The sequence below is a fragment of the Carettochelys insculpta genome, chromosome 15 (genome assembly GCF_033958435.1).
Source record: "Carettochelys insculpta isolate YL-2023 chromosome 15, ASM3395843v1, whole genome shotgun sequence".
NCBI lineage: Eukaryota > Metazoa > Chordata > Testudines > Carettochelyidae > Carettochelys > Carettochelys insculpta.
In genome coordinates this window covers 22,588,114-22,703,451 of record NC_134151.1, presented here as the reverse complement: position 1 = coordinate 22,703,451, position 115,338 = coordinate 22,588,114, and the positions used below count along the sequence as shown (strand labels likewise).

General features: G+C 44.2%; 3 protein-coding genes and 1 long non-coding RNA gene across 6 annotated transcripts; 2 read left to right on the top strand and 2 right to left on the bottom strand.

Annotated features, from left to right (window-relative positions):
- Positions 1-5,294: 5,294 nt before the first annotated feature.
- On the top strand, positions 5,295-17,071 carry CCNI2 (cyclin I family member 2). The gene is made up of 7 exons (XM_075009999.1): positions 5,295-5,773; positions 8,983-9,139; positions 10,092-10,226; positions 11,163-11,237; positions 12,455-12,595; positions 13,649-13,879; positions 14,717-17,071. The coding sequence occupies exons 2-7, from the start codon at positions 9,026-9,028 to the stop codon at positions 15,113-15,115; spliced, it is 1,095 nt and encodes a 364-aa protein (XP_074866100.1). The 5' UTR covers positions 5,295-5,773; positions 8,983-9,025; the 3' UTR covers positions 15,116-17,071.
- Positions 17,072-22,448: 5,377 nt separating this feature from the next.
- On the bottom strand, positions 22,449-90,982 carry SEPTIN8 (septin 8). Of its 3 annotated transcripts, none has more exons than XM_075009996.1 (10): positions 90,524-90,982; positions 55,413-55,527; positions 49,652-49,847; positions 47,951-48,137; positions 38,947-39,108; positions 36,472-36,568; positions 35,409-35,577; positions 35,012-35,144; positions 33,332-33,522; positions 22,449-23,077 (listed from the first exon to the last, which is right to left on the bottom strand). In XM_075009996.1, exons 1-10 carry the CDS (start codon positions 90,551-90,553, stop codon positions 23,023-23,025), a joined length of 1,335 nt encoding a protein of 444 aa, XP_074866097.1. In that variant the 5' UTR covers positions 90,554-90,982; the 3' UTR covers positions 22,449-23,022. The 3 variants fall into 3 exon arrangements, with proteins under 3 accessions (XP_074866097.1, XP_074866098.1, XP_074866099.1); XM_075009997.1 differs by lacking the exon at positions 22,449-23,077 and adding an exon at positions 23,890-27,559; XM_075009998.1 differs by lacking the exon at positions 22,449-23,077 and having other exon boundaries at positions 33,328-33,522; positions 47,951-48,131.
- An 8,386-nt stretch (positions 90,983-99,368) lies between these two features.
- LOC142021306 (uncharacterized) lies at positions 99,369-103,356 on the bottom strand. Its single transcript, XR_012647659.1, has 3 exons — positions 103,284-103,356; positions 103,053-103,161; positions 99,369-99,431 (listed from the first exon to the last, which is right to left on the bottom strand). It is a non-coding gene; the product is annotated as an uncharacterized LOC142021306 (long non-coding RNA).
- A 2,217-nt stretch (positions 103,357-105,573) lies between these two features.
- On the top strand, positions 105,574-109,272 carry SOWAHA (sosondowah ankyrin repeat domain family member A). Its single transcript, XM_075010084.1, has 2 exons — positions 105,574-105,636; positions 106,205-109,272. The coding sequence occupies exons 1-2, from the start codon at positions 105,574-105,576 to the stop codon at positions 107,801-107,803; spliced, it is 1,662 nt and encodes a 553-aa protein (XP_074866185.1). The 3' UTR covers positions 107,804-109,272.
- The last annotated feature ends 6,066 nt before the right edge of the window (positions 109,273-115,338 follow it).

The following is a 115,338-nucleotide window of genomic DNA, read 5'->3' as shown; positions in this document are numbered from 1 at the left end:
CTTCACAAATAACAAGCAGTCCTCTGGCACTTAGAGACTAACAAACTTATTAGATTACAAAAGTTCATTTTCGTCTGTAAAGTGCCACAAGACTGCTTGTTATTTGTGATGGGAAGGAGTTATTATGCAACACAGTGAAAGTGTTGGGCCTGAAAGAGGCTGAGTGGCTTCACCTTGGCTCAGCACAACAATCAAATCTCTGTCCTTCAAAAACACTCTCATTGACTGAAGGGGGGCTTACTCCCATGAGTAAGGTGATCAAACAGACCAACTTCCTATTACAGAAGCCATTGTAAAAAATAAGAATATAGTATTTTAATACTGAGGACCAAATCCTGGGTCTAGCATACATCCTGAGAGCGAGGGCTGGGAAGGAATAATTCATAGGCTGTGCAGTAACCATACAACAGCAAAACCCTGCTGTGATTTTATCCAACTGCTCCTAAAGCCCCATTCCACATCAAGAAATGGATCTGAGTCTTCTCCAGGCCCCTCCCATCCTCTCTCCAAAATCCATAGAAAGCAAATCCCATGTGTAGGGTCTTGGAGTCCCGTACCATCTGCAGAGTAGAGCTGTATCATGTATAACAAGAGGGACCACAATTACTGTTACAATGGGCAGCTACAGACAGGAAGTAGTATACATGGGGAGACAGTCTTGGCTTGCATACATCTATCAAAAACATCAATATCAGAAGAAAGAACGTGAGGTCTGTAACACTTAGTAGCTGAGTGCATTTGTCCTCTAGTCATATGGAAATATGGATGGGGTCAAGACTACAATACCTAATTTAATATGATACAACCTACAATTATCCTGGGTTATATACATGGGAACATACATATAATTACAGAGGTATGTACCATTTCCACAGACCCACAAGCGGTGTCGAAAGTGAGTCAGAAAGGTGAGAACAAAGCAGTAAGTAAAACAGAATTTCTTCACAATTCTTTTTCATTATGTATATAGTGCCTCAATTGTATAGAGCACTTCACAGTGTGCAAAAAATCCTAAACTAAAGGAGCTATTTAGCCTTCCCCTCCAAGAGTTTGTAAACTACAGGTAAGATGAGGTCAACTATATGAACAGATAGAATGGTATGTGGATAGCTCCACAGAGCAGATGGGGCTTTGAAAAGGCAATGCACATATCAGCTGAGTCTACTCTACATAAAAGTGCTGCATGAAAGAATCCAAAATTAGGCAGGAAGGAAAGCAGTTGGGAGAGAAGCTTGAGTAGAACAAACGGAAGAGGAGTGAGTGCAGAAGGAGAGCAAGGCAATAGCAGAGTTATGAGAAAGAAGAAGAGATGCTTGGATTGTCTTATGAGAAGGGCAAAGGTCTAGTTCCTACAATCCTTGAGTAGATGAGCAGAGAAACTGCCTCAATCAACAGCATTTTAGCTGGAGCTACAGGTGAAATTGCATAGAGGTGCACCAGGGAAGAGCTCTGACAGGAGTTGTTATAGTCAAAGCGTTAGCCATTGCAGTGCAAGGAAAGGAAAGGGAAAAGGGACAGATTCTGGAGACACTCTAAAAGAAGAATAGGTAGGAATTGTAATCCATTCTTTCATTTCTTCCTCTGTCAGACTACCAACTGACTCCAAAGAAAGCAAAATCTGGCCCTGTGGTGGGGTTAATGGACAGATTCAGCCACCCTTACTCATACAGAATGTAACTTTGACATCAGCTGGCCTACCTGGGGAATGAGGAATTACCTAGTCCAAGTAAAAGTAAAATGACACAGATTGACCTTGAATGTGTAGGAACCTATCTGAAATATTATAGATATATATTATTTTCCTTTCTTTTTTGCTGAACATATTCTCCATTTGTATACACAAAAATTTAGTCACTTCCTCAATACTTGAGCTACACCAGTAGTTTTTAGTTTTCAGTCTGTGTAGTCCAAGGGCTTTTGGAAGTCTGAAGACTACATCTAAAAGGTCCATCAAATATTGTTGTTACCATGGAACAGTGATTTTCAGCCTGTGGTCTGCAGACTTCATGATTGCCAAAGGGATCCTCACCACTACTAGAAAAATTGTATGGCTTTGCAAATGAAAAAAGATTGAAAATCACTGGGCTACATGTGTACATTAAGAATAATTCACAGACTTTTTAAAGTCAAAAGGGACCATTATAATCATCTAGATCAGCATTTCTTACATTTTTAGAGCCCACAGAACACCTTTGAAAATTTCCTTTAAAACTGTCATCAGACAAAAGACAAAAAGAAATAAAAATAAAATAAAACCCCAAGCAGCCACTTAGACAGCAAAAACAAAATTAAGTAATTTAAAAAGTAAAATTGTATCTTGTTTTAATAACAGAAAATACATACCATCAGTGTATTTTTCCAAATGCTCACAGCACGCCTGCGAGTTGGTCACAGAACACCAGCGCTCTGTGGAACATAGTTTAAGAAATACTATCTAGATTGACCTGCACATCAGAGGCCACAGAACTTCCCCTGAAACAGACCCCTAACCTCTGGCTGAGTTACTGAAATCCTCAAATCAGGCTGTAAATGCAAGTTGCAGAGCATTAACCACTTAAACCAGTTTAAACCTACAAGTGACCTGTGCCTCATGCTGTGGAGGACCCAAAATGAAATAAAATAAAATCCCTATGGTCTCTGCCAATCTGACTTAGGGGCAAATTCTTTCCCGCCCCAAATATGGTGACCTGTAGAACCCTGAGCATGTGGGTAAGACCCTCCAGGCAGATACTTGGGAAAGAATTCTCTGTAGTAACTCAGAGCCCTTCCCATCTAGTGTTCCATCTCTGGCTGTTGGGGATTTTTGTTACTGGCAGTCACCAGAGACCAACATGCTATTGTAGGCATTTCCATCCTGCCAGCCCTTCCATAAACATGTCAAGCTCCATCTTGGAAGCCTGTTACATTTTTTGCCCCCCACAGCTCCTCCTGGAACCATGTTCCAGAATGTCACCCCCCTCTTGTGGTTAGAAATTTTCACCTAATTTGGAATCTAACAGAAAAAGCAACATCTAGTTCTTCACCTCCCTTGAACTCATCTGCACCCCCACAATCCTTCCCCCTTCTTAAAATCTGGGGAAAACAGGCCAGCCTTGCAATGCATTTAGAAGGACATTTAAACTGACCCAATTGTATTTTCATAATAAAAATGTCACTTATGAACCTTGCTTAATGAAGTCCTTTGTACAACATGTCAGGTGAACTTGGTGTGAGACAACTTTTGCCCAATTCCCACTGAATCCATAACTGGGCTGGATCAAATCTGGTCAAATCCTGGCCTTTGAAGGGCTGAACCCCCTGCACAGGCAGGACCCCCAGTGCCTAGCCGGCACAATCTAAGAGACCCACAGTGGCCCAAGCTGGGGAGATAAGAGCCAGGAAAGGGACTGTGCCCTGCTGGTAGGCACTGCTGAGCCCCACTCTGGCCTTTGGAAGCTAATATCAAGTCTCCCACTAGTTTAAATGGAAGCAGTGTTTGGCTCTGAGCTTATTAATTCTGTGTGTGGTTGAGAAATCAATCTCCAAGTAGTGGCTGAGGCCAAATATTCCAGGCCAGGGTCTATGATTATGAGGTTTGGTATCAAAGAAGTGTTCTGCATGTGAAAGTGCTGCAACACTTAGAGCTGTGATCAGGCCCTCTCAGAGGGCTAGAGAAGACTGTGCCACTTCCAGTTTTTGAAGACCTTAGCCATAAACAGTGAGACATAATTTGAATATTTTTATTAAACAAATACTTTCCTATCTCTTTTCTGAGCAAATGCACTAATTACTGAGGGATGCTCATAAAAACAACTTGTGAAACTTATCAAATGCCAAAAAATTAACTAGTGTCTAAATTTGAAGTTCCCTTTGAGCTTGAGGCCAAGTCTGAATGGCCCACCTCCCTGCTCGCATCTGATTGGCCCTGGCTGTGATAGTCTACAAGAAGCTCTTCATGGGGCCTGTTCCCAGGCCCACTGAAGGGGAAAGAAAGCTTCCCGTTGCTTCAGTCTACAGCAGTGTTTCTTAAACGATGTTCTGCAGGACACTGGTGTTCTGTGAACAATGGACAGGTGTGCTGCGAGCCTTTGGAGAAATACACTGATGCTATACATATTTTCTGTTATTAAAATCAGATGCAATGTTACTTCTTCATTGCTATGATGCCTGATTAAATTACTTCATTTTGTTTGTGCTGTATATGTTGCTGTTTGTGGGGGAATTTTATTTTTGGTCTGACAATAATTTTACATTTTTATAGGTGTGCTGCATAAAAAATGTTATTGTTTGGTGTTTCTTGGTCTCCAAAAGTTTAAGAAACACTGGTATACACTCACAGCAGTGGTAGAGTATGGATATTGCCTGTCCAGGTATATGAGTATATATGGCAGGGTAGATGGTGAGACTGTCAGGTGAACAGACATACTGGAACTCAGGGGTCTGTACTTTAACCAGCTATCTATACTGTACATCTAGTCAATGCAGCCCACCTCTCCATCTAGCAGTGCAGTGTCCTGCTGTCCCTCCATTGTCTTTTCTCACCACAATGAAAGACCTACCAACAGATAACTCTTATTTTGCCTGTCCACACAAGAAAGACACCTGCATCTGACTCCATTTCTGAAACTCATACAGGTTAGAGCCAAGGTGGGCAACCCAAGGGCCAGATGTGGTCCATTGGCGTTCTATGTGTGGCCCACTGTGATGAAGGAGGGACCACTTATGTGGCCCAGTCACTAGCCTAGGCTGCCCCTCACTGGATTCAGGCCTGTTATGTTGGTGAAAGAGAAACAGAAACTATGAACAAAAATAGTAACAGAGAGGAAGCTGTGCTAGTCTATACACTATCAAATGGACCTGAGGAGAGTTTTTAATTTCCAGACTAACTAAACAACACTACCCCAGAGACCATAAGGATGGAGAACCCAATGCAAAAGGTTTCAGATAACAAAAGCTATGCCCAGGAACAGAACAACACTTGTAACACAGCACATTGAATCTAGACCCACTCAGGGTCCCAATACTTCCACAAGAGGCCCCCTTTGTACCGCTCCCTCCCCGTTTCTGCCGCTGCAAACACGTCCCCCCCGCCGCTCCCGCCTGCTGTGTTTTCAGACAGTCCTTCAGCAGAGGAAACCCGGCCGCTGCCGCTCTCGGAACCCCAACAAAGGCTCCCGGGTCGCGGGGGACAGAGGCACTCGCTGCAGCAAGGGAGCGCTGCGCTGCGCGGCGCTCCAGCAGGGGGCAGAGAAAGCGCCCGGCTGACCCCGGGTTCTCGGGACCTGCGGGCGGGCTGGCAGCTCAGCACAGCGGCTGCCTGCTCCATGCAGCGGCTCACGTAGCCCCCGGGAGGGGGAGCTGTCCTGCTGCTGCCCGAGGCCCGGCAGCCGCGGGCGAACCGTGCAGCCCTGTCTCCTGCAGGGGAGAGGCGGAGCCTGGCGCCTTCAGAACCAGCCCACAGGGACTGGCCCGGGCGCTGCGCAGACTCCGCAGCCTGTCAACAGAGCGGGGCTCCCGTCCGGGTTACCCGGCCCGCAGCTTGTCCTTTGGGGCAGAGCTGGGCTGGCTTCCCCGCTGGCCGGGCGAGGTCAGCAGCCCCCTCTAGCATGCTCCGGGCTGACCCTCTGGGCCCGAGCCGTCGCCCGGAGCGGAGGCAGCGGCAGCAGCCGGAGCGGACGCTGGACACAATGGGAGGGCAAGCGACGGAGTGAAGGGGCTGCACCCCCCGCGCAGGCGGGTCCCCCGATGCCCAGCCAGCGCGATCCAGGAGACCCGCAGCGACCGAGCCAGGGAGGTAAGAGCCGGGGAAGAGACCCCTGGTGAGCCCCCGACTCTGAACGCAGCCCCCCGAGACTGCCGGCTGCTCCCTGACTGCGGTGGGGGGGCGCTCCCGGAGCCGGGGAGTGGGTGACTTGTGTCGGTCTGTGTCCGCCCATCACACGATCGCCTTCCGCTTTGTTTTCGAAATGAAAGCGAAAGAGGGGTGGTGGAGAGGCCAGGGGTCACCCAGCAGGGCCTCCGCTGCTTCTCCCAGCGTAAGGGTCCGGGAACGGAGGAACCCTGGCAGCTGGAAGCCGACAGACGGAGGGACAGAGAGGTGGACAACTCCGGGAGTTTTCATCCCCAGGATCAGCTGCTCCACCACCCAATAGGAGCCAAAGCCCAATAAGAGGTCAAGTGCAGCAGGGAGCCCTCATCCAGCCTGCACCGGACACTGTGCCACCACCAGCCCTGCTAAAGGGGTTGGTGTGTAAATGGGCCTTCAGGCCAAGAGGTGAGGAATAGGGGGGGAAGTGGGCAGGGGCGACTGGGATGTCTCGCCACCCTTCCCACAATCTGATGCCCAAATTAAAACTCGGGGGTGGTTAATGCAGCTCTCAAGTTAGCCCTGCTCTGAGTGTTTTTGGAGGGGGTTGTAGCCTACAGGTGGTGGCAGCTAGGCAGGGCAATACAATGAGGACCACAGCTGGACACTGGAAGGGTTACAGAGGTGTCTCCCTCCATACCCTAACTAGGCTCACTAATGTTTACAGAACAGAACAAAACAAAACAAAACAGCAGCCCTGTGGCATTTTAAAGACTAACAATGCAATTTATTAGGTGATGAGCTTTTGAGGTAGATAGCTGAGTTGTCAGCTTTTATTTCATTTTTTTCTCTCTCTCTCTGTTAAATTCTCTTTGTCTCTGTTATCAATCATCAGGATTTTCCAGATCGGAAGAAGTGGAAGTTCATCAACTAATAAATTGTTAGTCTTTTTTGTTTTGTGAAGATACACACTAACATGGTGATCTGTCTGAAACTAAATGTTTAGAGAGGTGAGAGTTCACTAGGGGTGTTAATTTTTTGAGTCCTCACATGACACCCACCCTTCCCCCTACCATGATAAACTCCCACAGTTGTCCTCCCTTCTATTTTTTCTATTAAAAAAATAGTATAACTTACCTTATTGCTGCCCACTCAGGGAATGGGGCACCATGTGCAACGGCATATCCTTGTAATTGGCTCTGCTTCATCAGGGTGACCAGGAACTTACAGGGATTCCTGACCTATATGGCCTACTCTGCCCCCATCCCTGTCATACTGCTGTCAGGCCTGTGCAGGGGATGGTGTGTCTGAATGAAGTTCCCTTATTCTCATGTGCCCTTCAGGGAATGTTGCCAGCTGCACCTCTTCCTGGGAACAAAGGAGCCAGAGAAAAGAGTAGGAAATGAATTGTTGAATCATACAGTCCATTCCCCTGCTGTGGCAGGATTACTCTGTAACATGTAATTTGAAAGAATGTGGTGCTTCAAGAAAGGCAAAAGATGCCAAATGGATATCGACAGAGGGCCCCCCAGAATGTCCAGACCGGCTTTCTGATGACAGAATCTGTTGACAGAGGTGTTCTGCCTCATGGTTGGGCAGGAAAACACTGTTGACAAAAGTGTCACATTCTGTCAATTTACTGTCGACAGAATGTCTTGGGAATGTGGATACTCCATGGGCTTTTGTCAACAAAACTTTGTTGTGTAGGCATAACCTTAAAGATTAACATATTTATTAGGTTAGGAGTTTTCATGGGTAAGACCCAGTTCCTCATGATTGTCAAGTATCAGAGGGGTAGCCGTGAGGTGAGTCTGTGCTCACGAAAGCTCATGCTCAAAACTTTTCTGTGAGTCTATAAGGGACTGTTGCTGTTGCTCATGATTGGAGTAGACAAATAGAATCAAGGGTTTACATAGCTGGGTGGGAGGTGGACAGAAAGGCAAAAAGAAAAAAGGTTAATGTGACTAGTAAGACCAGTTGATGAAGCAACTTAAGTAGGATATGTCCCATTCCTGCTAATATCAAAGGAGGGGAAATTGCCCTTGTAATCCATAAGATAGTTGAGATCTCTTTTAGCGCCTAGTTTAAATGTGTCAGATTAGCAAATGAGTTCCAATTCAGATGTCTCCTGCTGTAATCTTGTGGTGAAATTCTTTTGTAGAAAAATGACTACTTTTAAATTCATTATTGAATGTCCAGGGAGGTTAAAATGTTCCCCTGTAGGTTTATGCATATTCCAATTCCTGATGTCGGATTTATGTCCATTCATCTGTTGGTGTAGAGACTGTCTGGTTTGTCCAATGTACATGGCAGAGGGGCATTGCTGGCACATGATGGCATATATTACATTAGTGGATGTGCAGCTGTATGAGAGCCCCTGACGATGTGGCTGATGTGGTTAGGTCCTGTGACTTTATCACTTGCATAGATATGTGGACAGAATTGGCAACAGGGTTTGTTGCAGGGACAGGCTTCTGGGTTAGTATTTCTGTGGTGTGGCTGCTAATGAGTATTTTCTTGCCTTATCCAATTGCCTTATCTGTGTTGACAATAACATCCAAAATTAAAACAACAAATGGAATTTTTAAATTTTAGTTTATTTTCCATTAGCTTGGCTGTTAGTTTGCATATTTGCATTGTTTTCTGTTTGATTAACGGAAACAGACTCACCAGTATCATTTCAAGTTCTCAGTCACCAATACCAGACTGTGAAGTTTAGATTCCAAACACTGCATTCAAAATTTTATCTTGCTTTAAGCAAAACTCTTTCCCTGGAATTATGAAACCCCATTGAAAACAATTTTGGTTTTGTGTGAAAAAAAGCAAAACAGGATCTTGAAATAGATCTTAATTTATCTTATAGAAATAGATATAAATTTATCTTAAAATAGAACTCTGGGCCTCTGTTTTCCACAGTAGTAGTTAATAGATTAGGTCCCTGACAAGTATTTTAAAAAGTAATTTTATTTACAGATTGCATGAGCTCAATAGCAGGTACTCCTTCATTAGAATGCTACCACAAGCATTTATGCAGCTCCCCAAAGAAAAGCTTTATGGCCAACAGACAAGTAGCAGGGACATTCTTTAGCTAGTTCTCGACGTTTTAAAGTTGCAGAAGGCACTATGAAAAAAATCCTCATATAGTTTTAAGGAACTGTGATAAAGTTTTATAATCAGTTCTATTTTTCTTGGTTTAGATAGCTGTACCTCTCTGGGAAGCTGGCCCATCCAGGCATTGCTATGAAGTGTATCGGACCTTCAGAGAGTCAGAGACTTGCCTTCCTACTTGAGAATGCCCTAGTGAAAGAGGCCAGGATCTGGAAGGTGCCAGTTTTTCAGAATTTCACACTGAAGGTATTCTTTCCTTTTCTCTTTGGAAATTGCAGTAGGAGGCCTCAAGTTTTTCTGCACAATGCAGCCCTCACTCCTGCCAGCTGATCCACCTGTCCTCACCCCAGATTCCATGTATACTAAAATCTGCAGTGCTTGGTCACTTTTTATTCCTTGTCCCTCAGTTTCACTCAGATGTGAGGACAGCAGGATGCTCTGCAATCCAGCAGTTCAGAGTCAGGAAGCTAAATTCTGTTCCTTACTCTGCCATTGGCTCACTGTTACCTTTGGAAGCCACTTACCCTTGCTTAGTTTTCTTGCCTGCCATTGGGGATAATAATGCTTACCCATATTTGTTAAGTGCTTTGAGATCAAAGTGCAAAATTGCCTTTGAAAAGCATTTCAGTCTGTGTCCCTTCACAATCTCACGGAAGTGCTGCATCAATGCAAGGCATTATTATTTATTTTATTAATGAAACTGGCACTATTGTCTAATAATTTGAGATCAATATAATATAAGTTAATGCTAGATATCATCTCAATCAGTCCCTAGTAAATACTCTGTGCCTTTCACACAGCTCTAGTTGCTTTTATGTCAACATTTAAATGCATACGTTAAACCATTTACAATAATGTGTCAACAAGAGGAGAATAAGCCTGTCCTACCTCGGAACACAACCTCTCAAGAAAAGCTTCCGTAGATAGAGGGGCTTTGCCTCACATCCCATGGTAGCAAACGTGGCTTCTATCCAGGCCAGTGGTGGAGTAAATTTGAGAGAAAAAGAGCTGCACAAACAACATTTCAATGCACAAATCCTCTCAAGCCCTCACGATAAGCTCTGTACTGTCAGACTAAAACTATAACTGAGTGGTTGACGAGAGCCTTTAAACAGATTTTTAAATCTGAGTCCTCCCGAGTAAGTTGTGTTGTTTAATAAACCACCAGTTGTGTTTTGACTTTATTCCTCTTTCTCAGGGCACAGATATCTCTCCAGAAAATTATGAGAAAGCAGTTCTCTGGATTGCGGAATTAAGCTCCCAGTTCCAATTTTGTTCTGAAACGTTTGCCTTGGCGGTCAACATTCTTAACCGGTTATTGGCATCAGTAAAGGTAGAAGATTTCCTTCAAAACATTCTTTTATGATTTTACTATTCATGAGGGCTGCCATGAACAGTGTTCCCTGTAAAGTGAGTGCTTGGGTGGCTGCCCAGGAGAGAGTCAGGTGCCACCCAGCTGGACAGCATGTGTTTCTTGGTGGTACACATCCATACATGCCTTGATGTACATAACAAAATTTATTCCACACATGGATGGAAAAAATTAGAGGGAACATTGGTTGAAAATATCTAATCTGGATTCGATTTGTATACAAATGGAACTGGACTGCAGGTATTTGGAATCATTGAACCTCAAACAAGCACAGATCTCAGATTGCAAGAAGGCCCTGGCACATGCTAAACAAGTCAACCAGACATAAACAGGAGATGAACTTAAATTTGCATTTGAGTGCTGTCCTAAAAAATTACCCCTGAATTATAAGCCAAATGTAGCTATAAAGATGAAGGCTTTATGCTTGTGTAAAATAGTGGTGAAAAGTGGTTGCACAAATTACTTGCCCAATTGCTCTCCCCTTGAAATCAATGGCAAAATTTCCCATGGGCTTCACAATGAGCAGGAGAGGAGCCTCTCTTATGTATTACTACTCAGATTAATAACTGACATCAGGCAGAAGTTCAAGCCTAGAATATCCCCAAATTTACAGTAAATAAATAAACGGAGCCGTCACGATCTGCCTGGTAGCACTGCAGCTTAAAGCTTGCTGTACTGCCTGATCTAAGTACAGAATGCTGTGATACCTGTGTTCAGAAGGGGATACCATTGTCATTTTTCATGTTTTTGCTTTACAAGTAGAAACTAAAACTTTGGTCAAAGCAGGTTTAACACAAACTGAGGGTGAAATTTGCACCTCTCTAGCTGAATGATCATTGTTTATTTTCAGCTAGAACACTCTCATCTGTGCTCAATGTTTTGCTCTTTCCCCTTCAGGCACAAGTAAAATACCTTCGGTGCATAGCAATTACCTGCCTCATCCTTGCAGCAAAAACCAATGAAGAAGATGAGGTCTGTATGTTTTATTTAAATATGGTACATCAGATGCTTGTCATTCTTGGAAGTTACTCATGTTTCCTGGCTTTTGCCAATTTATTTTCTCTGCCCTTAGCTAACCTGTAAAGTGGGAACAGTAACACTTGCCCCATCATTATATTGTTTAACCAACTTTTGGAAAGTGTCATGAGTTCCTTGAATGAAGCATGTATATTATTGAAGTTCTCACCTTCACTTGTGCTGCTGTGATGGGAAATTGGGAGAGTAAGGAAGCCAAGACAGGGTAACAGTTCTTCAAAGGAAGGTTAGAAGATATGTATTTTCCTGAGGGCAGAAGATATGGCTCAACATCTACACTGTGGTTTGGGCCAGATAACTAAAATGTGGTTTGGTTCCCAGTTGGTTTGTTAAACACAAAAAACATCACCTGCTCGTGGGATACGAGCTAATCTCTGTGAGATAATTACCCAGTTATGATCATGTGGCTAACGCACTTGCAGCATTTTGAAAGCAAACCTCAAAAACAACAAACCATTTTGGACTAGTGGTGGTTCAAATTTAGATAAAGAATAAAAAATTTGAAGGCTTTGAATCATAGCTCAAAATTGCCTTTGATGAGCATAAAACTGCATCCTTGCCTCTACAGTATTTAAATGTGGCCACATCTCCCTCCCTGCCCAAACTGTAACCAAAGTAGAAGAGCTCCGAGCTCAAGGCCTTTCTAAAGGTCATGAAATAGAAGAACTCAGTATTGTAAATGTTGGCATCAGAAATGCGTTTCTCTTTGAAAATGTCAACATCCCTGAAACGCTCTGCAGAGATGTGCGTAAGTCTTCTCACAATACATACTATAAGGCTGCGCTTTGTAATATTTTCGCAGTATATAGGAGAAGTTGAGTCATTTGCCACAGGAAATAAGAGAACCACAAGTAAAAAGAACTGAGAAATGGGCTAGCAGGCGGCTTCAGGGACTATCAGAATAGCAAAACAATAAGGCTGGGGAAGTAGCGCCCTTGAATCTCTAATTTTATATTCAACAGTCACATCCCTCTTGGAAATATTTAGAATTCCCTCAGGAGGTATTTAGAAATCAGGTAACTTGGATTTAAACAGTTCTTGGCCTCTCAAAGCCCTCGTGTTAATTAGATCCCTCTTCATGCACAGACAAAAGAGTCAAACACAAGATTGTGTAGGAAGATGGCTTTTTTATTAATTATTGTCAATTTTCACAGGTAATACCATCAGTGAAGAAGCTTGCAGTGCAGAGTGGTTGTAAATGCTCCCCAGCTGAGATTTTGAGAATGGAAAGAATTATACTAGATAAGCTTCACTGGGATCTTTACACAGCGACATCTATGGATTTCTTAAACATTGTAAGCACTAAGGATTTTGCAAAAAAGTCTGCACTAGTTTTGTTTCTCTTTTAAGGAAACATTGTTTTTACCAAGTGAGAAAACACAGATGCATGTGCACTCACTCATACTCCTCCAGTGACTTCTAAGCCACACATTCTTAACTATCTGCAAGTCTTTTGAAGAATGTTCCAGTGAAAATGTCAATTTCTTTCATACACACTGCTATTCAAAACCTTTGTGTTTAAAAATTATTCAAGCAAACCCCCATTTTTAAAGGACAACTAAAACGGACTTTAAAAAGATTCCTGTACTGCACAATTATACTCAATTTTTTAAATTTTAAATACACACTGCAAAAATATTTCTAACTATTTCCGTTCTATTAATACTGTACATAGAAAGCTGTCGGAGTTTTTGCTACATTTCACAAGCAGGTCCTCTCAAACCATCTCTTTCCGCCCACAAATTTGATCCTTGCTTTGGGCAATTAGACCATACTGATCTGGCACTTAGTCACATTATTTGCTAAACACTTTATAGAAACAATTACACTTTTCTAAAGAAATGATCATGTGCTTATAAGGCAAAAATCACACGATAAGAACATATCCTAGGCTCTTTCTTTTTATGGTAAGGGATGGATATTTAAACCATAGTAAGCTGCTGATTGTTTGAAAACCACCTATCATAGCCAGATGCTTGGACTATGAATTTACCAAGGAAACACAAGCATTACAACAGATTTTACTCCTATCTGCTGGCTTGAATACCACTTTTTTACTGCATGAGTCAGAATCAAACCTCCTATGCTGGCAATCAGGATAATGCAGTGACGTCAGAATTTGTTAGAAAACACAGACCTTTACATTCATTATAAGCTTTAAAACAGTTTGATGGTTGGCAAGTACAACACAAACCTAGTTAACACATGGCAACGGAAAAAAAAGGAGATCTACACTTCCTCGTGTGGAGTGAAATTAGTTTGCACTTCTGGTCAATAACATATGAAATGTACACTGTAGACCTCTGCTTTTTTATATATATGTATGTATATATTTATCTTCTCTCCAGTTCCATGCCATGGTGATGTCCAACTGGCCCCATCTATTAAATGGGCTGCCTCAGATGAATCCTTCCCGCCATGTTGCGCTCTTGACCAAACAGCTACAGCACTGTATGGCGTGCCACCAACTATTGCAGTTTAAGGGCTCCACATTGGCTTTGGTGATCATCACCTTAGAGTTGGAGAGGCTGACTCCTGACTGGTTTCCTGTTATTACTGATCTGCTAAAAAAAGCACAGGTAGGAGTGAAAACGGCCTCAAACCATAACTTTGAGGCCAGCGCACAGATAAATTAATAAGTTGCAGCACCATATTTACAACCAAAATTTGCACATTTTGAACGTGCTTCTCAGGAGTACATGCGTACAAAAGAATCTCATCTCCCTTTGATACCAACCCCCTTAGTGTTAATGGGCGTCAGGTATTCCAGAAGGAGAGGATACACTGCAATTTGGTATAAGGGCCTTTTATTGTGGGTCGATCATATTAGACCCAATCTGCAAGGCAGTTCAGTTTCCATTTGCTCTCAAAGGGGACGAGGTCCTCCATTGTTCTCAGTGGGGACTGCCTGGTGCTGCATATGCTTGAAAACCTGCCCGTTGATATGATTTAGGATTCCCAAGGTCTTTCAGTATATTTATTTCAGCTAAAGCCAGTCTTTTCAAGATATGGCTAGATGAAGGCCACACCCTATCTTTCCGGAGCTACCTAGTTATCTTGAAATGGAGACACAGCTTGTATGTGCTCATTAAGAATGAGTTCACTGAGTATGAAGCTACTCTAGGAGTCAAAAATCTTTCCTTAACTCGGCCATTTGTTCATTATGTGACCTTGGACTAGTCAGTAACGATGGGATAATAATTTTCACCCACCTTTCATAAAATGTTTTGAGACTACTGATGAGAAACTCGGTCAATGCTAAGCTATTATTATAACCTTATAGGTTGGAAAATTTGTTACAGGATTTATTTCCTTTCACTGAATTTACTTAGAATTGTACATCAGTTAATGCTTTCACCAGAGAACAGAATAATTTAACCAAGTGGGAAAAAATGTTTCTTTTTCTTTCATTGCAGATTAGTAGCATCAAATTCATCCACTGTAAGGAGCTTGTGGATCAGCAGCTAATGCATTTACAACCATCCAATGCTGTTTATATTTTTAATCCTGCCAAACAAGCCATCCGAGCCCACGCCAGGGAAAAGTTACCTTACTGTTATGCTGAATTGAAAAATTTAAGTCAGATGGGTGCAACGGGCACCGTGAGCCAGCCAGATCCAGCAACTTTCACACCTACTTCCAGAAAAATTCATGAAGACAGCTTGGAGACAGATGAGTTCTATGATGGATTCAGGTACCTATACAATGAGGATGGTGTCCCAGAAGACGGAAGGATCAGCAATCTGAGGCAAGGAGAAAGTAGTTCCCCTTGTCCTCCATTACAGCCAGCTGAAATTAACTCGAGAAGGCTATGATTTTGTAGGAACTCAAAGTAATATGCAGTGGCCAATGGGTCAGATGAGTGGAATGCTGGATACCTCAAATGAAAGCATTCCTTGTTTTGAAAAAGCAACGCCAAAACCATTTACTTGCTGCCTTTTCAGTGTATCCTAAAACAACGGTGGCTGCTTTCCCTACCATTTTTGTATGATCTAAGCATAAATCTGGGTGGAAACCTCAACAGCCACCGAGAACTGAAGTCATACCACTCAGGGATTTAAATTTGGCAGATGGGACTATACTCTGCACCTGGACGATCTGATGGAACCACACTTCTTGGGCAGCTATTATTTCGACTCTCTCCCAGCATGACTTCAGCCTTTCCATTCAGACTATAACATTGCTCTCTGCAAGCTATTTCTATAATATGCACAGCTGTGGGTGAATTGACTTGTGGGGAAGGGAGCTCCCATTGCATAGACTATTGAAATATTCCTAGGTGGGACCAAACTTTTGATTTAACAGTGAACAAACATATGTCATGAGCACAGCCTAAGCCTCAATGTAGGAAATACCTATTTTATTTAGGGCCTGGTCTTGAACTCAAAAAGCTGCTTTGGCACCTTTCGGAATCAAGCCTTTAAGAATTGAGCCAGATTTCATTGCAACCCATGGAAAGACGCTCATGGGCTTTGCATCAGACCCTCTCACATTATGTGGTGCAGTTGAATTTTGCTCATACTCTAGCATGCAAACTGACTAACTTTTCATTTACAACTTACATATTTTTTTAAAATTTTGCTTCTTTGCGTTAACTACTAATTTACACAGGAAGGCAGTTAAACTGACTTCTGTAATTTATAATTTAGAGCAGCTTGGCTTGGCACATTTTCTAATGAATGAGTCCTCCAAGGGCAATTGTTACTTTATTTAAAATGGGGGCCAACACTTAAGCGGTTTTTTTTTCATATACTAGTTTGAAAACGTAAGTGGAATACTGTAGGAAAACAATTAGGCCTGGATCTTGCAAGCTGGAGCCCAGCATGAAAGGTAGTTGCCTGCCATCATACACAACTCAGCATAGCTCAACAAAGTGACAGCTCTGTCCCATTCACTTTCAGCTGTGCCGAGGTAAAAATAGGGTGGGACTAAGCAGAGACACAGCTGTATATGCCAGCCCCAGACTAATAGAGGGTTTACTGCAAGGCTCCCATTAGCTAAGCGGCCACGCTCTCTAATGCAGGATGAGGTTTCCTGGCAAACCTTTCCCTGCTCATCTCTTTTTTACCTTTGTCGTAGGTGTAGCTTCTCCCACAGCTACATTGTGCAGGCTCAATGCTCCGAGTGGCTGAATTAACATTTATTTTTAGGAATGTGCTGTTAAAATGTTGACAGTGCAAGCATTATGGTAAGGCCATGTTTGTGTGCATGAATGCATGCATGCACAGGTGTGTAAGCCACATTGTTGAAACTGCAAAATATGGTGCTAAATGCACCAAAATGTAGTGGCAAGGCAATGACAATGCAAATAAGAGCTGTGAACTTGAGCGCCTTTGGACAACCCTCAGAACACATGACGGAGTTGTACACCAAGGCAAGGGCTACCACAAACTGTGAATGCTGCACTTTACTCTAGTGTAAACCACAGATCTCCTTCCAGATTGAACAAGATGGTTTGTGAATCTGTGTGAGTGCAAGAGCGTGGTAAGTTTTGAAATTGGAATTACAAAATGATGCACTGTGCTGGCACAAAAACCCGTTCACAAGCCTTTCCAGGCATCTCGACTGCTAATTGATGGAGGAACTTGGAATGTTATTTATTAGTCCTGCCTAAGTAGCATAAGGAAAGTTTTCCTTTTGTGGTAAGACTGGAAAAAAAAACAAAAACAAGCAGCACCTTCCTTTTCTATCACAAACTGTGACTTGACTGCCTGATGTTCAAAGGGGCAAGTTAGCTTTTGTAGTTTTCATTAAACAAAACATAATCTTCAGTCTGGTTTTCTGAGTGTGTTCCTTGAGGTTAAGGATATAATGAAATTGGAACAGGGCCAGCTTCTGTCAACTCCATCCCCTTGTAGGCAACAGAGCTGGGTGTTCGTCAAGGGACACTTTGGTCCCATGGCCATTTTTTTCCTCTACACTGTTTTTCTTTTGGATCCTCAGCAGCAGTGGCCTCGCTGTAACTGGGCCGACACAAACATTGCACATCTTCCTTGCTGTCTGTGAATCTGTGGGCAGTCTCCTGTGTGCTGCAGTTTATCCTGCACAACTGCACAAAGCCAGATTTTAACCTCTCTGTATTCCATTCTCTCTCAGTTATCCCACTCTGTGGAGGATTTCTTCATTCTAAGGCAGCAAACTCACACTGAAAAGCCTGTTAAGAGACATCACCATTTCCCAAATTAAGAATGTGAACACTAAAAATAAATGGCAAAATTTACAACTGAACATTGCAACAAAGTTATTGGGGTAGCTCTGTACCTGGATAAGTCTGCATCACTGGCCAAACCCGTGTTCTAATGTTACAGCTGTATTTTAAATGTACCTATTAGACTTCTGCACCGACTCAGAGGGAAGCAAAATGGCACTTGTCAGTAGCCAGGGCTATGTTGTCTACTTAAAGCTGATCCATCAGAATATATAATACCCTATGTTGTATCACTCAGGACATACTTTCTATTCTCTTAAGAGCAGAAGATCTGCTGTAGCGATCTGACCCGAGCCACAAGGATGAAAAACAATACTCTCTTTGTAGTTATGAGGTGCATGCAAGAGAATGCAGCCTAGAGTTGTTAGCACCTCTTCCCTTAACAACTGGAGCAACTTTCAGTATTCTGTACTGTTATTTAGCTGTAATTTACCCCAACTGTCTTTGAAGAGCCCAGTAAGCAGCTGAAGTGTTGGTAATGTGCTAGACAATATTGACCTCCTATGGTCTGGCAAATTCTCTCATCCAGCACTAATCCTGAGGGTGCCAGATTAGAGAGGTTCAACTTGCACAACCTAATGCTGTAATGAGGGAAATAGAGATTTTTGAGGGTTGTGGGGGAGAGTGAGTATGGGGAAGAAAGGGGTATTGAATGATTGATTAGGGATTTCTTTGCTGATGTTCTATATGGATAGCCTAGCCTTGGTTTCTGCAGTGAGTCTTTGTAAGGAAATGCCAGAGGCTAAGTATAGACAATTCCCTAAGAGCAGCATAGCAGCTTGTCTGGTAAGGGGAAGAGACTTGGATCCACACTCTCCCACCTGAGCAAAATGCATATTGTTTTGGTTTTAGCATCCCTCAAATGTTCAAATGAAAGGATTAGCAGCTTCCTTCTACCCTGGACAAGGGAAAGGCAGTTTGGGCTTTTGGAAATTGAAGTGCTTTCCAGACACTAATACTAAAGCATCGCTTTGGGATGAGGTTGACTACTGGTCATTCACATTAAGGTTCAATCCCTCAGCCAACATCAAACCTCAACAACTGAATCATATGGGTAAATGAGCAAAATGGTGGATGTAGCAGGCAGTTTTTCCTGGTGAAACACATCATTTAATGGCACCACGAGCTAAACCATGGGTCTCTAGCACAGTGAGAGAGTAGAAATCATAACAAGGAGAGCGTTTGAATGGAGAAATGAGGTTTGGTTATGTTATTCAATGCATGACTGAAGGCACGTCCCAACATCTGAATGCTAAAAATGGGTCAATGTGTGAAGTTGCAATAAATGTCTACCACAGACCTTCCTAAACTGATTTTTGCATTAGGTATCACTAAATTCTTAAGTTTCACATAACAGGAAACATACATATTTAATAGACATTGAGTATTAAAATATTCAAATATGAACACCTCCACACCAGTCAAAAAAAATTACTGATCAGAGTGAGTCTAACAGTTCTAAGTGAACTCCACAGTGACAAATTATGGTCAACACCTGTGCCAAGGCAACCTGGGAGTCAATTAAAATCCTAGGTAACAAAACTTTCAAAGGCTTGTTCTACCCTAGAACTTACAGCTGACTGCAGATATGCAGTTCAAGCTGTGGCAATTACATAGTTAGAATCGACATCTCTGCAGTCAACTGTAAGGTCTCTCCTCACTGAGAGAGGTGGATGAGAGTGCTTCTCCCATCAACCTTCCTTGCTCTCACAAAAGCAGGAGTATGGGGGGGGCAACTGCAGACCCCCCGAGAGATCCATTTTGCACCTCTTTACCAGATGTATGAAACTGAATTGTGGGACCTCAACCCTGAACGGGTCAGTCTCCCATTAAGTGCAAATATACCCTAAGAAAGGTTCTTTGCCTTTTGGCTTACCCCAGTCAGACCTCCCACACATCAAAGCACACAGTAAGAAGCCCCTTTTACACAGCCCTACCATAACATAAGAAATCATCTACTATAAATAATTGGTGGACCTGGGAAGCCTTTAAGCAAGTTCCTTATTATTTCATATGCTGCTGCCATCGAAGCAGTTTTGAGATTCTGAATCATACTCAAAACATGAATGTGAACTGAATGCACAAGCCTGCACCTACAGGGTGAAGTAGTTTCCCAACCATCTGATCGCCTCTCCATGAAATGTGTGCTACAGAGTTTGGTGATATATTCTAGTTAATAAAGCACATTACAAAGAGATCTAAATATAAAGATGCACCTGGATCCACCAGCAGCACAGTATTTCATGTAATAGTCCAACTTCTGTTCACTTCTTACTGAAGATTTTCTAAGGTTAATCTAAAAGAGAATGTGACACATACTGGGAAGGCTCTATGGCCAGACAAAAAAGAGCCTGAGAAGTAGAGCAATAAAGGAGGATTTTAGATTCATAATCCTCTTGTCCTTACACAGGTCTCTTGAAAGAAATGGATGTGCTGAAACTTGAAGGAAAAGTACTTGGCTACAATGGGCTAATATTTTCCCCTTTAATAATAAGAACATAGGAAGGGTCATAACATTTAGTCCCATATCCTGTCTACAGTTGTGACCAATACTAATGCTTCAAGAAGATGAAAAACCTCAAAACAGGAAATTGTTCAGCAATATGCCTGTGGAAAAAGTATCTTCCAGAGTGTGAGTTGTTGACTTAGGTTTTGAACCATGGGGGGGCAGGCGGGGGCTCATATTACTTACAAATTTTACCCAAGTGTAATTGACAATGCCATTATCAACTCCTAATCATTTTTTGAATCCTACTATGCTCTTTTGTCTTAACTTACGACAGGACATTCCACAAGTTAATTATACTCTATATAAAATGTTTCCATCTACAGCAGTTTTAGATTTGTTTTGTTGACTTGTCTATGCAATTTTTTTAAACCCTGGTTTTCCCTGGTTTTTACTTCAACCTCATAATGGTGCACGTGGTTCAATTTTATGTATTCTAACAATATAAAAGAAGGCACTTAATTGACTGCTTTTGCTACTGCATCACCTGCTAGGAGTTTTCAGCAGGTCTCCCATACTCTCTCTGTAAGGCAGTTGTCAGAACTGCGTTTCTCTTCTTGAAAAATGTAGTCATGGTCTCCAACAAGAACTGAACAGACTTCTCAACAGTATTCACTTTCAGTCTGTTGGTCAGGATTACCTCACCTTGACAACAGCTCCATCTCTATCTCAAGACTTGACTATACAGTTAGTATGTCTTGAAAAAACAACCACCACCCATCCACTTACATGGAAAAATACAGCAAAGGGCCAGGTAAATCTTGCTGTATTGCACGGCAGGGACATCCCCAGGCTAGACCCCAAGTGAGACCAAAGGAGGTGCAATCTTAGGCTGCCAGCTCTGAATCCATCCTCGCTGAAAAATACTCAGAACCTGGCCTACTCTTCGCCCCAGTCCTGCTCCAGTGGGCATTGGGCTATTGACTGTTATGGAGGCAAGAGCAGAAAAAGGTGGGCAATGCAAAGGGCCTACACTTGCCTAGGATTTTTTCCTCCTTCTTCCTTACTGACTCTAGGACAGTAGGTGCCCAAAGATCACCTCACTTGTTGTTGTCACCTTTCCATATTCACCACATTACCCCTCCCCTCATCTAAATAAATGCCCTCTCCCAGAGCCAGGCACCCCAGCTCCCATAATTCTAATTCAATGCTGGAGATTCACCAGAGCCACTGGGGCTGCCACTGCAGCCGCCGCCAGGGCCGCAGCTGCTGCCGCCATGCACGTCTCCCACCACGCGGTGGGCACACCTTGCGTGCGGCTCTCAGGAGGAGCTGCACTTAAAGGCTCCAAGAGCCGCATGCAGCTCAAGAGCTGTATTTGCCACAATGCCGTGTCCTATTCGCCACGTGCTGAGTGGTGAATGTATTGGACACTCCTGCTCTAGGAGCTGGGATTCATCTCACCGTACATCTGCCAGCAGGTACTGCCCAAGACCTGGTACCTCAGGTAAGTTGCTTTGGTCATTGCGGGTGTGTGTGTGTGTGTGTGTGTGTGGGTAAGCTACAGGCATGAAGATTGGACACATTGTGGAGATCACAGTGGAAACCTCCCTTGAGGCAACTGCCAGGGACTTCTCTCATGATAGCGGACCCCCCAGCAGGCACAGGGCCAGCACAGCTACCTCCTGCCCCTTCTCACAGCTCTACTCTCGGGCCTATGGTGGGGCAGGGACAGTGGCCAGACCAGGATGTCTGCCGCCTCTCCCCAGCAGGTATATAGCTATGAGAGTTTAGAGCAGCAGCAATGTCGCTGTAACCTGCACTCGAGAGAGAGAAAGAATCAGGGAGTTGTAACCAGCTCCATAGTAGCCTCCACTCTGTTTCTATCAGGTTTTTATTCTTATCCATTTTAAAGGAGACAAACAGGAAAAAGAATTATATTTAAGGTTAACGTTATCAATTGGAATACATGGCTTCATTTTTCCACTGAAAATATTTAGGTTTCCTATAGAGTACACTTTTAAATTCTATAGTCATTTCACATTTTAGCTTTTTTTTTTTTTTAAATAAAACCTACCTTTGCTGCAATGAGGATTATCCCTGTACAGAGTTTATGCATTTGTTTTTAAACCAAAATAAAAAATGGGCTTCTGTGTATTCCTAGACATTTGGTTTGGTGCAGAGAAAGTGTATTCTTTTAATAGTATTTGCTACGGGAAGTGGCTCTCTGGGATAAACATATAACCTACAATCATGATCTCAGCATTTTTCAGATTTCTATCTTTAGACCCTAAGTGCATAAACTTATTGCTGACATTAACAAATTACATTTAGTTGTCCTTTAAAATCGTTCCATTATCACTCAACACATCAACAGATTATTTGCAGATAGAAAAGGATTCTGGAAATACCTGGAACTGAAGAATCTGGTGCAGGCACATAAACTGGGGACAGAGGAAGTTTTAGGAGGGGGAGGTTTTGAATATGAGGCACATATGTTATCATTGGGAAAACTGAATAAATAGAAGTTTGAGGGGTTTTTTGGTTATAACAGTTTTCACCAATAATCTACGTTAAAAAATATCCAAAGTAGTTATTGCTAAGAAATACTAGACTCCAGCTGATATGTTAAGGACATTAGAAACTTCTCTGGTTACAGTCCAAAACCAAAGTAAGAGAAAAATCAAAATCCCATTACAATGGCAGCTTAAGCAGCAAGCAGAAAACCTGATTCAAGCTAATATGTCCAGTTGGTTCCTCTGTTATTTGGAAACATTAACAGTGTAAGTACTTATGACTACTTTGTATGGGTTCTTAACCCCAGAGAAGATTAGTACTTTGGCTTTAGTGCATGTCATGCATTAGCCTTAATTAGCAATTTATCTGTTAGTGACAATCTTAGATTTCATTTATCAAGAAACCTGTTCAAGAGAACTCGTCCAAATCAAAAGATACAGTATGTCTTAGTACTTGCTATATACTCTCTTCTGTGCAATATACTGCAAGCATAAAGGTGAAAGCACCAATTAATTTCTTCTGCATGAGATGTTTTGGCCTTAATAAATCTTCTAATTAACATGTCTTCCTGATGTTATGGAGCAGGCACTGGGAAGACTAAAAAAGCTACAGAAAGAACAAGAGAGAGTCAATATTTAAGTTGCAGGTAAATTGCATCAAGTGTAGAGAGCACAAAAGACCAAAGTAGCACAAAGGCTAAAGTTGCACCTAGGCTAGTAACATGCAGCACTAGGCATGCACAAGGCACACCCGACTTGAACGGTGACATATTTGCTGAAGATTTCATGCTTATTTTGGCTTTGTTTGGAACTGCAGTTTTTAAATCAACTGGTGATGCTGCAAAAATGTGACCACCACACTGGAAAAATCTTCCAAAATATATTCCACCACAAGCAAAGGAAAGTGGAACCCATCTCTCTTATACTCAAGTTTTTACTGTAGTGGAGGACCACTGGAGATTAGCTCATTCAATTAAAAAAAAAAAAGTCTAAGCTTAATTACACAGAAGGCAAACGTGTCTGTACCTTAGAAACTTCATACACTTCACCACCACACAATCCTCCCTCTTAAATACAACAGAGCTGGGAGGCAAAATATCTGGTTAATATCTGGTATTAACTCGCATTAATGTGAGTTAAGTGCAAATCAAAATTGTGCTTCTCGAGGGTTTACTGTACTTCAGAATCTTCCCCTAGATAGAAAAGCATCTCTTTTTGTACAGCGTATGATGCATTTACTTGCCAGCTCTTTTTCTTTCATCAACAGCCCAATTCAAATTTGCATCAGAAAACAAATACTGTATCTGGGTACGACTGCCATCATTACACTATTATTTCACTGAGGAGCTAGTAGAGGATACAAGTTTTTGAAAAGACTGTCAAATAAACGACACCACAAAACTCAAAATATATGTGAGATTTAATAAAAGAAATAAGTACAAAGTGAACAGAAAGAATTAAAGTAAAAAAAAAAACATATGAATAACAAAGTGAATGAATGAAACAGTTTCTGAGAAGCTTAACTTTGCAAAAGAGCAGGTCCACAAATTTCTCTCTATTCTTGTTGAATTAAAAACAAAAAAACCCAGTACCCATATTTGTGTGGGACCTGCTCCATGCACACAAAAAAAGTTTATAAAATTAATAGACATATAAAATACCTTTTAACTTAAAAAGCAGAAAAATACACGGTAATGGGTGTTTAAATGACAGAAAATGAATCATTTTTCCATTCATGCCAACATTTTACAGATGTATGTTACAAAATAAGGAAATATATTCTAACTGGATTGCTCATTTCAGGTATAATTTCTGAAGCAATCTTTATTTTCTTCTAGTCTACAACATAAAGAGGTAAATCTTCAGCTTGGAGTGAGATCAGTGTCACATTATATTGATAACTTGTTAAATAAAAAGCAGGTACACACCTACCTTACTGCACCAAACATTTAAATTTGGTCTCAAGCAAAGATGAAAAATCAAATACTAGCAAAAGCAAAAGCACACACTGACTTCTGTTGGAGGAGAAAATTATGGTTTCTCAATCCAAGATCTAAATAATTACCACGGTGAAGATGAGGTCAGTATTTAACTAAAAAGGACAAGGATGTTTACCATAACAGGAAGGCAGTGTATATATAACAATAATAATTAATAATATATTGTTACATACATTCTGAATGTCTTCAGAAATATCTGCAAATCTCTCTCATGGCTAAGGACTTTTAAGTTTTTCTTTTTATCATTATTATTATTTTTAACTAACACCCTATAGAAACAATAGTTACAACTCTATGAGTAAAGGTATTTCTGATCCCTGATGAGCCAATCAGGAAGAAAGTATTTGCACAGATCTGGTTGGCTGCAGCATGAAATCAGGAGAAAAATACTATCTGAAAAGCCAATCATAACGCATTCCTTTGCAAGTGTGATCTAATCAATTAACTTTATTCCATCTCTAAGTAATGTTGGCCTTTGGAAAAGGAAAACAATCTAAACCAGAAATTATTGTTTTATTCATGTGATTAGTCCATTGATCATTATGGAACTTCTCACGAGTCAGAATATCATGATTTTTCATTACTTTTCCACATGACAATTTTTAGCCAATCATGTGCTAGAATTGTCACATATGCAACAATTGCTATATTCTTTGAGCATTTATTCTATCATACATATCAACCCTCAACATTTGACAGTTATTCTTCACAATATATTTAATGAGGCACAGCCTTAAAATTAAATGACCAGATTACAGCAGACTCTTGAATAAGTGTTAATACTATTAGCTCTCCTTTCTTTTTAAAATGGCCTATCTTTAAAAGTACCTGTATAATTTCCATGAGGTTTTTCCTTACAAATATCAAGTAACACTGTGACATGAATTTTCAACATATTCATATAAAAGGCCAGCGTCTATAAGAAAATATTTTAACACCTGAGCATGTATTTTAAAAGCTGCTTTATCGGGATATGCAAGTTGAAGAACCTCAGCATGGAATACAGCTAAATGCTAAGCTCTCAACAGACCTGCTAAAGGCTCAGATTACGAAGCTATCCACCATTATTTAAACAAAAAAGCAGTCATGCAGAACTTTCAAGACTAACAAAATAATTTATTAGGTGATGAGCTTTTGTGGGACAGACCCACCGCTTCAGATCATAGCCATACCAGAACAGACTCAAGATATAAAGCACAGAGGGCCAACAGTTGTTACCAAGGTTGACAAATCAGAAGAATTGTTATCGTTGTTGGCAAATCAGATAGAAGAGCAGAAAGAAGGGGGTGTGGGGCGGGGAAGTAAACGTTAGGTCAAACATCAAAGTATGTAAAAGAATCCTTATAATGAGTCAGGTAATTGCTGTCCCTGTTCCAATCACGTGTTAATGTGTCGAATTTGAATATGAATGTTAGTTCCCATCATTTTCTCTGTAGACGGTTGTTAAAGTCTCTTTTCTGCAGAACACAAGCTCTTGGGTCTTTAACAGAATGGCCCACTCCATTAAAGTGCAGGCTGACAGGTTTGTGTATTTGAAGATTTTTGATGTCTGCTCTATGTCCATTCATTCTTTGGCACAGACTTTAACAACCGTCTGCACAGAGAATGATCATTTTTGGACCTCTGTGCTTTATATATTGAGTCTGTTCTGGTAAGGCTATGATTTGCAGAAATGGATCTGGCCCCCGAGGGCTCATCACCTAATAAATCATTTTGTTAGTCTTTAAAGTGCTATATGACTGCTTTTTTGTTTTGATAGAATACAGACTAACACGGCTACCTCTCTGTTACTATCCACCATTGTTTAAAAGTCAAACAAGGAATTTGCCAGCATGTTAGCTTAAGGACTACAAGATCTCTAAAAATAATTGGAGGAAATGAATGGTAAATAAAATGGGCATGCTCACAATCAACATCTAATTAGCCAGTATTTGCTGGAAGTGTGAACCAAAACTCTAAAGACACTAAGTGGGAGCTAGTGTAACATTTTTGTTTTCTTTTAGCACATTATCTGATGGAATTTTTGAGTCTAACTTTAACTAAGACACCCACGTCTAAATTCAAAAGGGACACTCTACCTAGAATATGTATATTCACCAATTACCATGCAAAAAGGGCAGGTTGTTAGCTACTGCCTGAAATCCTACTATTGATCCCTATATAATGGTTTCCAAATATCAAAACAGTGTTACAAAGAAAATTTTGTTAGAGGCGGGGGCTAACGGAATTTAAGGGGAACGTAGCTTGTTTTCATTCTCCATCTGTTTCTGGGTACGTTTTTTTAAACTGGAAACAATTTAGAAGTTCAAGATCAAACATCTTCTACTTGACAGCAAAATACACTGGTTAAGTTACAGGTGGAGTTACAAAAATCCCATTGTTCCACATTATATAACACGCCCTAAGGAAAGAAAAATCTTCCTATTTAAATGTTGCATATTAGCAGTAAAGAAAAATTAGAATATTGTTGTATGACACGTATTGTCACTTTCGCTATATTATGCACAGCACAAACTGTTTAGAGAAATTAGTTGTTTGTGTTTTTAAAATGACCTGAGGTAAGTTACTGAGCTTAAAGCACTTGGGCCCTATTAGAAAATTCAAAGTGTTGTTTTCAACTCTAAACTTATTCAAATAATAACTTTTTGGTAGAAAAATAAAAGGATGTTCTTCACACTACTCAGGACAAATGTAGGAAAAAAAATCAAATGGGGAGCCCCGTGAAGCATTAAAAATTAATGTAAAGTAACTATCAGTTAGTAACAGTAGTTCTGATAAACAATTATGGCCACTTTACAGGTGGATGTGCGCCCATCAGGTCTGAAGCAAAGTAAGCCTGTTCATTTTCAGGATTATTTGACTGTATGTCAGTAAATTTACAGAGTATGATGTTTTCTTCCTTAAAAAATGATGCATCCATCCTGTACAGACAAGGATAAACTGTTACACTGTAAACACTGAAGAGGCTCATTTTCTCTTTCACTTTGGTCCACTCACACAATGTTATGACAGAAGTAACACAAGGTAGGAAACTCAAGCAACTTAACACATGAAAGTACAAAGTCCGCTTGTGGCCTGTGTGCGATTAACTGAAAGAAACAAAAACATAAACAAAAACAGCATGGATTAATGTTAAGGAAATTAAATAAAAGCAAACTCTAGTGAAAACATATGCAATGAAGAAGAGAGACCACATATCTGGCATTTCAGGACTCGCTAACTGCCTCCTAAACTAAAGACTGTGCAAAAGCATAAACTAGCTGATAACTGCACTCATGACAGCCAGCCTCCCTGTTAAAACAACTCATCTGATTGTTTGCAGTTCTTAAGTTCCCACTCTCTGACAGACTCTATTGAAATCAAATGTCAGATTTAGCCAGCCATTTTAGAAGAACTTCAGTGAAACAGGATTAAAAAAACATTTTCCACCTGGGATCCCTATTCTATCTCCCCATTTCCCCTCCCTGCTTGTCTCCCACTCCCACAGAGGTTCAAGAAAAGACAGATGGTCCTCTATTCAGATGCCACTCCATCATCCGCCAAAGGGGTTCAGTAAGCAACCTTAAAGACGGTCTCCTTAGCAGCCTGGTTTTGATTTCCCCATGCCTGCATTCAATGCTCCCTGTAAGCTGCGTGCTTGGGCAGCCTCCCCAGAGAGATTCAGGTGCCGCCCAGCTGATTTGCAGAGCATCCACAGCTGCCCAAAGCCAGCAGCATATATTCTACTGATAGCACATACCACATGCCTCAGTGCACCTAACAAAATTTATTCCGTCCATGGAAAGGAAAAAATTAGAGGGAACACTGCCTACATCTTGGGTAGCCTGTGAGTGTTAACCACTACCATTGCGAGTGGGCAGCATTCTACTCTCCGCAGCGCAACAGCACTGGACTGTTAGTCTGTGTCAGTTAAGGGACAAGAAACCCAGATTCTGACATCCAGTCCAGGTCTCTTGTGTGATAACTGCAGATTCAGCTTTACAGAGTGTCAGCCTGACAAATTCTCCCATGCACATTGCCCTTCTGCTGTCTTAATATGTAGAGAACTGCTTTAAAAGTTACAATAATATATGTGACAGCTAAACAGCACTATCAGGAAGAGGCATCAAAGCTTGATTTCAGCAGTATCCGCCAGAGGTCACTGTTTGCACAGGTAACAGCTATCAGATTCCAGCACTTTGCTAGCTGGGCTTTTGGGGAAACATTCCTAATTAAAGACACCAGCTAATTAGGAATTTAAATAAAACAGCTCCCATTAATTGCAATGGGTCTTGTGTGGCTAAATCTCTGAGTTCTTTTGAGATAATGTTCATTACTAAGCATATTATAATTCGGGCTCGACAGGAAACTGTTGGTTTTTTTCATCTCATGAGATTTTGAAAAAAAAAATTCCTGTTCCAAATTAGGATTGAAAAAAATATTCTTTTGTTTGGGTCAATCAAAACATTTGAGTTAATCAAAACATTTCATGCCAATGTCAACTTTTTCTTCTTTAAAAAAATCTGTTTAGCATAAATCAAGCTAGATTTTTAATGGAAAAGCCATAATGACTTCAAAAAAACAAAAAGTTTTATTTAAATAATGTCAAAAGCGAATATTTCAACCATTTCAGAATGTTTTTCCCAACTTTTTTATTTTAAGTCAGAGAACTCGTCAAACCCATTCTTTTTTGCAGGTAGCTTCGGTTTTCACAAATCAACATTTTTGGTGACAAAATGTTTTGCCAAAACATTGCTAGCTAGTTGTGACTAGAACATTCCCCACCAAGGTAGAACTGGGGAGGGGAGGTAGGTTGAGACATAAGGCTCCATTAATCTTCTCCCACGCTCTTCCTCCTATCTCCAGACGCACATGCAATAATGATATTACCAAAAAAAGGATGGAAATACCATTCCAGACAAAATATTCGAAAAGGTAGTGTCAGAGAGATCGTTGGCAGGTCATGGGGAATGGAACCCTTTGAAGCTCCAGATTCTTACATTCTGTACCACACAAGCCTGCTTGAGCAGAAATCAGTGTGCTACTCTGTACCAACTACCAGTCTGGAATGTGTCCCCAGATTTATTTTCTCACAATAGCTTCTGTCAGAGGTGCACAAATAAAAGAGGCGAAGTTTTTCAAAATGACAAACTGAACGAGAAATCTGTGACTCAAAGCTAAAATATTGCTGGTTTTACAGTCACAGTTAATACCAAAGACCCCACTACTGGAACTTATTTAACAAAACCTCTCAATGAACAAACCACAAAACAATCCAACTCAGCTTCCCACTAGCACATTCAGAACTACTTACCTCCACCAGAATAAATTGTCTAACACTTATTCACTCTGATTCTTACTCAGTTAATCTGTTGCCATTTTTACAGTCCCATTTCTGATTGTAACCACCTTGGAATAACAGTGGCAAAACGCAGACTATTCAGTCATGTGTTAATGACAAGAGTACTGCAAATCACGGCTCATATCAACTGTTAAATACTGGCACATATGATATTTATTTCAAAATGGAGAGCTAGAGACTATATCATGGATGAGGTGTGAACCTGTATGGCTTCAGCCTGCCCAGACAGCCACCAACACGACTGCTGAAGAATGCAATTAGTTCATGTCCCATATTCAAATCAAGTCAAAGTACATGTAAATTATGATGTTTGTGGATTTTTTAAAAATGAGTTAACAAAACCTGAAAATATATTAGAGCAAGAAGTTGAGGCATCAAGTCCTGAGTCACCCAGGATTTTAATGTTTATTTTAAATGTTCCCATGAATTTGAGGGCTCGTTAAACAGTGATAGGTCATGCAGACAGGCAGGCCTGAAAACTCCCCCTCCCAGCTTAATGCACCTCTTCTCCTGCACTGACTCAGACAATTCTGCTGATGCTGACTGGATGCAACTTAACCTGTTTTTCCTGTACTGACAGAGCTCTTCAGCAGAGCTGTATAATGAGGCCACCTTGTGTTCTGCAAAAGATGATTAATTGTAATTCCCAGGTCTGGAAGGCTATGTCATCAAATCAACACACCAAGCTGTGATGGTAGCATCTTCCAGTCACGAAACGCACACAACAATGCGCAACACTCAGCGTCACCACAAAGAAGGCCATTTAACCATTCGCTGTACTCACTATAGACAACAGGAGAGTATCAAGTCATTCTGGCCTTAAAGACTCTTTAGAGCAATGGTCTAGAACCTTTTTTAAGCACAAGATCACTTTCTGAATTCAGGTCAGTCCAGGATCTACCTCAAACCCAAACTCCTTTGCCCTCCCTCTCTCCCTGCCCCTTCTCTGAGGCCCTGCCCCACTCACTCTGTGGAGATGGGGTACAGGCAGTGGGGCCAACAGCCACCATGGGCCCTGGGTCAAGGGGGGCAGGGCTGGCTCTGCACCCCTGGCAAGGGTGGGGCCAAGGGAAGAAGGGATGCGGCCCAGAGCATTCAGCCTTTAGCACTGCTCAGACTGCTGTGCCGCCTGCCTCAGAGTTGCCTGTTTCAGACCGGCCTGGTGCTCTGGCTGCTGCTGCCAAAGTAGCAGCAGTCGTGGCCATTGCTCCAGGCCCCTTTGAAACACTGGGCCCCAGGGCAACTGCTCCTTTTGCTCCAGCCCCCCAGCGGGCCTGGGTATGGGGGGACTGTAACCCGGACGTGAGTGACCCCCCTCTCTCTCCAGCACCCTGAAGAGCATGCAAGAGGGTCCCGGGAGCAGCTCCAAGGCAGAGGGCAGGAGTAGCATGGCAGTGTGGGGGGTGGGGCATCTGAAATAGCTTCCTGGCCAAACCAGTCAGGATCACCGGTCAGAGGTTCCAGGATCTACTAGTTGGTGACCAGGGCTACTGGGGTAGCCAACCCCTGGCTCCCGAGCCGCACGCAGCTCTTTGCTCAAAGAAACATGACCTAGACTGCTCACCAGCACTCCGCACGCGCCCCAGTGCCTGGAGGGAGAAGCATGTGGCAGCAGCTCCGGTGAGTCCCAGGCTTAATGGGCACTGAGTTAGAGTGCGGATGGAGGTTCGAGCAGGGAGGCTGGGGGTGCCTGGCTCTGGGGGAGGGGAGGGGATTGAACCATGTGTTATATATTTATTTTTATATTGATATATAAAAATAAATACATAATACATGGCTCTTTGCACTCTATCCACAGCTATTTTGGTTCTTAGCCTGTAACTGGTTGGCCACCCCTGCTGTAAGGGAAAGGCCAGATTGTGATCCTTCTTACATCCGTTTCAGTTTACACAAGCATAACTGAGAACAAAATTAGGCCCTTGTCTTTTGTCTACACCGCCCCAAGATGTAATTCAGTCATTTTAGTGCAGAATCATTGCTGAAATTTCAAGGCCTGAAATAAATTTAGGCCGAAGAGCTCAGAGATGCACTCGGACCATAATCTGTGCTCCGCTGGAATAGATGACCCCTTTCATTTTAATATAATATTTTATAATCAACTCTTGGATTCTAGTTGCAGGTCGGATGTGCATTAAGCATGCAGAACATAGCTAGAATTGTGTTGTACTGCACCAGGAATATGAGACGCCAAAGTAAACACACTAAGCCACAGACATGGTATTCCCGGGAGGAAACAAACTATTACTGCATGCTAGTGCAGCGTGTACTGTAGTTATCATCATGGAGATAACACTGATTTGTAGCATGATATTTCATGGGCAATATCAACCTCAAAGCCATGCTATCAAGAGTAACTTTGTATTATTGATATGGTTTCTTTCCATCATTAAAGTGATCGATCACTGTTACCACCAATGTGCTCTGGATCTTACGACACAAAAAGAGAGTACTTCAGTCCCTCTGCACAGGGAAAAATGTGTAAGGTGTTGGAAGAGCAGAGAAATGTAGCAGCTGGTAGAGTGACCCCTTCTCCACTCGGTTCCCAATCCTGCACTCACTAAAGATGGAACTTCAATGGGAGCAGGCCTTTTGTTTCACCCATTTTATCTTTTCCCCTGTCACTTGTCCAGCGCCATATTCTGAAAAGCTTTACTCCCACCGATGAGCACTCCTAGGCTATGGCTATACTACAGAGGTATTTCTGAATAAGATATTTTCAAACAGCTGTTTTGAAATAGCTTATTTTGAAATAACAGCTGCACACAAAATGCATTTTGAAACAGCATTTCTGGACACGCAGCGCTATTTCAAACTAGCACACGTGTAGTGCAGATGCCAGTAAAGTTATTTCCAAATAACAGCTGTTATCTCGAAATAACTCTGTAGTGAAGCAGCCGCCTTACTCCAGAAGCACTACTGCTGAACTCAGTAGGACTGTGTATGATGCCTGTCGCAAAGGTATCAGAATCTGGCCCAGAGGGTAGACAAAAAGTCTTCCTTGTATCTAAGGGTCAGGGATTCAAAACAGGCAGAAACAAGACCCAATTGCCATAATGCTTTCACACCTTCCCTTTATTCTTACCTGTCCACCCCTTTACCTCTTTACAGTCCAAAAAAACCAGTAGCCCTTCAACATCCTACGAGCACAATCCCACACACTGCAGCTCACAGTAATGTTAATGTGCTGCCTACAGCCATGCCTGAAAGACACTGCGCTATTTGGTGCTTCTGGATCTTGCCACTCACTGCCTTGAGGCTAACCACACTAAGCCAGTCCTCCACCAAGCCAATGGGCACAAATGTCACCTGGGTCCCCCATTCTTAACAGGCCTAAAAAGGGATTGGAAGGATGCTGGCTTACGGTTTAAAAAGCCCTTTCATTTACTAACTTTTGTAAAGAGCTTGGACAGCTTCACTGCTGTGGTGCTTTGCCATGTTTGTTTCTGGGGCAAATGGCCAAGTTTTTGAAAGACTAAGATGGCTTGAATGCCAGGAAGAGGTTTAGATTGAAATGGCTTACTTTTTCTTGTCTTTATCCTTCTTCAGCGGCTGCTGTGAAGTAGCTTGCAAGGACTGAGACTGCAGGGTTTCGACAGCCAGTTTCCGTCTGTTGAAGGCATTCATCTCCTCCTCCAACTCCCTCCTTTTCTCCTCCACCTTCTTCTTCTCTTCTTGATGTATCCGCTTTAAATGCTCAAACTTATCATGTAGCTGGTAGAAGAATGACCACATGAGCATGGCCTCCCTGACCCTCTGCTGGGCTGCTGCCCCAAGCCCCACGTCTCACCAAGGACCAGCAATCACAGACTCTTGCTGCTGTGCACAGTCCCACTGAGATCAGAGAAATTCCACATAGGACTAAGGAGCTAAATTGCTGATCTCACTGCAGGACAGGGGCCTAAACTACCTGGTTCTTATATACAGGTTGAACCTCTCTAATCTGGCACCTTCTTGTCCAGCAACATCTGTAATCCAGCATGATTTTAGCCAACTGAATGACCACTTATCATGGGCATGGCCAAGTTTCCTGTGATTCCATTAAGTTTGTTTACAGCCACCCGTCCCGGTTCTCCGTGTTCTGTGCTGCTATTTAGCTGTAATTTATCCCTAAATGTCTTCTGAGAGCCCAGTAAGCAATGGCAGTATAAGTAATGTGCTAGACAAAATTGACCCCCATGGTCCAGCAAATTCTCTCATCTGGTACTGGTCAGGTCCTGAGGGTCCTGGATGAGAGAGGTTCAACCTGTATTACCACCAGTCTTTTTATATAAAGGGCAAGACAACAGTCAACATTGTCTTGATCTCTCCCTCTACCTGCTCATTACAGTGTACAACAGCAAGAGGGGAAGGTTAGTCTAAGGGACAGAGCACTAGATTAGGACTCAAGAGATCACGGTTCTGTTCTCAGCTCTAGCACAAGCTCTCTCAGTGGTCACAGTCGTGTTATGAAGAGCCTGACTTTCACAGCTCCCACTAGTATCAGGAGAAGCGGTGGGTGTCCTGCCTCTGCTGAAAAGCTGGCCTTAATTTTCAGAAGCATCCTAAGTGGCTTAGGAGCTATGTGCCCCAATCCTCAGTGGGACTTATACAGTTATTACCATTGTATTGGGGAGGGAAGAACAGAGAGAATAACATACTCAGAAGACTCTAAGCACTCACTGACTTGCAATGGGACTTAGGCTTCTGAGGGTCCACCTATGCAGCATTCTGAAGTGCAACCCACAACCTAGGTCACAGACTGAGGCTAGCCAGGCCAGCTTTAGTGCTCTAAAAACAGCTGTCCAGACAGCACTTTGCAGTTGCAGCTGGGGCTCCAATGCCCACCTACTCCCTAGGTTTCAAAGCCTGAGCTCCCATTCACTCCTGCGTGCTCCAAAATGCTGGGCAGACGCACTCTTGGGTGGTCTTCAAAATGTCTTCCTCAGTGCCTCCCTCCCCAGTGTGCGCAAGGGGAATAACTTCCTGCCATGCCAGGCTACTGAGGGAATAAATTCATTAATGTTTGTGAGGTGTCCAGATCCAGGTGACAGCTAATAAGAAACCACTGCACATATCTGGGAGCCCTGCTGTGGTGCTGAAATTTGCTTCATGGGCACACTGTGATGTTACTGAGCTCGCACATCCTACACATCACAGAGCTTCCTTCAGCACCACGGAGCTCAACATGTGGGCTCCTCTCATGGGTCTCCCACATACCCACCTCTCTTTCCTTCTCCTTCAGCTCCGACTCCGTCTCCTTGACTTTGCTAACAAACATTTGCCTCATTTCTTCCTCCTTCCTCTGCAGCTCGCCAAGGAATTCTTTCCTTTTGGTCTCGTAGGTTTCTTGAAGGCTGAACGGAAGGCAAATGAAACTCTAAGGCATTACTCAAAAGTGACCAGCCACGTTATAGACTTTTGAATTGCTTGAGGGCAGATGGGCTGGGGAAAAAGAGAACCCTCTCAATCAGCAGAGAAGCAATCAGTGTTGGCAGTTCTCAGCCGAGGGGTCTGATGTTGCAAGCTCTCTGCCCCAGGGCTTTCCAGTGGATGAAAGATTTGCTAGATCATGGCTGAAATGCTACTGGAAATGGAGTGGGGACAGGAAGCTCACTCACCTGAATGGCTGGCTGTCAGGGTCTGTGTCCTTGAACCCCATCTCCTCCAGCTTACACCGCCTGTATAGCTCATAGTGGCGGGTGTGAGTCTGTTCCCGAAGATCTTCCATGTTGACTCGAATCAGCATTTCTCGCAACTTCACGAAGTCACAGTGACTTTCATTCTCAACTGATTGAGCAGAAGGGAAGAAATTCAGCAACCACGAGGGAGAAGACTGACAGCAGGGGCAGAATGCATGGACACACGCAGGACTGATCAACTCCAACAAGATCCTCTCTTGGGGAATGTGAACCTCTGGTGCATTGAGCAAAGCTTTCAAGCAGGAGCAGTGCTTCTTCCTTCCAGAGGAACCTGCCAGGGCAGGAGTCTGCTCCTAGCGAGAGCACAAGGTTCTAGGGCGAGGACAACATTGCCAAGAGCAAAAGGTCATGAGCACCAAGGAGCGGCCTGAACAAGCAAACCCATCCTGAGCTAGGGAGTGTTACGTTCCCCACTTAGACGCTCAGCACCGAGCCACCATGGCAGGGCAGGGCAGGGCAGGGCGCACTGAGGAAAGAGAAGCAGAAAGATCCTCTGGATCAGCTGGAGTTCCCACCCTGCTCTCAGAAGAGCTCATGCACAGTGTGCAAGGCCAACCCTCCTTCAAGGGGGTTGAGCTTCATTGGTTACAACAGCTCCATATGAACGTCAGTCTATGCTTTCTCCCTGAAATTGGCTGCTCCCAGGGTTTTCCCTGCTGGACCCTCTCTGACCCCAAACTTAGTTCCCTCTGCTCATGCAAGAGGCTCAGAACCCTTCTCAAGCCTGGCTGGAGCAAAATGAATGCACCCGCAGGTCTGGCGCAGCTGTAAACGCCCTGCCCCTCAGACAGGGTTTGAGCGCCTGATAACTTGATTCAGGAAAGAAGCCCTCAATGGTAATCCAAAGGCCTCAGGTCTCTGGCCTCAGTGTCCAACACACCGACGTGGTGGCAGGAGGGAGATGCGCAGGGCAGAGTGGGAGCATAGGCACAGACTGAGGGAGTTGCAGCTCTGAATCACGCCCTGCTGTTCACTTCCTTACCTTGTACCACTCCCCATGGGTATTGCCGAGCTCTCACCAGCTTGTTTCCCACTTTCACCTCCTCCGTGCTGCCAACCACAGCAAAGGGCAGATGAGCCTGAAACAGAATCAGCCCAGGGGATTCAGTGCCCACGCTAGAATCGCTCCCAGGCGTCAGGCTTACAAAGCTGTCCTAAGCCTCTTCCAGCCCAGGCCCTCAAAACCATTTCTCCTCAGGCACAGAACCTTCGTTACTCAGCAGCAAAATGATCCGCACTATGAAACAGCACCTGGCACCCTGCACCTTGGAGCTGAACCAGGCAACTCGGAGCCAGGGCCTGGCACGGCAGCGCCAGCTACCGGTTTTGGCACTGAGAAATGGTATTGATGCCATAGCCAGTTTCTTCCAAACCGCAGCTGTTCCCAACATAAAATCTCACCGGCTAGGAAGTCAGGGCCCCTCCCTGCCACGCTGGTTCTTATTTCTGCAGCACCTCCAGCGTGCGAAGCCCTGTCTGCGTGCAGCTGAGGCCACGGCAGTGCCTTCCTCCAAGAACATACAAAGACATATGCTTGGGGTAACCTGCACAGCAGCTCACATGAAGACACAGGATGGGGTGTCTGTGGGACACTTCACTTGCTGGTTTCTTTCTTGGAGATATGGTGCCTAAGAACGTGAGGGGGGAAGGAGGGAATCTCCACAGGTTTACAGAATGTGGCCATGATGTCCAATACGCTGTCTGCTCATCACACGGGGCGAACGGGAAAGCACAGTGTGGCAAAGCAGCTAGTTGGAGCCGCACACATGGTGGGACAAGTGAGCGACGTAGGTGGCTTCTCCTGTGGCTCACTCAGGGCAGCTCGGCAGTGGCGGTTTGCACGGGGTAAGGGGGTGCCTGGCTGGGAGCGGTGAATGGGCAGGGTGCCTGGCTGGGGGCGGTGAATGGGCAGGGTGCCTGGCTGGGGGGTGGGAAGGCTGCAGTACATGCGATAGCTAAATTTTGGTCTGGACACCACTGGCATCCAGATGCCATCATCAGCTGTATGAGTGCAGTAACAAAGGCTCAGCACACACTCTTCTTTGGACACAGCCTGCAGGGTGGCTCCATCTTCCCTTCTCCCAGCACAAGGGACTCGATGGCTCCTTATGTAGATTGCTACAGGCATGGTCAGTGCCTCTGTCCCACCCCAAGGCTCATCCGATTAGAATATGTGTTTCCTTCTCACTTCTCTCCTCCTCGCTTCTTTCCTCTCTTGCAGCACTAAGGCTGGAAAGCCAGGCTGCAGTACATGCTATGGCAATTACCGGCACACGATGACCACCCCGGCACACTTTGCACCCCTTCTGCCTGAGCACCAGACAGCTCTTCTTACCCAAACATCAGCACACACAGGGTTTTACTGTGATAGATACATGACTGATTCCATTGCCCCAAGGTCTGCCAGCAAAGTTCTCCATCGTCAATGGCAGCTTTGCTGGAAGAAGGAGCACAGAAAATCCGAGGAGCTGGGTATTATATTGGTAACCAGATGGGGTAGGTATTACACTCCCAGTTATAGCCAGTATCCACAGTTCACCAAACTATTAACCGTACTGCAATCTTGGACTACTTCCCAGGGATTTCAACATGGTGAGGGCCAGCAGAAGTCCTTAACTGATAGAAGGAAGTAGATTCAGAAGTCAGGCTTATGGGGAAATGTTCCCTTTCCCCATGAACAACTGATGAAGCAAAATAATTTTAATTATCAACATTTTCCCATCCTTTTCAGTTTTTGTGTAAACAACAACTATTATTATTATTATTATTGTCAGCAGCAGCAGGAACCAAAGCCAAAATAGTTTGGCCAATAAGGCAAACGTTATTTGTTTCACTGAAAATAGAGCTAGTCGTAATTTTTCAGTCAAAGCTCCCTTTCTTCACCAGGAAAAAAATGACATTTTTTAATAAAAGAAAGGAAAGAACACTTTGGTACAGAGTTCCCTATTTCGAATGTTCTGAGTCTTCAACAAAAAATTACATTTAAAAATATTCCCCCCCCCCCCACTTACCAACTTTTCTTTTCTCTCCTTTTCATATCGCCTCTTAAAAAAGGGTGGGGAAAAAACCCAAAGCTCAAGAACAGAACATTTTTTGGTTTCCTCCTCTCAAAGACCAAACATTTCTATTTTTTCTAAACGTTTAAAAAAAAATTACAACACACATTTCAACTGGCTGCAAACCCAGCCTTGAAATATCAGTGTGCAATCTACTTGAGAGCAAGGCATCGCCGCTCATAAGAGCTGTATGACATTAAGGAACAGTCAACTTTAATTAGATTCCCGTACAGAACTGTTTAAAGCCATGAACAAAATAATGTCTCTTTCCCTCTTAGGAACACCCTTTAACAGATCTAGTATCCACACAACTGCCTTGAAGACCTATTTTAAAATGTGTCTGTGCAGGGGTTCCCTTTGTTAGAATATTCAGAGGCCATGCAATCAGCAGGATTACTCACGTTCATTACGGAGTTGATCTCCGCAACAGCTTCATCATCCGTGGGGAACTGATAGATCTGCACTCCGTTACTGACCAGCTCACTCATGATCTTTATCTTAAACTTGTGCAGCTCACTCTTGGAAATGGTGTCTGCTTTGGCGATGATGGGGATAATATTCACCTACAGTGGGAGAAGCAGAGAAACCAGGGGGAACGTTACAGCACAGATCTGGGAGCAGGGGCTAGTTATCAGTGTTCCCTGATACAGTGCTGAGTTCTTGGGCGGCCGCCCCGGAGAGGTTCAGGTGCCGCCCAGCTGATTAGCAGAGAACCACAGCCACCCAGAGTGGGCAGCATGTGTTTTTATTGGTGGTGCACCTCTGCACATGCCTTTGTGCACATAACAAAATTTAGTCTGCCCATATATGGAAAAAATTAAAGGGAAGACTGTCCCTGGCTGAGCTGCATATGGATAGTTTTCCATCCACTATGGTGTCGATCCTCTCAGAATAGCTGTGTCGCCTGGAAGGGCCCTTGAAATTTCTTAGCAGGTCACACATGCTACACTTTGTATGTAATGAGACAAGTAACAGCAATAGCACAGCTCAGCACTGGATGGTGTGGGATGCCACCACCTAACTATGTTTTCTGCAACGGTAACTCCTGGACAAGCTAAAGGACAAATGCTCCATCCTTAATGTGGGCACTCAAGCTCTCTGTAACAAGAAAAAAAAAATCAGACATTCTCCTCAGAGACTCTTCCTGGGTTTCAGGCTTGCTTAGGTGAACGCTGGGACAGACCATTACTAGTTCCTGTAGGTGCAGCCATGGTCAATAAAGTTCAGACTTTTGCACCATACTATTATCTGGTTTAGCCCATTCCACCCTGAGCTTATCCTCCAAAATGTGACAGATAGCCTGAAACAAGCCGGCATTAACCCCTCTCTCATTCAGTGGGGAACAGCAGGGACTTGCTCTCAGAATCTTTGCAGCCATTTACCTCAACACTCATTAAAACTCTCCTGGAGGGCCACACTCCATGTCTCTCCTGGAGACCAAGCGACTGGAAATGATACCCAGCTGGGAACTGCCAACCTGCTCTTCAGCATGACTTAGTAGTGTTGTGACATCAGCTGCTCAGACCCCGAACAAACACTGTACAGTTACCTCGCTCCAGGTTCTGCAAAGCCAATTCTCACCGCTGTGCTGAACACCACAGGGAGAGAAAGAGCCATTCCCCATCACTGCATGGCCCAGTCTAGCCAAACTGAGGGGGGCCATTTGTCAGGCAGGCAGCCATTTCACTATCATCGAATACTGTGGCGAGCTGGGAACCCTGGTACGCAAGCTGGTGTTGGAGTTCGAATAGGGAAGTCCTCTGGAGGCCTATTGAAGGACACAGCGCTAAGCTGGAGGAAGGGGTGCATTACAGGAAGTGGGACTTGGCACATGGAAAGCCAACAAGTTGTGAGTGATTTGTGGTATCTGGGAGGTGCTGTGTCCCTAGGTCGCACGGACTCTGCAGGCTGCTGGAGTTGGAGGGGAAGAGAAATCAGCTTGCAGACCTGTGCTTTTAAATGATCACTCTCTGCCCAGGAATGCCAAATGCCATGTTACAAACCACTGCTGACAAATTCTGCTCTGGTTGCATATTGAAAACAGGCAAACACAAGACTCCAGACAAATTAGAGGAAGTCTGATTTGTCATCTAATGTTTTTCCACTTCCCGCATTTTTGACCTATGCAGATTGGAATTCGTCTAAGTGGTGGCAGGTCTGTATCAACGCTCATGAAAAGAAACCCTAACGGACTAATTTGATGATGCATCCAGAGACAACAGGTCCTCCTCTTCTGACAGTGCTGTGCTCAGCCTTCTACCTACAATTCTGGAGGTAATGGTCTCCACAGAGTCAGTTATGGCCATTCACCAGGGATGAGGAGGCTGGGATTGTGTTAACAGCTATTTCCCTTTGTGTTTTCCTAGGCCCTTGCACTGCTCAGATAAAGGGCAGACCAAAGCTCCTAGGATTTAGTTTTAATCCCCACTGATCAGATTCCGTTCACCTTGAAGAGACAAATCAGATAGACTCCTCTGCACCTCAGTTTTAGATCCCACATGCTTTTCACATAGAAGGTACATCTGACAATCGGCAGCCAATACACACACAAATCCCAGCCATTAGCTAAGAGCAAAAACTGCAAATGGACAATGCGGTTTCAACTGAATTAGTCTTAGATTATTCTGACTTCCTAACACATGGCAAAAATATGTCCAGCGGTTTAAAAGAGAAAAAGACTGCATCAGAAAGACATTGGAAAACATCCTCTTACAATGATTATTCCACTTCCTTCAGACTGGGTTTCATCTCCCAAGAGCCTGTCAATTAATAATCCACAGAGGGGCCCTGGATAAAAAGCAGTAGGCAACTCTCTCTCACCTTCTTGCCCCCTCCAAAAAAAACCCCTCATCCCCTCTCCACCTAGTTTAGACCCTGCCCCTCACTTTTTTTTCATTTCTTTATTTTTTTGTTTTGTTTTGATATGAGCCCTAAGAATCCTGGTGCTGGGAATACTGCTGCTAATATACAGGAATCCATGATGGTGTAAGATAGCTTGGTCTGTTCCGATGTATCGTTCTTTTGTATTTGCTTTACGTGTTGGCTTCTGGAATTTGTTTGGTTTGTTGTAAGAAAAAAAGATTGAAAAAGTCTAATAAATCCAAACTAACAACAAAACGAATGATGTTTCAAGTGCTGTTGAACGTGATCCAGCCACCACTGTACATCATTTCTCTGACAACAGCCTTCATGTATCTACTTGCAGCGTGAAGGAGGACACAGCTCCAACTGAGTGATATGCAATTTAGCTAGGAGTCAGAGCCAAAGTCTCATTTCACTCCTGACTAAGTTTATAAAGCAAACACAAGCACATTGCAACAAAGGGAACACAGGTGAAACAAAAAAAGACACTTGTCCTTCCACTACCTGAAGAGGCCACTAACACCACAATGCTTTGCATGTGCATAGGGTTTTCTTTCAAGGCTTCCACTATGATTTTACAAGCAATAATTGAGGTGTGTAAAATGACAGAGACCAGAAACTACAAGATCACTACCAAATATTCATAAACTTGAATTACCCACCAGGCGAAATAAAAAAACAAATTGACAGGGCCAGACAAATACCCAGAGAGCACCTACGCCAAGATAGGCCCAAAAAAGCGAAGAACAGAACACCACTGGTCATCACCTACAGCCCCCAACCCAAACGTCCGCAACACATTATTAAAGACCTACAACCTATCCTTAATCCGGATGCCACACTCCAGAAGGCCCTAGGTGATAGGCCTGTTCTCTCCTGCAGACAACCTCCCAACCATATGAGTATTCTAACCAACAGCCACAGTCTATACCGCAGGAATATCAGTCCTGGGACTTTTCCTTGCAACAAAGCCTGCTGCCAGCTTTGTCCACATATTTATTCTGGCGATACCATCACTGGACCTGACCAGGTTATTCACAGAATCACGGGCACATTCTCATGTTCCTCAACTAACATCATATATCCCCATCATGTGCCAACAATGCCCAGATGCTTTGTATATTGGACAGACTTCAAACTCTCTCAGACAAAGAGTAAATGGGCACAAAACAGACATCAAAACATTCCTGATCCACAAACCAGTTACTCTACATTTTAATGGAGTGGGCCATTCTGTTTGACTTAAGAGTTTGCGTCTTATTGCAGAATTTTCAGTCTGCTTTGGAAAGAGAGACTGTTGAACTCTCTTTCATATTCAAATTCAACACATTAACATGCGGTTTGAACCAGGATGCAAATTTTCTGGGACATTATAGGGGCTCTTTTGCATACTTGGCTTAATCTAATTCTTGACTCCCCCCCCCCACCCCCGCCCTGCCCCTCTGCTCTCTGATTTGCTCACCTTGATCATTTTTTTCTGATTTGTCAACCTTGATTACTGTTTTTGGTTCTCTGTGCCTTAAATATTGAGTCTGTTCTGGTCTGGCTATGGTCTGAAGAAGTGGGTCTGTCCAACAAAAGCTCACCTAATAAATTATTTTGTTAGCCTTTAAAGTACTACTTGACTGCTTTTTTGTTTTGACCATAGGGGGGTAGATAAGTGTTATCCCCATTTTAGAGACGGATAAACTGAAGCACAGGAGTTTACCATCTGGTTTTCAACTCCCAATGAAACTAATGGGTGCTCAGCACCTCTGAAAAATCACATCACAGTATCAGAAGTCATTGGCAGAGCTGGGAATTGGAATCAAGGGGCCCTACATTCCCACACTGCTGCTCTTAACTTGTACACAGTCTGTGAGAAGGACGGATTATATGTAAGGGCAGCTTTTACTGACTCATTCTGATCAAACTTCTGCTTCCCAGGCCTCAGAAGCAAAGTTTTCCCCGAGATCTAATGACAATCCCTGATGTGATCCACTATGTACTCAGAACTCTTAAAAGGACAAAGTCTTCACTCAAATACCCTTGGCTCATTTCTAAAATGTTAAAACTTTGGAATAAAAGGGCTCTAAAGCACTCAGCCTAAAACCCTGCAATAGAGGGCAATCTTTGTCAAATTTGGTCACCTCTTTCCTCATCCCCAACCAACAAAAAGAGATGAATATTCTTTTCCGGATCCCTTGCCAACTCATGTCATTTTGTGCCCTGGAGGCCACTCAAAGGGCCCCGCTCACTTCGCCCTTCCACTGCATGAGGTTGCTCCAATGGAACCAAATCAAGGCTTAGGTGATGAAGTATAGTACTGAAGAGGCAGAAGTAAACTACCAGGACACCAAAGAGGTCCAGCTATTGGGGGCTGCTTCAAACACATTCTGCAAAGAGTAAAACGCCTACACCTCTAATGAAGATTAAATTAAAAGTGCCATTGCACCAGGGCCCTACTGCCTGGATGCCTGCCTGGGGCCTGAGCAGAAGCCCAAGGCAGTGTGTCTACTACCCACCCTCCCCACCCCACAGGGCCATCAGAGCCTGGGGGGGTGGAGGCAGCCCTGAGCCCTTTCTTCTTACACCCCAACCCCCACCTCAATATTACACCTGATGTCAAGTCCTGTCCTGGCTGTGCTGCTGCTTTTCACCCTGAAAATGGACTGTGAGAAAGCTGTACCTGCTTACTCCTCCCTTCAGAAAGTCAGCAGGTTTCCCTAATTGGGAAGAAATTAATACAATTTACTTATTTTCCCAGTCCTGTTAGTACTGGAAAGTGCACACAGCTGGATTCTACTCTAGCTTGTGCACCACCAATCAAATGCTTCACTGAGTTCCAGCTACTCCTGGTCCTCACTGAGGCAGTGGAGTTGTACAGGTGTCAGTGAAAACAGTGTCTGGGAATGCACAGAAACAAGTAGGGGCATAAATGGGCCTGCAGTACCCCTCTGAGTGATGGTGACATGCTCGCAGTAAAAAGTCCACCTGGGGTCTTTGAACTCAGGCAGGCAAGCAGGTAGCTCTATCTTGTAAATAGAACATGCTGATTGGGAAGAGATGATAAACAGAGTCCCTGGATGCCAGTTTCCAGAGTCACTTTCTAGGGAAGAACGGCACTTAAAATGAGCTTAAGTTATTTTCTGATTTCCCTACTCACACCAAGGGAAAAGCCAGACATATTTCAGTTCAGATATGCCTCTGTTTAAATGGCATCCAGTCTTGTATTATCTACCTAAAATCCTGCTTTGAAGAAGTTTCTGTTTGCTTGCAAGTAATTAGCTAGAGCGGCAACAGCTGGCCATGAGCTCAGCTGCAGAACAAATGGGGTATTGCAGCATGATGGAAGACTCCATGCAAAAAAAAAAAAAAAAAAAAAAAAGCCTTAGCCCTACAGGAATCTTGAAAATTCAGTCTTAGAGCAAGCCACATTATTCAGATCAACACAGGGCATCAAAACTGTATACCCAAGACCTGACACTTCTCTGCTGATATAGTACAGCAGATGTACAACAATCAGATACCTACCAAAAACCCCTCACCTCGCTCATTAAACAAGTCTTAGAAATCAAGATAAAATAAGGTACAAACCCTATGACAGAAAGGAGGATGGACTGGGACACATTAGACTGTGGCTTTGATTCTCTGCCATAGACCGCTGACCTCAAACTTGATCCTCACAAGTTCTCACTGACATCAACACTTGTGATTAAATCCTTAATCTCTCTGATTCCTCAACTGCAAAATGGGGGTGATGACATTTTACCAGCCTATCAGAAGAGTGTTGAGAGGCTAAATTAATGAAAGCTTGCACAGCACTTTGGAATCCTTATATGAAAGGGAGTGGTGAAACGCAAAATATCTGTACAGGCCTGGATCCAACACAGGAAAGATCACCAGTCTTCACTTTCCTAGTCATCTAAAACACACTGCTTGAATCTGAGGAATCAGCCCATGCAATACAATTCCGTGTTCTGAAGGCTCTGGGAGGAAATGCAATGTAACTATCTCAGTGTGACTGAGCCAAGTGGGAAAGTGTGGAAATTTGGGGAAAAATATATATATGCCCATCTTATACATGCCCAATTTCAAATGGTTTATTTTGGTTTTACGCCAGTAGAAGTAGGAAAACGGTCCTGTGATAATTTTTCCTGGTTTCTATACTACCCCACTGCAATGAAATGAATCTCTGCCTCATCTCCCTTTACCCAGATGCCTGTCTGACCTTAAGGACTCGTCTTTCTCTTCTTTTAATCCTGATAAGACTGAATCCCGGATCCTGGGGTTTCTGGTATACTGTTGTCGGTAAGGTCCGCTATTAAAGCTGATGGGGGTGTCCAGGAAGTTGATGCTTTGTGAGTGTTCCAGAGAGAGATTAATGGGTGGCAGTAATCTGGAAGAGCATGTAAGACATCTGTCCGGAGGATGAAAATATCATGAATGTCTCTGTGGTGAATCACTGGTTTTGTGGTGCATCTGTCCAGAAATTCTTCTTCAAACTGGCTCACTAGAAGGCTGGCATACTGGGAGACATTCTACCTAGTAACCATGGCTGGTCCCATGGTTTGGACAACACGTTTATTGCTGTCATGGATGGGGATGACATGGATGAGTTTGGTGAACGTTGCCTTTTGTCTTCCAGATATCTGAAAGCTGGCAGCTATGCTGTCATTGTGAGGGATGTTACTGTTTAGGGCAGTGACATCCATATTGTTTTGAGGGAGGCTGTTAATGTTGCTGAGTTTGTGGGGGTAGTCAGTAGTGTCCTGGAAGTCCAATAAAAGATATTACCTCATCCACCTTGTCTCTAACATCCTGGGACTGACATGGCTATAACTACACTGCACACAAAGTACCTACTGGCATTTGGCTGGTCATGGAGAAACAGGGCTGGCATCCTACGTGTTAGATATTCTTCAAGACAAGGAAATCGCTTTTGTTAAATAAGCACGATGAATAAAACATCAGTGACCTTTCCAGACTCCCAGCATGCTGACCCCGTAGCAAGTGTGTCAGGAAGCCATGTGCAAGTAACGTAACAAATTACATGATCAGTTGCCACCTAAGGGAGTGATTGCTTGAGGATGTACATAACAAAACAGATGTAACCAAGAGCAAGACATTAACCAGACCTATTTTTTAGGATTCTTATGACCTTACTAGGCCACTGCCTTTACCATAGCTTGAGACAGCAGTATGAGCCAAGAGTCAGTCCACTAAGACGTGGAGGTTCTGTTTCTGTCTCTGATTCTTAATTTGTTGTTTGAGATAGCTCAGTGGTTTGAGCATTGGCCTACTAAGCCCCTGGTTGTGAGTTCAATCCCAGGCCCTAAGGGATCTGGTGTAAAGAGATTAAAAAAGCATGGTGCTTGCCCCTGCCAAAAGGGCAGGGGACCGGACTCAATTACCTTCCAGTTCTATGAGATTTGTATCTTCGAGTAAGTGACTTACACTTCCAATGTGAAAAGAGGAGTAACCGTTCCAAAGTGCAGCCCTGGTGAGTCATGCGCACACACAGAACTGAAAGTGGGCCAGTGCGGCACAATGCAAAGAACCAGCCTCAGGATTAGCTTGCACGCAGCTGGGTTTTGAGCCCCATCTCACTGGTTCCGGCAGCACTTCACTGCCTCTTTTCCCCCAGGCAGTGATATTTAAGTGCTGCTGCAGCAGCTCTGCCCGATTCTACCAGCAGGGCCAGGAGTAGCACAGAGCCAAAGGGGCTGCAGCCCTGGGACCTGGTGATTTAAAAGAGCCGGAGGATCCTAGATTCCATGAGTCCCAGGCCCTTCAAATTGCTGCCAGAGCTCCAGGGCTCCTAGCATCCACCACTGCAGCTCTGGGGCTCCCAGCAGCCAGCCAGCCAGCCCTGTCCCTTCCACCTGAGGCTGTGCCCCTCTAACAATGCTGACCCAGTGCAATGTACTTTGGTCCCACTGTCTACGTTCACCCCCAGCCATATGTAAAAACAATTTTCCTCATTTTTCTGTATATACCCAAGGGCAAAATCTGTTAAGTTCAGCGAGAAGTCTTCATTTTTACTGCTTATTGCCCAAGTCAGCACTACTGCCAAGACACTTCACAAAGCCCTATGCCTACAACTCGGCTGTGGGACTTCTCCTGACTCGCTATGTCAAGGAATCTTCTCTCCCCCGCAAAACAGCAATTAACAGCTGAAGACTCTTAACTTTTCATTAGAGATGAGCCAGAAACAACCCAGCTTGACAGCTAGCTCCCAAGCAAAGTTATTACAATGACGGTGCTGCAGAAAATTATGAAAGAAATTGTTTTCAAACTTTTTTTTTTTTGCAAAAGGAGCAAAAAATTTATATGAAAGCTGCTGGGAAGAAATGAACACAGAGCTCCATGAAACCATCCAGTGGGGTTACCCATCAGGCAGACCTAGGCTTTAACCAACCGAGCTCACAGGGCTCCTCCTTTGATGTTTGTGAAGCGCTTTGAGACCCACATATGGAAGATGCTATGCATCAATACTGCTTTACATCTAACTGAAAACATACGTTACTTCTGAAGAGTAGATGCTTGCCTTAAATGCCTTACCTTGCTATCCAGCTTCTTCATCGTTACTAGATCCAAGGATTTCAGTGAGTGCCCAGTGGGAGTGATGAAGTAAAGGCAGACGTGGATTCGTGTGTCATGATAATTAAAGAGAGAACGACGGATTTTCAGTTCTTCTTGCAAGTAGTTTTCAAACTGCGTGTCAATGTAATCAACCACTGGCCTGTAACTGAAAACAGATGCCATTAGCAACCAGAAGACTGAAGCTTAAATGAAGCTGCCAGTTGGAAGTTATTATGCATTCTCTCAGCCCTATTATTTAAAGGCTACACACAAAGAGGCATAAACAATTTTAGCCTTCCACTGGCAACGTGCAGAATGTTACGTTCACCCGCGCAACTTCTAATCAAAAGGCATATGGTATTGGCAGAGGCTGTGCTGCTAAACAAAAGTGCTAATGCTGATGGGATTGAAATATAGAAAGCAGACAACTTCCTGACACCAAGCTCTGGCCAGATTTCAGGTGTAAAACAGCTCGATGTAGTAGCACGGTATCATGAGCCCAGGAATCCTAAAGAAACTTTACTGCTGGCAGCAGGGCCCACGGCTGCTGCAGGCCCCAGGGAAAGGTGGGAGGTGGGGCCAGTGGCGGAGCCAAGGACAGTCAGCTCTCAACACTGCCCAGACCTGCCCACCCACTCTCTCACGGCCATGCGCAGCCAGAGCATTTAATTTGACCTCCTTCAAAGGTTATTTGATCCAAACAAGATACACAGGCCATTAAATGAGAGTGGGTGAGTGGGAGAAACCAACATCACAAACTGATCACTGTCATAATGGACAGTTCCAACTATTCTATAGCTAGCTTGGTTTTTTACCTAGATTTGTAAGAGTTTACAGGTTAGCTAATCAAGCTCTCTGAAAGGGAAGAGACCGTTATTCCTCGCTAAAGAAAATGGAACAAAACCAGAGACATGCTGAGCGTCTGCAATTCCCACTGACTTGAGAAGGAGCAGCAGATGGTTAGCATCCCTCAGGATTGGGCCCAGTGAGTTTCTGAGCGAGTTAAATAGATGGTTGATTTAAGACACTGTTCTGTACGTTCCCCACTCGCCTAGCATCTTTCTGACTCATGAGGCGAGGGAGCTCCCCTAGGTAATACGTTTTGGATGGATGGAGTGATAACACAACAAACCCCTCACCTTCACTAATACAAGGATGGATTCTGCACATAACAGTACTCCTCACAGAGGAGACTACTCAGCCCGAATAAGGGTGGCAGAATCGTGACCAATGCAGTGAAAGAAGAAGAGGTTTATGGTTTCTTCAGCATGTCTGGAGGGAAGGATTTCTCTTCAGCAGGTCTCCTAAGAGCCAAGCTGATGACAGACGTGGGCCTGTTGATGTGTCTCTGACAAATAAGCAAGTCAGCAGAATTACATTGGATTCTTTAAGGCAATTCACAACATATTACACTTGTCATGACCTTGTTAACCTCATCCTCTCTACTTGACTTCTTACCCAAACTCTAGCTTTTTCCCATACTTCTTACGGTGGCTCATCCCTGTCTTCTTCAGTTATCATTAGGCTGAGTCTAAATCTGCAGCCCTAATCAAGACTCCTAATCCAAATGGGTAAACTGGGTGCTCTGTCTGCAGCAGGGCCAAAGAAATCACATATAGGCTACATGTTAGAATACTAGAAGCTGGAGCAGAAATGGCCACTAGATGGCATATAACCTGCCTTTCGTCTTTATTTATCTGGTCTCCAAACCCCACTGCATCCACGATTGTCAGTTTCAGGTGCACATTGCTTTCCTGCAGGTCATAGGTACGTGGTCGTAAACGAACTGCATTCTCGTAGTGACTGGCCTCCTCGGTCTCAAAGGTAGTATTGAACAGTGTGTTCATTAGTGTGGATTTCCCGATGCCTGTTTCACCTAGGAAGGAAAAGTCATCAGTTCATTGCAGAGTGAAATTTGTAAAGGGACTTCAGAGTGAATTAACCACAGAGCAGAACAAAAATTAAACCATCAGAAGTAGCTCCAAGCCCCCCACGTTCAGACAGGACTAATCATTGTGACACTCCTACCTCCCTTAACAACCAAGTAAAAGAAGCAGTGAAAGATCAAAAGTGGAAGTTGTATTCTTGTGAGGAACAGAGAAAAGTGCATCAACTCTGGCAAATGACGCGTAAAAATATAGTTCGGAAGGCCAAAGATGAATCTGAAGAACAGCTAGCTAAAAACTCCAAAAGTAATGGCAGAAAAAAATTAAGTTCATCAGAAGCAGGAAGCCTGTTAAACAGTGGAGCCACTGGACAATCAAGACACTAAAGAAGCACGCAAGGATTCATTCCAGAGGAACTAAATTAATTCTTTGCATCAGTCTTCACAGCTGAGGACACGAGGGAGATTCCCAAATCTGAACTATTCTTTTTAGGTGACAAATCCAAGGAATTGTCCCAGATTGAGGTGTCATTAGAAGAGCTTTTAAATTACACAGTAATGAGTCATCAGCAGCAGATGGCATTCACGCAAGAATTCTGAAGGAACTCAAATGTGAAACTGCAGAAATACTAACTCTGGTTTGTGACCTATCCTTTAAATCAGCTTCTGTACCAGGTGACTGGAGGATAGCTATTATGACACCAATTTTTAAAAGGACTCTAGAGGTGATCCAGGCAATTACAGGCCAGTAGGTCTTACTTCAGTACAGGGCAAACTGGCTGAAACTATAATAAAGAAAGGAACTGTTAGACACATAGATGAACATAATTTGTTAAGGAACAGTTGACATGGTTTTTGTATAGGGAAATCATACCTCAACAATCATTAAAATTCTTTCAGGGTGTCAACTGGCATGTGGACAAGAGGATCCAGTGAATAAAGTGTACCTAAATTTCCAGAAAGCCTTTAACAAGGTCCCTCACCAAAGGCTCTTAAGGAAAATAGTCTGCCATGGGGATAAGAGGGAAGGTCCTCTCATGGACTGATGACTGGTTAAACAATAGAAAACAAAGGTTAAGAACAAATGGTCACTTTTCAGAATGGAGAGAGGTAGCTAGTAGTATCCCCTAAGGTCTATACTTGTACCAATCTTATTCCACATATTCATAAATGATCTAGAGAAGTTGCATACTGAAAAACATAATCCCATGATAAACATGATAAAATGATGGAAACTAACTGAGCTGTTAATCACTCAAGAGCAAGATCTTGGAGTCATTGTGTATAGTTCTCTGAAAATAGCCACTAAATATGCTGCAGCGGGCAAAAAAGCAAATACAACATGTGGCAGCATTCAGAAAGGGACAGATAGTAAGTATGGAAACCAAAGCCTGTCAGTACCAGTGATGGTTTCTGTTCGTTTTACACTGGTAAGTATTACTAGCTAAGTCGTATGAAACCTTATGATACAACCATGCTACAAACCCTTTAAGTCTCAATCAAAGACAGATCAACCTAAGAAATGCCCAGAGGCCTTAAAACTGCTTGTTCTTCAACTATACTCCTAAAGGTTGGGAGCCGCTGCAGTAGAAGCACCATGAGATCTTCTTGAGGGCTGTGATTAACCCAGGTGTGGGTGTCAGCACACTCTACCTGCAAGCCACACTCCTACGGTTCACAGACATACCGGAAACACCCCATTCTGATGCACAGCATGTGCTGATTGGCAGGCAAATGCATCCAACTTCAAAACAAGGAGAAAGAGAAACCCTGCTTGGGCATTTTACTTCCTGAGAACCCAGTGCAAATCCCATTCCAAAAGCTTCAAACATGCCTCAGGTATGGCTCTTTATAAATAAGCCTTCCCAAATATTCCCAGGCTGGACGTTACAGAGAGCGGGAAAGGGTGCTGCATGGCGCAAGAGTGATTATGAGATCACACATCAGACACAACCAGCCAGGTCAGAATCACAAAGAGATGAGCCAAAGAAAAGTTGCTGTGGGCACACCCATGCAAACTTCTGAAGGAGAGATGAGGGCTGGACTGTTTGGAAAGATGAGTTGAGCCAGCTGGCTGGGGAGATCTGATAATAGGATCCCAGAAAGGGTGCAATGCCTACACTAAAGAAGAGATGGTTTCCTCCTAAGATCTCTTACTTGGTAATTTACCCCTCCCCCAAAAGTTGTGCTGTTGCCCTCACTCCAATCCCCATTAGCATGGTTCATGGCAAAGGTAAACCAAGACTGAAAGAGATACTTGTCTGGGACTGGGGGAGGGGGCAGTTAAAGCAATGTCATCTATTTAGGTTTTGCAGGCCACATACCAAGTGCCATATGGCCGTACAGTCTGGGCAGAGCATTGCCCAGGAGCAAGGCAGCAGGCGTCCATTGGTTTAGAATCGTCCCCCTCTCCAAATGCAGCATCTGTGCTGGAAAAGCTAGAAGAAACCTCTGCCAAGCTCCATAATTCAGACAAGCAGAGGGATGGAATGTGAAGTCAAATGGGGACACCAGATACAGGCTCAACGGGAGGACAACCGTAAAATTAAGAAAATCAAGGAATGTGGCGGTGGGTGGGGTGGAATTTTTGTCTGTGATCCCCATATAGAGCCCCCTAGAATTGATTGAGAGCCAGATTCTCTCCGAAAATATTTGCCTGCAAGACAGGCTCCAAGCAAAGCAGGCTCTGAACAGATGCTTTTTTGTAACTAGATGGGTTTCTTATGCTCTCCAGATTGGTCTACAAGTGGCCCCTATTTCTAACGAATGAGAAGACTATAGAATTCTGTGGTCAATGGTGTAAAGAAAACCAAAACGAAACAGTGAAATGGCTTTGCACTTTTGGCTTACTGACTGGGCAGAAAGACAGACTTGGCAGGTCAGAGGATCTCTCGCAGGCCTGCTTCCCCACTCAATAGCGATCACATGCACCGCACACGCACCAAGGCAAATAGCACAAGACACAATGGATAAGCCACAGTGCCACATTTTCAGCACTGAGGGAACCACCATTTTAACTTTACTAGGCATGTCCCCTCATGGCCATCACTCTTTGGAACTGAAAGAAAGGCTAAGGTGCACCAATCTGCTGAGCTGAAATTACGTCGTTATGGGAGAAGGCAATAACTGGCAAGCTGCTCGTCTACGGAGACACCTAAGCCTGACACAAGGCTGATATTTTAAACACAGCAGGTTCTGCAATTTTGCTCCTGCACTGGAGAACAAACACTTATTGGAATATCTGTACTGTAGACAGAATGGTGGAGAGCCACATACTGGATCCCCCAATAATGTCAACGTTCCATCTGAGGGAGACAGAAACCAGCAGATTATTCAAGCCCATCTTGTCAGGAAGTCATTTGGAAAGCTCATTGGTGATAGATCCATAATCTGCCAGGAAGCCCTGACTTTCTCCCAGCATTCTCCTGTCCAGGTTGGGTGAGGGCTGGGAGGAAGAATTTGTAATTGCAGTCAATACCTAACGTTGGGTTTTATTCCCCTTCCCAGGGAACAAATCACCAATCTGATGGTCTCTCGCACTGTTTCATAGATTTAAAGGCCAGAAGGAGCCATTGGATCATCTGATCTGACCTCTTCCCCTCTCAAAAATAACTTTGTCAACTGTACATGCTTAGTCTTCTGCAGCTGACACACTGCTGCTGAAGAATGACATTACAAATCCCAAAGTAAAATCCTCGCTCAATGTTGAACTCTGGGTATAAGCAATTCTGTGTACTTGTGGTTTGGATACGAAAGAAAGATATAGATAGTGAGTTCCTAAAGGGGTCAACTGCAGGATCAGAATAAAGGAAATATTCCACTGCCCATTCTTTGTAAAGCTGTATCCAGTCTCTGCAGGAAGAAATCTTAGAACATATTCCAGATAGTGAATAAATCACTGATCCAGAGTCAGTGCAGAGAAGAATTCTCTGCCCCCAAAAGCATTGCAACCGTTCTTGCAAGTTGCAATCCTTTAAGCCTAAAACAAAAGCATGTTAAACAAACCAACAAAATCTTTTGCAAGACAGCATCCCCAGGGCTTTAGGCAGTCTGTGGCATCAGCTACTAAAACTGTGCACAAATTGAAAGAGATACAGCAAAATTATGATGACTATTGTTCTCTAGCAACTTGCCAGCACACTTAGAAATAAATATTTTATACTGATGGCAAACAGGAAATTCCACCTTTCAGTAGGGACAGAAATGGGCCCAATTCAAAACCCTAGACTCACCCACCCTCTATCTGGACCAAACTCGGGTATAAAACATTATTAATTCTTGCTGTAGTGATAATGATTCATTAGCTTCCTATCAGTCACTTCATGTCCCATCCTCAAACCTACATGTCCCTTGTTGGCTCAGGTAGGAAATCTGAGTCTCTTTGACCTCCCGTCACAATCTGGCTGCAACTAAAACAACCCATGTGTAGGGCTGGGCAGGAAAGTTTTCTTCATCTTTGGAGCCTTCTTCAGAATTCGAAAGATCTTCCTGTCCCAAATTTGGTTGAAAAATCAAAGTATTAGAAAATCATCTGGTTTGGACCAACATTCCAAAAACTAAAAACAAAACAAAACCCCAGTCTTGGTCAACTGAAACATTTTATTTTGCTTGTTTAGAACTATTTCATTTCAATGTCAACCGTTTTTAGAATCTAATTAAAGTTCAAAACAAAAGGTTGCTGTGAACTGGAAAATTGGGACATTTCATTCTAAAAATATTGACATTTGAAAAATTCATCAAACTCTTTCCCACAAAAAGTTGCAATTTAGATAGGCAGATATTTTTGTCCAAAAAAGTTCAATGTTAAATAATAATAAATCATCATCATCATCTTTGGCCAGCTCTACACTTCAACAGAAAAAAGCCCTTAGTCTATCTTCACAAAAGGACCATGGAGAGCCTCATTAAACAGTAAAACACTGCATTATGTTAATAAGATGCCTGGACTTCCAAGTGCCATAGCAATAGTTATCACATTGACCAACACATTTGGGACTGAATTAGGCATCTCCAGGGCTTCTAGAACTACAGCTGAGGAGGAAAAGAGTCTGTTATAGCACTAGCTAGAAAGCTGCAACTTTTCAGCCAAGTAACAGTTCTGTAGGTCTGTTCCAAGGAAAACCTGTAACACACGCTCACCAGTGGTTCATACTATTCCCAGATCTACTACAGACTCATTGTGTCACCTTCTAGAAGTACCCATGAATTCTGAGTGCTTAGTGTGCGATAACCCAGCAGTGGAAGAGCCACAATTCTAACTGAAACTAAGGGGGCTCAGAGGTTATTGAAAGTAGACTGCAGACATCCAAAGTTGGGCCTGCAAAATAAGTAAGTACTTTTGAAAATTTAGGCCTATGTGATTGGTCCAAGGTGACACAGTGAGTTTGTGACAACAGGGAATGGAACAAATTTTGGCCTTAACTTTGCTGCACTGTCCATGTGAATTGCCAATAATGGTACTTATTTATCTTGGTGATGTGCTCTGACATCCAGGGATCTGAGGTGCTACTAGATTACCATTAATACGAGTTCCCCTCTGCGGTAAACTCTGCTTACCCACACAGAGGATGTTGAAGCTGAATCCTTGTGTGACAGATTTGCTGACCAGCTGATCTGGGAGACTATCAAATCCAACATGGCCCCCCAAGGAGAGATTCCTCTTCTCTTCATTCTGTTAAAGCAAACGGAGTCGATTTAGCAAGAGCGCATTAAGAGAGATTCAATAGAACCAGAGCCCGCGAATAAAATCACAAGAAACGTTACCATCCTACTTGAGGCAGAGTGTATTTCCGAGTCACTGAGGCAATCTTAGTGCTACCAGCACCGAGGTTTATTATGTTTTGATATCCACATTCCAGACATACTGGTAATTATAGCCAAGCATCAGTAGAAAAAAATCTAATCTTAGCAGGGAATTATCTTAAAGAGACAGAAGACTGAACTGCTGAGCCACTCTGGAAGAAAAAGTCGGGGCAAAATTCAGCTCTGTCCAACTTGTGGAGAATGCAGCACGAAAAAGAAATCTTTGTGTTTTTATAAATCACCTCCCTTCCCCTTTTCTGTCTAGAGAGGCTCCTGCACTGAATTATTTCAGAGCTAATCTGGAGTTCCTTGAGAGCCCTTGATCTTCTTCCTTTGGCTTTGTCTTAAGCAGCTTTGTTCAATCACACTTACAGGGGTATGTGTTACAAATGAACCCTCTCACCTCACCATCAGTAACCATACTAGTTCCTCTTCTTCCTTAGCGGCTCCTGCCTCTCCCCCTATTCACACGCTCACACACCTTGCAATCCCATCTATCTCCTTCCTCCCCGACTGGAAAAAGGAACTGGTCCCTTTTACTGGCTGTTGAGAAATAAATAAATAGGATTGACCCAGGAGGAAATAACTCTTTAGTAAACAAAAATTCTCTCTTAATAAATCACAGACAGAGATACATGAAGCCTGCAGTCTGCTCCAGCAGGGATGCACATTCTATTCCCAGGATTTTAATCTACTGTATCTAGGGGGCTGAATAAATACACACAAGCAATAAAGTCATCAGCCCAGCAGAAGGCACAGGCCGAATGCCTGATGGCAAAAATCAATCGGTTTCATAGGCTTCAATAAACCAGCATTTGTTTACACAGGAGCTGAATTTGACCCAGGGACTAGACAGGATTATTATCTTTCCTTGTCGCTAAAGCCTATCAGTCTCAGAAATGGACAAACATGCTTGGATTTCCAGTCACCTTGCAAAATTCACCTCCCTGCTTGCCAAAGGCATCCAATGGAATGCATAACAAGGACACAGAGAGTTGGAAGTCTGCCACCGCACACAAAAAAGGGAAACAGAAAATTGGCCCAAATGAAAATCCAGAACCACTGTTAATAGTTTCTAAAGTATATAAAAAAGCCCTGCGATATGCAGACAAGTTATGGGGCTCAATAAAGGAATAAGGGGGTGCAATTCTGTGCCCCCATTACACAGGCAATCTAACTACATTATCTAATGCTCCCTTCTGGCCTAAATCTGTGAAACATGAATTGTTCTGGAATCAATGGACAAGGGACATTGAATCCAGTTTCCTTAATTCAAGTGATTAAGGATAGAACTGTTGTAAAGTGTTTATTTTGCATATATATTTAGATTTACAATCGCCTTTCACCTCCTCTCCACATAGCCAAATAACACTAATCAAAACCAACTGAGCAGACCACTGAATTTACAAACTGTTTTTTTCTTTTCAAGTTGGCTCTAGATGCCCTTAGGCCTAATGCAGAAGCAAATGTCCAGGAACGTTGTGTTAGAGTGCTGTTCATTCCATTTCATCCTAACATTTTTGAAATTACACATTCGTTGTTGTGACATATTTAAATACAGCCTTATTTAATTATTTATTTATTTTAAGCACAGGGAGGAAAAAAATATAAGTATCTGCTTATCTGATCGGGTGTTTCAGCTCTATTCCCATCCCCCCAATATTCTGCCTTGATATTCACCTGCGTAACACAGCCAGACTGCAGAAACCATACACTTAGAATAAATTAATAGGTTGTTATGTTTCAAAATATACTTTCTTGGGGGTTGGAGAGAGAAAAAACTCTAAAAGCAGTACCTTGAAATTCCTTCTCTCTGTGAGCAAGATTCCGAAACAAAAGATTAACTTGTTTAATTTCATCTCAACCCAAAAATTGTTTTGCATAGAATAAAATATTCTCTTTATTTAAAAAGACTTTTACCGCAAGAGAAACTTTTAAATGGCTGAGGCAACTGCCATGCTTGACATAAGGCTGAATTTTTTTTCTGTTGGTATTGATCTGTTTTTGTTCCTGTAAAATGAAAATAATCACCATGTTCTCTCTAGGGCAGAAAGACAATCCCTGCAATTGATTCCTGTTTAATCCAACAGTATTGATTGTTCACACCAAACAAGGAGGAAGAAGTCATCACCAAAATTCCCCTTTGAGAGAGATGGTACCTATTCAGGTTCAAAGGTGGCCAAGTGCTTAGACACAAAAAGTATTTCTCACTGCTTACCAACTAAGTCAGGACCTGGGTTCAGAAACAATGTTCTCACTAAGACAACGGCCACTTGGCCTACAAACACATTTACTCAGGTGTTGAACTTCACTTCCCTCCTCCCCTAAATGGCCAGGCTAGTTAAAGATTCTACTAGTCTAATATTTTAGGCTTTTGGGTTATTTTTCCAGTCCTAACTTTGTTTCTCTCTCCATGTCACTTAATTTCTAGGCATGTCACAGAGCTGGGTGTTGCAGTACATTAGCATACTCCACTCTCACTTTGCAAGGCTCTGGGTCAGTCTCTTAACTACAGGAGTAAGGAGAGGGCCGAGCCTCCACCCCAATCACAGTTCAGCATGATTTGTGATCTTGACCCAAAGAAGGCCTAGAGGGTACACATCCCACGAGACCCCCTGCCTGCTACAGGTTGAACCTTTCTAATCCGCAACTCTTGTCTGACAATATCCATAATCCGTCATGATTATAGCAAGCCAGACAACCACTGATCATGAGTACGGCCAAGTTTCCCATGGTCCCATGAAGCTTATTTACAGCCACCAGTCCTGGTTCTCAGGGTTCTGTGCTGTTATTTAGCTGTAATTTACCCCAAATGTCTTCTAAGAGATCAAGAAGCAGTGGAATGTTGGCAATGTGCTATATTATACTGACTCCTCACGGTCCAGCAAATTCTCTTCTTCCACAATGGTCAGGTCCCAAGGGTGCTGGATGAGAGAGGTTCAACCTGTAACACATTTCAGGCCTGATTGGCCTGTTAGGTTTGGTCTACACCATGGAATTAGACTGATGAAAGGCATCTTCTGTCAACCTAACTCCGTAAATCAGCCCCAGGACAGTGGGGCTCCAGCTGTGAGACCCACGCAGGGCTGACAACCAGCAGGCAATACAAGTGACAGAACATCTACACAGACACTGCATCCCCCTAAGCACTACACTTCTTGCAGTGGGAGAGTTATTAAACCGGTGTAGCGGGCGACTTACGTAGCCAGGAGCAACATCACACGTTAACACTTAGAGATCTGCCTCACATCAACCTAGCTCTATAGTGTAGACCTGTGGTGTTCAACCAGTGCGCCATGGCACACTGGTGTGCTGTGAGAACTGTCCAAGTGTGCCGTGAAATTCTGTCAATTGCCCCTCGCTGTGGCTCTTTGCAGAGCCACCAGGGAGGGAAAATGACGACCCCACGCCAGCTGGGACTCAAGCAGCAAGGCTTCCTGAGTCCCAGCTGGTGTGGGGGTCTTTAATCCCGCCCCCAAACACACACAGGATCTCTTTGCATAGCTACTGTGAGGGGAAATGTTGCTTCCCAGCATGAACAACCTGGTGAGGAGTCTGTCCTCACGCCCTGCTGTAGCAAGGGAGAGGGAGGAGGCCTGTTGGAGCACAGATGAGGCTTAAATGGTGGGGAGGGGAGCCTGCTTTCAGTGGTTACCTGTTTGCCTAACATCCCTAGCATGGCATTGAGCAGATTTTGCAAACAAGTCTGTGCTCGCTGTCTAAGGCGGTGTGTTCTGCGGTGGATTTGAAACATTAACGCATTTGATTCTTCTTTAGCTTGTCCTATGCACTGCTATGTTGCAAATCTCTCTAGTACATTTGTAACCATAGTAAATGTAAGTAAATGTGATGTTTATGAGCAATCCGTTCAGCTGAAAAAAAGTGGGTGTGCCGTGGAATTGTTTGTGTCACTGAAGCGTGCTGTGTTACTGAAAAGATTGGGAATCACTGGTGTAGACCAAGCCCTACACAAATGCCTCATGCCTGAAATGCACCGGCAGGCAGGAGGTTCCCAGACATAGGATGTATTGACAAAGCCAGGAGCTTGTGCACCTTCCGTCTGCACTGTGCTTGGCCAGTTGTTCCTGATCCATTTTCATAAGCACAAAATGAATGCAGGAAAAATGACACATTTCCTCTCCTCACCCCTTTCAGCGCCATCCTTAAATTGCTGTTTACATTTTGTGGAAGTGTTTGCTCGCTCTCTCTCTTCCTCTTGCTACTTACAAGGAACAGACTGTGACAGGGACTAGCAAAGGCACCATCTGGACACGACGCTGCCTTGGAAGAGCTCAGATGCCTATATAAAATTCCCTCTAAAGAGCTCCCTGAAGCTCCCACCCACATTCGTTCCAGTCTCTGAAGACTGTCTTCTCTTTTCACCCTGCCCACCTCCCTCAGAGAGAATCCTCCCCCTACTTTGTCACACAGGGTAAGAGACTTATCAGATAGAATAATTCCGAGGCAGAGCTAACATGGCAGGAAAGCATATTACCTTCTATAGAATATGGACTGTTATTGTTGGGGCAGGGTGGCAGTCAACCAAACCTAACCAAAAACATAAACCAAAAGCTTTTTATGATCACCACTGTCTGGGAAGAAAACAAACAGGGCCTGGCTGAGAGCTATGATTAGAATAAGAATGGCCCCAAAAGACTTGAGAGATGTTCCTAAGCAACAGCCGGCATCAATCGCTGGTTTTATAGCAGGCTCCAGTGAGGCCAGTTTACATCAAAAACTAAAACATGCTCAGGAAAGGGAAGGAGAAAAGCCAAATACGCAGTGGCATTTCTTGTGCTTCTCTGCTATGTTTAGTTAGCTGCAGGTCGGTACGTGTCAACAAAGAGGTGGACGGGGAGTGGGGGGCATTGCATATACTCTGTTAAAACACCGAACCTCTAAACTGGTAATGAGCTTAAAAACTCAGTGAATGGAAAAATGTGTCCAGTGCTGTTGAGGTGGTGGTGTTTTTTCTTTTCCTCAATGGCAACATAATTTGATCCAAATCCAAGATCCTGTTGCCACCGCAGGCAAAGCAGAAATCAGCTGAATCTACTGCAAAGAAAGAAAACTACCATTGCATTGCTGTTATCATAACATAATCTCACTGCTGCAGCTACCTATGGGGTATTAACTATGCAGCCAGGAGAGCTATGTTCTGTTTCTATGGCAAGGCTCCAATGGCTTTGATTGGAAAGGTAGCACAACCACTCATTTAAAAAAAAAAAACCCTCTTCCGCTGAAATATATTTATCTAGTAAAACAAAAAAGCAGCCAAGTAGCACTTTAACAAAATAATTTATTAGGTGATGAGGTTTCGTGGGACAGACCCACTTCAGATCAAAGCTCATCACCTAATAAATTATTTTGTTAGTCTTTAAAGTGCTACTTGGCTGCTTTTTTGTTTGATAGAATACAGACTAACACAGCTACCTCTCTGTCACTATTTATCTTGTGTGCGCGCGCGTGCACCCACACGTACGTGTGTGTGTGTGTGTGTGTGTAAAGTATCAACAAAAATCAATATAAAGGACAGCAATTACAGAAAAAGATTTTTTTTCTGTTTGTCGACTTTGTGCTCATCACAGCTCTTTGTGTGTAATTACTTTCCCTGTGTAGGCATGAGGCAGTTTCTCTTGCTGTCTGTTTATATGGAAGATTTATACAAAGGAAAGGAAGATATTTTGATAATCAATTCCCATATTTTTTTAAAGTACCATGACTGGTGCAGGGCTGGTACCTGAAACTATTTGTATCTTTGTTTTTAAGATGGCTAGGTTTCAAATTTAGTTTTCAACACATCTGCCCTTATCTTACTAGCATGTTATCTTAGTGACATATCAGTTCAGTTCTAATGGTGATAAAGATGGGTACAAACAGCTTGACAGTAACACAGATGATCAAATAGTGCCCAGAAGTTTCTAGATGCTTCACAGAATACACAACTGCTACCCCAGAGAGTTTATAGCCTCAACTGTAGGCAGAGTAAGGAGGCAACAGGGCTGTGAGGAAGACACAAAAAGACAAAAAAAAATTACCATTTTTAAATTGAGTGGAAATCAGATTTTATTTGATCACCCTGCAAGGTTTGCAACCCAGACAACGCAAAAGTGAGCTAATGCAGAAGAGCTGGGGTGTGAAATAGACTGACCTGTCTGTTTCCACTGCAACTGAAAATGGAAATAGACTAAAAAAAGAAAAGGTAGTAAAGTTAGATGCTTAAACTGTAACAGCTAAAGTGTCATTGGTACCCCAAAAGGAAGAAATTTACAACCTGATCTTACAGCTCTTATTCCAACCAGGAATCTCATTTCACCTGTCTATACCAGCCACATTCTTCCGTAAAGTTTCCTGTTCTTTGGTACTTACAGCAGCTAAGGAGAATTACAGGTTAAACCTCTCTAATCCAGCAGCCTTGAAATATGACTGGTACTTACCAAGAGAATATTCCAGACCACAGGAGGTCAATATTGTCCAGCAGCATTACCAACACTTCCACGACTTACTGGGCTCTTAGAAGACATTTAAGGGTAAATTAGAGCTAAATAACAGCACAGAAAACTGAGAGCCAGGACTGGTGGCTGGAAACAAACTTTATGGTATCATGGGAAACCTGGCCACACCCAAAAGCGGTCGCCTGGTTAACTAAAATCATATTGGACCACAGATGTTGCTGGATGAGAGTGCGCTACATTAGCAAAGGTCAACCTGTACAGTTGGTGGTGGGGAAGTGTAATATGTCAGAACTGAGCAGTCCCCTTAAACACTTTGCAAACCATCCGCTGGTCCTCGTGCTCTTCTATGTGTCACGATCCATCAGAAGTTTGACGGAGCAGCACTGTGTATGTGTAGCAAGGTGTTATACGCTGTACTCAGTCAGCAGGCACAGCTATTTGGAGGGACCCAGTTTTGCTTGTATGGTTCCTTCTTGTGACTGGCTCTTTACACCCAAGGAGGAACAATTGAACAGGATACTGCTTTTTGTCTCAGCCAGGCCCATACCAATGACAACAGAAAGCTGGTGTTGCTATAAAGCTGTAGCTCCACACATTTTCCTGTCACAGCCTAGTTCTCTTAATGTCCTGGATACCATTCCCTAGGACAACTGCCATTATCTCTCCTTTTGCCCACCAACCAACCATTCCCCTGTTTTTCCCCTCATCTGTTTCTTCTTGGTTTCCCCTTCCTCTTTCCCTGACCACCTGAAATCTTCCTGATTCCAACTCCATCAAATAGTGCCACATACACTCTTGCGCTGAGAGAAGTAGAGACACTGAAGCAAAGCAAACTGAAGACTAGGCAGACGTACAACTGCCTGAGCCTGCAGGGCTGTACAGGGAAATTGCATGCAGTAGCGCTTGGAGGAACAGGAAGGATAGGAACGTAGCCTTCGAAGAAGAACTTGGACAGGACTTTTGGGACCAATTGCATGAGTCATTGATTTCCACAGCCCTCTTAGGAGCTAAGGGCCTTCAGCACCTCATTGCCTCTGCCCTCTACAGTCACCAGCAAGCGTATCGCTGAAGGAAGGTGAACATTTTGTCCTTTGCCAAAACAGCAAGTGCCGAGCAGAGGCTGAAGCAGAGAAAGGTGTGAAGGACCAAACCTGGAAACTTCTGAATGAAGGGGTGGGTATCAGCCATTTTACTTACTAATGCGGCCCAGCTAGAAAGAAAAAATAATACAGGAACAGAGAGAAAAAAAAAACAGCAGTTTGGTTGTAGCTCTTTAATGAACTCAGATGTAGCTCGCTCTGTTTCCACCACCAAATGAGCATCCATTTCAAACTACATCACCCCATTTTCCAGCCCCTACACGTAAGAAGATTCTTTTCACTGCAACATGTGCATTTTACAGGGTATGCGACCATCAGACCAGCTCTGCTTCTCTTGAGCACACCGTGTCCTGTGCCGGGCACTGACAAAGGAAAGATTTGTGCTGCCTTATGCCTGCTGTGGATCTGACCCCCAGCTGGATCTGAGAAACGCTAGTGGCAGTGTGTGCAGGGCAGTACTCAAAAGGGATCAGCAGCAGAGACACACCTGAAAAAGCCTCCTGCTTTATTTGACCTACAACTCTGGTCTTTGTCAACTGCCAGTTTTAATTGTACCCTCACTTTAATGAGAAATTCTGACAACAGGCAACAGCCCTGACACTTTTAAATGATTTTAGGGGTTTGGTTTTTTGTTTTTGTTTTCCTTCATAACATGGCATCTCAAAGCAAAAAGCTATGCAGGTACTGTAGTCCAAATTTATTTAAGACAGATGACTGAGATGTTCTTTCAAATCATTGACCTAATATATCTAAATCCTGCAAATGTTACTCAAGCAAAACAGTGTATGACTGACAATTGCTGGGTTTATATTCAGTGCCCCTGTCTTGTTTCTAAAAGTTTCCCCCCATTTCCTTCTATGGCAAACTAAAGTATCTGAAACAAAGATAAATAGCAGGCATTTTTCCCAGGCAAGGCAGCAAAACACGGCAGGAGAAAAAAAAAAAAGTGGTTCTTTTTCAATGCCTTTATTTTAAAAAAAAGTCACAGATTGTAACTTTAACAAATAAAGGGTTCACCTCCAGTTAGCCCAGCCCTGGAGAACACTCCCTTGTCATCATGGCTGGGAAGAATAAAAATCGGAACAAAAAAAATTCACTGACCTCCTTAACTCCAGCCAAGGTGTCTAATTAGAACATGGCTGAGGCTGGCTGCAGCATTCCAAGAGCTAATCTGATAATTGGGGACGTGAATGGTTAGACTGGAATGGAATCCTCTAGTTTCAATGCCAGGAAACTGTGACAAATTTCACTGACAGCCACATTTAAAGACTGTGTATCTCAGCCTGTTTGCTGCTCTCTTCAGCGAAACAACAGAAGACAATGCTGCACAATCACTGTACAGTGTGTATTCTCCAGCTTGGAAATTGTCACTGGCAGAATTTATATTTACTCAGCACCCTCAGTCCTGGGGAATAGGTAGGAGTTACATGTGCACAGTGCAGAATTTGGTGCTTTGGTCCAGCACCCAGGATTCAAACACCATCACAACAGCAGCTCAGTTTTGCAGCTCAGGTCCATCTTTAAGCTGTAAAACTGGCATCATAAGCCCAGCACCCACATAAACCCCACAATGGCAAATTGATTGCAAAGTTTGTTCTTTCATATGACAGTAGCACCCTGGGCCAGTCAGGGACCCTGATTCCCTACTCCAAACACACAGAAAACAGATGGAAGAGTAAATTTCTAACCCAGCTACAGTGTGAACAGGATAGAAGAAGACACTCATGTTAAGGAGACAGATTGCAGTTCCCAGCCCTCAGTTATTCAAAAAAGTGAGATGAAAAGGAGGAGGGAAATTCTATTTATATACACAAAATACCCATTCGGTGTCACTTCTGGGCCCAAACCTGAGAGTTCTGAATACCCTCAGCGCGAGTCCTTGCTGGGAAATGGAGGGTACTCAGCAGATGGCAGAATTGGGCTTCTCATTTATCACAAGGCAAATAACTTCGCTTTCTCATTCATTGTTCCTTGAAACAATGGTGCATGCCTCAGACACTCTGATTAATACAAAAGTAAATGGCATTGATTAAGATGCTATTCACTTGTCTCCAGAATGAAAAATGAATGGCACAGGGAAACTGCTCATTCCCGCAGCAGCTCTATAGCAATTCAGGCCCCTCCAAAGAAATCTTCATGATGACTAAGTGTGGGGAAGGCAGATTAAGCAGAATATGTGGCTAACCTTTTGACAGGTAAGTGGGCAGGGTGAGGCAGTCTCACAGGCTTACTCATTCTGTAATGCCCCACCTTTCCCTGTCTGTCCCTCCCATCACCCACAATGTGTACCTTGACCATACTGTTCAATGCTGGCTTGGATGTCAAACTTGTGCAAAAGTAGGCCACCATGTTGCCCTCTACTGACTGCAGCCTACACAGCAGGTACAAACCGTAATATAATAGCAACAATACCACTGTGTGTGAAAGGCATGAACCTGGGAGACAGAGAGCCCATTGGATCAGGTCACCTCTTGAGCTGGCACTTTCCTCTAAATTTCTCAAGTGCTTTACAGAGACAGAGGAGTTACTAACCTCACTTTTGTGGGCTAAGACCTGCTTCATCAGATGCATCTGATGAAGTTGGTCTTTGCCCATGAAAGCTTATGCTCCAAAATATCTGTTAGTCTATAAGGTGCCACAGGACTTATTGTTTTTGAAGATATAGATTAACACGGCTACCTCTCTGATACTTGTAACCTCACTTTATAGATGAGGAAACCGAGGCACAAATCAGCTGAGTGATTTGTCTAAGCTTGCACAGGGAATTAGTGTCAGAAATAAAACAGAGATCTCTTGACTCCAGCCCCTTGCTCCAACCAGGAATGTGTGAAAGATAATCCTAGTTTCTATGTCAGTAATATGCCAGATGATTTTCTTTCAACTTTCTGCCCTTCTGATCCTTCTTCTTTTACTGTACTAAATCCTTTGTTATGTTATTAACTGGACCACCCACCATCTGATCTTTGCAGAGGTTGAGCGGCACATACCGGTTCAGACTTTCATAAAGTAAAGCTTCTTTATCTGGGCCTGGCAGATTAGGAGAAGTAATGGCAAAGCCTTTCAAGAGGATACTGGCAATGTCAGACTAAAATTCAAGACAGGACTGGGATTTTTGACGGATTAAAATGTTACATTCCCTGAACCTATGGGCTGTGCACTATTCAATAATCTATTACTGTTCTGTCAAGCAAATTGGACATTGTGTAGAAATGCTAGTGAGGGAACAATAGCACCAAAGAGGTAATAAAATCATAGCTCATGATAGGCTAATGACAGCTAAGAGGAGCCGAGGCAGAGAGCACAGCAAGCATTCATGCAAGGTTTTTAGGTAAACTGTCCATCATCTTTTAGAGCAGGCATGGGAAATAAGCTGCCCATGGGCCATTTGCCATTGGCCAGGATTCGCTGCTGGTGCGCCACCAGACATTTTGTCTACAGCTACAGCCACTCGCAGCTCCCACTAGCCATGGCTTGCCGTTCCCAACAAATGGGAGCTGTGGGAAGTGGCCTAGGCTGAGCCACTGGTAGCTGTGAGCGGCCATGTCTGTGGGTGCTCAGGTACAGTGGCGATTGGAAGGGAGCTTCCGGGGGCCATCGGCCACTTACCCCTGCTTTGCCCATGCCCAGCCACCTCTCCTATCATGGTCCCACCCCCACCTCTCTCTTCTTCTGGAAGCGCTGCACTATGTCCAGTGAGTACAGGGGAAGACCCACCCCCTCGAGCAGCACAAGCTAAAAAGCTCGTGCTGTTCTAGGGCCATGCCACTCCGGGGGAAGGATTGGGGCACCCCCTGCACTCACCAGAAGCAGCAGATGGTGAGTGAGGGTGGAGGGGCAGATGCTGGAGGGGGATGCGTGTGACCCCCTGTGCACCCTCAGATGTCACCCCTGCTCAGGTAAGCAAAGCATCTGGTGGTGCGCCAGCAACACACCCTAACAAATTGTGTCCGACCTCTGGGCCGCCTATTGTTCACTCCAGCCACAGAGGCCGTTGACAGTCCTAGCACAGCTATCTGTGGACTGATGGGCATTAAAATTCTGAGAGACTGAAGGTACAATACCACACTGGACACAAGAGATGAAACTCCCTGGGTTTTTTCTGGTTTTTTGTTTTTTTCTGATGCAAAAAATTCTTCTGTCTAATAGCCATAAAGCTGACATTGAGTCTCAACTGGGCCCTGATTCACTTAAGCACCCACTTAAAAGCACTTAAGCACCCACTTAAAAGCCACTGAAGACAGGAGGGCATAAGCGTATCTTTACGACTTTTGTTGAATTGGGGATGGGTATTTCAAAGCAAAGGCAAAAGTCCAATGGATCAATAAGAGCATTTAAACACAAGGGTTCTATTCATTATATGTATTAGCATTGCAGACTGCTGCATTTAAGCTTCTCACTTTCGCCTCACCAGAGACGAGGTTATTACATGGCTAGACAAGAGGAAAACATGTCTTTGTATCTGTGATTGTCTGCTCTTTATGTTTTCAGGGTGTGCTTGCGCTGAAGGTTTAGTGACTTCCTCTCACCTAGGGAGGCTCTAGCATACAAATAGCCCCCAGGGTCTTATAAACTATGCTGTCTAGCCCAGAACAGATCTAGTCAGTGTATCAATTCTAGAGGTCCCATGGAGTCACAAAGACCTCAGCCAAGGCAAGGCATCATCCTCTAATTATCAGGTTCATTGTGGGAGCCCTTGTTAATAAAACTACTCACATAAGCAACAAGTCCTGTGGCACCTTATAGACTAACAGATATTTTGGAGCATAAGCTTTCATGGGCAAACCCGCTTTCTCAGATGCATCTGACGAAGCGGGTCTTTGCCCACAAAAGCTTATGCTCCAAAATATCTGTTAGTCTATAAGGTGCCACAGGACTTCTTGCTGTTTTTGAAGATACAGACTAACACGGCTATCTCTCTGATACTCACAAAAGCGGTATCCACACGTTTGAAAGTCAGGAGGCAGGACCTATCAATCAGGACATTATTTTAGCCAATGAGGTTCTAAAAATAATTTTTGTTTGTTTGTTTTCTTCGCTGGATTTGTCTTCTGACTTTTAAACCTGAAGATCACATTTTCTAGCTTTTTTTTCCCCTTTCTGCAACCATGAACACAGAACCTAACTTCTCATTCATACAAAACCAAAGATTCTGAGCTAATCATGTGACTCCAGAAGCTAGAGATTTATGAAACAAAACCAAATATATGAGATGATAAAATTGCCAGAGCCGGCACGCTGCAGAGAGACACCGTTTCCTAACAGGGGCTTTTGTTTCTCTTTTGTTCAAATAAGCCAGAAACTATATTTTCCTTGGCCCACAATAATGCACAAATAATCATATTTAAACAAACAATCTGGCTGTGCTATGAAAAAGCAGCTCACCACCAGGCATCTCACTCAAGCGCACCTCATCTGCCAGGATGTCATGCGATTGCTCCAACTGCTCATGGCCCATACAAATTGAGTGCCCCCTTCACAGTCCTGGGGGCAAGTTACTGACCTCAGAAATGAACGCTCATGACACAAAAGCCAGGGAGAGAGTCAGCTGCACTAAAGGAATGGATCTGGCTGAATTTTGTGTGTCCTGCGTTAATAATTTATTGGTGCCACTCCTTTGTGGCTTCTCTCGCAAATGGCCTTAGCAAGGGCAGAAGCATGAAACTAGCACACACCATTCACTCCTGGGCACCCTCCACCGCACAGGGGAAGGGAGGACATAACTGCCTCCTGCTGTCTCCCCTGCACAAGAGCCCTCCGTGGGTTCAGTATCAGCTGCATAGCTATTATACATAACTTTGTAGCCTGGCAGAGATCAGGGACTCTGGTCTCTTCTGTCTAGCTTATACTGTACCATCACTCTCCCATCACCAGACAAGAGAGACAAGTGAATGGTGCAAGGGGGGTAATGGCCCCACCCCCCCTACAATGCGAGGGGTTCAGAATCAGATGGAGTAACCTGGGGGGTGGGATAGGTGGGGATGTGTGTGTGATGTGACTTCATATTAACAACTGGCTCTTCTACGCAACTGTGAGGTCTCTTCCTTACCAATTCATTGCTGCTGTTACCCTGGTGATATGATTGTCTTGCATCAAAGTTCTCAGCACTGTACAGCCTATTTGCATTTCCTTCTCCTCTGCCGCTCACAAGCACACTCCAGAATAAGTCCTGTGGAGTTCACAGATGATTTTTCAAACCATATCATACTTCGTACAAAGGAGACGATGTTAGTTGCTTGATTCCCACTGCGTCACGCTCACGACAGGAAAGCCTGCAAGGCAGTTCCCAGCCTGCACTGCATTCTCCAGAATTTAGGGGAAAAAAAAATTGCACAGAGAAAAAGCAATCCTGACCCAACCCCTCCCTGCCATTTTAACCCTTTCCGTAAGAATGTCAAGAATGCTCACAGAACACTCGCGCCATTATTCAGTGCTGCTCCCGGCTTCAAGATGTCCCAAATTGGCACCAAATGTAACTAACGAAACCAAACACAGAACTACAAAACCTAGGCTTAAAAATATTAAACACGGTGACTTGAAATTGCAGAGGAAAAAAAAATGTCAGAATTTGGATCCTCCAAATCCATAAGATTAAACTAGCCAAATATGAAAACTGAAACTGCACCTACCTTGCAAGTATGTGCACTGATTTTTAGAGGTTCAGAGGAACCCCAGAGTCCATAGAAGTCCCTGGAAGCTGCAGGTGCTCAACGTCTTTGCAAATCAGTCCAATGTTTTTCACACTGCACTTCCAATACCATAGGTCCCTGATCCTGGACTACCCCAGCCATGATCCTCCATGGAAATAAAGAGCTCTGTTTTCTGTATTGTTACATCCAAGGTCCCCAAATTACCTCCCTTTCCCTGAATTATTGGTCCCTATATGGTGATGTGATTTCTCATGCTACCTGGTACCAATATTTAAATAGCAAACAAAAAGCTGAGCAATCTCAGAACCAACCTAGAAGCTTGGATTTGCTTATGCCTACATGGCAGAGTGCTTTCCTCAGCTCTTGCAAGTAAACAATGTTATTATAGATGCACACTTCTACGTTTTTCCATTGCGCTTAATCAGCCTTCCACCCTCAAAGCAGCTTCTCACAGAAATATATGGATTGATATTTTACAGCATCATCTGTAAAAGGGAGGGGTAATTTTCTTTATAAACAACATCTACTGTGCCAGGTAAACTGCAGCTAGGTAACACTACTGCCCATCTTAGCTTATATTCTGTACAACCATCTAAGAACAGACATTATCTACAAATACAGCCCTAATTCAGCTTGCTACAAATGAAATGACCAACTCTGGCTTACACTCCCCTTCAGAACTCTTAACTGGTAAAAAGCTTATGGAAATTCACTTTCTGTTATTTGGCCATGCAGCTGAAATGTTTGCAAGGTCTAATCACATCAATTAAACAAGGATTAGACATAGCTTTTGTCATTGCAACTGAACACCAGATGATTGTGCTACGTAAGAGTTTTGGGGGTGGAGGGAGTCACATCTGGGCTATGAGTCAGTCACACTGGTGAGACAAGATGGGTAAGAACAGAAGTTGGTCAAATAAAAGCTATTACATCTCCCAACATGTCTCTCTAATACCATGGGACTGACATGACTACAACAACATGGCATACAATACATAACGTGACCTATAGAGCTGTGTCCATCTTTTATTGGACCAACTGAAAGTGGCAAAATATTGCCATTAGTATCGGAAACAAAATATTTAAACACAAAGAAAACTATCCACATTATTCAGTTTAAGATTTAAAGACAAAACCATGTAGTGCAAACACAATCTATAGAATACAGTCAGCTCAAAATTGCAGGCAGGTGCATAAAAATGAGTTTTGCAAAACCTCATCTGAATAGCTATGTTCTCCCAAAGACTTTTTGGATTTTTTTAAAAAGTCATCAAAAAGGTGGGGGTGTTGGATTTTTAATGTAAACCTTCCCATAAAACGGGCACAATCTTACTTCTGCTGAAGTCAGTGGCAGAATTCTACTGGCCATCAGTGGGGGCACAAGCAGGCCCTGATCCCTAGATATCAGCTCAGGAAAGCAAGAACCGTGGAACATGCTGTCTCCTCTCAGAGGGCCTGACCCAAAGTTTACTGAAGTAAGTAATGTCAGTTAAAATGTCAGCCAGTTAAAAGATGTCCCTTGACACAACAGATCTTGATCAGTTTCAAAGCATACCTGTGATTTCATATATTAGACTATTAGACAAACCTATGTGCACTGAGGAAAGAAGATACCACATGATAGATATTTGTGGGTAATACCTTTTACTGGACAAACTTCTGCTGGCGAAAGGGACAAGCTTTTGAACTCTGTGTCAGCGCGAAAGCTTGTCTCTCTCACCAAGAGAAGCTGGTCCAATAAAAGATATGAGCTGGCCCGAGCTCTCTCCGAAATCCCACAACCAGCTCTGCTACAACACAACTGCATAGAGTATCTATCATGACACACAGAGCTGGCTCAGATGCCTCTCCCATGGTGAAAGCAAAATTAAAACAAACCATTGTGGTTTTTTCTAGCTTTTTCTAGCTGATATTTGAATCTCTATGCTATAGTTACTTTCAGTAAGTTAGGCACTCCACAGAGGAAGTTCTTTGCAAATACAAGTTTTGCCTTTGAGAAGGAAGAACCCCAGTGGAAAGAGAAGGAAACTTGGAAACCAAAAAATGAAAGACATTTCCTTGCAGGGATGAGAAAAGTTCAGTATTTCAGCTGCATGAGAATTCCATTCCCCCATGAACTAGCCGAGTACCGAGAAGGCAAAAATTAGAACAGACATGTCTTCTTCAGTTCCCTATTAAAAAAAAAAAAGCAAGCCAGGCCAACTTAATAATTTACCCTCAGTTGTCATCTTTTAGATATTATTTACACAGTTCCTTAGGCTCCTTAATTAACCTCCCGCAACTGTACACGAGGGGAGAAGCATTATTTCTGCCCTCTGCTTCCCCAAGTTAGACACAGTAAATGACTTCCCCAAGGTCATACAACAGAGCAGTGGCGGTGCTTACTTGCAGTCCCTCTGGTCTAAGGACTAAGCCACATTTCCCTCCAAACCATCTGCTCTCCTTACAATGGACCTACAAGAAAATGCGGCACACTGCCAGGTTCCACCAGAACAACATGAATTACTTATTGGACAAACTGAAAGCAGAAGTTTGCCCCACAACCTCAAAGAGATATTAGTGGGCAAATCTATACCACATAATGGTTAGGGAAAGGTTAGTGGCATTTTTAAGGAAGTGTCATCAAAAGAGGAGATGCTAACTCTGATTCATACGTCATTACCCAACTGCTCTACTCTGCCTGCTGAATAGTAGCCACCAAGATTATTTGTTTTAGATGCTATTTAAAATAAACACGGCTAACTCCTGTGTATGTTTTCAGAATGCCTTGCCCATTTATAATGAATTCCATCATTCAATCCTTTAAGCAAGGCAGAAAGCGATTTGGTGGCAGCTTACTTTGAAGACAGCCAATTAATCCTGGTCATTACTAAGTTAAGTTTCCAGTTCTAAGACCACAATCACAGACAGCCAAGATATTTTCATTTCTAGCCAATGGACAATCCTCTGAGTGACTGAGATTCATTTTTAATTTATTTTCTTGAAGACATACAATGAAAAGTACAAAAAAAAACGACAATAGAAGTATGCAATTTTACAGATCATCAAAGCTGCAAGAACAGACAATACAAAGCCAGACAATTCTACACAGACTTAGCATGCTAGGGTAGAGTTAACAGTTTTAAGACATACATGAGTAAGTGGAAGAAGGTGGCTCTGGTGGGTGAAGGAGGACAGAAAAAAAAAACAGATGGATTACATGGGATGGAGATATGGTGCTATTTTAACCACATCAACATTTTGTAATCAAATATATCTAGAATCAGGGCCCAAAGTTCTTTGAATTCATATAATTGCACTCTGTGGTGATAAGCTATTGTTTCTTTCATGGCTAACTCAGGTCCAAACACCAGTACTGTATGCTTTGTTATGGTGCATAATGGCAAATATCAGGAAGACGACAAGTCACCTAATTTTGAAGACAAGATTATACATATATACCATAGGCACTTAGTGCCCAGAGCTCCGTCAAAATCATCAGGCTAATAAGCTGACTACACATACTTATTACCTGAGGCTTTTAGAAAGCTGCCGAAATACCTGTAATGTGAAGAGTCAATGCAATTAGAAAAACATCTAACTGCAAAACAAGAATAGATAAGAGACAGCCCACAGAACAGAAATAGAAGGAGAGAGAGATTCTGAAACTGCAGAATAAACCCTTATGCTAGGACACCTATGGCCCAATAGAATGCTTCAAGATGGAGAAAGCAGAAACAGTTCTCTGAAGTCCCATTTTGTAGTCCTTATTCAGGCAAAATTCCCACTGAGCCCCGACTAAAGTGAGAAAGGGTGGGATTAGAGCCCAACAATTTTCCTCCCTCATTCGCCAGGGCATTTTGTTGGAATACACACCATTTAACACCTTGTCTAAAAGGCCCTTTATTCGCCCCAGGGACTGATTTAATCTACCTCTTTTATGGCTACTGAATGTTTCAGCTTGTGCGCAGACTTCCAAGGCAGTACATGAATTCCATGCACGCCCTAGGACAGATGAAAAATCAGTTGCAGAGAACATGTCACACTAAAACCACAATTTAAATTTTCCTCCTTGCAGAGGTAATGGAGCAGGGACTTATTGTGACATGTCAGTAACAGTTCGATCAGGATGGGAACAGGCCCATGCACCTAGGAGCACCTTCTGTGCAAACACTCATCTTTCTCTGCTTCTCCAACCTCTTCTAAGTAAGTTAGTGCCAAGTCGAGCGGGTGGGAGAGAGCAGGGGTGTTATGTTTCTGGTTCTAAGGCAGAACATTTCATGGGAACTTTTTGCTGTAGCTGTCTGACATATCTGAAATTGCATGTGAGAGAGAGAGAGAGACACTTCTTGGCTACAATAAGGAATTTCATCTTCCAAACAAAGTCACACATCCAAGTACTGACCTCCCTCCTCCCCAATCCTATTCAGCTTGGGAGTTTAAGAGAGTTCACAGCACAACAGGGAATATATTTGGCAGAAACTTGACGGATCTCATTGTTGGGACAGGCCTGTAGAGTTTTGGGGTTTTTTTCTTCAGAAAATAATGTTTCCCTTTAACATCACTTCAGAGCGTGTTTACCACCCTTTTGGCCTTTGCACCACCCCAAAAAAGTCTGTTGCATTCCAGAGCCTACACAGCTATTTATGCCATCTGGAAAGCTTCTGGAAGGGGGGCTCCATGATCTAGACCCGCGGTGTCCAATACGTTCTCTGCGTGCCACATGCTCCTGGCCCCTACCTGGAGCCACAGGAACCATGCAGGAGCCTCAGCAGGGCTGAAGGAGCTGCAAGGCTCCAGGCAGGAGCCACAGGAACAGCACAGCTGAGCTTGGAGCCAAAGGAGCCACGCAACTCCCAACTGCAGCTGCAGGAGCCATGCCAGGGAAACTGCTGCAGGGGCTGCCTCTGTTGCTGCCACCACGCACACGTCCCACCAAGCTGCTGGGCACGTGCGCGAAGCGGGCGGAGGGGCACCCCCACATGTGCAGCTCTGCTGAGCCACATTTCGCCAGCCCCCCATTCGCCATATGTGCGGCTCCTGCACAGCTCCAGCTGGGACCTGGGACTGGCCAGCTTCTGCTGCCCCGGCCCAGCGTAGCGAGGCTCCAGCAACCCCGGCTCCGGTGAGTCGTCAGAATATACAGTTAGAGCAGGAAGGGGAGGGCATTCTTTCGGGGGCCTGTGGCGAATATGCAAGGATCATAACCACAAGTGTGGCGATCCCTGAATTATTATTGGACCCCACTGATCTAGACCCAACACTTGGGTGACTGTTTTCCTGAACCTTCCCCTCAAGCCATCAGCTCTCAGGCTGTGCCACAGGTTAGCATGGAGCTCAGCCTGCTACCCAGCATCCCATCGTCTCAGGGCCCTTTTGTCTTAGGCCAGGTCTACACAAGGGGATAAACTGGAAGTAAGATATGCAACTCCAGCTACATTAATTGTGTAGCTGGAGTCAACGTACCTTGATTTGACTTTTGGCACCATCCCCACAGTGGAAGGTCAAGGAGAGAAATGGTTCTGTCGACTTCCCTTACTCCTCGTGACTGCAAGGTGTACCAGAGTTGATGGGAGCATCCTCAGCGTTTGATATAGTGCCGCCATACTGAACAGGCTAAATCAAACCCCATAAGATAGACCCCCAGAGCTTTTATCCACTTGTAAGAACAGATGTGCTGCCAGACCTCACTGGTTTTATTTAAGGTGGGCCCAGTCCAAGTTCTGGCTGCATGTAGGCATTCACAGTCAAAAATCAATAAGCGTCTTCAACCAATGTCCAAGGCAGAAGCCCCCAAATCTCACCACCAGCCTCCCAAATCAAAATTCTCTCTCACACACTCCCCCTCATACACTTGATGAAGTTGGAAGTGATATGGTACAGATACCCTGGGCCTGAATGAATGGGGCACTAGTTCTCCCTGTTTCCTGGGACTTAATTCTTTCAGTTGCATTGCATAATCAGAAGGAGACAGTCAATCTGGTTTTTCATCTTCTGTGTTCCATTTCCTCATCTTGCACTCCAAGCAAAGAGGCACAGGGAAAGGGACAGGGAGATCATCAGGAAGAAATACTGCAAGAGCACAAGGTGAAGGCATGATGGAGAAAATTCCGCAGGCACTAATGACCTACTTCTCCGAGGTGCTAAGCACCCGCAGAGCCCACTGGGGTAGGTCAAACCTTGAGGTGGAGGAAACAGGAAGGGCAGGTAAACTGGAAGGGACCGATCGAAGGCCAGTTTTCCTGATTTTAGCTGGAAATAACATTGGTGCAACCCTTCCAAATATGAGGTAGCTCCCAAAACATTACTGCTCCCTCCCAATGTTGGAGATGCGCTGACAGCTCACAGCCACGGACCAGACATGGGGTCCTGGCGTCTCACTGCATCCCAGAGAGCTGTTGTTGAAGTTTGTGTGTAGCATTGCTTCTCTGGAGGGCACGCAGGTCTCAGATGGCTCTAGTATTCTCCAGTTCGTGTATTCTTACGCCCACTACCTCACAGCTCGCCGCAGTCATAGGGATGGGAAAAGAAGCGACAGACTCCCACGCAGAGTAACATATTGTCTGTTTTTCAGAAAAAGTGCAAATTCAGTGGGTCTCTATCAGAAACGGCAACACATTTGGAGAAGCTGATACTTTTCCCGCTAGGCATTTGTTCCGCACATACAGTGCCACCTGACAGATTGTGGATCAGGGTAGGATGAGCCTGTGGCAGAAACTTGTGCAGGCAACTTGGGTGGAGACTGTGGCTGTGAAAAACAGCCAGTACTGCTAGCCCTACTCCCAGGAGAGCACTGAGGCAGATCATTTTCCATCCTCTGCCCTCAGGCAGGTACACACCCCAACCAGAAATCTAGGCAGTGCATGAATGGGAATATGCCACATGGGTGATTCAGAGAAGCAGATGGGCAGCTGCAGCTCTTGTCTACTGACCCGCGGCCACTTTTAAAACTCACTTCTTTTTGCAAGTGCTGTTTGAATAATCAGACTCTTCCTAAGCTGAGCACAAGGTGAAAAGTAAACACTCAAACTGGACAATGAGAACAGACTAGTCAGTCTCCCTTGGGGGCTCCCAAGTCCTTGCCAAAAAAAAAAAGGGAGGGGGGCTGGGTTATAAACGCTGCAGAAAAATGTCTGAATCCAAATAAAAACAATTGTCACTGAAATTGTTATAAGTCATGGGAATATTTCTGACTTTTAAAAATATCCAGCCTAAGTTTGGGGTCTGCAGTGCCCCAACTGTGGCCTTCGGATTAGCAATTTGTAGCCCTAAAGTAGCTACATACAGCCTTCTCCCTTCTATGCTCAGCCTGTTCCTCAGGCCCAAATCATTCTGTGGGGTGATGCGTGCCAGTGTTTGACAGCAGAATCCCTTCATGGGGAGGAACTGTGATATTTCAAACACCAGAGTGTGAAGTGACTACATGCAACAGGCAGGAGGATGCCAGCTGTTAAGGAGAAGATTCCCTCTTTAAACAAAAACAGCAGTGAAGGCAATGCAGAAAGAATGCTTCACAAGACTCATGCAGTTCTGGTGAAACCTTATGGATACTTTAAAGGCTTTTGCTGTTGGTTCCTCAACATCATTTACCACACAAGCGAACAGGTCATTCAGAATAATAATACAACTGGGCTTACGGTTTCCTTGAAAGGGTAACAACCATTTGACTCTCTTAAATGTCTGCAAAAGTTACACAGGCACATTATCAGAGGTTAGCGGCAAACCTTCCATCATCCCTTCACCACTGAGGAAGACACTTCATTTTTATCTTTAAAAGCATTTCCCTGGCCAGACTTTCAAAGGAGGATGCTAGAGGTTTCTACTCAAACCACCTCCCAAAAATGCCTATCTACTAAAAATCTAGATACATTATTTTCAGGACAATTGTGCAGGCACTAAACTGCGTATGCAAGTCAGGTAAACTTGTATGCAAATTCCTGGTTATCTATCCAACAGGTCTCCAGCACGCACAAATCGCTGATCTGTATGTTCACAGTACAGTAAAAGCTCTGTTATTCAGAACTCAGATAGCTAGAAAGCTCAATTAACTGGCATTCCTGATATAGCCAAATGCTTATCCTCAGCCTAGTAACTGAGACTAGTGTGCAAATTCTGCACTCTACTTTTATGAAACATAGGTAGAAGACACATAAGCAAACTGAAATCAGGGATTTATTCCAAAAAGCTGTTTCCAGAGTATGTCACAGGTTTATTACGGATTCAGCCCCCCCCCTTACACCTTTGACATCTACAATGAACGCTGCTGTTCATAATGAAAACCCAGAGGCATTGCAAGATACTCAAGCGTCTTCTGAATCATCAAAAAAAGATTAAATTATGTTCAGTCTAGTTTTAGTGTTCAGTCTAGTTTTAGTGACCAGGGTGTATGCCATGTGCTGCTTGTAGTGATATGTAATGTCACGGCATAACACTACTGTATAGAAATCTTTACCTGTATACTTCTTGAAACCAATCACTCTGCAGTGCAGTACTACTGGTGAGTGCCTGTACAGTTAAGGTCTCAAAATATGTAGGGTTTCGGTTCCTGGTACCCCACCATGAAAGCTTGAATTCGCATAAGTTGGGGTCCCCCTACAGAAAACTATTGAAAACTCAGGTAAAACTTCACAAACTCCTATAAACCAGGTACATGTGTATTTAAACTTTTTCATATAAACTAAATTTACATAAATCTTAAAAGTACAAATGTTATAAAATTCTGTGCCTGAACACTGTATTTTTTTTTATTTAAAAAAAATCAAATGGGGCTTACCTGAATGCAAGATCTTCTGTTTCTCTTTGTATGATGATGATGGTGATGATGTAGCTTGCTGTACTGTACAATGACAGATGAAGACGATGATGAAGTGCACTGTACAACGTGATGGGGGCTTTTTATTCCTGAACCTCTTCCTCTGACCCCTCAACAGATGGAGGGTCACCGGGACCCACTTCAGAGGAAGGCAGAGGTTGTGAAGTTCTCCTGCAAACAGGTGATGCAGACATCAAGGTAGCAGGAGAATGCGAGGCTCCAACATGTACATGCGATGAAGCAGGAGAATGTGTGGTTTGAGTTGTGACAGGCATTTTGGTCAGTGATTTTATGACCTCTTTTCGCGCAGGCGGCAAAACCGGAGTGTGCAAGGAGACTCTTTGCAGCAATGTGGCGGGAGATTGCATGATGGTAGAGGTTGGCAAAAGGAGATTGTGTTCGTTGTGGCGCTTTCCTGAGGAACATGGTGATAGGGAGCTGCTTCTTCTTGCACCAGAGTTCCGTGAACATCTCCCTTAACAGGAAGAAACATTTGTTCACTTCCCAAGTGATCCTTAAACTCCTTTCCATCGAAGGATCATACTCCTGCACCTTATCAGTTAGCTGTTTAAGGAGTTGAAAAACTTCGCTAAACTTATGAAGGTCCCATGATGCCTGTTCGATCTCTTCTTCCTCTTCTAATTTGTCCTCCTCCGAACTATTCCCAAGTTGTTGTAGGTCTTCTGTTAGCTTGTCCCCATCACCATTCAGTAAATCTTCTATATCGTCCTCCACCACGTCACTGAATCCTTCGCCACCTACCCGATGAGCAACGTTACTGGTCCGCTTGATTTTGTTGTCTACCTTGGGGAAGCCCGTGAAGTTATTCACAGCTTCGTCCCAAACAGTACTCCAGCATGCATTCATGGTTTCAGGATTAAGTTCCTCCATAGCCTCCTTGACATGCGTAATGCAGTCCCAGATGTTGTATTCCTTCCAACAATGGCTTACATCAAGCTCGGGATCGAGATCCATAGCAGTTCAGAGGCAGGAGAAGGTGAGGCGAGTGTAGATAGCCTTGAATGTGCGTATCACAAATTGGTCAAGTGGCTGGATGAGGGAGGTAGTATTGAGAGAAAAGAATACAACTTCCACATCAGGATGCACAAACTGTAGACACTCAGGATGCCCATAAGCATTATCTATGATAAGCAGCACCCTGAATGTCATTCCCTTCACAGCCATATATTTTTCCACTTCAGGGACAAAGCACTTGCAGAACCAATCCAAAAATATCTTTGCCGTTACCCATGCCCTCTTATTGAGCTGTCAAAACAGAGGGAAGAGGTTTTTATTCTTTCCTTTCATTGCTCTGCGGTTCACGAGTGATGCAGCATCCCAGGCTTGATCATATGCCCAGCAGCACTGCCACAAAATAGGAGCATAACTCTGACTTTCACTGCTTTAAACCCATGTGCCTGCTTCTCAGCCTTTGAAATGTAGGTCCTACTGGGCATTTTCTTCCAGAAAAGGCTGGTCTCATCTGCATTAGACACTTGTTCTGGCATATATACCTTCTCCTGTATCGACTTCTTTAGTTCTGCTGGGTATTTTTCAGGTGCAGCGCAGTTGGCAGTTGCTGATTCCCCTGTTAACTGTATGTTCTGCAGCAAGTATTGGATTTTGAATCTTGCCAGCCAACCTTTACTTGCTGAAAATGTTCCCATAGACACCATAGATCCTTCACCTTCACCACCCATGGATTTCTTGACGTGTTCATACAGAGAGAGCTTTTTCCTGTAACACCCTTCCATCACATGGCACACGCTTTTTATTCATGTCCTCTAGCCATAAATTAAAGGCCTTCTCAGTCTTAAGAACTGGATCCCGCATATGTTGGATCAGTTTGGCTGTTGCTGGTGCACTTTCTTCCATGGCTTTGTGTATTTCCCTTTCACAAACGTTAACAGAACACAAGGAAGATTCACTTTGAATGGCCGTGCAACATCAGAGTTTGATACACCACTTCTTAATAAGTCCAAAATTTTGATTTTTCTCTTCAAACGTTCTCACAATATGAGCTTTCCTCCTCTTCTCAATTTCGACACTACTGGCTCCACTACTAACTTTCCTCCTAGGGCCCATCAGGGAGATGTTCACAGAATGAGCGTACAAGTGAGAAGGAAGATGCGTAGTCCGAGAGTCCGTAAACTCAAGCACAAGCATGAGAGATTCTTACGTAATTTATTTAGGCAGCCCTTTCAGCAATAATCCCAATGGGATTAACCATCTAAATAGATAATTAAAGTGTTTAGATGATAATATATATACTTCTGAAGTATAATATGATAAATACATACAAAACGTGCTAGTTGGGTGGACTTGTTTCTTATGCGGGGCAAAAGATGCTTGGTGGTGGTAGTCTCGCTTTTCTCATGCGAGAAGAAAGATGCTCTGTGGGTAGATTCACTTCCCAAGTGATGTTAGTGAGAGATGTTGGGGGTGAGTACCGTACACTCGCTTCTCGCCCCATGCGTAGTGCATAAGTACAAGTCATGAACATAAGTATGACTCACGGAGTTAGCCGCGTAAGAGCAAGGTCACATACTCTGGATTCGCGTACTCCAAGACCTTACTGTATATTATACTTATTAATTTTATTGTATTCTAATTCTTTGAAAATCAGTATTCCATTGGTAAACATAACTATCAGTTAACCAGAATATTTGATTAACTGGCACCCCCATTTCTCCAACTTGCCAAATAACAGGTTTTATTGTATTTGCACATATAGGCTACGCCTACACTAGCCCCAAACTTTGAAATGGCCACGCAAATGGCCATTTCGAAGTTTACTAATGAAGCGCTGAAATGCATATTCAGCGCTTCATTAGCATGCGGGCAGCCGCGGCACTTCGAAATTGACGCGGCTCGCAGACGCGCAGCTCGTCCCAACAGGGCTCCCATCAGCTCATGGGAATAAGGGGACTTCGAAGTAGGCGGGGTCCTTTCGAAAAGGAGCCCCATCTGGACAAGACGCGCAGCGGTGAGGCGCGTCAATTTCAAAGTGCCGTGGCCACCCGCATGCTAATGAAGCGCTAAATATGCATTTCCGCGCTTCATTAGTAAACTTCGAAATGGCCATTTGCGTGCCCATTTCGAAGTTTGGGGCTCGTGTAGACACGGCCATAGATTAGAGATGACATTTTCAAATCTAAGGCCTAGGAGGCTAACAAAGTCCAAACAAGACTGAATATCAGGCCTGATACATGTTCTCTAAGAGTATGTCTACACAGCAAATTTACTGCAAAGCAACGGCCACGATTTCGAAACAACCTTGCAAACATCTACATAACGCAACTCCTATTTCAATATAATTTTGAAATGGCAGGCATCTTATTCTGAAATTAGTAAACCTCCTTGTATGGGGAACAGTGCTGACAGAGAACCCCTGACTCACGCACAGGTTGCATTCCTGGGCAAACAAGCATAAATAAAATTTCACATATGTTGAAACAGGGGTCCCCCTGTCCTGGCTGCTCCTGGATCCCCGCTCCCATGAGCAGGAGGGAGCCCAGAGCCAGGAACAGCAGCACTAGTCAGTTTCCCAGCTTCCACAAGTGGAGGGGAGCCGGGAGCTAGGCACAGCTGTGGGAACTGGGAGCACAAGGACCCAGCTGCCGCCTGGTGCATGGCTCCCTGCCACTTGCAGGAGCCAGGAAACTGACCGGCACTGGTTGATTTTGACTCTCATTATTCTAAGAAATGCACAAGTCAAAAATCATGTAAGTCAGGGGTCTACTGTATTTCAAAATAGGTGTTTTGACATAGGGGCCATGTAGACAGGGAATAGAGCCTATCATAAAATAAGCCATACCAAAGGGGTCAGCAACCTCCCCGCACCATGCATGCATGCCAAGAGCGGCACACAGGCCAATTTTCGCTGGCACCTCAGCCCCACCCCCTTCACCCTGCAGCCAGGAGCTTGCTCAAAGCCATTCCAACTGTGACTTAATGAAAGACCAGCTAAAGCTACCAACCACTACCTAACCAGTAAAGTTCGGCCTCTTTACTGATTTATTAATGAAGCTGTTGTATGACTATTAAAGACTTTAAAAAGTATTCCTGGCACTTGGCCCGTACATGGGGTCAAAAGGCCAAATTTTGGAACTCCACCTCAGAAACGTTGTTGACACCTGCCATAGTGTGTCCAACGGCTCTAATTCGACGTGCATTTTGTGTGTAGCTGCACTATTTCGAAATAAGCTATTCTGGAAACGTCTCTTCTGGAGTACCTTATTTTGAATTAACACTGCGGCTTACACATAGGTTAACGCATACTTATTTGTCTTTCTGAGGACATGTGATTGCCTAAGTTAAGATCAAAGTGACTCACTGAATTTGCATCTATAAATTAATGCCTTAGCAGAGTAATCACACACTTCACTGAGTTACTTGTTGCAAGGAAATTAGACAGGCTCTTTGGCTTGCAGGCACAGGCAGCAGGACTATTTTTAATTGGGGGTCTCCAAATTTTGTCCCATTTTGAGCTCCATTTACTCTACCCCTTTTCTTCAGTATCTCCTCTCCTACTTCTTTCCATTGCACTTCCCTGCTGCTGTTAAACCTCCTTCGGCTTTGTTCCAGCATACAATGAATCACTTGGCTCACCTCTCAAGCACAGGATGGCTTGAGGAGTGGGATAATGAAATACTTTTCATGTATAGGATGTTGATTCAAATGCATCCCCACTCACTAACCCCCATGAATAATTAACATGTGATGGATATTTGGTAGTTGATATGGAATGAACTGCTAGTCTCAATCCATTCTCAGGGGAAAGACAGCCACATCACAAAGCAGCTGGGTGGTTATTATTTGCTGACCATGTCAATAGAGACACCAGGGAAACCGGCACACAGACTGAACTTTCCTCTACTATGCAGAGGAGGGCTGGAGTACATTGATGGAAAGCTAATGCTGCCAATCCCTGTGTGGTAGCTGTTGTGGGGCTCAACAGAGGACTACAGTCTCCATGCTGCGAAACCAACGTTGCTTACAAGCACTGTATTTACAGGAACAAAAGCACTCTTGAGCACTGATGGTGTGATTCTGAAGCCTAGAATGAATGCAGCCTTAAACGCAGCTCTCTATGGGTGAATTTCCCTTTCACTTGTTTTTGTTGACTATTTCTAATAGTACTACTTCAAACGAACTTCATTGTGTTGGAGGGGGCTGTTAAGACGTGGTAGAGTGCTACATTGGAAAAGAGTGCAATTGGGGAATTTTTAAACACTGATTCTTAATTTGAAAAGCTGTAGCACTGGCAGAAGTGTCAGTGTCAACTAACTGATGGCACCATTGTACTGTACAGTCCCTAAGACTATTTAATCAGATTATTTTTGAAAGTTATATAAGGGTTTTCCACAATACTGCTCAGTGTATACATGAAGTCATGCTAATGGAGCAAATAAGGATGCCGTATTCTGGGTTTAAGAGCGACAATGTTATTTTGGAAAAAAAAAAAATTAGCCCCACTGCATCCTGGCACTAGGGAACTATTACATCTGTACTAGTTGAACCTCTCTAATCCAGCTCTCTTGGAACCTGACCAGCACCGGCCCAGAAACTTTGCTGGACCACAGGAGATAAACGTTGTCTCGCAGCATTACCAACACTTCCACTGGTTACTGGGCTCTTAGAAAAAATTTACGGGTAAGTTAGAACTAAACAACAGCACAGAACACTGAGCACCAGGACAGATGGTTGGAAACAAATTTTATGGCACCATGGAAAACCTGGCCACACCCATGATAAATGGCATCCAGCTAATTAAATGCAAGATGGATTACAGACGTTGCCGGATGACAGTTCTGGATTAGAGAGGTTCAAGCTGTACTTCACAGGGTTATGTCTACACTAGAGAGTTTTATTGACAAAACTGTGGTTTTGTCAACAAAACTCAGGTTGCATCTATGCACAACATGCAGTTTGTCAACAGAAACTATTGACAAAAAAAGTCATGTAGATGCTCCAGGGAGCCATTTTGTTGACAGAGTGGGTCAAAAGATCGATCTGCTTTTATGTGTAGATGCGATCTGTCGACAGAGGCTTCTACCATAGATGTAGCCCTGTTGAGGAAGTGTGCCTTAGAAAGGCTGGGTGTCTTGATCAAGGTAACAATATCTGAAGCAGAGCTGGCAGTCAGACGCCACTCTCACAATGTAACACTTTAACCCCACAATCAATCCTTCTTCCATGCAGGTTCACTGTCAACACAGGGAGGAAATTCACTGGGGCTCTTCCAATACAAACCAGAAACAGCACCAGTGAGATTCTTAGTTCTTCTCTGCCTGTTTCTTTCAAGTATAAAATGATCTCTCCTTTTGCTTCGTCAATACTGAGATCATTTGACCTTGCTCACCTGGCCTTTAGTTGGAGCCAGATTTTCCAAAGAGCTTGTCAATGCTAGACAAAACTGATTCAATGACTAGACTGACCATTAACAAGGGAAAGACCATGAGAATCAACCAGTCCAGCATCACCACCATCACACTGGGAGGAGATGACCTGGAAGATGTAGAGAAGTTTAACTACTTGGGGAGTATTCTGGGCATAGATGGAGGAATGGATAAGGATATCAATGCCGGGGTAAGGAAAGCAAGAGCTGCATTCAAGACTCTCTGTCCCATATGGAGTTCACAAATAACATCTGAGAAGACGAAATTGCGGATCTTCAACACAAATATGAAGAGTGTGCTCTTGTATGGATGAGAGACCTGGCCTCCCAAAAAGTCTTCAAATCACAAGCTACAGATATTCATAAACAGATGCCTGAGGTACATTCTTCACATCAAATGGCAAGACTTTGTCACAAATGAGGAGCTTTGGAAGAAAACAGGACAAGAATCAATTGACATTGAAATCAAGAGAAGAAAGTGGGGATGGCTAGGATACACTCTCAGAAAACCATCATCCAACATAGTCCATCAAGCTCTCACACGGAACCTGCAAGGAAAACACAAAAGAGGAAGACCTCAGACAACATGGAGAAGGTCTACTGAGACTGAAGGACAACAACTGGGGTACTCCTGAAGCCAGCTAGAAGTTTTATCCCAAGACAGAGTGAAGTGGAGGAGACTTGTAGATGACCTGTGCTCCATGCGGAGTACAAGGGTGAAGTAGCAGTAGTAGTCTGTTACCATTCAGCTACCTAAATAAAGAAAACAGATTTCCAAATGGACAGTGATTTCTTCTGAAAATCCAGCTGCTTTCTTCTGAAAATCCAGCTGCTTTGTGTAGTTGCCTAAATGGGAGCTGAGCTCTTTTGAAAAATCAGGCTCTACCTAAACAGCAGCTATCTAACAGTAAAGAGAGGGTCAGGCACAAGATTCAAGAACGAACCCCTTTTTCTCTGAAGTTCTGTGGAAGACGGATGTGGTGTTTCAGCTCGATCCCACCTGCAATTATTACTGATTAACTTTAAACCAGATCAGCGTTAATCTTAGTTATGTCACTCACACGTATCACACACAGCAAGTTAACGTTCTTGAAATTCGTATATGAATGTCAAGTGGGAAAACACTACATCCCCATTTCATGTAAATTATTCTGCTTCCATCCTCCACTCCTACCCCACCCCTTCAAAAGAAATCTTGACACATCTAATTTTAAAAAACAAAGCTGCATTTGCATCATGTGAACTTTTAACAATTTACAGTTTTTCAAACATTGAGAAGGAATTTCTATCCCTTTGCCCCAAGTATCATTTTTAAAAATTCACTCTCCGGCTGAAACAAGGTATTCTGTGGCATCTTGGAAACTAACACATTTATTTGGGCATAAGCTTCATGGGCAGGAGCCCACTTCATCAGATGCATGAAGATGACATGACAGCCCTTACTGTTTTTGCTGAAAGAAACTAACACAGCTCCCCCTCCGCAACTCCCTAGCTGAGAAATTTAATGCCAGGTTACAGAACAATAAAGCAGAGCTAAAAAGACTCTTGGCACAAAGGATTTTACGTACAAAATAGTAGAAAGAACTAATCTGATTCAAACGACCACTGCTTCCGGCCTCATTTATTTAGCCAGCTCAAAATGCACAGCCCTGAGTTTAGGGAACTAGGCCATTAGTGTGATTGAAACATTTTTCATTCTCAGAGATTGAAAAGTCCATCGTCAGCATGTTTATTTAGAGTAGCCTTCCAACACAATTTTAAGCCTTTGATAAAAAACAATGTTAAGCCAACAGAATTCTGTCAGGCCAACTTCGGGTAGCAATTATCCAACACGTATTGCCACCCTTCTGCTCCTAAGTCATGGCTGTGTCAGATTTATTATACACTATTCATTCTTTGTACATGACTCAAGAACACAGGTAAAACATACGTACTCTCTCAAAAAACACCTTCAAGCACAAAGCTAATTTTATTTTGCACCAATTACTTATTATGGTAAGACAGACAATTAGCTATGAGAAGCAAACCTTTGGCAGCGTTTCAAGACATCTAGATACAATTGGTATCTAAACAACTTTTCTTCTCATTGTAAATAAGGTCTTAACTCACTATTCTTCTGATCCATATATAAGTGCGTATCTATGAATACATTAGTATTCAACTTCCTTTGTGAGCATTTTGGCATCACAATGATATTCACAAACTAAAAACATCTTTCTGAATCATCTACACATCAAACTAAAACTATTAAATAGGCCTGGATGAAAATTTTATTCTGGAAGTGTGTATCCTTAAATCCATTGGAGATTGACCATTTGTTTGCTGGGGCATATTTCTGCATCTAAAGAATGAAGATGCTTCAATACCAGCATCAGCCATTTGGCTCTGAGACTACACCCCCCCTTTATATTGTGATTTTATATAACATCCCAGCTGTTTTCTATATGTCTGTAATCTGTTCTTTCAAAATAAGCTTAGCAAAACATGGTGTGGTATTTGTAGAAATGTTGCAATGTTTCTCTAAAACTTCCAACCTAACACTGACATGAACTAAATCATATCTGATCTTGTTTATAAAGGTGCTGTCATACTGGAAAGGAATTTTATCATCCAGCAGCACCCACAAGATTGGCTATAAAAATATCCTTTGCTTCTGTCTTGTTTATATGCCAACATTTACACAATTAAGGATTTGCAAGGGCCAAACACATCTGCCAACAAAACAAACATGCTATATTCCAGATAAGAGAATGACATGCACAGGAGTTCAACAATCAGCTTTTTTCTTTTATTCTCAAGAAGAAAACAACTATTTATTGTAGGAAAACACTGAGTAGGATTTATAGCTGTACGAAACTGCAGCATTTCATGGGGCTGACAAAACAGATTTAACATGTTTTTTCAATAGGGATAAATGAAAAGTAACAGAGAATGAATCAATACTTCAACATATGACTCAGGTTAAGGGCTGAGTTTGCCTTCCTGATTGATTTCAATGGAACTGCACCAGGAGCAGTATGGCATTTGATGTGAATTATAGAACAGTGCTTACAAATATTTTGCCCCAGGACAAGTGTGATTCTGCCCCCTTTTTCATACCAAGCAGTACAACAGAAATAAAAGATACTTCCACAGGCCTTCCAAACGGGGCGGGGGTGGAGGGGCAGGCACACAATTGCCCAGGGCTTAGGAGATTGCAAAGGGTCCAGGGAGGGGTGAGGGGGGGGAGGAGGCTTTGCCATGCAGGAGAGATTCATGTGCCTCCTAACAGAGCAGCAGAGGTGGCAGGTGCCCCTCCCTCCCTAAGCTCACTCTGTCCTGGCTTCAGCTCAGTGCTCCTGGGACCCTCCTCACCATGCAGAGCAGAGGGTTGGGGGTGCTGATGTCATGGGGTTCACTGTCCCTGTACTCCCATCTCCACAGAGTGGGACAGAGGGGGAACAGGAACTGCTGCACACAGTTCCTGAGGTTTCCCTGCAGCCACCTCACAGAGGGAGAGAGAGAGAGACAGACAGACAGACTGCGTGTCACACACACTCTGTCCCTCTCTCTGTCTCTTCCAGCCCATGTACCCCACCTCCAGAGAAGGGGAAGGGAGACATGGCTTAGGAACAGAGCGGGAGAGTGTTCAGTGACTGTCTGAAAGAGACAGCTCAGGCACCTCTCAAATTTCCCCAGAAGCTAACACACTCTCTCTCTCTCTCACCACATGCACTCAGGCTACGCTTACACGAGAGGATTCTTCCAACAAAACCAGACATTTGTCGAAAAACCCCACCGAGCATCTACACACAAAATGCACTTTGTTGACTGACTGTCGACAAAACCCGGCACATGCGCTGGCAGTGTCATGCCTCTCTGCGTTCAGGAATAACACCTTTGTTGAAAGTTTCCTGTTGACCAAAAAGCCATGTAGACACACTGGAGAGCCCTCTGTCATCCAACGCGTTCCAGTTTGCTGAGCTTGCGGATGGCCGTTCTGTTAAGAGAGCTGCCGGGAAACCTGGCCACTCTCTGTCAACAGAGCAGACTGCTCTTTCGACCCACTTCTGTGTGTGGACATGATCTGTTGACAGAAGTTCTGCCAGAAGATCTCTTCCAACAGTAACTTCTATTGACAGATCACTGTTGTGTAGACATAGCCACAAAGTCCACACACACACACACACTGTCCTGCCTGTGTCCCCACACACACACACTCTCTCTCTCTCACACACACTCGGTCCTGCGTCTTTGTCACTCACTTCTCAACACACACTTGTATTATTGTTGTTATTAGGTGTTACTTCCTGCAATGCACATACATGCTTTGTAATTTGACTCTTTCAAAGTGGGCTATTTTAGTGGTTTGAATGGTTTGTGCTTTTCATAAATTTTACTTCTTTTACTTAATTCGTTGGGCATTGAGTTTAACATGCCTAACTTACCCTGACTGGAATAATTCTCTCTCTAGTAACTTTTGAAAAATACATATTACACCTCTGTTTATTCTTTCGATGGTTGGTGCAGCCATACTCACCTGGAGCACATAACAAAATCCTTTGCTCATGTGATGACAAAAGTAAGCCCAGACATGCCAGCAATGCAGGCACAGCACTGCCCAAAGGTCAGGTGGACCCTGTCATAGAAGGCCAAGTGTCTGTTCTGTCCCAGGGCCCGGCATACCTGAAAGTGGGCCTGGGAGACTGTCTCAGTCTGAGTCCCCCAGAGTGGTCAGGGGAAGCTGGGAGGACTGAGCCCAGAATGAGCTGACAGCCTTTCTAGCCTGCTGGAGTTCAGGCTCTCCCATCCCTGGATGCAGATACGCCACCTAAACTCAGCAGGGTTGTCCCTTTGTTGCATCAGAGCTTGCAGAAGGTAACATAATGACCCTGACTCTTCTTTTGCAGCGTCAACACACAGCAGCTCGTCAGCCCGATGGCCTGAGCCGCCCCGCCCCCCCACTCTGCAGACAGCCAGGCCCCCTGGAAGGCATTAGCCTGGTCACCTCCCCGCCGAAGCCCGACAGGAGATCAGAGCCCGACCCCCTCCACCAGCCCGTCCGTCACCCAGCAGCCCCGCTGTCACCGCCCCGTCCCCGAGCATCCTCCCGCAAAGCCCAGCCCCAGGAGGGCTTTACGCCCCAGCGGGCCCTGGGCAAACTGGGCTGGGAGATCCGCCGCGCGCCGGGCTGGGCTGTGCGCCCCGGGGAGGTCCGGGACTCCCGGGGACCCCCAGCCGCGGGCTCGCAGTAGCGGAGGCAGAGCCCTGCTCCGGGCTGCGCCCCCCTCCTCCGCCCCCGCAGACTCCCCAGCAGCCAGAGGCGGGCAGCGGCTGCGGGCCCCAGGGGGAAGCCGCCTCCAGCGCTCGCTCCCCAAACTTCCCCCGTGCGCCCCGCGCAAAGCGGAGCGGCGCCGAGACACCTTCTCCCTGCAGCGGGCTGGGGGCGCCCCGCCAGGCGTCCCTGCGCCCCGCCCGGCCCGCGGCACTCACGCAGAAGCGCTCCAGGTCGGTGGCTGCCATGGTCGGAGCGGGGCCGCCCGGTGCGGGTCTCTCGCCTGGGACCTGCCTGGCCGGAGCCCCGCGCGTCTCCCCGGATCAGTGCAGCTGAATGAATCCAATATGGCCACTTCCTGGGAACTCCCCTTTGCAGGCTGGAGAGGCCCCGGGGAGCCGCCCTCCGCCCCCAGCCTGGGGGAGCCGGCCAGGGACGGGCGCTCAGGGTCACCGCCGCGGCCCCCTCCCCGGCGCCCCTGCAGCCCGCGGCTCCTCCGCAGAAGGGGCCTGGGGCAGCCGGGCTGGTCGCCACCGCGGTACCGCCCCTTGGGGGGGATGCTGGGAGTTGTAGTCCCGCCGGTGCCCCGTCGGACACCGGTTGGGTGTTGCAAAGGGCCGGGCGCCAGCAGCCGCTGTGCGCGAGTGTCCACGGCCCAGAGCCGGCGAGCCGGAGTGGCTGAGGGCGCCCTGCCCGCCGCGGGGACGTGCCGAGCTGGAACCCAGGCCTGGCTCACCAGCGCCCCGCGTGGCAGGAGATTCTCGCCCGTGCTGCTGCTGGGGCCACCGGCTGTAGTGCGAGGTGAGGGCCAGGCCTGCAGGAGGTGGAGGAATCTGCTCACCTCCCAGGGCGGTGCTGTCGCGCAGTGGGCAAAAGGAGCTGGGGGAGGGGGTGTGAAATTTCGTAAGGGGGGCGCAGCACCATGGGCTGCTGGGTCTCAGGCTCATCCAGCTCATTCAAAATGTTGAACTATATGTCTGGTTTTATGGATGTGGAGTCCCATTTCTATACCTATTCATAAAGGTTTTACATTCTACAGACTTATTTTCTCACACATGCCAAAAAAGGATTTTACATGCACAAAACCAAAGTTCTGTCGGTTTGGATTGTAGCAGACAGGTTGGGGAGCCCCTGCTAATTGCAAGAATGAAAAGTGGAGCCCCATGTAAAAAAATTGCTCACCCCTGCTGTAGAATGAGCCTTTTTCTGGGATCTTTCATTGCCTCATGTCTCACTGGATGGTAAATTGTTTGGAGCATGGATGGTGGTGTGCTGTGCAGGGCTGAGGCGTAACAAAGTATGCACCCTAATTACAGGCAGGACGGTTGTATGACCTGTTGTAAAGGTTGTCCACCGTGTCCCAGGATAAGCCCCCATTTGCAGTTGTTTAGCACTTTGCCAAACTTTAACCACTGAGACTCAAGTTTTTAATTCCTCATTTGTATCCAACCATCCACTTTCTGCCAGACAGGAAGCAGGGATGGGATAGTTTTCCCGATTTGTAGACCATCTCATTTTTTAAAACAATTCTAGTTTGTGTATTATGTTAGTTCTTTCTGTTGCATGCCTAGTACGCATTTGGCAGGCCTGCCAATGCAGGGGGACAAAGGGGGCAGTTGCCCCTGAGCCCAGCATTTCAAAGGGTCTCAGACCTCCAGCCCCTTTTGAAATGCTGTGGAGCCCTGTGCTGCCACTCTTCAAGCAGCTCTGAATGAGCATGGGGGGGAGAGGGGTAAGAGCTGACTTGGTGCTTTCTGCCTGTGACCCCACCCCTTCTGGGGGCAAGGAGCAGAACCCCTCTCCCACCTGGCCCCCCGCTGGCTGTCAGCACCGCTTAAATTTGGTGTTTGAAAGTAAATAATTATGTGCCCACAAAAGCACACTCATATCAGTGGTATCTTTTAAAAGGAGCTGAAACAGTAATAGCATCTTTAGTGCCTTCCCTAAGAGACTCTCAAATACTTTATGGACATTATTGACCTAAACTTCCCTCCATCCCCCACAGTTAAGTATGTATGTATCACCACTATTGCATTTCTCACAGACTTGAGCACTCAATGAGCAAATTAAAACTGAGACCACTGTGGGTTCCATAGCTATTTATCTTCTGCTTATCTTGTACTCCCTGGTCCATTTCTTGTATGAGTCTTACACTTACACTTGTGGTGGGCAACCTGTGGCCCAAGGGCCACATGCAGCCTATCGGGGTTTGATGTGTGGCCTGCGAGACATTTTGTTTGCTGTTGCCCACATGCAGGGTTCCCAAATTCTGCTGGATTCCATCTAAGTACCTTTTTTCCTGCTGGTCCTGCTAAATGGACATATATGTAAAGCAACGGCACGTGAATGGGGTACATGCTGATTGCACGCAATATTGACTGTGAAAGCCACACGCTCCCTCTGCATCCAGTCAAAGTTCTGCTACTGTTCAGTCAGCACACCCCACAAATTCTAGGTACACTAGTGTAGTTAGCAAAACTACCCTGTCCTGGGAAACTGCCTTGGTTGCAATTTTGCAGCCTATTGAGATGAAGGAGGGGCACTGATGTAGCCTTCTCACTACCTTAAGTTGCCCATCTCATATTCTTTGAGAAGCAACTATCTTTGCGTTATGTGTGTGTTACATGTGTTAGCTGATGCCTGTCTGGGGTTTCTGAGTATTACCATATTATAAATAACTAGCAGATTTACCCAGCGTTGCTTGGGTCCTTAGCTCAGTTAATGTGGGGGGAGGGGTTGGAAAATAAAAAGAAATGTACATGCTTTACATAAATAAATGTATTTTTCAAAAATACAATGTTATTTATAGGAAGTTAATTTTTATTTCAGATTTCTTTCAAAAAAAGGGATTGTTTAAATTTTTCTGATTTTTTTTTTTTTTAGTAAATTGGAATTCCATAAACATTTTTTTCCTTCATACCTAGAAACTTTTATGATTGGCTATGTTAACAAAAAAGGGCTATAGCCAATATGGTTTCCAAAAACATTTTCTCGTGCTTTTTAAACCTTAAGCTTTGATTTAGCTATGCCAATATAGTGCACTACTCCAAATTTCTCCGTGTCATCTCTTTTCTGTAAGGTTTACTGAGAAGCAGTCCTATTCCAGCATCATCCTATTTTTTTGGCTCATCTCGGTTCAGTCTCTCTAAACATTTGCTCAGTTATGTCAACTTTGAGGGCTTAATTTGGTGATTCTGTCTTTTTTCTGTTTGATTTTATGAGAAGCAATCTCATTTCAGGCACATCCCATTTTCCTGGCACAACCAACCCTTATGTTGCTTTACACTATATGAGGAAGTTGTGTACCAAATTTAACAGTGCTAGCTCTTACCATATAGGAGGAGTTCTTGATCAAACAAACTCTAAAGTATACAGTAGATAATAATGAGATAGTGTTATAATAAGCTGGTTTGCTGCAGTACAGTAGGCGTGTAAGACCATGTGTTAATCCAAATGATCTTTTTTAACCTGAATCATTTTGCAAGAGATTAGAGAAGCATCTAACTGGGCTTAAACCAGGGGAATAAAAGTAAAAAGATATGAAAATTAGAGGTAGCTGAGACAACTGGAGAGAGGGCGCAAGGATCATCAAAAAAATCATTCAGGCGTTCTCACTATTACAGAAATCAAGTCCTTTGATGAAAATGCAAGAATATATTCACTGCAGCAATTTGTGGGAATTTGCTAATTAGGCATCATCTGAGAGAGCTGCACTGTGGATTACATTAAAAACATAAGCCCACTTGTCTTTGGCAAATATATTGCTTTATCTTTCTTGAGCCCATCTCTCCTTTGTACATTCACTTCCAAGCTGTTTCCTGCTCTGTTAATTTGCACTCTTGTTTTGGCTGAAGCTGGGATGTCAAGATGTTCTCTTTAATGGTGTTTCCCTTAATATGGGATTTATCAAACACATTTATGGCCTAATCCTTGTAGTAATGAGAGGCTTGGTGCAAAGCTAAAGGCCTAGAACAACAGTCAATGCTTTGTTAACATACAGCAAAGCTAAAGGCCTCAAGCCTGAACAACAGTAGATTAAAGCAAAAACTGTGCTAGGTTTGCAGCAAGAGACAGGAATGCAGCAAGGGACAGAGCTGATAAGTCAGAGGGCCGAATATCTCATAGCCTTACTCACATATCCTATCCCTAGTTACATGGCAATATCCTATGCATATTACCTAAGCACCTATAACAGTCTATGTTCTTATACAACCAGTTATAAGCATTTATGGACACTTATTTTCACAATGGAGAGCTTTGTCCTCAAAGAGACCCACAAGGGCCACAGCCATCTCATGTCATCAAACGAATTTACCCCACTTTGCGGTTATGGTTCCGGGCCTAACATTCCCAGGCCCATCATAAGGGACTAATAAAAATTGGCAAATAAAATTGGTCCACCAGTCGTACGAGGGAATGTGCAGACTTCGGGATAGATGGGGCATGAGTGTATGGACAGGAGAAGAAAGGTGTCCACGTAACCATGTTTAGCCCATTGGGTCACCTATCAGTCTACGCATTATGCTTTTCTGGGACGATGGGTAAACATCCTCCCCATAAAAAAGACAGAAAATGGAGGAATGTAGTAATGAGAAGCTTGGTGTAAGGCTAAAGGCCTAGAACAACAGTCAATGGTTTGTTAACATACAGCCAAGCTAAAGGCCTCAAGCCTGAATAACAGTAGGTTAAAGCAAAAACTGTGCTAAGTAGATTGTGCCCACAGGAATGCAGCAAGAGAGAGAGCTGATAAGTCACAAGGCCTAAAAGCACATAAAAACACCTAAAAGCACCAAGAGCCAGGCAGTTAGTGATCTACATAAACACATCCTGCTTAGTACCATGCACTCCCCATACTCTCACCCCATAGATAACAGCTTAGCACCAGCTACCTTTCAACCCACGTTCAGGAACAGGTTGTAATGACAACATGATAGATAGTGTTGTTTTGATGGTATCGCCATTATTCCCAGGTTAATAGGTAGATATAGTTGCATTAAGGGGTGTCAATGTATTACGATGAGGGGGTTGTACCTGGATACATAACTTATTTATACCTGTGTATAAAGGTGTGTGTAACAGGGGCTGTGTCGAGCGACCGAGGGGATGACGGAGCCCCCTTGCCGTCAACTGAGTCGTGTCCATTGTCACGGCACGTGCATGTACCAACGTAAACTATTGAGTCATATTGGAGACCCAAGAGGGTGTTGGAGACCATATGTCAACGACAATAAACCTGGCTCCAGTGCCTTCATACCTCACTTGATTTGTGGTTCTTGGGGGCTCTCGGAGGTCTGCAGTGTCAGCTAACTGCAGGGTCTACACAGTTGTCCAAAGAGAGCACACGCACGTGACCTAAGCGATTAACATCGAAAGGAGCAGACTGGATGTCCGAGCACCATTCCAGCAGAGACACCCAACTACAATCCTGAATATCCTCAAACGTGTTCATAAGTTTTTATGCCTGCCAGTAGTTCCATTGACTTGAATAGGACTAACCAAGGGTCTGATCCAGTGGGAGTTAGTCCACTGACTTCTGTGGGTGTTAGATCAAGTCTAAACTTGCTTACTTGCAAGATCAGGGCCTTCATTTGTATTTTTAAATGTATAGTAATCCCTTGATTTACATGGAGGTTGCATCCCGGGCAGTCTCAGCGTAAACCAAATTTTGTGTAAATTGGAGTGGGGAGGGTTGGGAAGATCCCTGGCATTCCCCTGGCTGGGGGAGTGGGCAACTGAGGGAAGTTGGGGGAGGCCAGCCACGTGGTCCCCTGCTTCTCCCAGCTGAGGAGCACACAGGTGCTGGGAGAAACTGCACCACAAGCAGCTGCCTGCATGCCGGGCTCCCCAGCTGAGGGAGCTGGGGGTCGGGGGGGTGGGCGGTTTCGATTTGCACTTAACTCGTTAACGCGAGTTAAGCACGAATCAAAATCGTGTTTCTTGAGGGTTTACTGTAAGCTGAAAAAAGATGCCCATAACCATCTTTGCTTCTCTATTCTGTATAAAGTAAACCTGCTTAGGGTATTTCCTCTCCCCTGCCTGTCACCCCCTCAAAACCAATGTTCTTTTCTATAATTTTGGGGATACAAGGTCTCCCCTTCCTTATTTTGCTAGAGGTTTTGAGAACTGGAATAGGAAATTTCTCAGCCCTCAACCAATGGCATAGGCTTGCTGAATCCTTCACCAACAAAGCTTCCCTCCCATTTGTTTGTCAAGAGTTTAGATGTTTGCACAAGCCAGCAAAAATCTCACCAAAAGTCCCTTTCTCTCTCAGATTCTCAGGTAGTTGTCTCAGGTTTGTTTTTTTTTCTGGCACCTCCTTCTCACAGGTTCCACAGTCCTCTAAGGAATCCTCCAGCAAAACCAGGGAAGTCGGGGTGTGATACTTATAATGTGCACAAGAGGCAGATTTCTTAGAAAGGCAAAGAAAACCTTGCACTCCTCCTTTCTTACAACATCGGGTAGCAAAAAGAAATTACTAAAAATGTGTAAACATTTTTTTCTCTTTACAGGTAATCTTTAGGACCCCATCTACCAAAACACATAACGTACTTGCTTAAGTTTAAGCATATGCTTAATTCCCACTGAAGTCAATTTTTGCTCTTAAAGCTAAGCACATACACATGTGTTTTGCTGAAGAGGGATATGCTTTGCAAATCAGTTAAGATTCTTTCTTCCTGGTAAAAAGGCCATTGTGGTCCACGTCCCATTAAAGCCAGTAGAAAGACTGTTATTGACTTCAGTAGGCTTTGAATCAGGCGCAAAGAGAGTAAAGATGGGGAAAGAGAAAAAGGAAAGGGAAAAATCCAGAGACATGGTAACTGGGTCAAGGGACCAACCTCTTGTAGCTGGGTTCTGTAATTGAGCTGTATTTGTAATGAAGATGGTGCCTGATTGTTGAAACAGCTTCCCTTTCTGAAGCACAGGCCTCTTCTCATTTTCTTTGGCTGCACGAAAAGGAGTTGCGTGGCTAGGTGCTCAGCTCCAAGAACAGCACAGGATAAATGCCTAGAGAGACAGATAGACGGCATGAGGATGATATTTTTAACATCTTATTGCTTCAGGGGACACATTGTTCCTCACGATAGGGCGTCTGATTCTCTATTCCTATACCCAAGCTCTGTAGCAGTGTAACTAATGGCTTTATGTTGTGGTAGAGCTGGTGTAACAGACAGAAGATTCTGTCCCATTAGTTTTTAAAACACCTATCATTCTCCAGATTGTTCTTAAGCACTTGTGAATTAAATTTATATGATTATTGAGGTGGATTGGGTGGGTGTTCCTGTCAGAATCTTTAACTCTGGTGGAGTATTTCTGCCTACGAATGTAACACTTACTGAGGGCTATATTGTGAATTTGCAACAAGCCTGAGTAAACTGCCCCATGAACAGAACAAAGAGCCACTAGTGAGCCAAAGATTCACATTTGGGTCCCTGATTATGTCCTTCTCCTAGGAAAGAGGGAAGTAATCTGCATCACTAGCTCTTCCCTTGGTGTTTTCCTCTTTGCCCCAATCCGATGTGTTGGAGATACATGGGAAGTAAGACAAGACTCCACAGACAGAAACAAAAAAGTAGCAGCAGTCCCATGCAGGGAAGAAAAGGAAGCACTGTATGGCCTTTTAGTCCCCTGGTAGGCACACTGAGCACGTGACTGTCTTGGGGTATGTCTGTCCTTACCAGGGGATCAACCCATTCAGGGTCTATCTTCCGGAGTTCAGTTTTGCACATCTGTTAAAGATGCGCAAAATGAATCCCTCTGGAGTCGGCAGCCAACCCCCTGTACTCCTGCTCTCGCAAGGCATAAGGGAAGTCAATGTGAGAAATGCTCCAGTCGACTTCCTGCAGTGAGGACAGATCATAGCTAGAATTGCGTATCTGCACTCGACTGTAAGACCGAGTGTGAAACAATCCTTGCCCCCAATTTCCTAGCTTTCACATTTATGCCATACCAAAGCCAAATGCAGTCCTTTTGCACATGGTCAAACATATTTTTCAGGGCTGAATGAAACCCTTGATCTGCATCATCTGCACTGGCTGGGTTTGATTTTTTGCACGTTATTCAACACGGGCCAGACAAGTAGTTTTGTAAACATTTTGTCAGCCTTCAGTGGTTCCTTCTGCCTTTGTTTTTCTGCAATAGGGCTTGAACTGGGATGGCTTCACAGTCTTTGGTTTAGCTTCAAGGCCTCAGAGGAGATGAGCGGCTTTGCATGTAATTACTAACAATAATAATGCTTTCCGTATATAAGGCCTGATTGTTCAGAGGTGCTGAGCACTCAGAGGTCCATTTAAAATCAATGAGAGCTGCAGGTGCTCTGCTCCTCTAAAAATCATGCCTGTTCTTCCCTCCTCACACACCTGGAGTTGCACTTTACCCCATGGAGTCGTCTCAGTGATTTAGCCCTGGTCTGAGTGTGTGTGACCAGCATAGCTGGGAACAGAACCCAGTCCCCCGGCTGCTAATCATAAAGGGCCAGCTCTCCCACCCTCACTGAAGCTGATGCTATATTTCAGTGGGATGAACTCACGGGGATGAAGGAGCTATTTACTGTGGGAAAGAAGGCAGGGACAGAATCAGCCCCAAGGACATAACTCTGTGGAACAGCCTGCAATAACTTGAATAAGGACACATTTTTGGTTACATGGCAAATTAAGAGAATGAGATCTGCTGTTATTCGTTTAATACAGGTTGAACCTCTCTCAACTGGAACTCTCTCATGTGGCAACATCTGTTGTCCGGCATGATTTCAGTTAGCCAGATGACCACTTATCATGGGTGCGGCCAAGTTTCCAGCCACCAGTCCTGGCTCTCGGAGTTCTGTGCTGTTGCTTATCTGTAATTTACCCTAAATATCTTCTAAGAGCTCAGTAAGCAGTGGATGTGTTGGTAGTGCTGCTAGACAATACTGACCTCCTGAGTTCCAGCAAATTTTCTCATCCAACACTGGGCAGGTCCTGGGGGTGCCAGGCGAGAGCGGATCAACCTGTAGAGTTCTTTAGAACTGGCCCTCAAGTTTCAGTTGAGTCTTCCTCCTTATTCACAGAATGCCTTTTGTCTCTAGATGTTTTCCCTCCTTCACAGACTTCTGTTTGATTGTTTATTCATTGAAAGTTACTGCATTGCTCTCTGGAACAAAGGAAGAGCTCTTTGCATTCATATAGCTCACCCTTTGTTTCTCAACAGAGAAATATCTGTGAGGAAACTTTAAAACTGTGACTGTGGTTATTCTTGTTGGATTTCACATTGGAGAACAATTTATCTTTCCCTATTGAAGGTACAGATTTCAGTAGTGCTCAGTGCCACACAGGCCAGAGGAAAATCCACAATTTTCTCAAAAGTAGGAGTCTCCTGTCAACACTCCATATGCTGGAAGGAGACTGGAATCTTCCCTGCCTATCCTTGAATTTTTCCTTCCTCTTCTGCTCTGAATTGCAATATGATGCCTCACCTTTCTTACAACCCAGAGGAAAGTCACGTAGCTTCTTTATTTAACAGTTTGTGCGCCAAGGAGCGGGCGCACGGGACTAACAAGGCTTCCCAACTTAACCCTGAAAATTTATGAGATATTGATTCCAGAGCCTAGATGTGGCTGCCAAATCTCCCACTTCATTTTCCAGTTTTGCATCATTTGAGTTGTTGCAACCATACAATATACTATCCTGCTGCCACAGAGGATAATGGCAAAATGCCCATAGGTATGTTTCCCAACATGCCAATACTAATGGGTCCACAGATGTATGATGTTTCACAAACACCCACAACACTTCCCAGTCAAATACATTAACAGGGGAAACGATTCCCAAATGTTTGTGATACAGAATCAGCAAAGTTTGGTTTGAATTATAAATCGCAGAAGATCAAACACTTTTTTTCTGTTTTCTGAATTTTTCTTCTGTCCTAGCTGGTGAACTGGAAGCACCATGATGTATGACAGCTAGAAATAATCTGCAAGGCAGCCTGCAATGTTCCATAAATAGCAAATCCAAAAATACTCCCTTTTTCGGTTTTTGGCAAAAGGAAACAGAGGATAGCAACATTTCTCTTGAAGCTGGAAGTTTCAAAGGAATTGGGTGCCCAACAGCATTAGGGTTCTCACCTGATTGTTCTCTGCATTAAAAGATTTTGCCTGAATGTATTTATGGTATTCAGAGGCATCATCAGTCAGTGTAATTTCTGCAACTCAATGTACTTCTTAATCAATGATGGAGAAACAAACTAAACCTACCACTAAACACCAGACAAATGAAAAATCCCCTCAACAGCCTGCAGGCTGTGGGGGTGGGGTATACAGGAGGGAGGAGCAGCCCCCAGAGCAGGGGGCACTCAGCATGGGGGCAGCGTCCAGAGCCTGGCCATCCCCTGGAGTGCCCCACCAAACAGGCTGCAGGATGGAGAGGACCACTAGAGACTGGGGGTAGCCCCCAAAGCGCTGCCCTCTCACACCTGTCCAGGGCTGAGGGGACAGCTGGATGCCAGGGTCAACCCAGAGTGCTGCCCTGCCCCCAACAAGCTGCAGGATGGGGCAGCCACTACCCCACACAAAGACACCCTGGTGCAGCTGCAGGCCTGGGGGCAGCAGCAGGCTGAGGGCTGCCCCCAAGCTGTTGCCCCCCCATAGGCTGCAGGCTGGGGGGCACAGCTGGAGCCTCCAGAACCCTAGCCTGCACCCAACAAGCACGCAGCCCTGGATCCCTCCCTCTCAGGAGGAGTTGCTGGACAGCGTACACAGCCCTGGTCCCTTCAGGAAGAGCTATTGGCTGGGGAGTGCTGCCACGGCCCCCTGCGAGGAGCTGTTGCTGTAGCAGCATTGCCCTCACTGCCACAGGTGGCCCTGGTTCTCCCCCCACCTCCCAGCCCCCTGTCCTGAGGCCCCTGCCCTAACTTCTTCACCTCCCACCTGCCTTGACTTCTGCACCCTCACCCTCTGCCTTGAGCTCCCACCAATCCTCTGCCCTAAGTCATCCACCCCTCCACCCCGCCCCACTCCTCAACCCTCACTCCAGTCTTCATTTTCGAAAATACTGTCAGAGAAAAAAGCAGTTACATTTGTCATTTATTTTCAAAAAAATTACCTCAGCCAATGCCCTGAGCAATGCTGGGTACATCTGCTAGTCTACTATATGTTTGAGAGAGTCTGTCTGTGAGTCAGTCTGTCTGTCTGTCCATCTGTTTGTTCAAAAACTCCTCCCAAATGATAAAAGTGAAGACCCCCAAATTTAGTATCCAGCTTCCTCTTAGCATACCTTAAAGCAAGGCAAGAGTTTGGTTGTGCTGGGGTGGGGGCTGAAGCTCCCCTACCCCAAGATACATTGCTTGCTGTTCCTCTTCCGCGCTGTCACGGACTGAGGGAAAAGTGCACATTTTACTGCATTCCTGACCCTGCTGGAGAAGGCCAGGGACAAATGAACTTTGCATTTTGATTTTGCTCCCTCACAGGAAGGGGACCAGCAAGCAGCTGGGGGTGAGAAGGGGCTCAGGGCAGGGGGCTGGAGTGTGTGGACGGGAGCAGGTGTGAAGGCAGGGGACTGGGTGTGTGAGGGGCTCCAGGCAGAGGCTGGGGGCTACAGGTGTCAGGGCTGGGCATGTGGAGGGTCTCAGGATAGGGAAGGAGCTGGTGTGGGAGATGCAGAAGTCAGGGTTAGGGTGAAGAGGGGCTCAGGGCAGGATGTCGGTGTGGTGGGGTGCAGGAGCCAGTTAGGAGAGGCTCAGAGCAGAGGGCTAGGGGTGTAGGGATGTGCAGGTTTTGAAAAATACAATAATTTAAATAATGCACATACATTTTTTTTTAAAAAGCAACACACCACTGGCTTAAGAACCTGAGCAATACTGGGTAAATGTCCTAGTAATATATATTATAGTAGTACCCAGAGGCTCCCAACTGGCCTGATATATGTAAAGTCTAAAGACTCTAACCACCCAACCAGACAAAGTCTGAGGGCTGCAGACACAACACACAAACAAAGGCGCATGGGTCTGAAATACGACAGGTTCCACCTTCCCAAGCTGGGATTCTCTGGTCCAGCAACATCCGTGGTCAGGCAGGGCCATGGACATTACTGGACCAGAGAGCCCCAGGCTATGAGGCTGTTGGGAGGGGAGCCCAGCACGACTTCTTTACTGGAGCATGTGCCCGTGGGGCTGCAGCCATGGTCAGCAGCCCAGCCAGGGCTGAAGCCAGCATCCCTGGGGCCAGGGCTGCACAGGCAGCCCAGGGTGCTGGAGCCGGTGCCCCCAGGACTGCAGCTGGCAGCCTGGCCCAGGCTGGAGTCAGTGCCTCTGGGACTGGGGCCACAACCAGCAGCCTGACCACATCTAGGATTGGTGCAGTGCAGGCTGGACTGGTGGCAAGGGGCTGCAGGGCCCCAAGATGCAGGGTGGGTGGAGGCAGGGGATCCAGTGGGGCACAGAGCCAGCAGCAGGCTGGGGGGATAAGGAGACCTCCCTTCATCCAGCAAACTCCCTCATTCAGGACCAGTCAAGTCCTGAGGGTGCTGGACAAGAGAGGTGCAACCTATACAGCTTAGTTGGGCAGCTGTCTTGTACTCTGTTTTTATTGGTGGAAGACTATACCAAGGCCTTCTAACAGACATTCAATAAATGAGAGTCTGCGAACAGAAACACCCACTGATATAAACCTGATAACCCAGGGAAACTGTGGCTTGGTCTATATTACCAGCTTATGTTGGTATAACTATATCTTTTGAGTGTGGAAAATCCCCGATCGCCAGGCGACACTGTAATACCAACCTGACCTTCAGTGTAGACAGGCGAGTTTCTCCTGTTGACACAGCCACATACCCTGACAGGAGCTCTCCTGTTGACATAAGTAGCTTCTGCACTAAGCACTGCAGGGGAGCTGTAAGGGCAGACATGTCCTTATGCAGAAGAGAGTAACTTGAGGGAAGAGTTTAAAGGATAATATAGTTAAAGTGGGGAATCTACATCCATCACACTGTCAGATGCATTTCCTATGCTCACCTCCACTTCTGCAGGTGAAGGAGATACCTCATCCACAGCTCCCAGCTGAGGAACATGGAAAGGGAAACTATTGGCTCTGTAGCACATTTTCCCATCCCATGCATAGGGAAAATCCCACGTGATTCAGAAGTTCAACAGGATTCTGGCTCCCTGCATGGAGAGAGGATGGGGAATGAAGAGACGACAGTGCTGATTGTATGTGGAGTGTTTTCCCTCCTAAGGTGAGTCAGAAACCTTCACAAGCTACTACAGATGGGGTTCCGATAGTGAGGGGACAACAACTTCTTGGGTTAGGGGAACAGTGCAGAAGAAATAGGCAAAGATCTAACAGCACAGACGTGGATCTCAAGGTATCCATGGTTCTCAGATCCAACCCATAGTCACTTTCTTGGGAGCTGTCCAGACAATAGGCCAGTCTATGGTAGCTAGCACCAGGGAACAGCACTGACTTCCAGAGGGAATGGCAGAGATTTTCAGAGCTCTTTCAGTGTAGAGGCAGCCTTAGCACAGATGTGATCGGCTTGACTTTAGCCTGTGCCAAAATTGTCTCCTTGGAGTGCCACCAAATTCTCCATAAATGTTTGTAAAATAAGAGAAATGGTTCCAAAAACCTTAACCATTCTCAGTTCTTCTCCCTTAGCATACTCTTCTTGTTCATTTTCTGAGAGCAACTGAACATAAGAAGTGAAGGGTAAGCACAACGTTAAGAGGAAAAAATTGCAACACAAAGAATGTAGGATGAATTCAGAGGCTTTCATGTGGTTACTTGATTCTAATAACCAACCTCTTTAGCAAGCCATAGCAATTAGTTTTGGATGCTTATTTACTATTAACATTCTGCAGTGAGCCAAGCAGCAACATGGGGCTGCTATAAACAAAAAGCATTGCTAATGCAAGGGTGGCATTAATAAAATAGCATACGCAAGAGACAACACCAGCAAAATATTGTTTGTGGTTACTGTGCAAACAATAAGACAGGCCTGATGAGGCAGTAATAGGTGTGAAGTAATCAGTGTAGGAACATTACAGAGCTACAGGCAGGATAAAGATCACATGGAGTTAAGGGAGAGAACATTAGCACAGCACAGACCCAAAGGAACAGGCTCCATGGCAGCTGTACTCAAGCTGTACTCATGTTTTCAAATGAGATTAGAAGAGATAGAGAGGCAAGGTGAAGAGACACAAGAAAAGATATTCCATGTTGCCAGTGAGAGCTGCAGAAGGCTTTTGCACCAACAGTAATGAAAGTGGAGGAAGGGAAAGGAGGACAATACCAGATGAGTAGAGGAATGGGGAGAAGAGAAAAATGAAGACCACAAGGAAGGCTGAACCCTAAACGGTAACAACACGCAGGGTTTAGAAATAGTTTATATTACATTGTTTCCAGGTCTAGGCCACTGGAAATTAAAAGTTCATTTTCCCTTTTCCATTCATTTTTGCACAGTTACTTTTCTCCCGCTCCCTTTCCAACATAATGAATCTGCTTATGTTATGTTTAGTCCCCTGGTGGGTCATTCAGTAATCAGTGTCATAACCTGGTCAGGAAACAGTGTGATCAAAAGAAAATAAGCCATGAGGAATGGGTATTATTTACATCTTTCTTCCAAAAAGGCCTCCAGTGATGTCAGGGAAAATTTGTTTGAAGTCTTCTAAACCACTTACTAAAAAACCAATAACTTTAAGACAATAAAAAAATTCAGGTAAAAACAACAGATGTGGCAACATATTTATAAAGCTTCCTTCTGAAACACTAATGTAAGTGGGTTACCCAGATTTTTTTAGCTCCATAACATAGTTTAATTCATATTTTTCATATCTTGTTTGCAGAGAAGAGAGTCTATAATACACAAGAATCACAACTGATCAGATGTTCAAATATCAATGGAACCTTCTTCAGAAATACTAAGATTTGACTTTATTAAGTGATTATATCTAAAGCTGTGTCATTGATTTGATAATAATGGATACAAAAAGCATTACTTTAGAAAGTTGGGAGCAGTAGTAAATCAATGAAACCTTTAACTCAGTCCAAGCAATCTCCACTTGACTGGAACAGTGGAACTAAGTTCTGAGACATAACTTCGCTCAATTAGCTTTGAAAGTTAATGGAGCGCATGAAATTGGAGTTGTGTTTACTGAGGTTAGATGGTGGGAATTGCAACTGCAGGGGATCTCTCAGGACCAAGCCCTTATATCTTTACTTTTTATCTCTTCTGTCGTGTTGGGTAGCAGGCACTGGTAAAACAATTGGAGGGACTGTATTCCCATGGCTGCACTTCCCTGGATAATAATGAAGCATTATTTTAAAAATACCGAAAAGGGGCTCTCTGCACCACCTCCCCCATACACTCAGGTAACTCAAAACAGCCGAAGCAATTCCTGTTTTGCAAATTGTGAGCATACGTTTCCCCTTTGCATTACAGCCCTGCAAGTAAAGAGCCAGCCAAAAAGGGCTGATTTCTTTGCAAAGGCCCAGATCCTGGGCTGGTACAGGGCTCTGTCCACTTGCATCTGCTGACTCCCCCACACCTTCAAGGAGCAGTGGGCATTATATGGGGCTCTCCGGCCAGCATCCCCCTCCGGCCACCTTATTTTAGCCCTCTGACCCCCAACCTGGTCCTGTTCTTTCTTTAGTTGTCCCCTGTATTCATTTGCCATCCGCGCTATTTTAATGGCGCCCCCTCTCAAGGGGGACCTTTCAGTGCAGCCCGCCCCATAGGAGCCACCTGCAGGAGTGGCCCTACTGCGGGTCTTGAGGGGAGTCACTCAGGGCTCGAGCAACGGGAGCTGCCAGTGTGCGGATCGCCCCCGTGCCCCGTGCCTCGATTTCCCCACCTGGGAGGCGGGGGCGGCGAAGGGGGTCCCCGGGCTGAGCTCGCTGACGTCTGCGCCGCTGACGCCGTGTCCCCGCGGGCGCCTAGGTCCCCCCCGCGCGGCTCGGGTTTGCAGGCGCCCCCGCCCGGCGCCATGCGCTCGGCTCAGGCTGCGGCGGAGCGGTGGCGCGGCCCGGCAGGGCGGCAGTCTCCGCGGCGGCGCGGGCCGGCCCAGGGGGCGCCGCAGGGTTAAGCCCAGGTGCGTGGCGACCCGCCTACAACTCCCAGGCAGCCCCGCTCGCGGCGGCCAGGCAGCGCGGGCAGGTGCGGGGCATGGCCGAGCCGCAGCCGGAGCCGAGCCGGGAGGCCCTGCTGGGCTTCCTGCGGGAGGGCGGCGGGCAGGTGCGGAGCTCGGAGCTGCGGAGCCGCTTCAAGCCGCTGCTGGAGGCCGGCGAGTCCGAGGAACGAGCCGCCCGCCGCCAGCGCTTCACGGCGCTGGTCAACAGCGTGGCCGTGGTGCGGGAGGTGGACGGGGCCAAGTGCGTGGTGCTGCGGAAGAAGCTCCGAGGCCAGGCGGCGGGGGAGCCTGGCGGGCAGGGGTCCCCGCCCCCCGCCCCCGAAGGGAGCCCCCCGCCGCCCCCGCAGCCCGTGTCCCAGCTGAGGGAGCTGTTCCAGAGCCAGGAGGACGAGGCGCCTGCGCTGCCCCCGGCGGTGGCCGGGCCCCCCAGGAGAGAGGCCCCCCAGAAGCCCTTCATGTTGCCCGTGCGCTGCCCGCAGGCGCCCAGAGGGGCCGAGGAGCTGCCCAGGCAGGAGGAGCCGGTTGGGGCCAGAGACCGGCTACAGGTGGGGGCCCCGGAGCTCTCCTGGCCCCGGTCCCCTCACATGAAGAGGAGGCAGGCGGAGGAGGCTGGGGCCAGGTCGCCCCGCCTGCAAAGGGTGTCCAAGACTCAGAAAGTGAGCGAAGAAGCCGGCTGCACCTCTGCTGTTCCCCTGGAATCCGGGGAGCACGAATGGCTGGTGAAAGCCGCCGCTGGCCACTGGTCCCAGCGCCTTCATGGCCTCTTGCTGAGCGACGCCAGTCTGGCAGGGAGACGGGACTTCATCTCTGGCTTCACGGCTCTGCACTGGGCTGCTAAGAGTGGGAACTGTGACATGGTGGGGAAGATCATTGAGGTGGCCGAGAAGGGGGGCACTCACATCGATGTGAACGCCAGGTCCTACGGGGGTTACACTCCCCTCCACATTGCTGCCATACATGGCCAAGAAGAAGTCATTGCCACCTTGGTCAAGACATACCATGTCAAGGTTAATCTCAGAGACTACAGCGGGAAAAAGCCACATCACTATTTAAAGGAAGGGTCGTCTTACGCAGTTCGCCATCTGCTGGGTGATCCTGATCTTCACAACAGTGCTGGACAGGCCTTTCCCACCAAGAAAAATCCCAAAATTGCTGCTTCTATCTTGAGCTCCACCAGCACCTTCCTTGGCGTTCTGTCTGACGACATGACCTTCTATGATCTCACCAGAGGTTTGAAGAAGACTTCTTCCTTAAATAAGCTCCTTAGTGCATCTTCAGGCCCAAGGAAGAAGCCCAAGACTAGGGGGACTTTCCCATCTTATTCTTCTCTTGTTGAAGCAGTGGAGGACGAGGAGGAGGAGGCCATAGTGAAACGCAGACCAGTTTCTGAGCTCTTCTTCAGTCATTAGTCTCTGCCTGCTTGAAATCTAAGTTGTAATGCAAATAACATAGAGGAGATTTCTTGGGCCCAGATCCTCATGGATGCTTAGGCTCCTAACTCCAATAGAAATCCATGAGAGTTAGGCATCTAAATACTTTTGAGGATCTAGGCCCTGGTCTTGTTTCACTGAAGAAGTCTTTTCTTCCTCCTTCCTTCCAAGTTGTTTAATGGGTCCACTGATCCAGCATCTCATTTCATGTCAATATTAGGTTTTTTTCCATATGATTTCAACAAAGCTGGTTCAGGCCCATGGTAAACATTCTTTTTTTAAAATACTGTTCTTACCTATGTACCAATGTGTTAATTTAATCCAGAAAGACTCCCTAACTCTATGCCTAATGCCTGATTTTTTTTATTTGTTTATTTTTTTAAATTCTATGAGTGTGGACAGGTTACAATGATTAACATATAACCTACAAATTCTTCAAGTGAATTTGTAATTTCAAGTTGGAGAGTAGGAGTAGGGTAAGGTACTGTTGCACGTTTTATTTACATCCTGATTTTAAGATAGATCAAATCTGCTTCTAAATGGCTGTTAAGTGGGTTTAAATAACAAGTTGCTTAGGAAGATGCATAATTCTGTATGTTAATTCCCGTTAGTTTGGTAACAAATAGATGACATAGAAGAATCTTTTAAAGATTATTTAGTGCTCTAACGTTTTAAAAGCAAACTTCTGTGCTAGAAATGTTAACTAGCAACTATTCTAATTGTTGTCAAATATTTTACTACATATAGAATACAAATTATGCAATGAGAAAAGCAAGCCTAGCCAATTGGAACATTAACCTGTCTACCTCAGTTTAAATGCTAATTACCATTGTTGACATCAGCATTTTAAAAAAAACAAAACTTTGACCACAAAACGGATGGTACCAACCACCTATTTTGATAATACTGTGAACTTTTAAATGTGATGGTAATTTAACAAATGCACCTTTAAAATAACCTAACAGACTTTTTATATAGCGGGACATTTAGGTGAAGACCTAACAACTACAGGGAAATTTTCATCAGTCTAGAAGATTTTTTTTTTATATCTGGCTTGCCACCCGGAAAAACAAATTTAAGTGATTAGTTTTGTGTATTGCTTGTCCTACAAATGTTAACTGCTGCGTTTGTCCCAGTTATAACAAAGAATTATAAAACAAAGCTTTTATGGTTAGGTATTTCATAACAAAATGCCTGCATGACCTCTCACAAAAGCTCACCCAATAAACTATTTTGCTAGTCTTTAAAGTGCTACTTGACTGCTTTTTGTTCTACTAAAACAATGTGTAAAACCTTTTTAAACCTCTTGCCTTTTTCTGTGTTGATCTTTACACTGTGCAAAATGTAATTCCACAGAGCATGTAAATTTTGGGTTTAGTGCCATGTGATACTTCCACTCAGAAGTTATGTATTAAAATAGGTTAAAAGTAAATAAAACTTCTTAATGTGTCTGATTCTGTGTATACAATCATGCACTTGGACTTAGTTTCAAAGGTTTTGGTGAACCTAAATGACTTAAGAGGGGACTTAATTGGTCATTAGATTTGTATTTATGTAGTACAGTAAACTCTTATATCTGGCATTCTATCATCTGGAACATTCAGATAACTGGCATTTTAAGCATAAGTGAATTTTAGTTAACTTTTCCTTAAGTACTGTATGGTGAAAGTAAATACAAAGAAGTACAGTATAAGTTTACAGTACTACTGTTGTAAAGTATGCTGCACACATTTGTTTTTCTTAATATCTAATCATGTTTTCCTTTGTTGTGATGCACTGTTAGGTATATCTCTCTATTATCCAGAATATTTGAATATCTGGCAACCTCCCAGTCCTGGGGCTGCTAGATATGAAAGAGTTTGCTGTACTTTTTTCTTCAGCAGCTATCAAGTCTCTTTGCTACATTAGGGAGCTATCCTCTAATAAATGGAGGGGCAGATGTGGATTTAGATCTGGTTTGAAGTTTGCTGAAGTCCATTGACTTTGGAGTGATGAAGTCATGCCAGCTGAGGAACTGGACCAGTGTAACGAACAGGGTGAAATCAGCTGACTTGCCTAAGATCAGAGGGAATTAAGGCCCTTGGGCAGAGGTGGGAACAGGATCCAGACCAGTCTTCTGGACCACAATAATTTTCTCTTTCAAAATAGAAGCTATTCAAAAACTAGCATGCAGCTCAGCCAGAACTGGACAAAGCTGATGGTATAACTGTGTTTGCTCGCCTTGTTAAATCCCCATGAGCCAGTCTAGTTTCTGCAATGCCACATTACTTACACACTCTCAAATTCTTTGCAAGGCAGTAACCTTTAGAATGTTGAGTTCAGCCTTGGATTAAACCTACTATCCTCCTCTTTCTGTGTGCATAACAGGCTTTGTTGGAACATTCTGCAAACTACATTACCAGTGCAGACTGGAAGAATCAGCTTACTCTCTTTCCCCATCACCCCTCATTCTAAATACTACATGGAGTAGGCTACGTTCATCCCGACAGGAATTCTTGATTCCAGGTACAGCTTTGGCCCTGCTTATATAAAAGGAGAATGGATTGTTCTGGATGAGACCTGTTCAGGTAGTGAGCTAATCAAATGGGTAAGCAAAGGTTAATGGCCAAGTGCTTCATGGTTTCTAAATTTGACAGCGGTAGAATTCAAAAAAATAGCAAAGTGGATGTGTAGCTGTTAGAGCCAACATAATCAATATGATGGATACGAGCCTTGGTACGCTACAAGCGCAAATCAAACCCTCATTGCTCCTGATGAAAAACTCATGCAGTAAATACAACATAACCCTATACAACTTTATTAAGATAAGCTTGTAGACCACCAGACAACAAATATGTTGTCTGTTCCTTCAGCCTCGGGCACTGTAAAGCCTGAGACATTGCAGCCATGTTGCAAAGTAAAGGCACTTCAGCTAGTAAAAATAGCACATATTTCATCCATGAAAATTATCACTTGAGTGACTTAGCCCTTTCTAGTTCTGAGGCTAAGTGATAAAACTCAATCCATGTTCATGTTTCTTCACTGGAATCTTTGATAGGGTTTTGGAGGAAGTGCCTTTTCATATTCTGCAGATAAAAAGCAGCCTTGCAGTATGTGCTTCTTAAAGCAACAAATGGTGGCTGTATCGTTGATGCAAAAAAAAAAAAAAAGGGGGGGCATGGGGGTCTGTGTGTGGTTTTTTTTTTGTATATATCAGTGTAGGGGTCTTGATGTAAAATCCAAGTGGAGACAAAGCACGCCACGTGTAGGCTGACCTTGACTCTCTACATGTAGGTAAATGCAAACTGCTTTTTCTCCACTAGATTTTTACAATGAATTAGCTAGCTCAGAGTAAAAAAAAAAGTGCTGTATTTTTGCAGTGAAGACAAAGGCAATGTGGTGGTGGTATAATTCATTTGGACCATACTCAGGGTGTGTCAAGCACCTGGCAAGGCACCTTGCAAAACAAACAGCAAAGAATTTGCAACGTATAAAATAGATAGGAGTGGCTGGCCAGAACTTCAAGTTGATATGCTGACTCAATTAGGTCATAGCTATCTTCTTAGTACATAAATGCTAATTACCCTAGCACTGGTTAATGTTCCCAATATCGTTTGACTTCCGCAAGCACAAACAATACTCCTAGCTATTAAGAATGAACATGTGGCAATTCTATGGAAATGAATTCCAGGGTATTCTAGCTTGGATTCAAACCAATGGCTCTTTTGTTCTGCAATTCTTTTTTGTGTTGTACAGTTGAGATTGTAAAGGGCACATAGCATTAACTCCCAACAAACCAGAAAGACGTGTTTCTTGGCAATGATCAAGGTTGTACCAGTTTTATTCTTCTATTTGGGTTCTGAATCTTGCCCTTTGAAGTTGTAAGCAGATGGATTTTATAATTTTCCATTATTTCAGATTACTCTGGGGTCAAAGCTAACAATCCCTATTGAGGCAAAATCTCCACTGAACTTCACCTTAATTAATATCTGTCATATTTGGCCTATGGTGCCTTAATAAATGCTTCAAAATACAGGGAAGGCAGGTAGCTGACTATTCCTTAGCATCTTCTGACAATACAATTAGTTATATACTGTAAATGTAAATGAGGATCCAGAGTAACATTTTAGAAAAACAGTCACATTGAGTTCATTTACCCAGAGTTAACAATCTCATTCTACTGTGCAATGCCCATACCAACAACTCTCCAGCACCAAATTTTACAGACCTCTCTCCTCTGATGCCACTTTGGAATTCTAAAAGAAATTACAACTATCTAAGGAACTCCCTGCTGCTACTTGGGACCTTATTCACCCAGACATGCCGTCTGAGCCCCATCCTGGATTATTCTATTTACTTCCCAAAATGCACAAACCTGGGAACCCCGGATGGCCTATCATTTTGGGTATTGGCACCCTTACCACCAGACTATCCAGTTATGTAGACTCCCTCCTCAAACCCTATGCCACCAACACTCCCAGCTATCTCCAAGATACCACTGACTTTTTGAGGAAATTACAAAACATCGAAAAAGTTCCTGACAACACCATCCTTGCCACCATGGATGTAGAGGCTCTGTACACTAATATTCTACCCGAAGACAGATTACAAGCGATCAGGAATACCATCCCTGATGTCACCACAGCCAATGTGGTGTCTGACCTCTGTAACTTTGTCCTCACTCACAATAATTTCCAATTTGGGGACAATTTATACCTCCAGATTAGTGCAACAGCTATGGGCACCCGCATGGCCCCACAATATGCTAATATATTTATGGCTGACCCGGAACAATGATTCCTCAGCTCTTGTACCCTATTGCCCCTCCTCTACTTAGGATACATTGATGACATCTTTATGGTTTGGACCCATGGTATAGAGACTCTAGAAGAATTCCACAGAGACTTTAACAATCTGCACCCCACCATCAGTTTATGCCTCAATTACTCCACGTGAGAGATACATTTCCTGGACACTACAGTACAAATCAAGAATGGCCTGATTGGTACCACACTCTACCAGAAACCCACTGATCGCTATGCTTAACCTACACCCTTCTAGCTTCCATCCTGCACACATGACTAGATCCACTGTTTACAGTCAAGCCCTTAGGTACAATCACATTTGCTCTGATCCTTCTGACAGAGACCAAAAACTACAAGATCTTTACCAAATATTCATAAACCTGAATTACCCACAAGGAGAAATAAAAAAACAAATTGACAGGGCCAGACGAATACCCAGAGAGCAGCTACGCCAAGATCGGCCCAAAAAAGCCAAGAACAGAGCACCACTGGTCATCACCTACATCCCCCAACTCAAGCCACTGCAACGCATTATTAAAGACCTACAACCTATCCTTAATCAGGATGCCGCACTCCAGAAGGCCCTGGGTGACAGGCCTGTTCTCTCCTACAACCTCCCAACCTCATGAGGATTCTCACCAACAGCCACAGTCTATACCCTAGGAACACCAGTCCTGGAACTTTTCCTTGCAACAAAGCCCGCTGCCAGTTTTGTCCACATATCTATTCTGGAGATACCATCACTGGACCTAACCAGGTTATTCACAGAATCATGGGCACATTCTCATGTTCCTCAACGAACATCATATATCGCATCATGTGCGAACAATGCCCAGATGCTTTGTATATTGGACAGACTTCAAACTCTCTTAGACAAGAGTTAATGGGCACAAAACAGACATAAAAACACTTCTGATCCACAAACCGGTCAGCCAACATTTTAATGGAGTGGGCCATTCTGTTAATGACTTAAAAGTCTGCATCTTACTGAAGAGGAATTTTCACAACAGTCTTGAAAGAGAGGCTGCTGAACTCTGTTTTATATTCAAATTTGACACATTAACACATAGTTTGAACCGGGATGTGAATTTTCTGGGTCATTATAGGGGCTCTGTTGTATACTTGGCTTAATCTAATTCTTGACTCCCTCCCCCAACTCTCTGATTTGCTCACATTGATAATTTTTTTTCTGATTTGTCAACCTTGATTACTATTTTTAGTTCTCTGTGCCTTAAATATTGAGTTTGTTCTGGTATGGCTGTAGCCTGAAGAAGTGCATCTGTCCCAGGAAAGCTCATCGCCTAATTAATTATTTTGTTAGTTTTTAAAGTGCTACTTTACTGGGTTTTTTTTTTGTTTTCATACCCATACCAGGTGAGTTAAAACTGGATTATGTTTTAGCTGACTTTTGCTCAAGGTCAAAAAGTAACATTTGGCCTGTGTTGCTTAGTATGTTCCCCCCCCCTTAATACAGACATTTCAGCCTTTTCTAAAGAATGCCAGTAGCTTAGATAGTCAGTGCTCAGGTACTCCAGAGAGAAGTGCTGGCATGAACAAATAAACCCAGAAAACAGATAGCTCCACCCAACAGTAACTAAGGCTAGACTTTGACCTCCAGGATAAAGCTTTGTGATAACCCAGTGACAGGCTCCCACTGTCAGGTCTCCAATGACCTTTTTGTGGGATTCTGAACTTTCCTCTCAATACCAGACCCAGCCTATGTAAAACTTAAGAGCTTTACCTTGGAAAAGAACCTCTTAAGAAGATCCAAACTTCAGGCTGGTAACTACTAGGAGCAAGGAATTCTTGTCGATAGCATCTCAGCCCTCATGTTATCTTCCTGGGTGGCATTTCATAAGGCATTTAGGCTGAACAGTTTAGTTTAGTTTTGTTTTTTTAAAGCCATTTTAGATATTTCTGTTAAAAACAACCAGGCTGACTTTGAAACATACAGGGCCAGATTTGGAGAGTTGCTGGAGCCTGGCTTGCTCACATCTCCAGCTGGATTCAGTGGGAGCTGCAGGTGGAAACCCAAAAAGAAGGGATCCTTTTGAAAATGTTGACCCTAACCTGCCTGTCTTTGTTTCCCCACCGGTCAAACTGGATAATTTCTGACTCTCAAAGTCACTGAGAGAGGATTGAGTACCTTTAACTAAACTGCTCATCGCTGTTGCTGAACTGTCTCTTTACCAAGTGCGTTTAGATATGGCGAAGCACAAACATAACATGAGTAATACTCAGACAGCTTCCGCTTGGTCTTGCCCCCGCTGTCTTCTCTCCCTGCACAGAATGAGATACTGCCACTTGGGGACCCACATTCCTTTGCCCCCTGATTTACATATGAATCAAAGTAAAACTGCATCGTGACAGTTATTGATGTTTCCAGTGATTTGTGCTAACGAAGAAATCTCCAAATTAAGTTTGCACTAACATGTCTTTGGCACAGAGGCGGTGTAGGCACAAAGGGTGTGTTGTTTGTTTAAGGAGGGGAACGAGGACATGTGTTCTGTACCATACTGAGGAGCATTCACTTGCTATCTGTTCATTAATGATTTAAAAGAGGAGCAACCCCAAGTGACCTTGTGTGGGGGGCTGCTACAGGGACAGCGCGGGAATGTTTTTACAGTGCTTGGAAAATGCCATTAGTTAACTGCTGGCTTTTCTTATCCAGTGCCAGCAGGGGGAGCTAGAGCCACACATTCCCCAACATGATACCCCTTTTCCCAAAGG

Coding starts and splice junctions, on each gene's coding strand:
- SOWAHA (XM_075010084.1), top strand. CDS start 105,574: ATGAAGCATTATTTTAAAAATACCGAAAAGGGGCTCTCTGCACCACCT. Junction 105,637..106,204: donor CACCTCCCCCATACACTCAG/GTAACTCAAAAC, acceptor GCGGGCGCCTAG/GTCCCCCCCGCGCGGCTCGG.
- SEPTIN8 (XM_075009996.1), bottom strand. CDS start 90,553: ATGGCAGCCACCGACCTGGAGCGCTTCTGC. Junction 48,138..49,651: donor CAGATAAATAAAGACGAAAG/GCAGGTTATATG, acceptor ATCTGTTTTCAG/TTACAGGCCAGTGGTTGATT. Junction 23,078..33,331: donor AAGGATAAAGACAAGAAAAA/GTAAGCCATTTC, acceptor TTCTTTCTGTAG/CTTTTTTAGTCTTCCCAGTG.
- CCNI2 (XM_075009999.1), top strand. CDS start 9,026: ATGAAGTGTATCGGACCTTCAGAGAGTCAGAGACTTGCCTTCCTACTT. Junction 9,140..10,091: donor TTCAGAATTTCACACTGAAG/GTATTCTTTCCT, acceptor CCTCTTTCTCAG/GGCACAGATATCTCTCCAGA. Junction 13,880..14,716: donor ATCTGCTAAAAAAAGCACAG/GTAGGAGTGAAA, acceptor CTTTCATTGCAG/ATTAGTAGCATCAAATTCAT.